Below are 121,896 nucleotides of genomic sequence, written 5' to 3' on the forward strand. Positions count from 1 at the left end.
TCTAAAAGCGTTAATTGCAACCCCAACTTCTTCTGAAGCTAACTCTACTGGTGTTGGTGACACGACTCCAAACGGTATTGATTCGAAAATTGAAAGCAGAAAGGCATCTAAAGGCAGCCAATGTTGCATGCCAAACTTGTTGCCTAGCTTTAGTTTTAACGAGAAGAAAAAGCTATCGAGTCCAATTGCGGTGCTAGAAAGTAAGGCCTCTTAAGGGGCTAAGAGCAATTTTAAATATCAAGCGTGCATAGGAGTAAATAGAAGGGCCGGAATTGTCACAATTTAATTTTTCGAAGTTTGTGCCGCAGATTGCATAAGGCCTCTTCTGAGCGTGTTGTTTGAAAGTATTGGCTAATCAATGCATAGTTGTGTCATAGAACATGTAAGTTGGTTTGTGTAAAGTGTACAGATTCTGCTGTTTTAATTGTATGAATGGTATCACTTTTACATCTCATTTTAATTGCAAGGATATATCGTCGTGAGCCTACATGCAGAAAGTAACTGTTCACACCACCACAGTTCTGCATGACCTTCCAATCTATATCCTGAACAATCCTTCATCTCTAGGTGTTTGAAGAAGATGATTGCAATCAAAAATTTTAGATGGTCATCCGAAAACATTGTCATAGATGAGAGCATTGCTATTTGATATCTCAATTGAAATTGTTATCTTTTGTGGTTCTGTCAGCAAGAAAACAATAGAGATGCAGGAAAAGCAGAGGTCGGCAGATAAGTGAGATGAAGCAACGAATTCTGTGGTTTACTATACAACAAATTATCTTAACGAATAAGATCAGTTTTCTATGCTGCCATCTAACTGTAATCTTCTCAAATGCCAGAAAATTCATGCTTCACTAATTTAACATGGTTAACAGGTTAAACTAGAAGATTTACAACTGTAGAACTTCTGTTCATATCTTGGTCATAATTTGGCCCTATTATTTGTCTTGGTTATCAACCTCTACAAGCAATCTAAATGCTCAGTCGGGTTATGTGATGACGCTATGTTAATATATGTGATTTTTTATCCATTCTGTTAATGAAAATTCTGGTCTTGCAGTTAACAAAATACATAATAAACGCCCCCAAGGATAGGCAAGCTGTGACCAAACAGTCCTCTAACCAGATTATACCACAGGGAATACACCACCATTATTGAGCTTCTTCAACTTGAAGGTATCGCAAGTCCAAATCCCAAGGCAAGCAGAGGGAGCTCTTGTTGCTTGAATTGTTTATTTTCAAATGATTATAATCATAACACCATTAGTTCATTATGATGCTAATATGAAACAAAATCAGTTATCCCCTTGCATTGGTTCCATCTTCATAAGTGAATGGAACTTAAGGAATAGGACTCCTGTTTGAATGAATTTTTTCACTCTGAGCTCTAATTATTTTTGGAGGAAAATGTTTGACTAAGCTAATCTGTCAACTGTTTTCTTAATTAACATTAGGTTCTTTCTCAACCTAACATGTTTGATTTTTCTCTCTTTCCCTGTTTGGTTTTTCTTTCTTTCCCTTGGAAAGAGAGAAAAATCAAACATGTTGGGTTGAAAAAGAACCCAATGTCAATGAAGAAAACAGTTGACAGAAAGAACTGACAATATCTCATGATGAGAACCGATAGGAAAACAGGTCTGAAAGGAGGAAAAGAAGAAAGGTTTCACCAAAAGCGGGAAAGATCTTCTGTATAAGCCACAAATTGGCACCGGATTCCTTTCAGATACAGAAATCAATAATACTACCCATTCCTAAGGACTTCCGATGCCCCTTATTTTCTACCCTTCTACTCTTGTAGACAACAGCTATATGATTCAATACTGGTCCATTTTGGTTACCAAGCAGTACTACAAAGAGGCCTAATTCAATACTATATGTTAGTAGTACCCTTGGCACATTATTTACCAACCATATATGTGTGGTAAACCCATTGAAGGGAAGTCGTGGCACATATTAAACTGGATAAATTACCTGGAGATAGATACAATTAGTTTTTCTCTGTTGAGATAGACATATATAATTGCAGAATTAATGTTCTCATTTTCTAAGTATAAAAATGTGACAATGATATATGAACTACTAAAACATATGGGCTTCTCCAACCGGTATCAAATTTTGATTCGCAAACATGAAGATTCTGTGCTCAAGCCAGTAGAGGTGATCAAACAGCAGATGAAGCAGTTAGTGACTACAAGGCATTTACATGGACTGGTCCAGACCTGGATTAAACTCCGAACCTATCCCTAAATCATACAAAACTCAAAGGAGGCACATAATAGGAGAGCTAGTGCTCAACTGGGAAAACAGTTCTTCAACTTCAATGAGTTCTCCAGCTAATTAAGGCGCAGAGATGAACAATAATTCACATTAAGTTGAATAGCGTCACATTGAGTTTCTCAAGTTCTATTCCTAATCAGACAGACAGAACTCTTGCAGCCATGCACATCTACGTTACACAGGTGCACGAAAACAGCTGCCACATCTGTGTCGATGTTGATGCAGGCCGTGCTTCTTGGACACAACACGTCCAGTATGATAAGTCGACCTGCACTAAATTTGACCATTTTGAATGTGCATTGATTAAACTAGCCATAGTATAAAAAGTTCATATAAATATAAATATAGATAAATAAAACTATTAAACAGTTAATTAACTATAATACAGTAAATATATATGTAATATATATCCTCATGGCACCTGCTCCTAAACTTTTTTAAAAATTACCATATCTTGCACCTGTATATACACCTGCACCAGTACTCCGCACATGTGTAGCATAAATGCCCATTTAACACATAATGTTAAAAGAAAAGAAAAAAAGTCGGTATCTTACTGTGATTATCCTAAACTTGTTCAAGAATCAGCTTCCAAAACCGAACTCACTAATTATACTTTTAGTTTTCCTTTTTAACCAAGGAACTTGGTTCACATGGTAAAGTGGTATAGCTAGGGGCAAGCTCGACTCGTTAAAGCTCGGCCCGTGAACGAGTTCGAGCCAAGTCATTTGCTTAACGAGCTCGAGTTCATGAGTTGACTCGTTCAAATAATCGAGTTGGGTTCGAATTCAACATGTAACTGCCGAGTCGAGCTTGAGTCTTAATCGAGTCGAGCTCGAGGTCAACACGTAACAATGAATATCAATTATATTCAGACAAGTTTATCGAGCCTTAATCGAGTCGAGCTCGAGGTCAACACGTAATGATGAATATCAATTCTATTCAAACAAGTTTGTCGAGCCTTAATCAAGTCGACATCGAGCTCCACACGTAACTGCCAAGTCGAGTTTGAGCTGCTTCTGTTGAGCTATTCTCTAGCTTGAAGTTTTATTAGTCAAGCCGAGTTTGAGCTGACTGAACTCGGGCTCGACTTGGCTCGTGTTGGTCCCTAGCTATAGCGGCCAGGCAAGATATCAACAGGTTAGGCCTCGAGATAGCTGCACACTTCAAAAAGGCCAAACTTGTTTAAGTGATGGGTAGGTTCACAACGTGCAGACCTTTGTCTGAGTTATCTACTCACACCAAAAGTTAGCAAAAACACGGTGTGCTTTTCTGGGCATGCGGAAAGTCTTGTTCTATCAAATGCAACCGAATCCTAGAGAACTACTTAGTTCCTGAGCAGCTAAATCGGCCCAAGATCTCCCGATTATGGATTATTTCATTTTCAGCACTGACTGTAACTATTATTTAATGTCACTAAGAAATGAACTACAATTCTCTGTTAAAAAATAAATTAGTCTAATCCGTATTGTTTCTTAGTTATTATTTTGCAAGCACATCATAAATTCTAGTTATTTGATTGTATTTACTTGGTAGTCACTTCAACTTTTTTATTGTTTTACAGTAAAATTACCGTGTAAAAATGTGTGGTCTGACCTAGTGAGTTGCCCCGAGTCAATTCGTTGATCGATGATCCAGCGATGAGCTTCACTCGAGCTCGATTCACAAGTTGACCAACTATATCCAAGAGTGCCCAATCGCTACTCAACATTGATTTTCAATCTTTAACACCAACCACTAGGACCTTCACCTTAGGACTCATCAACAAAAAAAAAAAACGTGAATTTCTGACTATGTGCATAAAAGAACAACTTGAGGCCACGAATCTAGCGAATATATTTCATGGCAGCTCTTATCGAATAAAAAGGAATGACTTGAAATTTTAAATCAACGGTTAACTATCGATATGATGTGCACCGGCCGGTCGATGCGCCTCAATCTTTCAATTGATTCATTCGCTTCCATCATGTCAGAAAAAAATGGACATGGATTTGAATATTGAACTGAGAATCCAACCCGAAACTTTTTTCCATGTATGAAAAATGGGCATGGATTTGAAAATGGAACCTATAAACCGACCCGTTTTCGCGCTCTTGGTTTCGCGGGAGGCGGCGTGGACCCTACGCCCACCCACCAATTGCCCCTTGCTCGCTTTCACTCTCTCTCTCTTTAGACCACCAAACTGCACAGGCTTGGGCAATAGACATTCAACGCAGCGGGGGAGAGAGAGAGAGAGAGAGAGAGAGAGAAGCCATGGTTGCCGCCAAGATCGCTCCATCGATGCTGTCTTCAGATTTCGCGAATCTGGCGTCGGAGGCCGATTACATGCTCCGTTGCGGCGCCGACTGGCTGCACATGGATATAATGGTACCCCTTCACTTCCTCCCACCTGTCTTTTCTTTCTCCTCTTGGTTCGATTGGTTGTTGGTATGCCGTGATTCTGTACGCTTTGTTGGGTGATTGAGAAAAGGAAACATGAGATCTCATGTTGATTGTTTACTGGTGGCGTTTCGTTGTCAGAAAAAGATGTCAATTACGGCGTTTTGACAATTAGATGGTTCTCTTTCAGGCGGGAAATCCCTTTTCTCAGTTGCTTTCGACACGGGGTTCTTTTCCTTTTTCGTTGAGATTATAGTGTTGTGATTGATTTTGGCAATCTATGTTGTTCTTTTGATCAACACCAGTTGAACCAGTTCAATACGAAATGGTCATGCCTTTTGTGCTCAGTCTATGTTCTTTGATCAACACCATTTGAACTGGGTCCAACACTAAATGATCATGCCTTTTGTGTTTATCATTGCTTGCTAGAAATATGATTATATCGAATTAATTTGAAATAAAAATAAAACTAGATCAATTTGAGATGTTGATTTCTTTCAAGAAGCTGTCTAGTGACCTTTAATGTAAGGGAGGCTTTTCTCGCACACAAGTAAGCTTAGGAGTCCTTATTCAAACTGCAGCTATATACTTAACAGATCAATTCAAACTACAGCTATATGCTTAATAGATCAAAGGGCATAGTGTAGCTAGTCAGGCCAGAGGCGTGTGAAGTGGCATGTCTTTAGTTCGTTTCCCGTTGGGTACTCGGCCTCTGTGTTTTAAGCAGTGGGCATGATACCTAAGCACCACTGCAATCTGTAACCCAAAACTTCAGGCTGGGGGAATTGGGGGTTGGGGGAGTTGGGGGGCGTGTGGGGTTTGGGCATTTTTAAGTGGTAGGTCGTAAGCCTCCTACTCCGTGGAGATAGCTCAAAAGCTCAATTATTAAAGGTGTCATTGTCGACTTCTACAATTATGTTATGTTTCCTACTTGATTTGAAGATTTTATGTGTACATAATAATAATTGATGTGTCTTGTGGTGTTCCTGCAGGATGGGTACGTCAGGATGGTGTAGTTACACTGTGCAATATTTCCCTTCAGCCGTTTCCTTACATAAACATGTTTTGAATTGCTGTGCCTGTTTATATCATGCTGCTGTATGGCACATGTCTTGCCATTTTTGGTGGTTCAAAATCATGGATATCTGTTTCTCCATTTTTCCTGTTCTTGAAAGAAACACCTGCAGAAAGGGATGTGATGCTTCATTCTGTTTCTTGCCAGAAAAGTGCTGGTGCAACCGTGCAAGCATACACTGTATGATCACACCTTTGGTTAGCAAGTGGGACTATAAGTTGATATGCCAGTATAAAAGCGTCTACACATAATAAACCGAAGATAACATTGAATACCTTTTGCAAAATATTGTGGCATGTGGATGCATGCTGAAGTCTGCAATTTGATAACTGAGGTCAAGGGCAGAGACCTTGGATCAAAGCATGCACCTTGGACTTCGTTAACCTGCCTTGCCTTAACTGTTTTTGCAATCAAGTTCTGCACCAATGTTGAGAAAACTTTTGCACTAGGTTATATGGTCAAAACATTTTTCCTACATAAATAATTTAAAAAGGGTTTACTCGTATTGAGTTCATTATTTCAGGCACTTCGTTCCAAATCTAACCATTGGAGCTCCTGTTATTGAGAGCCTGAGGAAGCACACCAGGTAATATAGTTTCTTGCTTTCCTTTTCTTATTATTCACTGATTTGGACTAACGATGTCGTCTTTCCTTTCTTTTCTTCAACAAATTTTTTGATGGGGGCCTAAAGAGCATATCTTGATTGCCACCTTATGGTTACGAATCCTCTTGATTATGTGGAGCCATTAGCAAAGGCTGGGGCATCAGGTTTCACTTTCCATGTTGAAGCTTCTAAAGGTGAGTGCTGAATAAGCATGGGTGATCTTTGATTATTGCTGCCAACTACCCTTTTTCAGAAATTTTTGCTGGCTTGACATGCAGATAATTGGCAAGAGGTTGTTAGAAGTGTGAAGGCAAAGGGGATGCGGCCTGGTGTAGCATTAAAGCCTGGAACTCCTGTCACTGACGTTTATCCATTGGTGTGTCTCATGTCTGCCATTCTCATCCCAGTGGGATCTGCATTATTTTATGGTCTGATGTAATATAAATGCATTAATCTAGTTTCTGAATCCTGTTAAGTGTTAATGTTATAGCTATAAAATACAGTGGCATTCCCTATGACTTGGATGCACATGTTCTCTGTGGAGGACACAACATGTGCAGTTGATTTAGTTCCCCAACTGTAACAGCTAAAGGCTTTCACTTCCCTTGGTTTATTTTAGTGGATCCTTTGCCTTTGAGATCCTTTGTGCACTTTCCTTCGAGATATCAACAGTAGGCTGTCTTCTCTCATGTCCATTTGTCTTTATGTGTGCTTTTCAAAGCACTACCGTTGTGCATTTTCAAGTGAAGCAGTATGGATGGGCTTGTTGTGGCTGTTGGCATGCTTAACTCTAGTTTTTGTTCATGTCGTAAACATAAATCGGTGTACTGGATCTGAGATTCTTGTACCCATCTTTCATGCAGGCAAAGATACTTAAATGTGACTTCAAATAGTTGACCTAGTTTCATGCCTTCAGGTAGATGATGAAGTGCCTGTGGAGATGGTCCTTGTAATGACAGTAGAACCTGGGTTCGGTGGACAGAAGTTTATGCCAGAAACGATGGAAAAAGTAAGGTCATTTGCTTAGAAATTATCACAGTTGCAACTTTTTCTTGCCTTCAAACTAGTTCCTTTTATTTATCTTGGCTATTCTGTTCAGGTTCGTGCATTGAGACAGAAGTATCCTTCACTTGATATAGAGGTACATTGTTGTTGTAACTCCACAGTTCCATTATTCATTTTCTTCTTGTTTAGCATTGTCTTCCCATGTGGAAGCCTATGTCACATGAATGCACCTAAACAGTTGGCGCATCCATGTCGACAATGGTGCTGGTGCTTTTCCGACACAGCATGTCCAATGTAGTAAGCTGAACCGGGCTAAAACAGGCCATTTCAAATGTATACTTGATTAAATAACCCTAATACAAAAAAATTATAATGACTTAAATGTAAATATAAATATATAAGGCTATTAAGCAGTTAATTAACTATATGACATACTATAATACCTAACTATATAACATACTAAAAATATGTATAATAAATGTCCATGCTGCATCTGCACTTAATTTGTTTTGAAAATTGTCATATCCCACACCAGCATCCCCACCTGCGCCAATACCTGCACCCCACGCCCATGCTACATAGGTGGCAGCTTTGTTTGATGGTCTACTTCTGAAAGTTGGTATGCTGGAGAAATTATAGAATTTTTTCATGTAGAAGATGCAACCTTTGACAAATTTTATGAATCTGTTGTCCCACCAATGTTTTTGACATAAAATTCTTCACGTAAAAAAAAAAAAAATCAGGTTGTTGACATTGGTTATATAACCAATTTAGTTTTGTCAACTTAAATCTAGCTGCACCGTGTAATTGGTTGAGAATCCAATTTTGAATTTTTGTCCTTTGAAATTTTTTGTGCATCTTGCAGTACCAACTCCTTTTTTTCTTCTGCTAGTGGTGGGGGGAGCAGGGCTGATTCTGCATCCCTTATGGTTTTGAAGATTAGTGCAACTGGTGTGCCCATGCCACCGGCCAAAAGACTTGGTTAAAAGGCAACTTTTTCCCTTCCTTGGAGGAAAACCTTTCCTGTATTATCGCCAAGCAAGTGTTTTCACTGAGATATATGGTCAAAAGGTTTCTACCAATACTAGTTACTTATTTTTCAGCGATGCAGGCACTAGAAACAATTCTTAAAATTTAACCCTCTGCGGCCTCTTCGGTACTTGGCATGCCATTACTTTGCACAGGATATCAGACTGCCAATACTCCATTGCCGTCCACCTTCTTCCTATTTTTTTTTAAATTCAGGAATCATGACACCTGTTTCTCTGTCCTTTGGGTATGTTTGATTGCCCAGATATATGGGCTGGGATGCCCAATATCTGGCAAACGTTAGGGACCAGTTAGACTGGCAGAGGGCCAAACTTGGTTTTTTACCTTGAAAAAGTTTGAAAATCTTTTCAGGCAACAGAATACGCCGTTGAGGTGCACTTGAGTCCAGACCTCAAAGGTCATTTTGGTTGCCATTCAACTTCCTGCTAGGTGCTTGGAAGTTGCAATTGAATCTCTTTATTTGTCTTCTAATTTATTTTGGCAACCAAAATGCCTGCTGTTCATAATAACCTCTCACCAATAAGTTCACCAGCCAGCGGGATGGTCTTAACTTGGTAAAAGGGCAGGGAAAATGATACAGTGTCACCGGGAGAGCGGTGAAAAGTATATTAACTAGTATAGCGCAGTATTATTATTTTCCATCTAATTTTAATTCCTTTATAGGTTGATGGTGGATTGGGCCCGGATACAATTGGTCAAGCTGCCTCTGCTGGTGCCAACTGCATAGTAGCCGGGAGTTCAGTTTTTAAAGCAAAAGAGCCAGCTGAAGTTATATCCATCTTGAGGAAAGGTGTTGTGGAAGCGCAGGGACGGAACTGATTTTTTATGTTTATCAAACAATTGCCGCCAGTCAAATTTTGAATAAAGAGTTGATCTTCATGGTCAATCTTTGCATTTCTGGCGTTGTCACCATGATGCGCACCATGACCTGATTTAATTAGGACATAATTTTCTTATCTCTTGATCTTTGAGTGAAGGTTTGAGAGACTCTTATTTGTATTTGTCTTGAGGAAGGAGTTTTCCCTGCTTCTGTACCAACAATGTAAGGTGATTTTGTAATGTTGATTCTATGTAGTTTAGCCTGTTCCTTTATCACTTTGTAAGATCTTATTATATTGATGACTTGGTAGACAAAACGCCTCTCTCTCTCTCTCTCCCTCACACACACACTCACACACAATAATAAATAATAATAATAATAATAGTAAGCAGAACAATTTCCTTATTGACATTGTCCTTATGCTTACTTGCACGTAAACTTGTGAATAAATTTTGTGAAAAATTAATAGCTCTAACTGTAATGTATCTCTCTCTCTCATTAACGTATCTCTGTCTCTGGTTATAAGATTAGATTTTTTAGAGTACCAAACAATCTGTATCCATCTATCCTGTTTTTTTTTTGAAAAAATTGTTAAAATTATCAATTTGGATAGCAATATTTCTAGCTTTTGTGTACCATAAAAACATCAATTCTAGTCACATAGGCACGTGCCAAACGATACAAGACTTGCTGGATCCTTAATTTTTAATAAAGGATTTGTGATTCGAGTAATCATTCTTTGAAATATCTGGTAGATTGGAGGAGCAGATGGTTTTTATATACACACACACACCAACTATCAAACTAGAGTCCTCCATCTAAAAGCAGATGGATGGCGCTAATTGATTTTTTTTTTTCTTTAACTTTCCTCTACTGCCCACCATCAGCTGGGGCTATGCTTCCATGTAGATTCCAAGATCTGTCTTGAGAATGTCCGACCTTCTTGTAATATGTGAACTTCAATTGTTGCTTTCCCTTAAAACTTATATTATTTGAGGTGATTGGTTTGATGTTTTCTTTAGGTTCAACTTTGAACACCATTTAGTCTTGCTTCAGAGCAGCATCTTGTTTTCTTACTTCTTTCTCTCCATTCATCACCTTCCTTCTGGTTTCTTCCCTTTTGATAATTAAGCATACACTATTGAAAGAAGATATTTGTTTTTTCATTAGAATCTAAATGCAAAAACTATCAAGCTCTTGTCCATTTCCTGCTAACAACTAAATGATTTTGCATTCATTTGCTCTTTGCCTGATAATCTCGAAATTTGGAGTTATAGAGCGACGGCACATTAGCTCGTCCCACATCCCCTTAAGATTTCTCAAATACAAGCGGAATGGACAATCACCTTACTAAAGTTGACATGCCCATGTCAAGTTTGCTTCACCCATAGATTCTACAAGTGAATCATAAAACTCCTTTGCATAATCGAGAAATAAGAAACCCTTGACTATTGTGAGCTCCATTGAGTTGGGGGAGCCACAAGTTCACTGTTTGATCATTGGCTTCCAACTCGTCATAACCAAGGTTGCCCTTCAGATGAGTGACAAACTTACCATTCACGTACCCTATCATTGACTTGTCCCACAAATAACAGGTTACTGATTTGTCCCATAGGACATAGTTCACCTCGTTCAAAGGCATCATAGTAATCATGAGAGATGGATCTGGTATCTTCATGATTGTTTTCACAATTACCTTTTGGCTTTGAGGGTTTTGGGGGTTTCCTATATTCACCATTGTTGAACTCTTTATCTATTGCACATATTGCCTCCTATGCATTTTGAGTCTCCTACTCGAATGTCGATGCCCTTAGATGAGCTCTACTACCATATCAAAGTCTAAGAGTCTGGTTGAACATAGTAAGGAACTCACATAGGCTTTGAGAAACTGACACAAAGCAGAAAGAAAAACTTTATTTCCATAATGCAATTCATACAAGTGCTTTACATTTGTTACACAATTATAGAGTTATGGGGCCAATTAGGGGGCTTCTTGGACAAGCTTCTAGTTTCCTTTAAGAATTCATATATTACAATGCCCAACCAAGGTAGAATGCTCCACCGAAGGCAATAGGCCGATGCCTTAAAACATGTATGCTCGTTACTACATTCTCTATAGTGGGGAATCTAGGAAATTTTTACCATATAATCTCACATGTGGTTCGCGCAGCTGAATGTAAAGTTGTTCTACATCTTACAGGTACAATTCGGTACAACTTAGGAGCTGTTTGCAATGAAAACAATAATATGCTATATATCTGACCAATTAGATTGAGACAGATCCACAGAACGCTATAATACACTTCCGTGAATGCTCCAATTTTTGGGATAAATATATGAAACAATATATTATAGTTCTTATTATCAAACAAGCTTTTATAGTTCTTCAAAAGAACCTCTCTATTATATACTACTTATTAAAGGGGGAGACTCTACAAATGCTAAGGTTGTGACTTGTTAGTATCCTAGACTCAAATTTTCAATTTTCAATTTGTTAAATACTCATTCGACCTATATTGGACCTAAACAAACCTTAACCTTCTACGACTTAACCAACATTAATCTTGGTGATATTTAGGAGGTTTGAATGTTTGCTCTAGCATTCTCTGCTTAATTTCAATCTAAAACAACATCCAAAGCCAAAGATGCACCAAAGTGCTCCATAGAATCCCATTGTTAAGGTTTTAGGCCTCTTCCCCATTGAAATTGATATTTAATTTACAAATCACCCTATTTGAGTCTAGAATCAACGCATATACCTGGTCAGCTTCTTATGAATCATCACCTTCCCCTCGCTTTCTTCTTCTTTTTTCTTCTTTTTTTATCCTTCGCCTCCCCCACATTCCTTCCCCATTCTTTGAGCTCGACTCAAACTTGCTCATTAAAACTTGACTCGAGCTCGATGCTGCATTGTCGAGTTGAGTTCCAGCCTGTTCTATGGAGCTTGTGCTTGAGTTTTTTTTAATAGAGTCAAGCTCAAGCTAGCCCGGCTTGAATTCAACTCATCTCATGTGCAGCCCTACCCATATTTGACCACCCCACTCATTTTAACCCAAGTTTACCCTTCTACTTGCAGTCAGATGTCTCGCTTATACCTAAGCTAAGTTTACTCCTATTCTTCATCTTTTATTCAATACCTAGCAGGTCTTTAATCTTACATTCAATGTATGCCCTTCATGTTTTCAATTAATATCCATGTATCCAAGTAGAAATCACATTTTTGCCATTGAGATTCCTATTTAATTCCCATTACTTCTCTAGATTAAAATCAAGTTCTAATTAACAAACACCTTCCTAATTGCATCTCCTAATTACGGGTTTGGTTTTTCACACTACAACAAAAGCTTATATCTGCTATGACCACTGCTTAGGGCATGGGTCGTAGTGGATAATCCATCCGTAGACGCATTTTATTTCTCTCCCTGAATCCCACAAGCCATTTATGTGTTTTCTCGTGACAGCAGACACTATCTAGGGGGCACACCTACACAACTATCATTTAGTTTACCATGTTATTGTTAACTTCTTCTTCTGTATGCTTCTTTCTTGTGTGTTTTTTGAAACAAAAAATGCTTAATGCTATCTACTTGCTATCTATCTTACTCTTTGCTATTATTTAGCCTTTTTTTGAAAATTAATAGATGTCAATAGAGTACTGTTTTGCCCATATTATTTTTGACCTGGGTACTTGTGTATTTCAGATCCTATCGAGTGGGAGGAAGAGTGGTGGAGGCCATGCGAGAGATGGAATCTACTTCTTGGATACATCCGTCGAAGAGGTGTCATTCTTAGTTGATTCACCTTCAAGTGCGTTTCAATGGTATCTCAGACTTGGTCATCCATCATTTGCTAAACTTTGGCAGTTATGTCCTCAGATTTCTTCTACAACCTCTATCGAGTGTGAAGCTTATCAATTGGGCAAGCATAGTCGTATGTCTTTTCTGGTGAGTCAAAGTTAGTTTAGCCAAAATCTATTTGATTTTAACTCATGTTGATGTATAAGGACCTAGTTGAGTTCCGAGTCAGTTGTCATCTCATTATTATCTATCCATTGTTGATGATTTTTCTCAAGTCACTTAGATTTTTTTAATGGAAGACAAATCTCAAGCTCCTTATATCTTGAAATCTTTCATATTAGAAATAAAAATTCAATTTAATTTTTGTGTCAAGGTTGTTCGCATTGATAATGCTCTCGAGTTCAAATCTACTTCTCTGCTTGAATTTTATAAATCCTATGGCATTGTGCCACATTTTACATGCCCTTACACATCCCAACAAAATGGTGTATTTGGAAAAAAACACTACCCTTTGTTGAATGTTGCTTGCACTATCATGATTCATTCTCTTATGTCTTCCAAATGTTGGAGAGATGCAATCTTCTTAACCGTATGTTGCTAAAATAGAATGTCATCCTCTTTCATAGACAACAAGATACCAATTCAAATTCTTTACCCAAACAGGGCCTCGTTCTCTTTACCTCTAAGTATATTTGGATGCACATGCTTTGTACATTGACTTGGACCTAATCAAGGTAAACTTGCTATGTTAAATGTGTATTTGTGGGATACTCTCGAAATCAGAAAGGGTATCGATGCTTAGATTCTTTATCTAAGCGAGAGTTTGTCAGTTTTGATGTAACCTTCCTCAGTCTTCTCAATTCTTTCCTACAAGCCCTTCATATCCACAGTCTAAGATGTCAACTTCTATTTCACTCCCAATTCTTTCTATTCCACTTGAGTCCATTCCTTTTATATCATCCACCACTTGTCTCAATTCCTCTATTCTGTGGTTTAAAGACCCTTCTCTCATAGATTCAAGATGGAATCTGTCATCTAATTGCCCTACACCGTCTTGCTCTTGATAGGTACGTAGTTCTAACTTACATGACATGTTTGAGTATTCCATTGACGCTTCTCATCATGATGAATTACTATTGCACTACGTAAAGGGACCAGACAATGCACAATTCATCCTCTTTCTAAACTTGTTAGCACATCTCATTTGGGAGATCATATGTGCAAAATTTATTGATGCCTTGTTAGCTACTTCAGTCCCTATCTCGCATGAACAAGCTCTTTTTTACTCTAAGTGGTACCAAGCAATGAAGGAGGAGATAGACTCTATTTTCTCGCCACACGTGGGATTTTGTTGAACCTCCACCTGGGGCAGATATTGTTGGCTCGAAATGAGTATTTACTATCAAGTATAACTCTGACAATACAGTCGAGCGATACAAGACATGATTGGTAACAAAAGGTACAAACAGACATATGATATTGATTTCTTTGAAACTTTCTTTCATGTGGCACGTTTGGGTACTATACGACTAATTATATCTATTGCAGTTTATTATAGATGGAATATGTACTAATTAGATGTCAAAAATACATTTCTATAAGGAGATTTATCTGAAGTAGTTTATATGCAGCAACCACCAGTCTTTGAGAAATGAAAGAAGTATTCCAAGGTATGTTTGTTAAAGAAGGCTATATAAGGTTTGAAGGAGTCCCAAAGTATGGTTTTGGAAGTTGTGTGGTGTTGTGTCCAAATTTGGGTTTCATAGATCTCCTTTAGATCATTCATTGTTCATAAAAAGGACCTCAAGAGGTATTGTTGTTATGGTAATATATGTGGATGACATTATTTTAACTGGTGATAGCGAGCAAGAAATACAAGGCGTGAAGAAGTATCTCCAACAACACTTTGTTATTAAAGACCTTGGCTCTCCATGCTACTTCTTGGGGATAGAAGTAGGAAGAAGTAAAGAAGGTTTCATTTTTTCCCAAAAAAGGTATGTTCTTGATTTGCTACAAGAGACAAGTATGCCTGGAATTAAGCCGACATCTATTTTTATGAATTCTCATATTTACTTATATGATGATAAATATGAACCTATTGATAGAAAGTCATATCGGCCACTGATTGGAAAGCTACTATATATAACCATTACTCGACCTGATATATCTTTTACTATGAAAAAAATGTGTCATTTTATTGACAGGCCAAGAAAAGCCCATTAGGATGCATCTATGCTACTATTGAAATTTTTAAAAGGTTTCCCTAAAAAGGGCCTATTATTTAGAAGAAGTTCATCACTCTAGATAGAAGTTTATTCTGATGTAGATTTGTGCCGGCTCTATTGATGACTAAAAATCCACTAACAGATTCTGTATCTTTGTTAGAGACAACTTAGTCTCGTGAAGAAGTAAAAAACAAGTTGTTGTGGCCCGATCTAGTGCAAAGTCAGAATACCGATGACTCAAACTGCCACTGAAATCATCTGGGTGAGAGCCTTGCTAGAAGGTCTTGGAATTCAGATAGAATTGCCTATGAAAATGCAATGTGATAATAAAGCTGCTATTTATATAGCCAATAGTTTGGCATTCCACGAACAAACTAAGCATATCGAGGTGGATTGTTACTATATTTGGAACTTAGTTCAAGTATCTACTGAATATGCTTCTTCAGAAGATCAAGCTGCAGATATATTTACCAAAGCCCTCCCTATATCAAATTTCATGAAGTATTGTATCAAACTGAGCATGATAAACTTCTATGCTCCAGCTTGAGGGGGAGTGTTGAGAAAACATACTGATTTGAGGTTTTCTGTATTTTGGAACTTTATTATTAGGTAGTTCTTTGAATTTTTAATTATTTATCGGACTCTTTATTTCGAGGGTTAAACATAACCTTAATTAGTTCATTTTAATCTAATGTAAGAGGAGCCGTAAAATAGACTGCTCCCTTCTCTCTCTCTCGCTCTCCTTTCTAGCTTCTCTCAACTATATCTTATCTCATCTTCTTTATTCTGACTGGTTTAACGTTAAGATCAACACTTATGATGCCAGCCAAAAACAATGCTTTAACATGTGTGAAACTTTGTTGTGGACAATAAATGATTTTCTACCTTATGGAGATTTATTAGGACAAAGCACAAAAGGAAAGTTATCATGCCCTATATGTCCAAAAGACACATTGTCTTATTATTTGATAAAATAGTAACAAAGAATGTTGCATGGGTCATCAAAGAATTTTTGCATGCACAACATAACTTATAGACTGGGCAAATGTTCATTTGATGGAATTGCAGAACTGAGATGTGCTCCTCCATTTTTGATGCACTAGAAGAAGTAGAACATGGACAATTGCTACATAATTGAAAAAAAATATATTTTTTACTTTGCCATACTGGAAACATAATTATTACGTAACAACCTAGACATAATGCATATGAGAAAAAAAGTGTGTGACGATATTATTAGTACATTGTTGAATATAGAAGGGAAGATAAAATATCATTATAATTCTCTTTTAGACCTATAAGCAGTGAATATAAGGTCAAGACTTCATCCATAAAAGTGTAAAGAAACTGACAAGATCTTATTGCCTGCAACTTGTTTTACTATGAGCAGAAAAGAAAAGACAATATTATGCAAAGTCTTTAAGAATTTGAAAATTTCGAATGGTTATACATCAAGTATTTCAAGGTGTGTACATTTAAAGGGTTATAAGATCTCAGAGTAAAAAACTCATGATTGTCATATGTTAATTCGCAATTCCTTCCATTAGCCTTACAAAGATTTTTTACCAAAAAAGGTGAGTACGGTATTATTTGAGTTGTGCATATTCTTTGAAGGATTATGTACCAAGGTTGGAAAAGAATATGAATTGAAGCATTTGGAAGAACAAATTATATTAACATTGTATCATATGGAAAAAAAATTTCTGCCAACATTTTTTGATATTTATGATCCACTTATCTATTTACTTAGCCCATGAACTTTTATTAAGTGGACATGTATAGTACCATTGGATGTATCCGATTGAAAGGTAAACGTAGACAATAATTTTTGTTGCTTTAATTTACAAATTTTTATAGCATGTAGATACTGATTTTACAATGATTTTTCTATTTAAGATATTTGTCGAAGCTGAAATCTTACTTGCAAAATAAAAGTCAATCAAAATGATCCATTGTTGAAGGGTACTTGGTAGAAGAAAGCTTAACTTTTTGTTCTAGGTATTTAAGTGGTATAGAAACCCATTTTAATAAGCCTAACAGAAATTATGAAGATATTGGATCAATACAAAGTTTCACAAGCTTGTGAAAAGTTCTTTTCTTAGAAGCATATGAATGGACAACCAAATGCTCCTACAAGTACACACACATATATATTATTCAATCATCCTTTTGGTGGCACCATACATAGTAAGATAATTAACTAAATTCATTACTTTTGATAGACAACATTTAAACTTGATGAGAAGACAATACTATAAAAGGCCTCATGAAATTAAGCAATTGCACAAAGTCTAATTTCTAGAATAGTTCCGAGAACATGTAAGTTATAAATGAAGCACTCCTTTTAATTTTATTTTTACTATGTATTATTTAAAATTTTCATCTAACTTATCACTTATTTGCAATAGATTCGTCAATTGCGTCAAAGGGGTGCATGCCAACAAGTGAATGATGAAGTCTTTTGGTCAATGTCCTCAAAAGGTGGCGAAGAAATATAATGGCTTTGTCATAAATGGATTTTGGTTTCATACATTTGAAAGAGAAGGAAAGAGAAAAACTCAAAATAGTTGTGTTGTCACTACAAGATAAAAATCTTGTTATTGGTGAAGTTACCTACTATGGTATCCTCAAGGATATCTTTCAAGTTAATTACTTTGGAGATTTGGGGTTTGTTTTATTTAAGTATAAAGGGTTTGATGTTTTAAAGTTCACACTGTACAGGCATGAAGAAGGATGAATCCGGTTTCGTGCTCGTGAACTCTAAATATACATAGGTGGAAGATGAACTATTTTTATGTTACATAAGTATGGATACGGGTGCTTGTGTGGGTAACAGACTATTTTCAAAAGACTTAAGGTGCCGGGGTACGGCCGTATGTATATATATACATATATATATAAACAAAAAAAACTTAAAAAATATATATCAATGGCTCTTGAGTAGTGTGTCTAAGAAACCTATGAAAAACTTTAAACATATGGACAACCAAGCAGACCCTTAGACAGTCAAATATGAACATTAGTCGAATTTTCACATCCAAAACATAGCTCCACATTGTGGAACTAGAATCTAAGCATTAAATGTTGAACTGGAATGGCTCAATTACAAAAAATGCAAGATTTAGGCACCAAATATAGAAAATATTGGAATGGCTCAGCATTGTGGAGCATGGTTGTATATAAATGTAAAAGAGAAAGGGTGCCCAATATGATTTTTGAAGAAGAATAAGAAGATTAAAATTGAAAAACCAGTAAAAAAAGAAAAACAAAAATACTACTAAGAACAACAATTAAAAGAAAAATAGTTGATGCAGGAAGGTCGCTAGGGGTTGATGAAAGAAATATCACCTATATTAGCCAATGTTGATCCAAATTGTTTCCACCAAAGGTTGCTGGAGGTCGCAATAGATTGTCAAAGGTTGCCGGAGTTCTTCGTCGACAAACAATGGTAGAGAAGAGCAACATAGAACCCTTACTATAGTTCTGTTGAGGCTCTATGTTTTTGAAAGGAAATACAAAAACAAAAAACAAGAAAAAAACTAAATTTTGGATGAAAATGGACTTGGTCAACATTGATCGAGTTTGTTTTTGGATGGATATGGACCCAGTACGTTAACCGTACCTGCTACGTATTGACCTATACCTAGGCCTTGTCCAATGGCCTGCCTGGGCCAGTGTCGCACCCGACCGGTACAATTACTAAACCAAAATTAACATACCATCTTACATATAACCATTCATGCTTGCATCGCAAGTTGAACAAGTTTTCTAATCCTGTTGAGACATATTGGCAATTCATTGTGAAAGTGAGCCTCGAGATGTGTTCGATATGCAAAGTGAACAAACTATGTCAAACAAAATGATTGACAAAGCAAACCCAAATCATTGCAATAGTGAATTTTATGACCTTGAATTATTAGAGACAATTGATGATGTTGGTTCTTGGGTGCAGACAGATGTGCGAGCAATATTTGTTAACACATACTCCACACTTGATTGAACCATCAAAGTGGATGTAACATTTTCACATTGCAGCATCTTGTATCAATGAGAACTTAATTTTAATTGGAATGAGATATTCTTTGAAAGTATATATATTTCTTTTACTTTGTTATGTTCTTCATTTTCTCTTTTGTATGTTTTTCTACTTGATGTTTTTGACAGATAAATGTTTTTGCTGCCTATTACTTTCGTATTGTGAAATTAATACCATTACATGAGTATTGATATATTCATGCAAATTTAGCCTAGTTTTTTTATGTGTTCTTTAGTTGTTTCTTGAATGAAATATCTCACATGGTTTTTACTTTTTGGTTATTCACATGGTTGTAGATTGGTGAGGGTGGAATGCTTCACAATATGTTTCAGAATAAGCATTACTTCTAATTGTAGCTGCAAATACTTTTCTCTGTTTTTATTTCTAATCATTATCACAAAAAGCATGTACAGGAATTATACGGTGAGAAATTTCTCAGGTATAATACAACAAAGTTGTATATCTTAAAAATAAAATGGAAAAATCTCGGCAAATTTTTTTAAAAATTAAAACATTTAATAAATCCTAAAAATTATTAAAAAATAAAAAATCATAAAAAATACTAAAAAATGCATATAATATGTGTTTTTTTTATGTTTCTTATTTTCTGGTGTTTTTTTAAAAACAGATTTTTTTCACGTTTTATACGGTTGACTGTTAACTTGATAAAAGTGCTTATTTATAGCATGCAATGAAGCAGCCATTTTGAAGGTTTTTGAGGGGAAGAAAAGGGAAGCTCTCAATCTTTATTCCGGTCCCTCCCATTTATGTTAGTGCATTTAACTAAAAGCTTCGCATTATACTGCTAATCTTAACCATCTCTAATGATTGTTATGTACAAACACATCTTAAAGTAGAGAAGGCAATAGAGAAATGCACTCAGATTACACGAACAAAAAACTATTAAAGCAAATAGAACAGCTACAATCAGTTGAAGTCCTAACTTGGGGCCGAGAGGAACCAAAAGAGAGAGAGAGAGAGAGCCAACAAAATGAGAATGCATAACAAAGTTTGAGGACAAGAAGTTCCTTAGATACAAGAACAAACCGCAAAAACAAAATAGAAAGAACAAATTATATAAGACAGTAGCACAATAAAACAAAATAAGAGGGGTGGTAAGAGAGTGGATAGATGGAGTAACAGAGCCACTCAGTAGCATACGAAGGACGGCACCGTAGCCGAATAACAAAGTGGACATTCCTTACACAAAGCATGCCACAATATCCAGCGATCAAAAAGTTCCCCTAAAGACCCTATTGTTGCACTCCTTCCAATTGCGCCATCAAGAGGATATGAGTCATAACCTCCAAACATGACTCCAGGAAAATGATAGGTGGAGGGAATGACAAAAGAGAAAAAGAAGGTGAATGGAGGGCGGGTCTTGAAGGCTACTAAGAAAGGAAGACCATGTAAAGGTAAAAACACTATAAAATAAAGGACATGAGGTAAAAAAAGGTGAACCCAATACTCAGCCGCGGTGAGACAGAAGGAAGAGAACTAGGGGTGTATGTTGCTATTGATTGGTGAGCATCCTTGTTGAAATGTTGGATGCCATTATCGGGTGAAGCATTCCTTGCTGTTGTGGTGGGGAAGGGTACTCGGCATGTGGGAGGTCACGATGAGGGAAAGGGTGGGGGAGGGGGGGGGAGAGAGAGAGAAAGAAATGGGATGGGTTAGAGGGGGCTCCTCTGTAGAGAGGTTGAAAAGGGGTGAGTCATTGAGAGGGGAGTTGGGATATGCAGCTAGATAACAAGAATGAACAATAGTTGTTAAATATATGAACATGGTAATTGCACCATCTAGTTATGCATGCCACTTATTCTCTCTTTTTCTTTTCTTTTTGGAATCATTCTCAAACTCTCAGTTTCTATAGAAATATATTTGCTTTCATTCAGATAAATTAAAAGCCAATTAGTTAGTTGGAAGAAAAAGGGAGAGTGTTGTAGTTCAAACTTCAAACCGATGTTAACTTGATAAAAGGGCTTATTTATAGCATGCAATGAGGCAAGCATTTTGAAGGTTTTGAGCTTTTATGCATTATACTGCGAGCCTTAGTCATCTCTAATGATTGTCATGCACAAATGCATCTAGAAGTAGAGAAGGCAACAAAGTAATACACAGAGATTACACGAACAAAAAATTATTAAAGCAAATAAAGCAGCTATAATCAATCGAACTCCTAACCTGAGGCTGAGAGAGAGAGAGAGAAAAAGTGAAAACTGATAAAATGGAACAAGAACAAACCGTAAAAACAAAATAGAACAGACGAATTATACAAGACAATAACACAATAAAATAAAATAAGAGGGATGGGGAGAGAGTAGATAGACGGAGCAGCGAGTCACCTAGCAGTAAACGAAAGACGGTGCCGTGGCCGAATAGCAAAGTGGACATCTTCTGCACAAGGCGTGCCACAAAATCCGGTAATGAGAAGGTGCCTCTGTTGTTGTGCTCCTCCCAAATGCGCCACCAAGAGGATATAAGTCACAACCTCCAAACAAGACCTCAAGAACGTGATAGGTGGGAGAATGACAAAAGAGAAAAAGAAAGCGAATGGAGAGCGGGTCTGAAAGGCCACTAATAAAAAAAGACCATGTAAAGGCAAGAACACTATAGAAAAAAGGACATCAAGTAAAAAAGTAAACCTGAGACTCAACCACAGCGAGACAGATGGAGAGAACTAGGGGTGTTTGTTGCTATTGATTGGTGAGCATCCCTGTTGAGATATCGGACACCATTGTCGGGTGAAGCATTCCTCGCTATTGTGGTGGGGAAGGGTACTCGACATGGGGGATGACACAAAGAGGGAAAGGAGAGAGTGAGAGAGAGAAAGAGAGAAATGAGATGAGTTTGAGGGGGCTTCTCTATAGAGCTTGAAAAGTGGTCCGCGGTTTAGAGGGGTGAAAGGTATCTGGTTGGGAGGGGGCGAAGAGTATGAGTGGGCAAGAGGGGGGAGAATGAAAGAGGAAGGGGGACCCTCCCACCCATGGGTGAGATATGTCCCTTACATATACTCGTTACACTCAATTCACTCACTCCTTTCCATCTCTCTTAAGCCGCCTTGCTTGTTGTCAGTGTACTTATAACTATAGAACTTTAACAACTCCAGCGAAAGCAAAATGGAGGAATGGCCCATGTTATTGGGCGTTGCCACCTGACCTCAATTATTTCACCATCATCAGGGTACTCTTTTAAAATTTGCATCCTAAAGTTTGACATGTGAGGCACCAAGATAAAGACCATGGATCACGTTTGCACCCTTCCCATCGGTCGTCTTTTTTTTCTCATATCGTCTTGGTAATCTTGGTAAGGCTTTCTAGCTTAAACTTCACCACTGTCATTAAAACAAAAACTTAATAAATATTCTTCTTTACTTTATTAACAATAAAAAGCAACACACACATATACATTATTTATTTATTCACACCATTGTAAATACCTAAAAGCACGTTTCAATCATATCCGCCAAGCCCCTTTTCATTTGTCATTTCTGACTGTACAGTTCCCCACAATATGGAAGGGATGGCCACGGGGTCTCATCAAGTTGCTTGCCTTGTCCTTTTAGATCTTTATTTTATTTGTATGCTGACTTTCAGCGTGTTCTTTCAAGAAAGTGACGTTATTAGTCCCTCTAATTCCAAAATAGGGCTCAACTTTCGCTCATGTTGCTTTCATGCTGTAAATTTAGTTGTACACTCAAGTCCATGAGCGAATTTAGGAGAAGGAAGCGTCACATGATCGCCGTCATAAACCTCATTCCTTGCACAATTATGTGCCAGCGGTTTAAACGCTGTCGTAGAGACGATCCAAATCCAAATCAAATTCAATTAGCTGGATTGGATAAGGAAATCCAAATTTATCAAACCCCAATTACATGTGAAAAAATCAAATTTGGTTTCTAAATCATAGGTTCAAATCCAGGTTACTTGAGTGTGATAATAACTACATCCAGTCTAAATTTGATGTATTGACATCCCTACTCACTTTTACACATTTATGTTTATTTGGGATGTTAAGGGATCATTTGACAATGAGAACAATAACATAGTGTTTCATGAATCTACCATAAAAATCAGACAACTCTTAATCATCATATTTTTATATTAAAGTCATGATTGATTTCTTTGTATAACAGTATAAACTATTTATTGTTACCCCACTTTTTAAAGTGGTTATGTATTTTTCCTTTTTAATTTTTTTTTTCTCTTTATATGTGGTAGAGCCAAAAATCCAAACCATCATTGTCATATCTTTATTATTATAATAAATATGTTTTCAACTACAATTGTAAAAATACAATTTATTTAAAGAATTTAACTGTATAGGAAAAAAAAATAGCAGTCAAATGAGGTTGCCAATCAGTAAGTTTATTTGCATCATTATTTGGAAAGATGGCATTTAACCAGATCATTTAAATTCTTGTCAGTTTTTTGTTTTTTTTTGAAGAGAAACGTAAACATGCTAAACTCTAATTTGACCTAAAGCATGTTCTAAATCAAGTTATCTTTCATGAAAGTTATTGACCTTTTCCTACAAAAGATATTGCGATCTCTTAAAAAAATAGTTTGGCTTGTATATTTTTAATGACAATACTCTAAATCTGGCATATAAACGTATGATAGCTAGCATAGAGCAGCAATGCACATAAGTCCCAAAGTGCACGATATATATGGCGTGTATTTTTATATACTATAGGAGAAAATAGACCAAAAAAGTAATTCTAGTGTAGGCTAGACTACTCTACCCTTTTCTTATATGGGAAAATTCTAGAGGCCTTGTCGTCTCTCAAGTAAGGGTGGCTCCACGCTCGTTGAATATCACACAAGTTTTCTCTTACGGCACGTCTTCTTTTTCGTTCATTATTCTCATATTTGTAGTTACGTGAGGATTTTTTATGCAAGGAACGTAACTACGCGTTCGTGAAAGTTTCATTGGCATGCAGGGCTACCGAAACTGATCGATTATTTTAAAGCATTTTAAATTTTTTATTTCTAATTATTCTATACATTTTTTATTTTTTAAACTACTTTGTTAAGTATTTTTGGCGAATCACCTCAAGGGGCATAATGTAGCTGGTCCGGCTAGGGACCTCTATAAAGGTAGATCTGTAGTTCAATTCGTAGTAAGACATAACATAAAAAGTTGAAGGGTGCACCGTTGCTATCGCTGACATCAACATTAAGAACTCAGAAACAGAGGAAATGAGGGGACCTTCGGGCATCGTTTCAGATGATGGGAATGAACTTCTCACTCACCCGAAGTATTTTTGGCCGATCCAGTTGATTTTCAATTCACCAACTGGACAGCCCCTCCAACTCGGTTTATAAACCGATTCTCACAACACTGTTTCTATTATACCCGCCTAGTTATGCATATAAAAACAACCTCTTAATCATGTTTCTCTAATTGATAGATGTAATTAGATTCAATAACCCTCTGATTGATAGATGTAATTAGCCTTTTGTTGTTGAAGGTAGAGAAAATGACTTGGAACCACTTTTTGGCCTCTAAAAAATGAGCTCAATGCCTTTGAGTTTCATTACATAGACCACATGTTTTATATGGTCCACATAAACGTCTGGCCGAAACATAATACGTAAAAGAATGGAAGTTTGCATTTTGCAAAGAGGTGGCTTTGAAATCAGGCCATTGATTGGCATTTGACGACACAAGCGTACCTTGTATCATAAAACTAAGAAGGTAAACGATCAAACTACTTGATTTTCAACGAGGATTTTTCTAAAAAAATTATGACATTTAAGTGGATTTTGGTGCTAAATCCAGGTCTTTGATGTCATTTTAAAAGAAGGCGATTGATTACTTCAACCTTCAAATCCGTGATGGTGTAAGACCTTAGTAGGATCCCATCATTTTCAATGTTAAGATCTATGAATGGTATAAAGTTTTTTACTTTGCATCTTAAAATTTTTATGAATTTGGAGTCAGCTCCTTCCAATCAGATGTGAATTCTCAGAACGTTTTTTAATTGTTAAGACATTCCAAGGTGCAAAACGAACAAAGAACCACATGTCTCGTTTTTTTTTAATTGCAGGTAACGTGATTCTTCTGTCCTCATTTCATTTCAACCTCTAAAAAATCGGCACGGGATCCAAGAAAGGGAGCTTTATTTCCTTTGAATAATGAGACGTCGTTGAACTCATGTTTGTTCGGAGTTTTTAGTTTTCTGAAAGCTATAGACTAGCATGATCCAAATTAGAATACAAGCTAAATTGGATTATAACAGCAATTCCAACGTCACTTTTTCTATCATATGTGTTAGTATTCGAAATCACATTTTTACTTTCCTGATGACTGGTCAGGGACGAGACCCACTAAGCATGAGAAATTATGATTTCAATTTCAGCGGTTTGCTGTATAACTCAGTGTTTTTTAAACTTTGGTTTCTGTTTCTTATTGGAAACCTTGAAAACTGATTTTTTGTAAGTTTGGGAAATTATTTAAATTTTAAATTAATTTAAGTGAGTTTTTATTAATATATTGGCCGATTCGGTCTCATATCAGTTGAATTTTCAAGAGTGTCATAACAGCAGCCGTCATATTAATAACAAGGATATAACTTTGTTAAAATATTGACGATTATCATATTTCGACTTCATAAAAATAGTGCAATGTGGCTGGTTCACCACTTCTCGTTGTAAATTTATTTGTTTGATATTTTCAAGAAAAGTGTACCAGATATCCGAAAATTTGGAACTATGAGATCCGTATATACAAATAAGGAAAAGTGGGCCGGCGACTGACTACGAAGCTGCAATCAGAGTGTCCGCCGTGGATCTGACATTATCCGTCAGCGTTTCTCAGGCTGCCAAATTTTTGATGCAGACCATGCATTGGTAGTTTCTCTCTCTCATCCGGCAACCATTGTCCGGAAGACCCACCGGAAAATCTTACTCGCGGGATCAAGAGCCCATTTCCCCCACCGCCCTTCATATAACAAGGAACAGGAAACAAGCCAAAAGCCAGTGGTATTTTGAGAGAGAGAGAGAGAGAGAGAGAGAGCGCAAATCCTCAATCCCCTTCATCGGATCCTCTTAAATCCTTTAATCGGGCTCTTGGCCGTTAGAATTTGCGGGGGTTTGCTGCTACCATTTTGGGAAAGAAGGGGAGGAATAGATAGAAGGTAGTTCTTGATGGGAAGCTCTCTAACAGCATGGATCCTTTCATCCTCAATCCTCCAAAATCTTTAGGTGTATTTCTCCTCTTGTTGATCCTGCTGCACTCCCTCTTATAACGAGTGATACCAACCTCCCTATTTCTCGAGTCCTTGATTTCTTGAGGGCTCTTTTGGGCGTCGGATCGGCATGGCTGCCGTGTTTCTGTACCACGTGGTAGGGGACCTGACGGTGGGGAAGCCGGAGCTGGTGGAGTTTTGTGAGACGGAGACGGTGGAATCGGCCATCAGAGCGCTCGTCACCTGCACGGAGGGCGGAATTCCGGTGTGGAAAAAGCAGCCGAAGGGGGTCGAGTCCGGCGTGGCGAAGCAGCAGCGGTTTGTGGGCATTGTAAATTCGATGGACATCGTCGCCTTCCTCGCCAGAGAGAGCAGCTTGGTGGATCGGGAAGCGGCTCTGAGGACGCCTGTTTCAGAGATGATCGTCCCCAATAACTCGGTTCTCAAGCTGGTCGACGCCGGAACCCGGTGAGAAATTGGACTCTGTTGCGGCGTTTTGTGAGTAACGGCTGAGAAAAATTTCGATGCGCTGCTCGTTTACTTTGTTTATGGTTCTGCATTATGGTGGATTATATGAGTTCATGTTGAGTTTTATACTGGTAGTTCTTTGTTGGTAATTCCTTGGTGTTCTTGGGAAATCTTCCATGGGCCAGATTCATTTTTGTTCGTTAATTTTTTCTTTTCCCCCATAGTTCTTTGCAGATACTTCCTTTGGCCTAGATGGATTATTTTATTGTCTTATTGGATATTGTCACACACTGGTTGTTTGTTTATAGTTGTCGAATTTTTGAATCACGCGTAGTTGATAGCTGAATAATATTTTTTTTAGTTCCCTAAAGTTCAAAAATCTGCAAATTAATTAAAGGAAAACTTGATCTGGCTTGTTGATTTGCAGGTCTGATGCTCTATATATATTTGTCCACATTTGTTCACGTAATATCTACTAAGAAAAGTTATTACATCATTTCTCCTTCTTTCAGTTTATAAGATTTCATTGCCTTCATTGTTTCTTCTCTATTTTTGGGAGGGGGCTGGACTTCTCTCGATTGTTTGCAATTTGATAAAGTCTCAGGTGCATATCCGTGAGGATGGTTGTGGTTTATTGCTTTCCAACATGTAGAGGTTACATGCTTTTCCAATAGTATGAGCGCTAAACATTCAAGCGGAGCTCACATAATCATTCAATATCAGATTTTTTCAGATAATGAGGTTTGTACTAAAAGTTGAGCTCTCTATAAAGAGTTTGTGCCTTTTTATATAAAGGAACTTCTTTTTATCCTCTAAAAGGGAAGGGCCCCTACAGCTGTTTCACTTGGAGAACGGCTTCTGCCATGGATTGTTTCCTCGTTCTTTTGAGGTCTCTCAGAAGTTCAATAGAAATTAGCTGTTGGCTTTTTTCGAGAATGCAAGCTTTGGTTTCAACAATTGTAGAGGTAATGTTTGTTGCGATTATTCGATTAATTATTTGAGGTAATTGGTAGCTCGGAGCACGTTCAATTTTTATCAATTGTAAGTTTTGAACTTTGTGAACTCTTTTCTTGGTGTACCCATTGAATGAATGCTGTTAAAAGAATTATTGTTTAAGCATCGAAACATATTTGTTTCATGTCTACTGTTTAACTTTCTGTGATAATGAACAGATTGATAGATGCTCTGGAAATGATGAAACAGGGAGTCAGACGACTTCTGGTACCTAGAAGCACTGCATGGAGAGGCATGAGCAAACGCTTCTCTATCCTTTACAATGGGAAATGGCTCAAAAACATTGAGACTTCAAGCAATGCTGGCAACAGCAGCAATAACAGGTTTTCCTCAACCAGCTCAAGAAAAAGTTGGTGTTGCTTGTCTAGGGAAGATGTTATCCGCTTCCTTATAGGTTGTCTTGGTGCTCTGGCTCCTCTTCCACTCTCCTCTATTTCCTCCCTCTGTGCTGTCACTCCAAATTTTCTCTCTATGGATGCTTCCTCTCCTGCAATTCGTGCCTCCGAATCGAGGAACCATGATCCAAGTGCTGTTGCCGTTGTAGAACATTTGAGAGATGGCGACATGAAAATCATAGGAGAGATATCAGCATGTAAACTCTGGAAGTGTGACTACTTGTCTGCTGCGTGGTCGCTCGCTAACCTGTCAGCTGGAGAGTTCGTCACTGGTGTTGAGAATCATTCACCCTTGTCAATTTCCGACATCTCAATCACTAGTCCTGCAGAGAGCAATGGAGGGGGGTCTCGAGCTCAGAGGTTTAGCAGCAGGAGCATTGGTTTCTTTAGCTCGCAAGTGAACCTCAGCCATGGCATTGGACGAATATGCCAAGCGAGGACCACTCCATTAACTTGCAAGACCTCGAGCTCGTTGGCTGCGGTAATGGCACAGATGCTCTCTCATCGTGCTACTCACGTGTGGGTGACAGCAGATCAAGACGAGGAAGTTTTGGTGGGAATGGTGACTTATAATGATATACTTCGTGCGGTCACTAGACCTCCAAATTCAATCTCTGCATCTGCCTCAGTATAAGGCATTTCGCTGAAGTTGGTAAGTTCTTTGTTACTGTCTTTTCGTTGTTGGTATATGTTGTGGAGGTACTATATTCAGACGATAGCTTATCATTGTTGCTGCGTTCGTTATGAATAAACACGATGTTCTGTGTACATAAATTTGTCAATCTTGCTTCAAATGTTTAGCAGAAATTGCGTATGTAATGTGACAGTGATGAAGTGGGGAGCCTTCCCAGAGACAGATCTCATATTTAGTTTCTCTGAATCCAGTCACAGATCTCAAGTGCTGGTGTATTCTTTACCTTTTTGCAAAATGAGTCATCTTCGAACATCTTACCCTTTCTTGCACAGCTGCACCATCTAAGTTATGTACTCCCCATCCCCCACTAATGCAACCCAGCGTCTGGTTGAAGCAGCATGTAAAATAAGAGATTGGTCGAAACTGCTCTGTTCATGTAGCAACTCTTGACCAGTAGAGCGGAAGACAAACTGCCGTCATCTCATCCCCTTTGAACCTAGTACAACTTGTTTAGCCATGGGGACTCTGTTAATTGGATCATGGCAGAGGGATCTCTTTGTTCACTTATCTAGTGTATGAGGTGATCTACAGTCTAGATCTTAGATCCCGACTTTTTTAAGTTCTTGGTTTTTAACAATGATTTCCCTGGTTTGATAGATGCATGGATTGCAACATGAATTAGTGATCAGCTGTATTTTTACTTCATGAATCTTGAGTTAGGCCTCTTTCCCTCTAATTATAGGTCCATTCCACTTGAGGAGATAGTTAAGAATGTCAACGGAGTGGATTTGAATCAGGTATCTGACCGAATTGTTTGAAATAAATCGGATGTGGAAAACAATTTTAGATCTGATTAAGAAATCACATCGGATTTTGGTTTTAAAAATTCATATCCAGAATTTATATACAGATTCAGATCTAAGCAAATGTCTGTTCGGACAATTAACTATTATGTGAACTTAGATATCCAAATCCGATCTGAATCTAGGTACGTGATTCAGAGTTTAGATATCCGATTCCAAGAAGTAATATCTGATCCGGTCTGGAGTTTACATATCCGAGTCTGACAAGTAATATCCCATGGATGTAATTAGCTTCAATTGATTGGTCCAGTGTGATTTGAAGTTGATATCCCATGTTAATAAATAAATGTATATTTTCTATAAAAGTTCATTTACGAACGACTAGTTCTACCGCACAAAACATTTAATCGCATGAAGTCATTGGGCATTTTTCCATTTGATTATAATATGAAACCAAATTGATTTGATTACTATATGTACTGAACCTAAGACAACAAAATTTAACTTATTTAAGAGTAAATAACTAAAATTGTATAAAAAACCGTAAGTATAACTCAAAAACTACTATTTTCTAAATAGCTTTAACATAAAACAATATTAACAAGATAAATTAATTGCATAAGAATAATATATATTTGAGACTAAAAATCAATATTCCAAATATGTGTTTTGTTATGCAACAAAATTTCGATTAGTTAATTAAACAAGTGTATTCCATTAAGCAAGTGGATTATTGGATCAAATAAACTGCAATACGATTGATTAGTTAGTCCAAATAAAAAAATAATTAAGGCAATATAAAACATCTCATTTAAAGATTGTTAAAACTTCAAATTGTTTATAATCGAGAACTAATAGTACAAAATAACATTAATATGAAAAAGTTAGTATTCTGGGAACAAGATTAATTAAAAAATCAAGGAATTATATATGCAAGTTAATAGTCAAATCGAAATCTCTTTGGTAAACATATGAACAAAACATATGAAAACCCTTGAATTTGATGAGCAGATCGCAAAGGTTGTATTATATAAATAATTTTAATATTTAATAGTTGCATAATAGCAGAAAATACTATTTTATATTCAAATCATTATAATTAGGTTGTTTACCTAGTTAAGGTTAATATATAAAAAACAAAAGGCAAGTCACTTTGTTTCATCAATTAATAAAAAATGTTGGCATCATCAAATACTACATCAGTCTTAAACTTTCATAGGTGACGACAATCATTTTTATTTAATGGAAAATTATTTTGTTCGAATAATTTATTAGACATTTTGTATAATTAAACAATTTTATTTAATCAAACAATTATTTTTATCAAACCGATGAACCAAGCAAGTTTTCTTAAATAATGTACTTGTCTAGTAGAAAATAAATGACACTTGAATAAGTAAAATCTCTTCGAATTTTACTTTGTTTTACAAATATATAAAATTCATATTAACAAGTATGTCTAATATGAAAAAAAACATAACTCATCATAAATTAAGCATACAATTAAGGAACGTAAGATACTTGCCTAGTATGAGCTAATATTTTTCTAGCTCTGCTTAAAGAACAAAAAACTATTTAAAACTTAAAATCATCATAGCTCTGCTTTGTTAAAATTTAAAATATGAAAAATGTAAAGCAAGTTACTTTTTACAATTAAATGGTAAAGGAATTTGGCACGCCCAGTATGGAGGACTCAAAATTTTCATTAATATATAATTTGCCGGTTTGACAACAAAAATTTTAACTAATGGAAAGTTAGTCTTCTTAGTCATTTTGGTTTGTCTAATCAGACATTTACATAATAAAGCAAATTATTTTAATTAAGATTTCCTTAAATATTATATTTCTTTCATATGAAATAATATATCACAACTTAATTAGGAATGCACAATGAAAAATAATATAGTTGATCATAAAAAAAATGAAGGGGAATTGATTTTGTTTATGGAGGCCTTAGGCAAACCTGTTTCTTTTATGTCCTTGAGAAAACACATTGAGATAATTGTTCTTTTTATCCCCAACAATAGAGACCATCTGTTGGCAATTTAATACAATTTACTTAAAATTGAAGAAATGGAAAATTAATTTTTGAATGATTGTCATACGCATTTAAATTGGATGTCAGATCGGTTTTGGTGGTGAATTTAATAGTAAAGTTCCAAATATATCTGGATTTCAAATTTAAAAGTTGGATTGCAATTGGATTCAATTCTTCAAAAGCTGTATGGGATCAGATCTTGAATTCAGAACTCGGATATGGATTTGAATCAGATTTTAAAATTAAAACTCAAATTCAAACCGGAATCGGGTTTCAAATTTAAAAATCAGAGTCGGATTTAGATTGGACTCAAATTTCAAATGTGGAAGTCAAATTCAGATATGGTATAAAAATTCTTTTCATTTGCATTTGAATCCGAATTCGGATCCCAAAATGAAGATATCTGAAAGATCGAATATGGTAAAAGGTCTTGGCTGATTCAAATCCGATCATTTGACATCCTTAAAGAAGTTCATAAGACCTTCTATTTTTTTTTTTAGTTAGTAGGAAAAATGTTTTTAGGGTGAGATATTGGCCATGTTAGCTAATCTAACACTATTAAGGACAAGGCCATTAAGCAAATATTATGGCTGATATCTAGTTTGGAGTCCAATGTCTGTCGAAGATTCGATAAAGATTTCAATCCGATTATATATAAACGTAAAAACTTATGCTAGTTAGATTTAAATTTAGTTTAAAAAACAAAACAAATTCCAAACTGAAATCCAATTACATGAAATTTGATGAAGTCAAATATGAAAGGGGTGTCCAAATCACAAGCATTTACATCCGTAGTTGCGTTAACTGTTTTTCTTTATGTACGCACTAGCGGAGGCAGAAATTTTGGCCGGTGGAAGCACTAGTTCAATAATCTTAATGTTTTAAAGGATATATATATATATATACAAACAACCAAATAAATAAATTTATGAGGCTGATGTGGTCAATTGCCCACACTAGCCACCATGTGGCTCCACCACTGTATGTATATACGTATAGATATATACCCCTACTCATTATGCTTTTTTGTCTTGATGTGTACTGCATAATCAGACATGAGACTAGATAAATAATAATACTAAGAGTGTGGGCACAAAGGTCGCTTTCCAAACCAAGGTGTTGTAGACAAACTGTTCTGGAGTTTCAATGTCCTCCAACCAAAGGGCATGTAATTACACATGCTGCCTAATATTGTTTTGGTAAAATATGTTTTCACTGAAACACATGAATGCAGTTTTGAAATTCGTATAAACACCTTGTATTTTAAGAAATTTAATCCACCTCACATCTTCGTGATGCCTAGGACATGCTTCTATAAGGCGGCCCATTAAATTTAATTTCCTGTTTGTTTGGATGGAGGAAATGAACACAAATGGTTGTCATTTCCGTGTACGGTTGGCCAATTAGGCCTCGTTTGATGCACAGAAAAAAGAATGTGCATTGTGAGAATTTTATCTCGCTCGTACTGTTTTCTCACACTTTGTCAAACACAGAGAATTTTACCCTGTGTTTTTCATTGAATTTGAAAAAAAATCCAGGTCCCACTTTTTTCCACCGTAATTTTTTCTTGAAAATTTTATTGTCTTTTTTTGATGGAAAATGGCATACAATGGAAGAAAAAAATGTGTAAAATAACACAAGATGATGAAAATAATTATCTTTTTCTCATTGTTTTCCTATCAATTGCTTGCCTAAAAAAGATCAATGGTATTTGTCCAGTATCTAAGTGTCTAGCATCTGCACACACACACACACACACATATAAAAGCTGAAATCTTCCAACTTATATTCCCTCATCCAATCATGGGTGCCCCATGTAATGTATAAAGTGGATGTAATTGAGAAGATTTGTAGATGCTTTGTATCATATGCATCGATCTGTGTGCCACATGTAATGACCCTATTTTTTTTTAGACTTTTTCTTTTTTTTTTCAAAAATCTAAAGTCATTTTGAATTAAAATGAAAGCACTTTGGAAAATAACTTGCTCGCTCCGGATAAGAGAAGGCTCGCTCCGAGGAGAAGAGTCATGACTCGCAACTCGCTCACCCCTTCTCCCGAAGTTACGGGGTCATTTTGCCGAGTTCCTTAGACATGGTTCTCTCCCAATCTTAAAGAACAAAAGGAAGCCCAATAGCTAGCTCTTCAGGTAGGGCAGCTCTGGTTGATAGCTCGGGTTCTGGTCTTGGAGCTGGAGCTGGGCTGAACGGTATCCATAATCCAACTTCTTAAACGATTAGGTAACGTTACCCACTAAATTTAAACTATTAACATTTAATAGTGATTTAAATTAAACCTTCAAACTGTAGAGAATACAAAAGTCATTTAAAATTTCTAAATCACACGATGCAAATTGTGACATTGACAGGTTAAGTAGCATTAGATCATTACAAAATGAAATTGCCTCACTACCATCCACTCTACTCACCCATCACCTGAAAATAGTAAATCGGGGTGAGAACTTGAAAAGTTCTCACTATGTCATCCATGCCTCATTCATTCAACACACAAGTGACAATCAATTATTGATCTGACATCAGTTCATGAACTCAAGAGAGTTAAGGACATGATTTCATAACAAATACAGAATGGTACAATAATTTAATGCACAATCAATGCACTTCCATATCTCTTCATGTGCAAAGGGAATGCATAAGGTCTTACAACGTGCCAAGTTCTACCATATAACAAGCACATCATAGTCACCATATCAATAAGCATGCATGTGTAAACTAACTATGCATTTTCTGTTCAGACCAAGAAGTGATGACGGTAAGAATATAGGCTCAAGGCACACTGCTAGTGGCAAAATTGTACACTCAAAAGCACAAGCTAGCGGAACTAAAAAAAAATGCACAAAAAGAAAGAAAAAGGTGCATATAAAGTGGTCTCAAGTGGTCTCAACACAACAAACAATGCATTGCAATAGTTCACATACCAAGATATGCAATGGTTCACTTATGTATTCTTTTTAATGGTTAAACTTTAAATTTCATTTTTATTATTATTTTAGTAATAGTTAAAAATGGAGGAGTTTATACTGTGAAAGGCTGAAGGATTCTCTGTCCAAACCATGATGGAAAGATCCAGAAATTATATATATATATATATATATATATATATATATATATATTGGAAGGGGGTGGGGGCAAAGATAACCCGAATTGTATGTCTAGGTGCAGCTGCTGGTGCCAATCAATGAAGTGATGCAACAATATTGCCTTTCCCAACCCGAACCTTACCTATCTTGTTAGACCTGTCCCGTTCCTAGTCATACATGGGAATTGCCTTGCCTTGGCCTTCTTTCCGACCTTGACCTACCAATCAATGTCTTCTACAAATACCAAAATGTGCTTATTTTATTTTCTTTGAGAAAAACCAATCTTTCTAGTAAAATCCATGTTGTTGCTTCACCTACATATATGTATATATGTATGTGTGTTTGTACAGGATCCTTGGATTTTTTCATCCCAGTTTGGATGGAGAAATCCTTACGCCTCTCCTCTCACAGCATACTCTTTGATGGAACGCATTGAAGGGTGCGTTTAGTCATGCATGGTGTTGATTCCTTTTATTTTTTACAAGTAAAAATGACCATTTTACCCTTCATAAATGAGATTTTAAACTGATGTTTCTTAGAGAAATTTAAACATGGGGGCCATGAACTATATAAGAGAAAACCATATGGCCTAAGTATCTGAAACTAGGGCCCGGACCATCCAGGTTGTCACAACCTATAAAAATGACTATTTTGCTTCGGTAACCCCTATTTTGCCTCATTTTACTATGATTTTGTTGGATGGTCATGAAAATCTTGAGAATTTTCTTACCCAAGATTAATCAATGTTATTTCCATCTATACAAGTCATCGAAAACTTTGATAAGAAGTTTACCGGCTTACATTTGATAGAAATGGTCTAAAAATGGTCAATTTCCACTACTTTCGACCATTTCTTACATTTGAACACCTGAATAAACTCATGATAGGATATTCTTAATGTCATTAGAGTATTTCTAGCTCTATTTATAGTTTTCAAGCATGAATTCTAATATTAGAAAAACCATTTTTAAGATATGATATGTCATTTCCCCCATCATCACCATTTGTATGTGATTCGAGTGAGTAGCCTGAACTAAGTTGTGATCATGCTCTTTAGTGTAGGATGTGATTATTTCTGCCTTCACTTTGAATAATTCCATCTCATATTGAGCATAATTAGTTTTCTAGTCACTCATAGAGTGTTTAGCTCTAGGCATTGTCACTAGTGATTTATGAATTATTTTTTCTGAGAAATTTTGATTACCAGTTTTCAATCCAATTGCACAGATAGACATAGTGAAACTGGAGGAGAGTATCAGCATGTTCAATTTTGACAGATAAGCCCAAAATCTCTTTTCTTATTTCATCGTTCACATTTTCATTTACAAAGTCAAATACAACTTGGTCAATTTTGAAAAATGCCAAAAGCAAATTGAAGAATTCTTTAGTCAAACTTGCATGCCTTCGAAATTGAACTCAGATGTCCCAGTGTGGTCAGACAACATAACCAGGTTGCATCAAGGCAAAATTGTCATTTGTTCACAAATACATTATTTTTATAAGCCTAGTTTTTGAGTTACATAAACCTAACTTATGATATTTCTGCAACAAACCTGAGCCTAGAAAGGCTCACACGGGGCCTAAGCCTATTTAGAATTGAGTTTAACTAGGTTGGAACCCTATTGAACCTGTTGACCATAATTGAACCCAGTTTGACTTGAGCACAACTTGACTTGTGGCCAACTAAGTCTAGACCTAGACTAAGGCTAGGTCCAACTCTTGAGCACATAGTCTGAGCCTATAGAACCCATACTGAGCCCAGTTTGCATGCTCAGATATCAGATTATTGATTCAGATCATAATATTAGAACTCAGACAAGTAATTTGCTTTGGTGCATATCCGAACTTCAATTTCAGATCTTCAAAACTAAATTCAACGACCCAAATCTTGATCTAGACTTTTGATCCAAGTCATATGTACAATTTCTTCTTCAAATTTTAATTTATATCTTTTGCCATACCTAAGTCATGATTTGAGTCTGCCTGAGAGTAGTGCTTAGTTCCAAATAACCAAGTGCTCGCACATGTCAGCCATTTAACTTTTTAGATAGATGACACATGTCATCAATTTGTGTTTTCTAAAGAGAGAGTCAAGGAGTCTGCGCCACTCAGGAGGAGGTCACATTGCAAAAATTAACAAAGATTAAATACATTTAGGTGCTCGATTTCTGTATTATGTAGAGAATCTACAAACTAATTAGAATTGATTTGGTACAGTTTTTATCATTTCAAATGTAACCACAAAGTCATCAAGTCAATCATGTTTTTTGTGATTTCTGTATTATTCATGTTTCATCTCTAAGTTTGCAATGTCGTAACTTTTTATCCCATGAATGTTTTTTCAATTTGTTAATTTCCGTTGATTTTTTGTTATGTAAGAGACTACGGACCAATTTTCAGATCAATCCAAGTTGATTTGATAGGTTTTAGTTTAATCAAATATGGCTGTTCAACCTGTTTTATGGGTTCTGTTTTTCTACAATTCTAAGTTTTTGTCATAGGTTCACGGTCTTATACCTTTCCCGTTTGAGGAGATTTTCAATTCTAGCACTTGGAGTCGATTGTTCTGTCTATAAAAGATCTTTTCACCAAACTTTGTATCAATCTAATATGGTTAACATAAATTTTGAATTCATTAAAGTCAATTTAAATGCAAGTTTAGCATCTAGCTTGATTTCTCGTAAACATTGTTAAAATTTATTTAGGGTCTAACATCAAACTAACACGTCTAAGCTTGCAAATGACAGTTTGGTGTGTTTGTTTATAATCTTTTGCATTGTGGATCTTGTTATACTATTACGTATATTGTATTCGATTTTTAACAGTATAATACATCATCTGATTTTAAAATCTACATTTGAATTCACTAGGAGTTCAAGTTGGTTCATCACATGTCTCGAGATAGTAGTCCATGCATGTGAACTTACAATTAGATTATAATTGTAATTTGCAAATCATGCAGATTATAATTAGATGTGTTGTCTGGTGTTTTATTTTGTAATGTTTGATATGCAGTCATATAGCTTGCTTTTTGCTTTGCATCATGCATTCAAATTTAAACCATGAACTTACAATTAGGTATATATGAGAATCAAGTTGGATTGATCAGCTTCATGCATGTGCTAATAGTCACTTGGTCTAAATCGACTTTCATGAACATACATGTCTGCACTCTTTCAACATTGAACCTGTTTTCCAAAATAATGGGCTCAAATATGGTTGAGGTCTAAACTTACCTACACCATGTTAGGTCCATTCGATGCCTCAACCAAGACTAGACGTTGAGCCCGCTACAACCAATCTGATCCTAACCCATGTTGGAACTAAGCTGCAAACCCTGATCCTACCTATGCTTATCAAATGCGACCCCCTTTGACCAAAGGTAGGTTTAACCGTGTGAATCTTGAATGGATCTCACAAATTGGATTTTAAACCTTTCATAAATTGGACCTCCATCTGGACCTCACATTGGGAATTTGGATCTAGATTTTAATGAGTGTATATCATGATCTTAGATCTTATAAAAATTGGATTTTTATTTGGGGTTTTGATCTCAACATTAGATTTGAATCCCATCTTCCATTTCAGATCTTAGGACTTTAATTTCAAAACCATGTTATTTATGCATCTTTCAATTTATGCACTTTAATTTTTGAGGATCCACGTAGATTTTCAAAATTTCAATCTCTTTCAAAATTAAGGCACATTTTTTTGCATTTATGATTTAGACAACAATCATAATTTAAAATCTAAAATATTTAGTATAGTCTTTGATCTGATTATCTTTGGTAAAGACATAAAGAACAGTAACATCTCGTATCTACAGGTCAAGTCCATATGGAGGCAAGTACATTTTTTGAACTTTTCCAATACTAACAGTTATATGTAAAATTATGAAAATTTGCATATAAACACGTCCAATGATTAGATGTCCAGATGGCTTCTCTCTCTTTCTCTTCTTTTTCTTCGAGATGGCTGTACCTCGGTCGCCTTCTTCGGATGCTAGCATCATTTTCTTTGGCTCCATCAGACTTCCTTGGCCTGGGCCTGCTGGTCCTGGTACGCGGGGTCCGCCTTTCTCAGTGGAGGTCCCGCAGATCCTCAGCCCAGGTGGTATGCCGCATCAATGCTCTTCGATGGCCAAGCTCCTGCCTTCACAGCTCCCACCCTTGCTTCCCTCATCGCGGAAGTCAGCCTCACCTTCGCGATGGAGTCCTGCCTGCTCTTTGCCGCGCTCCCCTGAGGTACCTTGCTTGCCCCTTTCTTTTTCAGCTTCGCCAGTTGGGGTCTCTCACGCGTCCACCTTGGGATGCCCCGACCCGGTGTTGTCTGCTGCTCAGTCTGACCTTGGCGACGTTCGGCCCTCTGCACTGTCACTGTTAGTTGCCTACCCGTCTACAGGGTATCGCCCCCTGGAGATCGCTGTTGTTGCTTGCTCTTGCTCGACTGAGGCCTCCGCTGTCTTGACCCCAGGCGCCTCATCACCCCCAGTCAGCTCAGCTCCCTCGGTTGCCTGTTCCCTGATCCTTGCATTTGTTACTGGCCCCCCTCTGCCCCCTCTACCACTCAGGACATCCTCCTTTCCCCATCTACTATGTATTTCTTCCGTTTCTTTTGACAGTAGCTTTACAACCGACTTGTCTTCCCTACATTTACTGCTCCCTTGGCTCAGTCGCGGCTCTCTTCGCAACCCCGCCTGCCTACCCCTCCCACCTGATAGCCCTGTCCTCCCCCACTTCCCTTCCATTGACACTTTTCCCCCCGCCTTGCGGTCTGATTCCGCATCCACCGCTGCCCCCCCCCCCTCTCTCTCCTGCTCAGTTGTCTGGTACCACCTCTAGACCTGTTGTTTGTCTCTTTCTGCCCGATAGGTTGCCACCTGTTGCGCCCTTGTTGGACGCTGAGCTTAGCATCTCCCTTCCAGATGCGCTTGCCGCTCTTCAGGTCTCTCTTCCGCTGGAGCAACTTGAGTTGTTGCATTCTTCTTTTGTTGCCGTTGTCGCACCGGTCTCCCATTCCAGCCTTGCCAGGTTGCGGTGGGAATTGCGTAGGATTGAGGCTTCTGCAGCCTCTATCCTCCCTCCCGGTACTGTTAGGATGGCCAAGCGTGCGTCGCATCACATGGTTTCCCCATGAAGGTAGCTTGTTGGAACGTGTGGGGTCTAAGTGCTCGTTATCGGCGTAGATATCTCTCTTCTTGGGTCCGTCAGCATGGACCTTCAGTGCTTATTGTGGTTGAGACCAAGTTGTCTGTCATCTCCCATGCTTGTGTTTGTACTTTGTTGCATCAACCGTCCTTCGGGTTCCTGCCGGCTAACGGTGTCGCTGGCGGCAGGCATCCTGCTGGCTTGGTCTCCACCTCTTACGGGGGTTGTTGTGCATGTTAGTAGATACTCTATCTCGGCTTCTCTCGATGGCCTTTGGCCCAATGGCCCGGTCTTAGTTACCGTGATCTATGGTCCTTGCGTTGGGGCTTTGCATGACCAGCTGTGGGCTGAATTGCATCATGTTCGTCAGCTTGCTGCCTCGCCTTGGCTGTTGGCAGGAGACTTCAATTGTTTGCTTAGCCCTACTGACTCGTCCTCCCCTATCGCTTCGGGTCCGTCTATGTCTACTTTTCGATCGTTTGTTGATGAGTTTGGTCTGTTTGACATGCCTCTGGATAATGGTAAGTTTACTTGGTCCAACAATAAGAACCCCCTATTCTTCGTAGGCTGGACCGTGTCTTTCTCTCGCCTGAGTTGTTCTCTGCTTTTCCGTCGTCCTCCTTGGTTCTTGGACCGAGGCACTTGTCTGATCATGCTCCGTTGTTCCTTTCCCTTCTTCGGGGTAGGGCTGGTACCGGGCGCCAGGTTCCGTTTTGAGATTTGGTGGCTCTGAGATGATTCTTTTGTGGCTGCCATCCCTAATTGGTGGGCTCGCACCGTCAATGGTAGGTGGGCCGCTTTCAGGCTCTCGCGGAAGTTGCACTCCATCAGGAAAAAGGTCTTCGCTTGGAAGCGTATTTTTTGGAGCGGCAAATTTTCTGAGGTATCCGTTTGGGATGATGAGATCTTGTCCCTCCAGTCTTCTGACAATATTTCTGCGGACCAATCTTCTCGTCTTCAGTGTCTTGCCCAGGAGTGGCGGATTAGGGAGTCCATCCACTGGCAGCAGCGTTCTAGGCTAGGTTGGCTTGCGCACGGAGACCAGAATTCTAGATTCTTCCACTTGACTGCCTCTCAAAGGCGCCGTCAGACGTTGCTCCAGTCCATGGTTATCGGGCACGGAGTTTTTCTTGGTGATGACATTCTTCCGGCTTTGATTGCTCATTTTCAGGATTTTTACTCTAAGCCGCTTCGCTTCCGTGCTCCGCTGCTGGATTTTCACCTCTCCTCCCTCTCTATCTTGTGTGCGATCTCTCCGGAGTGGCCCTTCCTGCACCAAGAGATCAAGAACGCTGTTTGGGCCCTTAGCTCTGGCAAGGCGCCCGGCATCGATGGTTTCTCTATAGAATTTTTTCATACCTTTTGGGATGCTTGTAGCGCTGATGTGTATGCTTTTTGTGATGAGTTTGCCTCTAGTTCCATTTTCCTTAAGGATTTTAATCAGGCTACATGCGTCTTAGTGCCTAAACGCCCTAACCCTATGGACGTCACTCATTTCCGCCCGATCTCCATCTTAGGCACGCCTTACAAAATTATTGCTAAGCTGCTCTCTTTGCGGCTTGCGCCGGTCATGCCTTCTATTATTAACCTCTTCCAGGTTGCTTTCATTAAGGGTCGGCGTTTGCAAGACGCTGTTGTCCTGGCCAATGAGGTTGTTCACTCTCTTTACTGTCTGCGGCTTCCTTCCTTCATCCTTAAATTGGACATATCTAAGGCCTTTGACTCGGTTAGTTGGGAGTTCCTTTCTGACCTCCTCACCCGTCTTCCTTTTGGTCTGTCGTTCAGAGAGTTGATCCTTTCGCTTGTCACTGGGGCCCAGCTTGCAGTCTCCTTCAATGGGAAATGTGGCGATTTCTTCTGTATCGGGCGTGGCCTCCGTCAGGGTTGTCCGCTATCGCCCTTGCTTTTCAACTTGGTCGCCGAGAGCTTTTCTGCTCTATTTCAGCACGCAACGGTCGTTGGCTTCCTCACGCCGCATTCGCTCCTCCACTTACAGACCTTCTCCACCCTTCAGTATGCTGATGACTTTCTCGTGTTCGGCAATGCTTCCCACCAACAGATAGTGAGAACTTGGCTCATCCTCCGGGTTTTTGAGCTCATCTCGGGTCTTTCTTTCAATTCCGCTAAATGTCACCTTTCCGTCATTCACGCGGATCCAGCTTCGGTACTTCTCGCTGAAGCGTGCTTTGGGTGTAAGACTGCTGGCCTGCCCATGGACTACTTGGGGCTTCAGATTATGTTGTCGCCTCCTTCACCCTCCTTTTGGGATGGAGTGGAGCAGAAGCTTATTGATCGCCTTCAATATTGGCAAGAAAAATTGCTTTCTCTCCCACACCGTATTACTCTTGCTAGACACTGTCTTGCGTCTGTCCCCTTCCATGCTCTGGCCGTCTATCGGCCTCCTGTGGCTGTCTTTAGTAGGTTTGATAAGATTATTTGTAAGTTTATCTGGAATGGGGATCGACCTTCGGATCGCCTTATGCATTGGGATGTGGTTGTCTTTCCGCGTCTTCTTGGGGGTGCTGAGGTTACCAACCTTAGTCGGGCATGCGAGTCTTCTCTATGTTCTTGGTGGTGGCGTCTGGCAACTGAGCATTCTCCCATCACCCAATTCATTTGTTCCAAATTCGACTTGCCTTCCCCTAGTGTTTGGAACTGTTTCATCTCTCACCCCTCTCCTTCTCACTTTTGGAAAGACATGCTTTCTGCCCTTCCTCTTTTCCTATGCCTTGCTTACCTCTCTTCGCCAACATCCCCTTCCTGGCCTCTCTCACCTACCCGCTAGTTCACTTTCTCTTCTTGCTACCTTCTCTTCAGGGTGATGGCGCATTTGGGAGGAGCGCAACAACAAGGTCTTCAGGGACACCTTCTCTTCGTCAGATGGTGTGGCTCGTCTTGTGCAGGGGGATGTCCAGTTTGTCATTCGGTTAAGGCGCCGTGGTCCGTCTGCGGCTGGGTGACGGTGCCGCTTCTTCCTTCCTCTCTATTCACATTTCTTCTCACTGTGCATTGTATTGTATATTTCGTCTTTTTGCTTTTGTTTTTGCGGATTGCTTTTGTATCTAGAGGACGTCTTGTCCCCAAATTTTGTTATATATTTCTCATTTTATCGGCTTTTTCTATACAAACACACATAATGGGAGAGAGAGAGAGAAAGTCATCTTAGCCATTGATTTTTTTTTTAAATAGATGGCTGGAAGAAAATCAATGAGAAAATTTTGTTAATTAATGGTAGATGACAGAAATAATCTATCTCTTTTTTCTCGGTGATTTTTGTCTTAGTGATATATATTAGAAAGATCAACGACTAAGATGATTCTTTATAATTTTAGGATCTAAGAGACTAGTACCTGCTAATTTCTCTCTCTCTCTCTCTCTATATATATATATATTATATATATATATATATATATATATATATATATATATATATATATATATAGCTATTAGACCCTTACATACAAAACTTAAACGAGAAAATTTTGAAATATCAAATTTAGCGCATCAAATGGTAGAAATTAAGAAAAATATAAAAGCTATTTTTTAAAGGACCAAAATACCCCCAAAGGCAACTGTTGTTTTTTAAGAAAACTGATTTGTTTCTCCCTTTCTCTCTCTTTCTCTCATCCTTTTGAGAAGTATTTTGTTTTTTTGAAAAAAGAGTTTTGACTTTCATAATTTTTACTTAATATATACCTTTTGATCTACTTAGGATAAATGGCTCAGATACTTCCCATTAAGTTTGATATACAAAAGTTTGATAACTACAATTTTTCTTATGTACATATATATATATAACATACTTGAAAAGGCAATTGGTAAGTTCAAAGTTGGAGATTTTTTTTGTTCCCAAAGCCCAAACTAGTTCCTGGTTATTGTTTTACTGTAAAATTTTGATGTGCTCATGTATGAAATATTAGATTAAACCAAACTTGTGACGCTAAATTTAATTTGTGCTTGCGTGCTTGTATGTATATTCTCGATTTTTAGCCATGAGATAACATCTGTCTTGCATATTTTACTTTCCCAATAACCTTCACACACACACACACACACATTTAGACAAGCATAATGATTGCGTAAAAGTGACTGGAATAAGAGGACGTTGCTTTGGTACCGTGAAAACTCATTGCTTCTTCACATGGTGGCATGGACCTTCGGTTTTATCACAGACATTTTGCATTAGATTTGGCTTAATCCTGATCGCTATATTGTTGTCAAAATTAAAATCCCTTCGCATTCCTTCATCCTTTGTCAATCACATACTTGAGTTCGGGGAGTGTCATTACTTAGTTTCATATACCAGTTGGAATATCCGGGCCATTCAATTGATATGAGTTTACATTAACTTCATTAGAGAAACTCGCATTAACTTGGTTTTTGGTAATGCGTGGATCTGACATGGATGTACTCAAGGGGTTGACACAACGATCATGGCAGGGGCTGGTAAGCAATTAGTCTCCATTTCAAACTCTTATAGCGTTAACTCATTGTGTTGTAAAAATGAAATACCGATTATATGTAAGTTTAAGCATAGCAGGGGGAGACTAGGCTTGGTTTTGTAAGAGAATGAAGGGAAAGTGAAGGTTTCAGCTCCTAATTGAGCAGATGGGTGCAATATTTCTGATCACCCTGACCTGGATGTGTGCCGCTGTGTTCCTGAGCACTTCCTTGTGTGCAAAGGGCTAGTTGATTCTCTCTCTTGTCTCTACCCAATTCCTGTAAATGGTTGGATTTGGTTTTGGATTTGGAGCTGAACATTATCTTTTAAATCCAAATTTGAACCTAACTGGCACAAAATCCGATGTTTATATGAAAGGGGCTGGATCTTCGTCGGATCTTTTAGGATATCAGACTTGGATTCAAACACCAATCTATGTGCATCGGGTTAGTTTGGGGCGAGCTTTAATATGAATTTGATCTGATTTTTTAATCTGAAATTAAATTATTTTCTATATCCATTTGGAGCAATTCAGTTAAAAACTAAAAAAAAAAGCATTGTATGAGAGTGCAGTCAAGTTTTGGCCATTGTAGAACTTGTATTTCACCTCACAATATGTTGATCAAACAGAAGGATACTACTCTACTATCTCTCTCTCTCTCTCTCTTCATCAAAATTGTACATTGGCAGCTACATGCATCTGAGAACTCGGCCATTCTTAAATAAAACTCTACTTCTTCCCATTCTTCTTATCACCGTTCTTAGTATTATTGTTATTATTATTATTGTTGTTATCTTTCTTCTCGTCCTTCTTCTCCTCTTTGGCTGGGCCAACTGAAACTATCTCTACGCTGCCAATTTTCTTGAGTTTCTTGGCTATTGCTATTGGATCCATCTCACCTATGACTGTGATCTTATGCTCCTTCATGTCGGCTGCGATCGAATCGACTCCTGGTTGGACTCTCAAGATTAGAAACCACAATCCAACATTTTCTTGAACAAATTGCAAAATTGATGGTTGAAGCAACATTAATATATCACGACTGTAGGCGGAAAGTGACTATACATCATCAACAAAAACATGTCACATCATTTCCATATCAAATCCACCAATTAGTATCCAAACCTCTCTCTGGTTTATCAGGGACTTTGTTATCTTTCAAACAAGGGTGCTTCTTCCCCGTTTTGATGTTTATCAACAAAAAACATGTCACATCATATCCATATCAAATCCACCAATTAGTATCCAAACCTCTCTCTGGTTTATCAGGGACTTTGTTATCTTTCAAACAAGGGTGCTTCTTCCCCGTTTTGATGTTTATCCTCACTTTTTTTTTTTTTTTCAATGCCCCAACTTTTTTTTTCTGTTATTCAAGCACCCGAACAGTGTGTTTAATGCTAGGGTCACTAAAATTCAATCCATAATCACAAAAAAGGCATTTTTTTCAAAAAACAAACACACACAAAAAAACACGATAAATTAACTGACCGTTTAAAACTAAAAAAAAAATGTGTTTTTTGAAAAAACCATTAAAAACGAAAGAACCATGTTTTTAACGTGTTTTTTCATATTTTTTTTCGGTTTTTTTAATGTCAAACAATTTTTTTTTCATTTTTTATTTTTTTATTTATTGCAAATTTACTTATCTTTCGATATATATGTTTGTTTCATTAGTTTCTCACTTATTTTATTTTCCTCTCATTTTTAGTTTTTTAAATTTTTATGTTTTTCTTATTATACTCGAAACCAAATAGCACGTGCCCTCCTTAAAATTTTAAAACCTTCACATGTTAACATGTATGTTTGCATATCAGTGCCCTCACTTCACTATAAATTTTATATTTTTTGTTTTCTTATCTCTTACTAAAATATTTGGCTCTGGCATTGATTTAAAGCCGTCACTTGGGCTTTCAGAAAGAGAAAAGAAAACTTGGGCAGTTCTTTGGACACATGTCCAGAGAAAATTTGACAACTAACAGGGAAACCCTAAAATGATATAAAATGACGAAAATGGCCTTAATCGTAAGCCTCAAGAGGCACAGGCAGGCCTACAACGTCTATGGTTAAACACCAAGGGCGCTTCAACCGGGATAATGCTTCAGAAGTCCTCTGATTATGATTTTCTTCCGGGGTAAAACGGTCATGAGAGAAACTCAAGAAATTTAAGAGAAAAACCTCCTATTGGACATGGCGTGGTTTCAAAGAATTAAATCCATCACACAGACGATAAGGAAAAAGATATCGTCAGTCGGCCGTGAGATCAGAGGTACTAAAGATTACAGAACAACAAATCAAGAACTCAGTAAGAGAAGATCAACGAAGGTCAGTTTGCCTAAGAAAAAAAGGATTGATGAGTCGCAGAAGGAAACCGAGAAAAGAGAGAGAGGGAAAAGGTCATATAAATTAACCACACAAATAAATGTAATGGCAGGAAAGAGGAGAAGTTCGTAGATCAGTAGTACCGTAGATGTCGGCAACGGCCTCGATCGATTTCTGCTTCGACTTGACGTCGCTCATGGCGGTGATCTTGATCACCACCTTTTGCTGAAAGGCCGGGGATGCGAAAACACGAATCAGATCAGTGTGTCATAACACCGGAAAATCAAAATCAGGAAACCCGAAGAAATCAATGAAGAAATTTGAGAAAAGAACGAAGAAGAAGAAAAATGAGAGGGAATTACCTGCCCCATTTCGTTCCAAACTCGAAAGAAAGTAGGAGCCACTGGGAAGTTTTTTTCCTACAAATTAACCTCTTCTTCTTCTTCTTTCCTCTCGCTTGAATCACCGCTCTGCAGAGAAAACCTTTATATAGAGAGGAGGAAGAGCCGGACAAAAGTGAAATTACCAAGGTAGCCTCAGCTCATTAATGAGATCCGGCTGCACCAAGATTCACCAACATATACAACAAAACATGAGGTCATCAATTTCATTCGGTAGGGATGTCGATAATTCGGATTCAAATTGAAGCTATCGATTTCAAATTTAGATACGAATAAGAAAAGTTTATATTATTATATCCGAAAGTGAATTCAACTTTTCTTTGAATATTTGATTTTGATTTTTAAATTCACAACTGCATTATGATATGTTAAGAACATCTTTTAAAATGAATAGGTATTGAATGTGGGAAATGTATTTGAAACTGAATCTGAATCTGATTGGGTATTTACTTAAAACAAAATCCAAATCCAAATATGATGGTGTTTTTTTTTTTTTAATCTGAATTCAATCTGAATTCTTTATCAGATGTTCCTTTTTTTTTTCATTTCTAACCTTTTTTTAAAATCCAATCCATTGACAAATCTGCAACTTTTATCTCCCAAGGCCAAAAAGGTAAAACACATCTTAGACAATTCTAGCAAGGTTGAATTTAGCTGATCAAAATTTTCTTTTCAGATTTGTCTGTTTTCTATAATGAAGATCTTAATCTCTTGTTTGAAAAGTGCGGGAATTAAGTGTTGAACTTTGCAATATCCTTTGAGTCTCCAATTCATCGATTTCAGAGGCAGGCTTCCCAGTTTCGAGCATAAGATATTTAATGCGTGAATTCCAAGCATAATTAAGACCTTAAACCCACAGTTCTCAAAGCTACAGTTTGCTAGAATTATGAATTCAAGAAAAAGAAGGAGTCCTTAAACTAATCGGAGATAATCAAACAACTCCACAAGCAGGTGGAAAAAAAATCGGAGATAATCCGAAACCTGGCGTACTTCCAGTAGAATGGGCTTTCTTGTGCAACAAGGAAAACTGGCATATGGAATCTGATGGGTCCCGTCCGTGTGTCCACTAGCAGAAAACGGGCGTACTTCCAGTACGATGGCCATTCTTGTGGAGCAAGGAAGGTCGGGCAGAGACCGTGTGTCCAAAGTTTCCCATGGTTCAGAAACACGACCAAGATGGACCGTCTCTTTCTATGTGACGTGAAAGGAGTCCGATTGAAGGTTTAATTAATACCAAATCGGCGTTGAATTCTTATGGGTCCACCGCATGATATTTGGCTGGTATCTCTTCATTTCCTTTTTCAGCATGTTAAAATAATTTGGAATATTATGGGCTGATTTAAGAAAATTGAAAAATAACACAGAAGCCTGCATCAGCATCAGCCTTATATTGTATACACAAATGTATCGGGTGGGTTCAATACTAAGTACACAGTGGGTTCAATACTAAGTACACAGTGACCACACTGATTCTGCCTTTTAAGCAGGGGTGAACACGAGTCGAGTCAAGCCCGAGTTCAGTCAGCTCGAGCTCGGCTCGTCTAATGAAACCTCGAGCTCGACTAATGAAACCTTGAGCTCAACTGAGCTCGAGTTCGAGATTAGCTCGATGGAAGCAGCTCGAGCTCGATTCAGTAGTAATGTGTTGAGCTCGAGCTCAGTTCGATTAAGGCTCAACAAACTCACTTGAATAGAATTGATATTCATCGTTAGGTATTAAGTTAGAGCTCGACTCAATTAAGGCTCGACAAACTCGTTTGAATAGAATCGATATTCATCATTACGTGTGGAGCTCGAGTTTGACTCAATTAAGGTTCAACAAACTTGTTTGTATAGAATTGATATTCATCGTTAGGTGTTAAGCTAGAACTCTGCTCGATTAAAGCTCGACAAACTCGATTAAAGCTCGAGCTCTACTCGGCAGTTACGTGTTCAGCTCGAACTTAACTCAATTATTTGAACGAGTCGACTTATGAACTCGAGCTCGACTCATTAAGCAAATGACTTGGCTCGAACTCGTTCGCGAAAGTAGTCCTCTATGATGATGGTAGGTCGAAAGTAGAAATAAAAGAGGTTAAACCTAAACTGCAGCCTCAAGAGGTCACATGTTTGAGATAGTGTTTAGAATGCCGGAATATGGGCAAGCAATCTAGCATACCCAAGGGTTGTTGAATGCCGGTACAAGGCGGAGGCAGAAATTTTTTGTTGCAATGGCCAAACTATAGTTTCAAAATTTTAATAAGGGTTGAAATAAAAAATTTTAATATATATATATATAAAACTAAAACTTTTTAAATTTATACATTAATTTTTAAAGTTTTAAAAAACTGAGAGGGGGCAAGGCCCCTGCCGGATGCGGGCATGACTAAGGCTTCCATGCCCTGAGGTTCCCAGACTAGATGGTAAGAAGAAGGAGGTCAGATGTTAGATTGGTGGCCAAGAATATGTCGGATTCAGAGAGAGAGAGGTTCATACCCAATTGTTGGAGGACTTTCCTTTTGGTTTCCATCAGAAGGCTGATTTGAGCATGCAGGTTTCCGACAGTACTAAAGAGATCGATCTAAAGCAAAGGGTGGGTTAGGGAGCAGTAAGAAAAGGAGTTTGAAAGGGCAAGTGGTTAATCGATAGGGGGTATCAAGATGCAGAGGATTCCAGGATCAAGAGATGGCGCTTATGTTGCATACTGGAGGGTCCAATTTGAAGATGCAAAAATCATATAGACCCTCATGGTGTGCAGTTACTGCACATGCCAACCCATATGAAACTCCACTACTGACGTCGGCTAATGATCTGCCACGTGTTGTGTGAAAGAATACTCATATTTATTTTGGCTAGAGTTTACCTACTTTAAGAATTTGTATAAAATCTTAATGAATGTTTACTATGATAAATGTAGCAAACTTATCAACTTTTGTAAGATAAGATCAACAATTGATTGTGAAAGTATACAAAGTGTTTGGAACAATAATTATTTGACCTTTTTCACCAGTGTCTTATGCCAATCAGGACAACCAATCTTGTTAAGTTTTAGAATGGAAACCAGTTCATCTCAAATGTCATCTAGTTTTGCTTCAGAATCTGATTTCTTAGTCTCTAATTTGCTGGACGACCTGCAAGGCAACGTTTTCTGATATCAGTTGTCGATCCCAATGAGTCTTTTAGCTTTTTATTTCTTTATCTTCAATTACTTACTACTGTCATTCTTACTGATTAATACATCAACAAATATTTTATCTCTTTTTCTTTTCTTCTCCCTTTTTGATACCAGTTGCTGAAACCAAAGAGTCTTTTAGTTTTTTGTTATTTTATCTTCAATTACTTACCATACTGCTCACTAAATCAACAAATATTTTGTCTTTTTTTTTTTTCTTTTGCTTTTTTAATAGTAGATGCTGATCCCAAAGAGTCTTTTGGTTTTTTGCTTTTTTTATCTTCAATTACTTACTATTATCATCCTTATTACTCACTAGATCAACAAATATTTTATCTCTTTTGCTTTTCTCATACCAGTTATCGATCCCAATGAGTCTTTTAGTTTTTTGCTCTTTTATCTTCAATTACTTACTATCATCATCCTTACTGCTCACTAGATCGATAAATATATTGTCTTTTTTTTTTTCTCTTTTGCTTTTTTAATACCAGTTGCCGAACCCAAAGAGTCATTTAGTTTTTTGCTTTTTTTTTCTTCAATTACTTATTATTATCATCCTCATTACTCACTAGATCAACAAATATTTTGTCTATTTTTCTCTATTCTTTTGCTTTTCTGATACCAGTTGCCAGGGGTGAAGCCAGGATTTTTTCTCAGGGCGGACCGAACGGTCCAACTAACTGTAATACATTATATATATATATATATAGACTCACACACTTTAGATATTTACATACCACAATGTAGTAGAAGTGAACATATGTTGTATAAAATTGCCCACGTCATGAACGTGAAGCGCGACCTGTCCTACGACACATTTTAATAATTGTTTGTGTCATTAGCACAAAACACGATCTGTCCTAAACAGATAAGGTGCTCTATTTCTATTACAGTGACGTAGGTGTGAACATAAAGTGGACATACAAATATCACAACAAAAATATAGCAAACAAAGACATCTACAAACTAAAAAACCAAAATAAATATTACTTACCTAAAACAATCAATTTTTGCATTCTTTCTATACAATACAATCAGTTTTTGCCTTTATTTTTATTGAAAATAGTTCCATATCATCATTCATTCACCTGCACAATAAAATGTCAATAAAAAATATATCATTTATTATTACAACTAAATAATAACTCAAGTAAACATTAACATAAAAAAGATGCAACAAAATACTTTACCTATTGTAATTGTGTTCTACGGCTTTTCATCTTATAAAAGACATCAATAATATCATTTGAATCAAACATTTGAGCAATTTCTTTTTCAATATATAAAAGTAGATAATCTGCAAAGAATTCATCATCCATTTTGTTACGCAACCTTGTTTTAATAAGTTTCATAGCAGAGAATGCCCTTTCTGTGGTTGCAGTTGAGACATGATTTGTTAGAATGAGACTAAGCAACATGTATACATAAGGATATTCTTCACTTTTTCTACTTCGTATCAATACTTCACATACATCTGATAGTGTACTCAAATTTTGAAAACTTGGATGATGACAAATATCATTCTTCAATACAAAATCTACCTCTTATACACAACCTTGGCATCAGATCTGGATGCTTTCTTCTTGAAAATATAAGAGCTCCTCCACACACCCACTTAATAGTGTGTGAAGTGTTTTTAGACCAAACATGCATCTGAAGTAAAGCATGTTTCCTGAACTATTACGTGGCTATCAGTACAGGAGGCCAGCAAAAGAGCATTGCTTCCTCTTCCACTTAGCCTTCATACTTCATAGTTGCCAGAAACTTCTAATTCCAGATACAGTCCTTGATAAGTAAATACAAGAATCAGATAAGAGGCAACATCTTGGTAGAAAAATTGCTACAAGTCATTTTTCCTTACATCCAAATTTTTTGTATACCATGAAGATTTTGCTCCATTGATGGTCATTCAATGGAGAAAAGGGAAGTTCCTTTGAAACTAATAAATTTCAATTATTCCAAATGAATGTGAAAGTATCATACAGTTATGTGTACCATCATACAGATCAGTAGTTAAATTGATGAAAACCAAGCTGTAAAGCAAAAAGATGAGGAATATAGCAAAAAGATGAGGAATATAGCAACACGAAGAATGTTGCTACTCACCTCTCTACGAAAAAGCAGGTTAAGTGCATGACAATATTCTTTTCTCAAAGGACCCATGCAATTTTTATCAAGACTTTGGAAAAGTCAGAATGCATTAATGGCTTGCAGATATGAAAAACAATGCCATTTATGTATGTATTCTCATGGAGACAAAGAAAACCTTCAAATGCTGCAGAAGGCGTGCATATGTCCTGCATTTATATCGCAAATCGGCATGATCAGGCCATTTAACTCTCCACACTGTAACATCCAATTAACATAAAGTCGGATTAAAGAAGCAATAAGAACCTCAATGAAAGAACTCAATTTGATATGCAAATAGACTTTAAGAATGACCACCTGAGAGAAGTAGCTTTTGTCATTTAACATAAAATCCACTAGATTAGCAAAATAACTTCTCAGATGCCCGTCTAACAAAGATGCCCTTCAATTTTTCAAGTTCTAAGCGCCTCTCTTTTACCTGTTAAAATAAATGAGAACTGTTGATAATCATAACTCATAAGGACCAGGAAAAGCCCTTTGATATCTATCATCTATGATCTACGTAATTTGATATTGGAAGATCAAGCAACAAGTGAATGTTACTGGCAAATCTAAGACCAAAAATAAAGAGAAAATATTCTTTTGCTCTCAAATTAGAAACCCACGGTCCACCATAGACAAAAGAAAAATGATAGAAATGGTTAACAAAAAAGAAACACAAAAACTAAAGTATGAAAAAAATGGCCCCACGGCCCCACCATATTTCACTAAGCAACAAAAATGAACAGAAGAAAGTCAGGAAATGGCCCCACCTCTTCTTGAAGCCAGCAGGCAGCCGCGACCAGCGTGCTCGTGCTCGTGCTCAGCGCCTCTTGTCTCTTCCTTTCCGTCTCTCCTGCACGCTGCAGACCTTTTCCAGTGCTCGGTAGTCGGTGCTCCCTTTTTTTCTCACTGGTTTTCTCTATTTCTCTATCACTCAGACGCTCTTCTTCTCTCTTTGTCTCTAGTTTTCTCTCCCTCGTGCGTTTTTCCTTTTTTGAAAACCTAGGGCAAACAAAAGTGGGGCGGGCCATGGAGTTGAATTTGGATCCGGGTAAGGGTAGGGCCAATTTGAACCCGGATGTAAATAATACATAGAATTAATAAAATTTTTAAATTTTTATATTTAATTTTTTTTTTCCTCCGCCTGGGGTAGGGCCATGACCCAGGCGGGCTCCCCCTCCCTCCACTGCCAGTTGCCGATTCCAGGTAGTCTTTTAGTTTTTTGCTCTTTTATCTTCAATTACTTTTTATTATCATTCTTACTGCGCATTAGATCAAAAAATATTTTTTAGTTTTTTATTTTTTTATCTTCAATTACATACTATTATCATCCTTACTGCTCACTACATCAACAAATATTTTGTCTCTTTCTTTTTTTCTTTTCATTTTTTGATATAAGTTGCCGAACCCAAAGAGTCTTTTAGTTTTTCGCTCTTTTATCTTCAATTACTTATTATTATCATCCTTACTGTTCACTAAATCAACAAATATTTCACTCATTTTTTCTTTTCTTTTGCTTTTCTGATACCAGTTGCCGATCCCTATGAGTCTTTTAAATTTTTGCTTTTTTAACTTCATTACTTATTATTATTATCCTTATTGTTCACTTGATCAGCAAATATTTTATTTTTTTTCTTTTGCTTTTTTGATAACAGTTGCCAATCCCAATGAGTCTTTTAGTTTTTCGCAATTTTATCATTAATTACTTACTATATTATCCTTACTGCTCACTAGATAAATAAATATTTTGTTTTTTTTTTGTTTCTTTAATACCAGTTGCCAAACCCAAAAAATAACTAGAATTACTTACTATTATCATCCTTACTACTCACTAGATCAACAAATACTTTATCTCTTTTTTTCTTTTCTTTTTTTTTTTCTGATACCAGATGTCGATCTCAAAGAGTATTTTTGTTTTTTTATCGTCAATTACTTACTATTATCATCCTTATTGCTTTCTAAATCAATAAATATTTTGTCTTTTTCTTTTCTTTTGTTTCTCTGATACCAGTTGCCGAACCCAAATAATCTTTTAGTTTTTTGCTCTTTTATCTTCAATTACTTAATATTATCATCGTAACTGCTCACTAGATAAACAAATATTTTGTGTCCTTTTTTCTTTTCTTTTGCTTTTCTGATACCATATGCATATCCTCAAGAGTCTTTTAGTTTTTTACTTTTTTATCTTCAACTACTTATTATTATCATTCTTATTGCTCATTAGATCAACAAATATTTTGTTTTTTTTTTTTTGCTTTTCTGGTATCAGTTGTTAGTTGTTGATCTCAAAGATTCTTTTAGTTTTTTGTTCTTTTATCTTCAATTACTTACTATTATCATCCTCATTGCTCACTTGATCAACAAGTATTTTATCTTTTTTTTTCTTTCTTTTGTTTTTCTGATACTAGTTGCTGAACCCAAAGAGTCTTTTAGTTGTTTGCTCTTTTATCTTCAATTATTTGTTATTATCATCCTTATTGCTCAATAGATCAACAAATATTTTGTTTATTTTTCTTTTTCTTTTACGTTTCTGATACCCGTTGCTGATCCCAATGAGTCTTTCAAATTTTTATTTTTTTTATGTTCAATTACTTACTATTATCATCCTTATTGTTCACTAAATCAACAAATATTTTGTCTCATTTTTTCTTTTCTTTTGTTTTTTTGATAACAATTGCCGATCCCAATGAGTCTTTTAAATTTTTGTTTTTTTTATGTTTAATTACTTACTATTATCATCCTTATTGCTCACTAAATCAACAAATATTTTGTTCATTTTTCCTTTTCTTTTGCTTTTCTCATACCCGTTGCCGATCCCAATGAGTCTTTTAAATTTTTGTTTTTTTATATTCAATTACTTGCTATTGTCATCCTTATTGTTCACTAATTCAACAAATACTTTGTCTCCTTTTTTCTTTTCTTTTGTTTTTCTGATACGAGTTGCCGATCTCAAAGAGTCTTTTAATTTTTTGTTTTTTTATGTTTAATTACTTATTATTATCATCCTTACTGCTCACTAAATCAACAAAATTTCTTGCTTTCGTCCATTCCTTCTTGGTAGCACCTCAAAGGTGAAGTTGATATTTCCTTTAACTCAATATCCTCTTCCTCATCCTCTTCTTATCTTCAAAATAATCATCAGTGTCAATATCAGCAACATAATCACTAATAGAAATTGATTTTTCATCAACATCCTCACTCCACTTCAAATTCCAATTCTTCTTCACATAATTCGATTTATTGGGAGCATTTTTCTCTTTTTCTGACTAATTTCCTTGAATTCTTAGAAACTATTTCTTTAACTTTCACTGCTAAGATAAATGGCCTTTTAGCAAGTTCCAAACCTGAGTCCAATCATCGTCATTATCCCACTACTCATGTTATGAGCTCATTTGCTCCTTTCTTCTCACATTTTCCACCAATAGAGGAGCAAGTTATCATATCTAACTTCCTACATTTTCATTTCTGTCGTCCTCCACCGTCTTACCGTTCCACGCACTCAAACTCTTCTTTCTTGTCTTGGACTTCCTCACACGATCACTCCTCTTCTCCTCTTTGTTCAAGATATAGTTCATGGCTGCCAAGAGACAAACACCAGACTTTATGAAGAAAAAAAGGATTGGATTGATTGCATGACATAAAAACAAACATGCATAATGCCTAGAATACATTAAATTTGAAAATAAGAACACTTGTAGTTAAGAGCACTATATTCCCTTTCTAGTGTTTGATTCATGTGGATACATGTTCAAAGACAAGGGGTCTCGATTGTTGAACAAGTACAAGTATCATGCAAATTGACAATTCACACGTTGATCATGTAGCTTTTGACACTAGACCAGACGATAAACAAAAAAATGACAAAGATTAGAGAAAGAAAACAAACAAATTGCTGGAATAAAACAAAGTCATATTTTCCTATTGCAGTCACACTTCCAGGGCATTTTTAATAGATTTGTTAAAGCACAAAAATATCAACATATTAAAAAGTTACGTGGGAACAAAAGAGATAGTCATAAAAACCAAACATAAATATAAAAAAATTAAATACAAGAGAGAGAGAGAGAGAGAGAGAGAGAGAGAGAGATTTACCATAGGGGGAAATACATGAAAGAAGAGGCAGTTCTAGTGTGGATGCTTTAGCTGTTGATAAGGTTGCTGAAAGATGTCAAGGTGTGTGTGTGAAGAAAAAGAAGAAAAATGAGAAGATAGAGGAACAGTCGAAGCGAACAGAACACATGTAGGGAGTTAGAGTATTCTAAGTTTTCTTTTTTTTCTTTTCATATTTATTTTAGACTTTTTTCATTACCGTTACATTGTTCTTTTTATGAACAAAGATATTATGCATATAACAATCTTTGTGGATGTGCAAGTAATTACCACCCTATTGCAGCACTGCCAGCCTAAGTGTATTTCTCAGTGACAAAAAAGTTTGTATTCTGTTCTTAGGTCTGCACATCAGGCCAAGCCGGCCTGAGGCCCGGCTCGTTAATAAGCAGGTCAGTTGTAGCTAACACATTATCGAACCTTGGGCCGAATCTAATAGCGGAGTCACATATAGACTGGTGTGGGCAGTTTAGCACCTCAATTTTCTTTTATTTTTACATCAAGATCTTCAAATATTATTTTGTTATAAATGTAAGTGCCCCCTCCAGGCATGAAGACTGTGAATCAGTGCTTCACCAGAACAGTTGCCCAAGGCCCTGTTCAAACCTACACTAACCGGTCGGCTGGGCCTTAACCAGGCTTGTCCTTTGCAATTTTGATGACAGAATGTGTTTCACCACCTAGCGTGCGGGGTAGTAGCGTGCCCTAATTTCAAATTGAGACAACCTATGACAATGAACATAGGAGAAGAAGAAGTGAAAGTTGAGTTGTTGAGACAGAAGAAGAAGAAGAAGGGTTCCATCACCATCAATGTTATCTATATATATATATATATATATATATATATATATATATATATATATATATATATTGTAACGCTGCATCACCATCAATGTTCCATCTTCACCCCTGCAAACATGAGGAAAAAAATCATGGACAAAACCCATGTTCCATGTCACACAAGAGTAGGCCTGGGCAACAGACCAGCCCAGCTCGATAAGGAGTCGTGCTTGAGCCCGGTTTGACACACACAAAATCCGAGCTTGGGTTCGAGCTAGTTAAACTTTAAAAATAGTAATATTTAAATATAATTAATCATAATATATACATATATATATCAATAAAATAATATTTAAAATATATTATTGAGTTGAATCGGGCTTAGTTGGACCTACACGGGCCGGGCCTGACACACTCGAAATCTGGTGCCCATCAGGCCATGTTATAATAGAGTAGCTCATGTTCGAAGCCTAACACATAGGCCGGTGGTCGACTATGACACCTACACAGGAGACCGACGGACAGGATCAGGCCATGTTATAATGGAGTGGTTCATGTTCGAAGCCTAACACATAGGCCCGTGTTTGACTATGATACTTACATAGGAGACCGACGGACAGGATCAGGCCATGTTATAATGGAGTGGCTCATGTTCGAAGCCTAACACATAGGCCTGTGTTCGACTATGATAGAAAAAAAGTACTTATGTCATTTTCCAAAAAAAAAAATTGTTTTTTGTTATTTTAACGAAAAAAGAAACATTTTCTTCTAATTTATGATGTTGAATGGGATCACCATTTCCCAACTCAACCTAATTTTGGATCTAATCCTGCCATACCATGAACCTAAACCGATAAGACACAGCTTGAGTCCTGTAACAGTCACATCGGGCATTAAGAAACTTATCTATTCTCTATTGGCTCCATGTCACCCCTGGTATTTCCTATATAAATGGCCTTCCAAAGCCATTATTTCAATAAAATGAAGTAATTACAGTTGATTCAGAAGAGTGACTCAATACACGCAAATTCTCAAGGAATTTGATTAAGGATCAATGACTTTGGATTATGTTTCAAAGGATTAAGTCTCAGATACAAGACGAAGACTCACTGGATTTCAAACCTTGAAGTTTAGATCGTGATCTCAATACCAAGTTATGATATTTTGGATATCCTCATGACATTTTCTCTTTTTCACTTAGAACAAGAATCACATGAAGTTTTTTAGATCAAGATTATTAATGCCTGAATTTGGAACTAAGTTTCCCTTGATAGGTCCCTAGTAGAGGCCAAACTCCAAGGCTAGATGATCTAGTTCTACATATATTATATTAGACTTAGTATATCATTTGCATAGATCAATGATGATCCAGACGTGAACAACATATCAAATTGATTCTAATGTTCTTCATTAATCTACTTTTGAGATCTACTTAGATGTTAAAACATGCATAATTTCAAAATTAGAGGATGTTTGTTTCCCTAGGTTTTCGGTGACATTTAAACTTAAGAATTAGAACATTTTTGGTCTAGTAGAAGATATGATTATCATTGGTAAATGCCTCAAAAACGGTCAGACCTCATACCAACAGGTTGAGCATTGAGCATGCACATGGAAAACATAAGCAAGTACATGTAAATGGTTTTCATTTATATGATCTGCATGTAAAATGAAAATTTTACATGTAAACAATCGTTTAGTTGTGGATTCATTTGGGCTGAGAATTTAGTGTGCCAAACTTTTTTTTTTTAAAAAAAAATTAGCTGCTTATATAAGGATGTTAGTGGATTAGATTTGAATTAGATATGTACTTTACCATAGATGCTTTTCTGTGTATCTATATATTTAACTTTTAGTTAAAAAAAACAAAGTCAACTTTCAACTTGTCAATTCCACCATTAGTTCTCGAACTTGATCTGCGCTCGCTACTTGGTGGATTTTGGTCATAAATTTAATTTTCGTTTGTGGTTTCAACTTTTGTAATAAAAAGATCTTACATAAAACTTATCATAAAACCGCTTGAATTTGGCATTTTTTTAAAGAATTTTCAAGAAATGGAGCGTCTAAATTGTTGTATAATTACATCATATGCAATTAGAAGATAGATGTTGCTCCTCATAAAGTCATGACAAGAAACGAATAGTGTTTAGACCTAAGACCATTGGCTTTGCTAATTTTGTTTGAATCTTCTCGAGTCGCTGCCTTGCTAATGGCGGAGAGATTTCATCATATTATTTCTTGATTAAAATTCGGAGACTAATTATTGGACTACTCTAAAAAAGTAAAACCAATCAAACAATATATATATATATAATGTGACCTTAAGAAGGTTAGTCCGGATTTGGCGTGCTCGGTCGGACCAGGATGATCTGGCGTTGTTTGGATTACCACGGGCGTCCACCACTTGTAAACCGACTGAGTCTCTCCTCGGGCGCACCCCCCGATGGAGGCGGAGATTGCCGCAAAATCTGGAGGCTATTATGGTAAATCGAGTAATGGTTCCGGTGCCGATGGCAAGCCCCAGCCGCTCGTATTGCCTGCCGCGACGCTCTCCTCTGGTTTGAAAAAGCGGAGAGGAGAGGGGAGGAGGAGGGGAGAGCAGAGCAGGAGAGGAGTTGGAGGAGAAGAGCTCGTCTCTGCTCCCTCTCGTTCTACGCAGAGACAAAGAGAGAGACGTAAGAAATGGTGACGGCGAATGGTGCGGAGGAGGCAGACGGAGCGATCGCGACCGACTTCTTCTGGTCGGAGACAGACGAGCCCCATGCCTCCAGGCGGCGTCAGATCCTCGCTCTCTACCCTCAGATCAAGCAACTCTTCGGCCCAGATCCGTTCGCTCTTCCCAAGGTCAGTACAGAGTTTCAAACCCCCTCAATCCAATCCCTCAAGAAGAAAAAGGACATCTCCGGAGATGAATACCGTCTCGCATTTTGTTGCCTCGCTCTCGGCGCTCCGGAGATTTGATTTCCTCTTTCTCTTCGGCGTTTCCCGTCCTTTTTTTCCCCCTTCTTTCTTTTATGCTCCCGGCAAGAAATATCGGTTCTTTTTATTCCACTTTTCAGTTTCCACGTACTTTTGATGTTCATCTCTTTCGGGGTTTCCCATTTTTCTGCGGAGCCACGGCGCGACTGGATTCACCGATTCCATTTCGTATACGAGCTGCTGATGAAAATGTGGATTACCCAACAAACTTCATATCTTACGCGTGCTTCAGTTTAGGTTTCAGAATTTCGTTTGTCGCGAAAGAGAAAGTCGTGGAGACGTCGATTCAGATAGATTTCAATGCTTTTCCACAGCGCAGTTTCTCGGGTCGAGGCATGCCTTTTTCTTCCTCTGGTTTCTCTTTTTTCCTTTTCTTCCCTCTTCTTCATGGGGGAGAGCAACCGTGCTGCCGAAAGGCTCTCCTTCATTTCACGAGGTATGACTCGGACCGGCCCGAGGAGTGGCGACGCCCGGTAACAGACAAATGTCCATCTGTTTGGCGAGACCTCCCTCGCGTTTCTGCACTCTCCCATCAATTAATTACTTCACCGGAATATTCCACTCTTGCCGGCGGCGGAAAATTGGCAGCGACAGAGGCGGGGAGCCAGGCTGTTTCTTGCGTTTTTGCCTTTTTTCTATGATTTCTTCTTTTTGAGGCTGAGGGCCACCGTTCTGCCGCATGCAAGTGTGTGGTCCCTGCGTCTGCACGAATACTTTGTTTGTGTTCGTCTCGAACGCAAAAACACAAAAAAAAATCTTGTTCCGGCGTCTGAGTCAGAGGCTCATGGCTCCGTTCTGAACCTCTTCGGCTTCATGTTCCGCCTGTACGTCTATAGGAGCGCCTTTGTCTTGACTCAATGGAGTTGTCCACAGATCTACGAATCTGCACCAGTCGTCTCATAGCCGATTGAATGGATTTATGTTTGCATCATGTTTTTATTCATTCGCATCTTTGTTTGCGTGAACTCCAAAAGCATTAAAAATTCTAGGAGCACTTTATGTTTTTTTGTTTCTCCTGTGTTAAAACCATATCTGAGTATTGATATTTCAATTCAATATTTTCTTGCATGAATTAGTCTTAACCTGGTGTATCTTCTGTCACATTCGTAACATCCGCCTTGATCTCTTAGAATTAAGATATAGGAATAATTGTAGGTTAAAGGCGATTATTTTGGAAAAAGAGGGTACAGGGCCACTTCTTCATGGCTAGCTGCCATTAACAACAAAGAAGCTGGATATTTTAATAGAAACTGGAAAAAGACGGGGAAACTGTTGGATGGATTGGATCTTTTCTGCCTTTCTCCACTCACGCACGTGGTGGACCCTATGACTTTTACAAACGAATGATGAGAGAGATCTCACGGCACATCATAGCTGGTGACATAGAAAAGACCTTGACACTTTCATTCTTTGGGCCGTAATTCTCTCTAGTTCATTTTATCATACTCCATACTTATAATTTACATCTCTTTAGATCTAGATCTTCATTTCATATCTCTGAACTCAAATCTTAGAACCAGAGCAACCATCATATCTAGAATCTGCTTGTTAAAACTTTTCTATCTCATAATTAGATCTTGGTCCAAGATTCAGATACATTGAACCTGAACACTTTCATTTTAGTGCCATAAACATAACATTATTTATGTAAAGAAAAAAGATGATCAGAAAAAATCAAGTAAATCTGAAAACCAACAAAATACAGGAAAAGAAAAAAAGCTTGTTATAATTTTTTTGTATAAATAAGAATAAAACATTAGTAATTGTTATAAAAAAGCATCTCACCTATTATTAACAAACTAAAATTTGAAATAAATCATCTTGTTCTTACCTTGAAAACAATCTCATAACATGCAACCCTGTAAGGTGCAGCAGAATCGACGTCTCACTTCCCTGTTGATCTTAACAGAATCATAGAACCAAGGGATTTTTTATTTTTTTTTTGCAGAAAAACAATGAGGGGATTCTCAGCTTGAGCTTCAGCTTTGCATTCTTATATTTGTGTTACATCTGAATACTGGTTTTTCGCCCTTTCTTCTTTTTTGTATTGTCAACTATCTTTTTCTCGTCTTAAATAGGCGGATTTTTAAAAGAACATGTTCCAAAACAAGACTGGCTCTGTCTGGCCGACGAGGAGTGTCTTTTCTCCAGCATTCTAACTGAGTCTAATAAACTGGAAGGCTCGAAGACCTTGGCTGCGCCTTTAACCTCTGACGTCTGCAACAGGGGATCCTCTGTTCTGCCACATTAACATATCAGTGGATCAACCACCAATATAGCTCCCTCTCTTGTTCCACCAAAATGTGCACTCATCTTTAGCTTGTAGAAGAAAGATGATCATGCCCTTGGAGATCAAATCATGCAAAAATTTTCGTCTTTTAGTCAGATCATGCACTCACCGTGTGTTTGGGTGTGGCTGTCTCTGATTATATGATATATTGAACATGCCAAGTTCAAAAATGATGTTTGAACATCTCATCTCCTTGAAAGGTGTTTGGACACTAACCATGTGTTTTGTCATGGGCGCCATCAGATCACAGCGGTGGTGCTGCTCCAACTGTGGACGGCGGCTTCCCTTGCAGAGTCTCGGTGGTTGACGATTCTGGCCGTCGCCTACTTCTTCGGCTCCTTCCTCAACCACAACCTCTTCCTGGCCATCCACGAGCTGAGCCACAACCTGGCCTTCTCGACGCCGTCCTACAACCGGTGGCTGGGCATCTTCGCCAACCTCCCAATCGGCATCCCCATGTCCGTCACCTTCCAGAAGTACCACCTGGAGCATCACAGATACCAAGGGGTGGACGGGTGGGACATGGACGTTCCTAGCCAAATCGAGGCCCGCCTTGTCACCAACCTCTTCGCCAAGTCTCTGTGGGTTATCTTCCAGCTCTTCTTCTACGCCTTGAGGCCTGTCTTCCTCAAGCCGAAGCCCCCGGGCCTATGGGAGGCCACCAACCTCGCCGTTCAGCTCGCACTCGACGCCGCCCTGGTCCGCTTCTTCGGCTGGAGGTCTCTGGCCTATCTCATCCTCGCCACCTTCGTCGGCGGCGGCATGCACCCGATGGCCGGCCACTTCATCTCCGAGCACTACGTTTTCAACCCGCGGCAGGAGACGTACTCCTACTACGGGCCACTCAACCTGCTCACCTGGCACGTCGGCTACCACAACGAGCACCATGACTTCCCCCGCATCCCCGGCAACAGGCTGCACAAGGTGAGGGAGATCGCGCCGGAGTTCTATGACAAGCTCCATTCCTACAGGTCGTGGAGTCAGGTCATTTACATGTACCTCGCCGACCCGACCGTGGGACCTTTCAGTCGCATGAAGAGGAAGCTATCCGCTGCTTCCAAGAAGGAATAGGGAAACGCATGCAGGAAGAGAGAGAGAGAGAGAGGGAGTCCTTTCTCCCTTTTTTTTTTTTTGGTTGTTGTTCTTTTTCTTTATATGCTGCTCTTTTTTTGGTTCTCCTCCAACAGGGTTTTGGCGAGCGCTTCTCCTCTATCTATATTTATTTATTTCTTATATATTATCTTTTCTGCCCAAAAATGAGAGTCAATCCATCAACTAGACACGCTTTTAAGAACTATGTGACTGTTCTCTTTTGCGGAGCTGGTTGGGTCTTACTGGTTCTGATGCACCAAAAACTTCAAGGTTTTAAGCTTATTTTCAAAATGTATAAATATCATGTACTGGAAATTTAATTGGCCATATTGATGATGCTTGTTATCTGATTGGATGTTTGTTAAAAAGATATGATCCAATGTCATTTATCAAATGTAAATCTGGTTCAGAATGCTAATTTTTTTCCTATATAAGATATTGAATCTGAATCCCATCAACGACACCCCTATGAACTTATTAAAGAAAAAGGAAGCTGGCACGCTTGGGTTGTCGGACCGCATTTGCTCCTTTGTCTTTCAATGTAGGGCTCGTAGGTTTTTGCGGAGCAACATGGCCGACCAGGTCAGGTCGGCAACATGCAACCCCTCGGATTAATTTTTTTCAATAATTATTTTTAAAAGCCAAACGACAAATATTTGTTGTTATTTTATTTGAAAAAATAAGATGATACTTGGTGAATATGAGCCGAGCTCGGTTCAACTGTTAAAAAGATTCTGCGAGTTGAGTTCAGCAATTTGGGTTTTAGTTTTACCGAGTAAGCTATAGGTATTAATCCCACTACTCGAAAAAGGCCCCCATTCCCTGCCTTAGCTTTTGATTGCCTCTCAAATCCAAGGTTTAAAAAATTTTTTTGATGTTTTCTCACAGCAAATATGTGATGCGCTGTAGAGATCGGTGAGGTTCAATCTCAAAACCACATATTTCACCTCTAAATAAAGAAGATTTGAAATTCACAAGTTTAAGAACTGAAGTTTGTACAAACAGTGGATCTTCACATTAAATTCAGATCTGAGGTTATCAAACATGGCTTAATGGATAATAGTTTTTGGAGCTCGGCTCGACTTGGTAAACTCGTTCAACCAACCCTTTTCAAAGGGTAGACTTCCTATTTCATTTTTCTTCCTTTGAGAAAACCAAGAGCTTCTACCTAAAACCCCGTTTGATGTTAAGGTAAAATTTGGAAAAATTTGGAAAGTTAAAGTTACCATGAAAAAAAAAATCTATGATAAAAAGTTAGAATTTTTTTTTCAATGTAAAATTAACTGTTTCATTTAATTTAAAAAAAACCGTACAACAAATTGTACTTTAAAATTAATATTAATGTGCATCAAACAAACACAACCTAAAGATACTAAGCCACCAACTTTAATACGGACGCAACCAACCAATAGGTACAAAAAGGACTCCTGGAGGGAGAGAGTAATTAATGTTAAAAAGTAAGAGGAATATTTTTTGCTTTTTAATCTTTCCTTACGGGTACCAAGGAAAGACGCGCTGCATGCCAACTTTTAAAACGTAAGGGCATCCCGCGATAGGCCACTCTAGAATGAATGAGTAAATGGAGTCCAGTTTTATGAAATCGACTTGAATGAACTCGATTAAATAAATGATTGAATAAAAATTCGAATTGGATTCTTCATTTTTTTTTTATAAGATTTTAATTTTAAACCCTCAAATACGTAGGATGTTCAATAAAAAGGAATGGGGAGCATCAACATATGAAATAACTAAATTGATAAATAAATTTTCTGGGACTGCATGATCACAAGCCACATGTTGGGGTAGTGCCTCCAGACGCTTTCCATCAATATATGAAATAACTAAATTGATAAATAAATTTTATGGGACTGTATAATCACAGTCCCACATGCTGGACATTGCAGTGGCTCAATGACTTCTTCCAGATAGCAATTGCAGCTCCATTTTCTGTGCATGGATGTGAAACAATTACAGCCAAGTATATTGGCTCAATTACATGAACTTGGAGAGGAGTTACATAGTTCAATTACAAGAACTGTACTAACTGCGTCAATCAACACAGGACTCACAGGAAACCAAATGCAGGTCCAAAAAAAACAAACAAGCCAAAAATATAAGGTAAAAAAAAAAAAACAAACAAGCCACTTAAATATAAGACGTTGAATGCTTTGTCAAACGTGACTGCTCTTTCTTTTTTTCCATCGCTTGCTCCTTATTAATACTTTTGATTACCTATAGCACCTGCATCTTGGTATAACTAACCAGTGTTACTTATATCTCGACGCGGCTGAGTTTCGTATTTTTCTTTTTACCTCATGTCTTTTCTTCTGTAGTATTCTTGTCTCTGATTACCCTTTTTTTGTTCATAACCTTCCAGACCTGTCCTTAATTCGCTTCATTTTCCTCTATATCATTCTCCTCACTTGTCTTTTTGTTGAGCTCATGTTTGGAGGCTATGACTTATATCCTCTTGGCAGCGCATTTGGGAGAAGCGCAACAACGGGGCCTTTAGGAGCACATTTTCATCGTCGGATTTTGTAACATGCCTTGTGAAGGGGAACATCTACTTTGCTATCCGACTATGACATTGTCTTTTGTTTGTTGTTGTATGACTCTCTTGCTCCATCTATTCAGTTTCCTTTCACTTCTCTTATTTTGTTTTATTGTGTTATTGTATTGTATATATATATATATATATATATATTTGCTGTTTGTTTTTGTATTTAGGAGACTTATTGTTCTCAAATTTTGTTATACATTTTCATTTTATTGGCTCCTCTCCAAATATATTCTTTTTTGCAATTCTGCACTTTTTTTTAGCTTATGATTTACTTTTACCTTAATTAACGACGAAATTTGGCACGTACAGCTTCTTTTTCTTTTTTCGTCTCTTTCAAGATAACTGTTACGGATAGTAGTGATCCTCCATGGCCATGGCTAATTTATTCGTGTGGGTGAAAGGGATCACCCTTATACATTACTACATGAAATTTAACAACGAATCTTGTCGAATTTGACTTGGGAATCGATACTTCAAGTAAGACCCGACCCGAAACTTTATGGATTTTTGTATAGGAATATTTTGTTTCGCGTTTTGGATTTAATTTCAATCTGATCCACGTTTAAGTGATCAGTTACAGGATGTTGGGTCCGACCTCAGCTGCGCCTTTTGTATTTAATAATAATTTGTTTATTTTACTTGCCTTTCAACTTGTAAAGATCCATCTTTTAAGTGGGAACTTGATCCAAATTTATGTTTTGGTCGTTACACCTAAACCCACAAACCTTTTATACATCCTCCTCGTCCTCCCGTCTTCCCTTCTTCCTCCCCTCCTTAGTTCACGATTTCAAAATAAATAAATAAAAAGGTGAAAAATGCAGTTAAAAAGAAGATCAATGGGTGCCTTCCATCAAAAAGATCAAACACCTTCATTTGATGTATGTAGATGGAATTATATATATATATATGTGTGTGTGTCTGTGTGTGTGTGTTTGTGCAAGGGCGGAGTGAAGGGGGCCTAGGCCATGGCCCCATCTCAGCCAATGGAAATTCTTTTTTTTTTTACATTGAAAAAAATAATATTTTTTAATTGCATAAGTTATTTTTTGTATTATAATTCGGTTTGGCCCTACCCGGATCCAAAGGTCGAACTGCCGGCCCGCCCCTAAAGAAAATCCTGGCTCCGCCCCTGTGTATGTGTGGGACAAGAGAAAGAGAAATTAGTTGGTGCTAAACAAATAAACAAAAATCAGCCACTGATCAGCAGTAAAAGGAAAAGAAAAACAAAGACAAAAAATCTGATCAAACATTTTTGTCATGTAGTATATATATACTTACTTTTTGTCAGAGCAGTATAGATGCACAGACTCATGCTTGATGTATTGTGTTGGCTAGGTATATATATATATCTATATATTCAAGATAAAAATGTCAAGAAAATCAAGGCAGAAAAGGAGGTAGGATATTTTAGTCATCTAACATTAATTAATAATTTTTTTTACATTGATTTTCTCTTAACCTTCCATCTTAAAAAAATAATTATCAAAATGATTCCTTAAAAAGTAAGATTTGGCACGTGTTACAAATAGGTTTTCTGTTCTCCAATAATAACACATGGAAAAAAAAATGTGGATCGAAAATCTAGGGATGAGGAAAGTCTTCATGAGGACATTGAGAAGGATGTGTTTACTCCTTCGAAAATGGACAGGAAAGCTCAACAAGATTCAGCGTTGAAGAAAATCAAGAGTTAGCAAGAAGGCAGTAGGCACAAAGTTTGATCAGAAGAAAGCTAGTAAGAAACTCTTTGTGAATGCTGTTTAATGCAAATTAGTGCGAAATGTGACGACATTTCACCCGGTTTTGCATGCAAAGCTGTCTTGATCAGAAAGTTGGGATGGTGAGAAAGAAAATCATACCTATTCATTAAGCATTAAAATCAGCTTCCACTAGTCTCAAAGCAAGGGAAGAGGGAGTAAAGGGGCAAAGAGAAAGGCGGTGCTTCAAGACGTTAGTAACAAAATGTATGTCTTCAATGGACAAATAAAAGAAAATAGAAAGCAAATCAGAATTAAATCTTCCTCAGTTTGTGGGCAAGCCATGAAAATTTTAACTTGGAACATCGATGGATTAGTGCATGGGTGTTGAACTCCAATATGTTCTTAGGGAACAAGACCCAATGCGTTTTTTACCTTTTTAAGCCAATGCTCTCCTTCATTGGATAGGAGAAATGAAGGAAACTGGTTCAAAAATCTGGTACTCATAGCCTTGCGGAGTTCATACTCGTGTCATTGTTACTTATGCTAAAATAGAAACTACCATATCTGCTCTTGCGGAATGGAATCGTGAATGCTTTGGTAATATTTATGTGAGAATAAGGATTTTGTATGAGGAACTTGATGTGATGCAAAAGAAAATGAACAGATGTGATAATCAAGCTATGGATTTATTTTTTGTTCCATGCGAACAACTGAGGCAATCTTTAACAGAGGAAGATGAAAGTGGAGGCTGAAAGCTAGGGTCATGTGTATGGGAAAGGGAAACCGTAACACTGGTTTTTGTCAGGCTCTAGTTAAAGGCAGACGTGCAGGGAACAATATTGCTGCTCATTGTAAAGATGGAAGAAGATATGAAGAGCATACTGAAATTAGGATGATTAGTAAAGATTCCTTCAAAGAATTACGAGGCATCTAGGAAGGAATGTGATGTTGGCGCACTCCCTTGATTCACACTCAATCACCTCCCTTTTGATAACGGCAAAATGAGGAGAGGTGACCATAGGCTGCAACACACCAAGCAACACACCAAGGAGAGGGATGCAGAGTGTGACAGGGCAGAGAGTACACGGCAGGGGAGAGAGAGAAAGGAGACGGCAGGAGAGAGAGAGTAAAGAACGAAAGGGGACTTCACGGGTAGAGAGAAGAGGTTTAAGGAAAAAAAATTATTTCTTCTTTTGGGCGTACTACATTCAACTTTCTCTAACAACTATATATAAAAAAACAAAAGTTTGATCCTCACGCTAATAACCGCTGGTCATTCCATGATCTCTTCTATTTCAGCCCTCAACTTAGTAACCGCTGGTCACTCTCATGATCTCCTTCATTTCAGCCCTCAAGTCTCGCACAATTTTCTCCATCACCCATGATCTTGGGAACCGCACATACATTCACAAGTTCTCCTCACGTCTCCACTTTTCACTCCCACCAATTTCTCCATTTTCTTTAACTACCCATTATTTGGAACCGATGGAACTCACGTACCCACGAGCTCCTTCACGCACTCACACTTACACACGTTCCCACGAGCTCCTCCACAACAGGAGTTAGAGCAATATGTGAGATATGTTACAGGGTTTAGAGGAGTGTACTCTAGTGATGGAGCTTGAAAACATTGAATTACTCAAACCAGTGAACTTGTGCAACGTCAAGCATGTAGTTTTCAAGACGAATAGAGAAAGTGCTCTAGGTCCGAGTGGGGTTTCTAGTGGTTTCTTCCAAGTCCCCCGGAATTTATTTGGTTTTGATGTTTTAAAGTTGTGAAAGATTTTTTGCATACATACAAGCTTGTGTACAAGATCAACAGGTCCAAACTTGACCTGATTCCTAAGTATAGCGGGCAAAATAATGTCAAACAATTGCGTCTTATTGTGCTTTGAGACTTTGTTTATCAAATCATTTTAAGATGCTTTCAGAGTACATGAAACCTATTTTGCATTGAATATTAGGGGAGAATAATTAGCAATTTTATCAGTCAGCTGTCATCATAACAATGTAACATTGACCCATGAGACTGTTAACTTCTTGGGAAGACTGAAATCTGGATCAATTTGCCCTAAGCTAAATATAACTAAAGCTCACGACATATTGAATTGGAGGTTCCTTAAAAACTGCTTATCCTTTTTTAGGCTTGCTGCAAACTGGATTGATTTAATAACGATATGTGTTTCCAATTCTTCCTTTGCAATCATAATTAACAAAAAATTAAGGCATAATTTTGACATGAATAGAGGAGTTCAAAAGGGAAATCTAATCTCTCCTTTTCCTCGTTCTCATTGCAATGGAAATTCTTGGAAGGAAAGTTGCTAAGAGGGTTAATGGATCAAAAATTTTGGTGTCTATCTGCCTTAGATTGGGAAAATGTCTTGTTCTATTTTGTACAGATGATGTGCTAATTTTGCAAAGCTGAAATGCAGTCTATTGTGAACATCAAAGACACACTCAATGATTTGAAATGTAGGTCTAGTTTAATGGTGAATCCTTTGAAATCTGAGTGTCTTCCTTTAACATTGATCAAGCTGGTCTGTCATATTCAGAGAGAACTTGGTTGGAAATATGCTACTTTTCCAATCAAATACTTATGTCTTCCTCTTGTTCAATGAAGCTTGAGAACTAAATGGTGTAGTAACCTGATTGACAAAGTGGACCAGAAGCTAGCATCTTCAAAAATATCCTTAGTTTCATTTTCCAGATGTTTATGTTTGTGGAGGCATGTGATATGTTAGGTGGTCTGATTTTGGAGCAGCATGTTTATAATCCCTAGTAAGGTCATTCACAAAATCAATCCTATAATGTCTAAATTTCTTTAGGTGACAATACAATCATAAAAATATTCACTTAACAGCCTGGCAATATATATGCAGGTTGGGGCTTGAGGGAGGTGCTAACCTCTATAATCTTGTGGATCTCAACAGAGCTTGTTTGATTACTTTAGCTTTAAAAAATTGCCTTGGCAATTCCATCTAGGCTAAATTCATGAACAAAAGATATCTGTCCTTCCATAGCTTGTGGACAATGAGATATTATAGTAAAGTTTCTTGGGTGCTTAGGGGACTCAATGAGGTTGGGGAAGCTATCTCATTGCACCTCTTGGCAGGTTAGTGATGGTCATATAAAATTTTGGCAGGATTGATGGGACTGGATATGGTTGTACGAAGGTATGTTTTGTAAGGGAACTGTATGTGGCCTATAGCTGAGATGATGAATTTTGACATAATTCTATGGCCATAGCTCAAGCAGCTGCTTAAAAAGAATAATATGAAAAGGCCCCTTCTTGACAAAGGCAATCAGTTTTACAGAAAGTCCGAGTTTCTCATGAACAATTTGAATGGAGATAATGGATATGGTAGATAATTTTGTTTCTAGAGCCAACTGGTTCGTCTTTGTAGGCTTCATGGGGCAGTTTGTTGATGATTGATAGGCCAAACAAACAGGGTTGTGCTGCTGTTAATAGATGTTTTGTTTGCAAAGAGACAGAAAGTGTTGATCATATCTTTTTTCAAATATCCTTTTGCAATAAAGATATGGTTGTGCATTTGTGCTAAGTATAAAGTGACGAGAATTCCTCACACATCTGTTGTGCCGGAAAAAGAAATCTGGTTTGATAGAAGACACAAGAAGGAATAGATGTTGTCTTGTTAGAGAATATCCTCCCATTTAGTGATCTGGCACCTTTGAGTACCAAGGAACAAATTCTTGTTCAATGGGTCCAATGCTTCTATTAGAACTCAAGTTCAATGCATCAAGAATAAGCTTGAGGAATTTTATTACCCCTTAAACCGTAGTAATAAACTGAATGATCTTACATATTGTAAAGTTTGGTTAAAGCTTGGCTTTATTCTTGGTAGATGGTTGATCCGTAGGATGGTGAAGTCAGTATTCAAATAGTTTCCACAAGAAATAAACAGATGTGAAGGATTTCATATGAAGTGCAAAGAAGTGATATAATATTCTCATCTCTGAAATTGTTAAGATGACTACTGATAGACTGCTCTTGAAGCAATTGTTCTTAAAAATGTTTTCAGCAATTTAACAAATGTCATGTTCGACTATGTTTGTTTTATTTCCAATCAAAAAAATTGGTTGAAATGGCGGGTGGAATGTATGGAAGGATGCAAAGAGTTGTAGAAACAACTGGTATTCATAAGGAGACTCGTGCACTTGTTGAAAATTGGTAAAGAAAACCCTATAGGGAGACTATTTTAAAGCTCCTTCCTCATAGATGAGCAGTAGGTCTATTGTATTCTTATTCTATTTTCAGGTTGTGTTCAGTAACAGTTGGTTTACGTTCTTTTGTGTTCTCTTGGACATTGTTTCATTCTTTCATTGATTGTATATATGTTTTTGATCAATAAGAGGTAGGAGGGTGCCTAACCTTCAGTAGGTTGCGTTGGAGAAAAAATAGCTTGTGGTTTGGAGTACCTCAATTGTAATTCTTGTTTTTTTCAAAGAAATCCTTGTTAGAGACCAAATAACTAAAAATCCAACTATCTCAATTTGTCTCATGTCATGGAGCTGCGATGATCATATACCTCCTTGTGTTAGACCCTCTTCCTCATGACCTGAGATCACATATACATTGGTTGTACCACGTGTTTTTTTCCTATTGGAGGATTTTCTCCTTTTCCTTTCATTATAAAGATAATTTAAAATGTTTGATAATGGTTTTTGAAATGAAAAAGTTATTAATTTTTTAGGTTTATATCAGTTTGAAACATATTTCGAGAAAGATTTATGAAAATTATAATGCATGGAATATTTGTTATAATATTGTATTGTAATACCCCAAACTACATCTACTTAATTTTTGAAACATATCTTTATATTCTTCAGCTACTTATTATAAGTTGCTAGTTGTGGTGGCTGACTTTTTCGTAGATTGGCTTCTTCAAATGAGATTGTTACGATTAGATATAACTCACAACCAGCTCTCCAATGACATTAATTGTCCTGAGTGTGGATTATGTATGACAAAGAATTGGTCCACGGAAGTGGAAGTTCTTTAGATAATTTAAGGCACTTAAATGCAATTTTTAAAAACTAATAAACTGCTTAATAATGAGACTAGTGGTCCTAAAAGACATACTTAAAAGAGACTAAACATAGTTTAATCTTAATTAATCTAGGTTTAGGTTTAATTAATCGATCATTAATTACAACTGATTAAATTAGAGTTAAACTGGAATTTCATTGAATAAAGAGGGATTAACTTTGAGAATTAGTAACTTTAGGCTGGTTGAGCATAAGTCGATCATCATTGAATCACCATGGAAAAGAGAGAAAAGAGAGAGAGAGAGAGAGAGATGTAAGGATCATTTGGTGGGCCGACATATGTCAATGAGAAATTTTAGACATTATGACTATCTTAATGTAAATATCTGGTTAAGTGGTTGCATTTTGGGATATCACGTCATTTTATATTGTATGGGGTATTTTTATAATGTATAGATACCTATACGCAATTACGGATTCTTTGATGTGTTGAATCCAAAATTGCTCATAACATAAAAGGTAGTGGTCCCTAGGGACGTGCAGAGAGTTGAAACATCGCTTTTTAGGGTTGTCTCTTTCCCATCTGAGAGGAACCGCACGTGTTTCGCTCAGACCCTGGAAGATCCTACTGTGATCTCACCGTCCGGTTGATCCTATTATGATCTCACCATCCGGTTGTTCAGATGGATTCAGGTATGCTTCCACTACAGTTAAAGTTTTGATTCAATGATTTAGCATGAACGAGATCCCACTTAGGGCATATTCTTTTGTTTGTATATGCATTAGGAAATCTCCATCAAGGGAACACGGAAAACTCTGGCCGACCGACTGAGGTTTGTCAGGCTACCCTTTGGGAGACTTTTAGCAGTTGCTGGCACTTTCAAACAATCAAGATCATCGTTTATATCATGTAAGGTGTCCATAGGGTTTCCAATTTTTTTTTTTTATTGATTTAAACCAATTGAATGTGTAATTTTGTGTCATATTCTAGGAATCATGCTTTTTCTACTGCTCCACGTATTCATATAATTTGTTTGGGGAGAAAATGCACATTTGAGGTGATTTTATAAACCCCCAAATTGCCCAGTTTGTGAAATAGCCCTTTGGAGCATGTTTTTTGAGATATTGACATTACAGATGCATTCTACATGTCAAAAAATGGTACATAACCCAAATAGTTTTGAACTGCCCGAGCCATTTTTCTTGTATCCGGTGGTTGACGTAGGTCAGTGGTTGCTGGTCGTCCATGGCTGAGCTACGGCTGACATGGCTAGGCCACAACCCTCGCGTGGCTAGGCACCATCATCGGCTGTAGGCTCAGCTTGTTTTTGACTTCCCGAGGTGTACCCACACACCATTTCAAGCATACGGGCCCTATATATATATATATATATCTCGGTTGAGTATGTGCTGTCTTTGATCCATTGTTATGTTTTACTTGTTTATGATTAATGATATGATATTGAGAGCATGAGCAGGAGATGGATGTAGGGGCAAGGGCCTAAGGCCAGATTTATTGTTAACAAATCAAACAAAATGGACATTAGTTGAGCCTAATGTAAAAGGGGTTAGGAGGGCGATGCATGGGCCTGGGTTTTGAGAACGGACTTATTGAGAACAAACCATATTGTGAAGTGCTCCTTACCCGGGAGCAATGAGTCTGTCCCCACGTATAGTATAGGATGTGTTGCTGTAACAATTATAGGTTAGCTTAGTAGTCGTTGGGAGTTACAACAAGGTTACCCCAAGTTCTACTATTCTCATGACTTACTTGTTGTGTGTGATGATCGAAAGCTACAGGCAGGTCTTGTTGCGCATTATACATTCCATAGTGAAATACATCATTGCTTAGTTCTTAGGGTTATGTGTTTGAGCATGCAAACTACATTATGATGGCTACTCATTACTTAGATGGAATACTTGGTGTTTTGGTGTCTCTATTGTTCCATCTATACTATCTAGGTTTGAATGGTTGAAGTATGTATGGGCCTCAGGGATAGACTATACTCAAGTTTATCTTTTGTGCTTGTTGATATTTTATTTTCAGGTACTCATTCCGAGGAGTGTGGTGCATTATGATGCTGTTGGGATAGAGAGTGATCTTTGGATTGTGGCTGATGCTAATCCTTGCTGCGTTTTGGTCGTGGAACTGTTTTGTGTATATATGACCATGTAGGGTGATGTCCTTTTACTTAGTTTTTGTGCTATGATATATCTATTTTATCTTTTGGCTACAGGATGTTGTTTTACATTTTATATGTGTGTTCTACAGTACGACCACTGATGCACTAGTTACACTGACTGCTTGTATGTTGTGCCCTAGGACACATACAAAGGAAAATCTCTAATGCATTATGCATGCATCACTCGTGTTGCACTAAATTTGTACGTAATATATGGTTGTGAGTAGCATCATTATATATATGAAAGTACTCCAATCTTTGGGGCAGACTCACGAAACAATTGCAAACTATTTATGTTGCTAAACAGCTACTAAGATCCTCAATTTAACAAACACAACCTTAGAGTCTCTTATCCCAACCATGGAAGTTGGGGTACCTTTTTCCCACCTAATGACTAACCTAGTGTTTCAAGTATTGTCTACATCCACCCACTTTGAGCGATACACATTTGTTGTTTCTTGCCAACATGATGTAAGGCCAATATAGGTTTATGACTTTTATTTTAAATTAGTTTAAAATGTTTTTATTTTTTAATTTGAAAATTTTGAAAAATGGGGTTACATGGGCCATTATACAACTCAACCCCTTTCTTTTACATCTAAAAATCACCACTAGGGTAAGATTGTATACTTGATTGTACTGTCTTTTCTTACCTGGTTGTTTAGGTTAGTCAGGTTGTCCGTCCATAGCCATTTAGAGAGCATTTGGTTACTCTACATTTGAAATTCATGGATCTGATGTGTACATGAGGTGTCATGCTTTTGTGATGTGGCAAAAGATCTTATGGTAAATCCATGGTTCATCAAACTAAGGATCTTGGGTCAGACCTAAAGACCCACACTTAAGATGTTTATCTTAGTTCCTTGCATTAAGAAAATGTTGTATTCAAGATCAAAGGGGGATGGTCTGATCTTAAATCTACAGTTCTGAAATATTGATGATCTCAAATACGTTGTTATCCAATCCTCTCTAGGGGGTCATTTGGTAGGAGAGGCACGTCGTGAATGCCCCATAAAATTGGTCTAAAGATTGGAGCAAGTGCATTAGACACTAAACTATTGTTCAATGAACCCACCCTAATTGTTAAGCCAGACTCATGAGACACTTACAAAGTGTCTATGCTGCCAAACTACCCTTAAGAGTGGTTTGCACTGGACATCTAAAAGTCCATCACAAATTTGAAAATTTGAAAAGTGAAGGCTGGCTGCATTTCAATTTGTACCCAATAAGATGGGGAACTTCTATGTCAAATCCCTCAACCTATACCATGATTCCAGTTATTTGAACCAGGAGATGAACTCTTCACAGGTAGTGTTGGTACCATGGGTCGCACCAATTAAACAAAGCCTAATGATAAAGTTGTTTTATAAAAATCGGTTGTTCAAGAAAACTGGCCAAGATGAAGATTCGGTAAATTAACTTATTCAACAATACAGCTGAATCGGTTGTAAATTATCAGCTAAAATATATTAACATTTTTTGTTCTCAAACAAAATAAACTGAAACTATATAAATAATAATAATTAAAAACTTTTGAAAATACAAAATAAAAATCACACATGGTACTTTTGAAGCAGAAAAAAAAATGCCACCATATATAGCTCATGTACACCATGCATGAGTACTGTCAAATCATCTAGTTATCTAAGGACACAAGCCAATCTTCCCTTGGCAAAAACGGAATACAAGAATCAGATCTTAGATCTAGACCACAATCCATTTAGGGCCTACTTGTGGTTCTGGTAGTTTTGGTGGCATTAATTCTGAGATAACGTGTCTCATTCCCATCTGGGATTTGGAAAGGAATAAAATTTGGAGATTGGAGCACTATGCCTGGCGATGGCAAACACCACATAAGAGCATGCAGGTTGATGATGTATTATTCCATATTCCTTTCCTTCATGGCTACAATGCTTGAATGGATTTGGACAACGGGTTGGAATAAGACATCAAAATTTGGAGAATAAAACGTAAAGTATCATTCTATTCCCATTCAACAATACAATGGATGATGTATGACAAAAAGGCACACTCAAATTTTTCGGTGGTACACTTGAATTTCAGAGGACGATACGTCAAGCATAATAAGACAATATTCTGTTTTTTGCTTTCCCTTTTCATAATAGTCCAAACTTTTATTGCGTAAGTACATTAATTTGCTGTTATTGTCAAAATAGTCCAAATAACTACTGTGTTCTACAAGTAGGGGTGAACAACGAGTTGAGCTACTCGACTTTGACTTGTTAAAGCTCGACTCGTGAACAAGTTTGAGCGAGTCATTTGCTTAATGAGTTGAGCTCAAGTTCATGAGCTGACTTATTCAAATAATCGAGTTAAGGTTCAAGCTCAACACGTAACTGCTGAGTCAAGCTCAAGCTTTAATCGAGTATGTCGAGCCTTAATCAATGCGATATATTCAAATGAGTTTATAAGCTTGTCGGGCCTTAATTGAGTCGAGCTTGAGCTCAACATGTAACAATGAATATTAATTTTATACAAATGAATTTGTCGAGCCTCAATTGAGTTGAGCATGAGCTCAACCCGTAACTGCCGAGTCGAGCTCGAGTTGCTTCCATCGAACTATTTTCGAGCTCGAGCCGAAGCGAGCTCGAGGTTTCATTAGTCGAACCGAGTTCGAGCTGACTGAACTCTGTCTCAACTCGGTTTGTGTTCACCCCTATCTATAAGTTTAATCAATTCTCACATGATTACGACATTTCTAGGCATCACAGACCAGAATGGCTTTCAAGTACATTAGAAATTAACAAAGTCCTCAAATCAGATCCGGGCCCCTCGTACAAATGTTCTCAAAACACATGTTTCAAGCACACCTGCTTCAAGGAACATGCTGTAATTATGTCCAATGTTTGATTGTCCACAAATGTAAGAAAACAATATTCACTACGGCACTATGTTTCTTTGAACGAGAACATAATGTTCTCGAAATAGGTATAAATAAGAACACGATGATCTTCTGATTATATCATCCATATAATAGCATTAAGAGGATACCTTATGTACCAAAAAAGGAAAGGTTGGCTTTGGAAAATGCTTTGAGCAAGAACTGCATTTAAAAAAAAGCTAATTTCACAAGGATGCCGATGGAAAATTTGCTTTTTATATGCTTTACAGTTGAGCATAGAATATGCATGCTAGAAAATGTGCCGGCTACCATTACAAGCAGTCCCTTCCCTTTTTTTCTTTTCCAAATCAAACCATGCTTGTAAGTGCGTTTAGCATTGTCCATATGCCAAGAATCAATGCTTACGCTGCATCACGTTTGTCTTAACGGAAAATATGATCTTTTAGGAATTTAATATCGCAACAATTTTGAGCGGTTGATCTTCAATATGTTAAAAGTCCTGCCTTAACGTCACAGAGGAATGTCATATATATCGGATTTATGTCTAACTGTTTGTTCCAATCTGGTAAAGAAACTCGGATTAGATGGCTAAGCTGATTCGAGATTGCTATGCAGCTTCGCAATTAACTGAGTCTCAATGCTATACTAGACTACAATCTGAACCCAATTATATATAAATGCCCGATATTAGGCTAGTCGGATCCGAACTGGGTTTGAAAAAATTGGATTCGAACTGGGTTTGAAAAAATTGGATCCGAATATAAATATTGGGATCTGATTGCGTAGGATCCGATCAAGTCGAATTTGGTAATCGCTGGTTGGTAGCCAAATCTGATCCGTTTACATCTCAAAAGTCATATCATGAGAACGGCTAGCTTAGAACATGTAGAGTATGCCTGTATTACATTAAAAGCCTTTGAGAATTATAATTCATAAGAATATATATAACTTCAGTTCATAGAATTGTCTAGCCGCAAGGATTCCACATTATTTCACGTTTGAGTGTGTACTTGTTTATTTTATTGCTTCACTTGCTCCATTTTCTCAGTATATCAAGTAGCTAAATCTAAAATTTCAAAGTTCGGCCATATTTTTGTTATTTCCCTAAAAGTTTGGCAGTTGTTTCTATTCAATGTCAATACATATAAATTTCAAAGTATTTTACAAAGGAACTGATTTTTAGTTTCATGCCAATAGACTGGCGTGTCACCAGGGTTTCATGTTCCTTCTAGCATAATGTAGAAGAACAATAATGAAAGCAACATCAAATTTCCTTTCTCCTCACAAATGAACGATCAAAGCAACCCAATGGAGAAGATTTGCTCTCAGCAATTTCATGCGTTCAATAATTACCCAACTGGTCAAGAGAATCCCAAGCAAAAGAATCCCACTATCCCACACTCTGCTGCCCACATCATATAAATACAAAACAGTGAAAAAAAGGAGGCACCAACTACACCAGCCATCGTTTGAGAAAAGAAGCAAACTCTTGGGAGTTGACACTTCCATTATAGTCGATTTGATTTCCTTTGTTCAACTCAGAGAAGAAAGAAGATGATTGGCATTAAGGATATCTACAATGTTATATCATCCACCTTCCCTCTATATGTCCCTCTCTTCCTTGGCTATGGCTCTGTGAGATGGTGGAAGATCTTCACCCCTGAGCAGTGCATAGCCATAAACAAGCTTGTGGCCTACTTTACTCTCCCCTTCTTCACCTTCGAGTTCGCGTCGCATGTCGACCCATTTGCGATGAATTACCAGGTTATCGCGGCCGATGTGCTCTCCAAGGTGATCATAGTGGTGATCTTGGCTTTCTGGGCTAAGTGCAGTAGTAAAGGGAGCTATAGCTGGTCCATAACAAGTTTCTCACTGATCACACTCACAAACTCACTGGTTGTGGGTGTGCCCATGCTGCATGGCATGTATGGTATGATGGCAGAAGACCTGGTGGTGCAACTCTCTGTTTTCCAAGCCATAGTGTGGCTGACAGTGCTGCTGTTTGTGCTGGAGGTGAGAAAAGCAAGGAGCAGTGTGCTCTCTGTCATGGCCTCTAGTAAGGACTCCCAAGTTGTCTCAGTTGACGTAGAGAAGGAGGCACAGGGAACTGAGAGTTTAAGCAGTGAGAAACCCTCAATCTGCGCAATCTTGAGGGTGGTGTTTTTGAAGCTTGCTATCAACCCCAACTCTTATGCTAGCATTGTTGGTGTTATATGGGCTTCTCTCTCTAACCGGTGAGCTCCATTTCCTTGCAGAATAACTCTCTCTCTCTTTCTCTCTCTCTCTCTCTCTCTATATATATATATATATGATGTTAACATATTCTATTGACTCATAAACGAACAAATTCAAAAGATGGTATATGATCAGATGTATCTAGTGGACCTAATCACAGTCGCATAAAGGATCTAAAAGATAGGAACCCAGGATCAAAGATTGGAACGGATAACTTATTTGTTCAAGAATTCTTCTTTGAATGTTTCACATGGACTGATGCAATCCGTTGATGACCATAAAATTGCAGGTGGCATTTTGGTATGCCAAGCGTGATGGAAGGATCGATCACCATATTGTCTAAAGCTGGTGGAGGCATGGCAATGTTTAGCATGGGTATGCCTCGAACTAATTAGCTTCCTAATTGCCTTGATGGTCACACAAGTTTGGGAAAGCTTTTGTCCTTGTCTATTCAACCCTTAGTTCGAACACATAGTTTCGTAGATTGTGTTATACATTTGATAATATCAACTTTGTCAACAATCCCTCAATCGTGGAGACATGCTTTGGTTTTAATGCATATTCAAATAACCTTAAAGTCTAAGGTCCGATTCTTCCAAAGGTGGAGCCAGGATTTTTTTTAGGGGCAGGCCAAACGATCCATTGGTTGAGAAGAGGAGCGACGAGATGGGCCAAACTAAAAAAAATTGATTTTTTTAATATTTTTTTCCTGCACTCATCTAGGCCTCCCTCTGCCCCTGGATTCTCCCGAACTTTCCTGACTTAACAAACTAATGTGTACACATGAGAGAAGCATGTTTTATGAGTTGAATTTGAAACTTTGGGAATGAATGCATGAATAGGTTCAAGAACACTGTTAGAAGTTGTGAGTTTCAACTGCAGATGAGTTCAGTGTCCTAGTATTGTTAACTTGAAGCATGCATTGGGTATTTTCAGGAGTTTTCATGTCTCAACAAAAGAAGCTTATAGCATGTGGGCCGAGCTTAGCAGTGTTTGCTATGGTGTTGAGGTTCATTGCTGGACCAGCAGCCATGGCCATTGCTTCCATTGTTGTGGGCCTTCGCGGGACCGTCCTCCGGATTGCCATCATCCAGGTAATTCTCTTCCTACAATTTGCAAGAGACTAGAGGTCCCAAAATAGATTCTTAAAATATTGGACTGTCGAGTTGCCATCATCCAGGTAACACAATTTGCAAGAGACTAGGGGTCCCAAAATAGGTTCATAAAATAACAAACTGTCCAATGAATTTAGTGTAGATTCACGAAATACTCAAATGAAATTTGCACCACCGACATCCACTAGAGTCGAACCTGTGGCTTGCCTTCCATCAGTCGTTTATCAAAGCAAAGTGATCGGTTGCGATGTGTACTTTTTAAATGGCTGATTTCGACTTTACGACAGGCTGCGGTGCCGCAATCCATCACCTCATTCATTTACGCGAGGGAGTACGACCTGCATGCGGAGGTCCTCAGCACGGCGTAAGTTTCCTCTATGAAAGCATGGGGAGAATTTTTATGTGAAAATTCATCTTTTATTTGAAGTTAAAATTTTCTTCAAGGTAAAAAGAGGGGAATGCAAAGAGGATGCCATTAAAAAGATTCTCAATCTCCACGCATGAAGATGCTTTCATATTTTTTCGTATAAAAAATTCTCTCCAACAAGAAAAAAAGTTGTTTTTTTACCTTGAATTTTCACATTTTGCCTATGCAAAAAAAAAAATATGTGCTATATAATTTCCTTCGTCTGGTTTTACATATCATTTTTCTGCTCATTCAAAATTATTTTATTATTTGTTTAATTTGCAGGGTCATTTTTGGGATGCTTGTCTCCCTGCCTGTGCTGATAGCTTACTATGTGATTCTTGGCCTTTTGAACTGATACCACCTCAGGTGCCACGCTGGTGCTTGGCGTTACACCATTAGTAGTGGACTCATTAGAAAATTTAATTTGAACTTCTGTAATCCTCCCAATGAAAAATTTTGATGTGTTAAATGGTGATCCGGAAGAAGTTTGACACAAGCACGTCAAGTTCATGATTAAATTTGGCTTGCTCTTCAAGATCAATATGTATGTTCTTTAATTTTATAACATCAAAAATTTATATATATATATATATATATATATGAAACGGCAAGTTATTAATTTCATAACTAGCAATTGTCCCTAAGAGAGAGTGTGTGACGACTCTTTTCTTAAAAATCTAAAATCATTTTAAATTAAAATTATGATGCACAAAAATAACCATTAAAACTATTAGACAATGTTACCGGCAAAGTATAAACTATCATCATTTTAAATAAAGAATTAGGTTACACTTTAGAAAAAATTGTTTGGCAAAAGCTCAGAGTACAACAATTTGGGACATTCTAGGGTCCTTAAATTCCAAATCAAATAGATCATTTGGACAACATTAGATCATCACGATAGCACAACAACATCGTCGCCATCTTTTTGATTCACGATCTTCTGGAAAGGCAAATTGGGTTGAGAATTAGAAGAAGTTCTCAATACCATGTCTACTATTAGTTTATCAGCTTATAATGATCAAATCAAAGGTTGAACTTCCCATTCTAGCAAATAATGATCGGCCAATCTTGGTCACCCTATCACGGCTGAGGAATTGTACATTAACCTCATGTAAATGGTATGGTTGAGGATGAATTCTTCTTATGCCTAGAAGAGGTCTGCCAATCTCAAGAAGGGACTTACTCGTTCAGGAATTGGTGGCCGTGTTGTAAGCAAATTCTTCCCACAACAAGTACTCAATCTAGTTATGTGACTATCGCTGCATATAACACCTCAAGTATGTCTCTAAGACTTCGTTTAGTACTTCCATTTATCCATACATTGAGGATGGTAGGCGGTGCTAAGAAAAGTTTATTCTCCTATAAACTAAAATAATACTGCCAAAATTTGCTAAGGAATAGAGGATCTCGATCGCTTACAGTCATCTTTGACATGTCATGCAACATTCCTACATGATTTTGAAATGCCTTGGCTACTTCTTTTGTAGTGTAGGGGCGTGAAAAGGCTATGAAATAGGTGTATTTCGAAAAGCGATTGATTATAACGAGGGGCGGAGGTAGAAATTTTTCACGAGGGGGGCGAATTAAAATTTGTAAATTTTGACTAGAGCTAAAATATCATTTTTCAAAATTTTTATATAAAACAAGTGAAATTTTTTAAAATTTACATGTAATTTTTTGTTTTTAGATAGAATCAAGGCCCATGTGGCCTTACCTTAGCTCCGCCCCTAATTACGATTAATATAATGGATTTCTCTTTAGATCACACCTACCCTTTAATGAAGTCCATAGACAATTCCTCCAAAATGTGTCACGGAATCAGCAACAATTTTAACAACCTAAGAGGTCGGAGTTTTATATTTAAGCTTTTGGCATACAACACAACTCCTAATATATCCTTGATGTCCCTCTTCATGCTAGGCGACAAAAACATTTGTCAGATTCTTTGATGACTTGGTATATTTTACAATTTTAATCAATAGTGGACATATGGGGGATAAAACTCTACTCCTTGGTTCCCTCCCTCCTTCCATCATAGTATATTCCTAACAGCTTTTTGATTAACCCGATTCTTGGGGAACATATATTATGCCTTGAAAACATAGATAGGGCACATGCCAATAGTATCCATGATTCTTTAATTGATTACTTTTCAATTGTTGTCATATGTCTTCGACTGGTTTGAGTTTTTTATGGGCTTCGTCCAACCATCCCATATGTCCACTATTGATTTTACTAAAATGCTTAATCGGGATGACATTAATTTCTTCATCCAAACATCTGTCCCAAACTTCCTTGGCAGTTTATTGGCCACCCCATTTTCTGGTCCTCTCTTACAGTGGATGTTAAAGTCATAGCACCACCATTTCTATTGTTATGATTTGTGTACACAAAAAACCTTCTACCCCTGATCATAAGCAAACTACCCCTGAAAATTATCTCCCCTTGATCGATTGAAGCAAGCGATCGAACACTTGCCTTGCCTCAAAACTGCTCCTACCCCAAATTCCGACACATTTGTATCAACTACAAATGGGCTGATTCAAATCTAGTAACTACAAAATTAGGATGTTGGTTATAGTCTGTTTCAACTCTTCAAATCCAACCTTACTTTTGGTCCTCCATTGAAATTGTCCTTTTCTTAACATAATAGTGAGTGGCAGTGCAATCTTACTGAAGTAATGCATGAACATGCAGGAGTATCTAGCTAAACCAAGAATCCTTTCAAAGTGGTTGGAAATTCTCAATTGCAAATGGCCATTACCTTGTCCTCTTCCATTTTGACTCCTTGGTCTGAAATGGTGTGGCCTAATAAGGCATTTGCTGGCTTCTATTCAAGCATTTAGATGCCTTGGCATATAGCTTATGTTGCTGCAAAAAACTCTACAGAATTCTCAAGTGCACTACATGTGCCTCCTTGTTAGCACTCTAGATTAATATATCATAAGAAAATAATGCAAATCTCCTTAAATGAAGAGAAGAACTTCATTCATCAAGGCTTGACAAGTAGTGAGGGCATTCATTAATCTTAAAAGCATGACATTAAATTTATAATGCCTTTCATGTGTTTGGGAAGCCACTTTTTTTTGTTATGTTTTCCTATGTGATCCTTCTTTGGTGGTAACCTATCCTTAAATCTAGTTTTAAAAAAGATTTGGCACCATCAATTCATCCAACAACTCCTCAATAACAGTATGATGTATCTATTTATGCGGTAATTGCATTAAGCACTCTATAATTAAAAAAAAAAATGCCAAGTCTCATCCTTTTTCTTAACGAATAAAGCCTGCAAAAAGTAGGAACTGTGGCTCGCCTAAATCACACCTTTTTGAAGTATCTCTTTGATTAATCTTTTAGTCCCACTTTTTGTGCATATCTATATCAATATGCTTACAACTTAACTGGTTTTGCCTCAAGCTCAACTTTAATTTTTATGGTTGAAGGCCCTATTTGAGGCAGAAATCTACTTGAGGTATCTTGGAATCCAATTATTTTGGTTCATCTATACTAATAGTCATTAAGAAGTAGTTTGATAAAGAAAACAACATGTCATTGAAATATGAGGTTCTATAGAAGTGCTATTGGTGCCAAATGTTGGATAGAAAATGAGGGAAACAAACCACTCTCATATTTTGAAAAGAAAATTTTTCTAGCAAGGCATTTGTTAATGAAAATAATGTCTTTGGAACATAGTGTTCCATAAAAGTGTTCATGTTACTAAATGTCGAATAGAAACATTCAAGTTGGAAGAATCTGTTCCATCAAAACAGATGAACAATTTGTTCTTGACATTTTTTGGTTTGGTGTTTGGTAAGGAGAACGTTTTTTTGTAACAACATGCCCGCTTTCATACTGGGCTCAGGCTGCCAATTAGGTGGATCCAACCCAACTGCAAAATGCTTACAAAAATTAGGAACTAGGACAATCAACTATTCATTCATAGCACGTGAATAATTCGTTTCTTTTGTCTTTGTGTGTGTACCCACACTCCAAAACAGCAAAAGCACATGAGCCAATATGACTGGTGCGGGTGTACCTATGACATGGTATAGGCCGCCGTCAACCATGCCGAGGTCATTTTTGTTTTTCTTTTGAGTTTTTTTTTAGAAATGATGCTTCTATTTTTCTGCCTCAGTTATGCTGTTTTTAGCATTTTATATACTTTTTTAGTTTAATAATAGATATTATATTCTACTCATACCTTTATATATTGGACATGTCATTTGGTCTTATTTTTTATTGTTCATAAGTTTTCTTCATTCATGAACATCTTTATATATATTAATTGTATAAACATATTACCCCTTTCCTTTCTTCCTCAGTCCTCTCCCTCCTGCCTCCCTCTTTCTCCTCCCTTTCGTTCCCCTCTCCTACTTGAACCCCTCTCACTTTCTTTCTCATCTCCCTCCTGCTATTTCCACTTCTCTCCCTTCTTTCTCCCCTCTCGCTCATTCTGGTTCCTCCTAGCTGAATACCATTTCCCCCACTGATGATGACAGCGACCAGCCCTGCGTCAACCACAAATGGCCACCGGCATTTCGGTGGGAACGTACTTGTTACTGAATTTTCTGGGCCTAGTCATTTTGTAGCCTGATGTTCACAGATAATATTTCAATAAGTAGTTTTTCTTCTCTCTTAAACGATTGGCAGCAAGTTGTTCAACAGCAACGCTTTCCGGTGGCCCCCTTTTCCCTGGTATTCTCTCCCTCCCATTCTGGCTGGTTGTGTCTGCCCCTGCCCTGCCGAAGTATTTGATTTTTTATTTTTATTTTTTTATTTTTTTACAATAACGGGTTGCTGGAGAGCAGCCCTTTTTGACTAGTTTGTGTCAGCCCGAACCATGGCCAACACACTACCATTGTTCTTTTTTTTTTTAATTTGAAACAAATCAAAAATATAGATTTGATAGGGTAAATCTTGATCGTTTGTTTTTTGAAACAAAATCGGAAACATGCACTGCCGCTGGTCGGTTTCTTTTGTTTTTCTTCCTTCACTGAAGGGGCAGCCCTTTTGCTTGTATCCACCATTTGTGATGCATCAAACATCCCCTTTTGGTTAAAGATACCAGGTGGCACTAAGTTCAATCCTACTAACTTGTGAACAATAGCAATACAAGGGCCACAGTGAGCAATGAACAGTCCTAGAACCTGATTGCCTCTACGAATCAACTAACTGTTACTATCAAAGCTAATGGAAGGCATTCATATTTACTGCAGTTTTGAGAAATTAAATTTTAACTAGGGAACTCTTGATATTGAGAATTCTCAATCTCAGGTACTGTCAATCGTATGTCCTCCAAGTACCTCTCTTCCAATAAGTTTGTTGATATGTAAAGCTTCATTTGATCTGAGCAATTTTTGTTTCACTGCAAACACTAAATCTGTCAAAGTTCTTTGGTCTCTAAACATTGTTTAACAATATGAATATGTTAAATAGTTTCTTGTTTTATAGCAGAATTGGGGAATCGTTCCTGTCACTGATTTTAAAGACCCACTATTTTTGGAAAGCCCACGCTATCACCAATTTTTAAAATTGGATCTTATTTCAATTTTTGTGTGTCAACTTAAGTGTGCAGTGGTTTGGGTTTTTGTAAATTAAACTTTATTGGTGACAACTTTAATCACCATGTTTATGAAGGTGGGCCACATAAAGGACTATATGACACTAAATGTTCAAAATAAATACTTGTATGATCAGGTATCCATGAGTCTTACAGTTCTTGCTTGCTATTTAAGCTTTTAGTCATCTAGGATAAGCATATCTTTCTTCCAAATCTTGTATTTGAGTTGTATATTGCTTGTCGAGTTAGAGTTTTTCAGCAAGTAGCAACTTGTATTGTTTCACATGTGGATCTTACATGGAAGGAGGTTGTTGACTTGATCAAGAATTGTTCGAGCTTTGATATTTTCTAGGTATCACTAATATTTGTCTGTCTCTATGACATTTTAAGATGAATTTGGCCACTATGAATAAAGAAAAAATATCTTGAGAAGTTGATAGTCCTATTTGCATTCTTTAGAAACTCTAGCGTTGAAGCTTGGGAGTCTTGTTTTACGTGAGGTAAATACTTGAAGTCTAAATAGGCAAGCTAGGTCTATCACCTGAGCTGAGCTTTTTTTTTTCTAGAAAAATAGAAGCTATAATGGTGCGTGAGTCACTGCTATAGATGTATACCAGTGAAAACCCCATTGAAACCATCGCTGTTGGTGATGTCATCATGATTCCCATCTAATCATGGACATTGACACTGAAGAAGAGAAAAATAAGGCTGGGTCAAAATTACCTGCAATTTCTTTCCATTTTGTTCAAACATATTTATCTTTCTTTTCATGTTTTATGTGGATTGATTTTTGGGGCATCAAGCACTCAACTTTGCCAAAGGCAAGCTGTTGGGAGATTGATCCAGCTTCAGTTTCAGTTGTTTACCTTTCTATGGTCAAATTTCTATTGAAGATGACAAGTTGCAATGTTAAGACATAGGAAGTTGTGTTTGCGCCATGATTGTTAACCTAAAAGGAAAACTTAGTGGACTGACTTAAATACTCAAATTTTATTTGACAGTGGATCCCATTGTACAATGTTTAAGGCTGCTTAGACCTGGTCTGCACAAATTTCCCATTCATAATCTTATGGAATGCTTAAGCATAGGAACCGAGTGAATCTTCTCATCTTGTGGAGGCCTAATCCTGTCAAGAAGTGCTTTCCAACTAAGCTTCGTTTTCGGTTAAGTGGTGACAGCTTATACATTATATGAGATAGCTGATACCTTGAAGTTTTCAAAATAATCTCTTTACAATTCCATATGATCTTGGTGTCTACTACTAAGTAGACATCACAATATAGTATTGTATATCAGTCTGTTTTTGTCTCTTGGGAGAATTTATCTATTGCAACCAATTAATGATGCCTATAGTTTATTTTCATATAATTATTTGATGACATTTGCTCACCTTTTGCTATAGGCTGTTTATTTTTTGTCAATTATTGAGGTTTATTTACTATTGATGCAATGTTGATGAATTTTTGCATCAGCTTGTAGCTTTGCTCACCTTTTGATCAAAATGCTTCCCCTCTTTCTTGAAAAGATTTTTACTGATCCTTGATATTCCAGAAGCAAAAATTATGCCCATGCACTGTTGTAGTGATAGCAACAACCCTGACATACCAGATCCTATATTATGCCATATCAGGTACATTGAACAGCATTAACTCAAATTTTCACACATATAGCTACAATGGACTTAGCTTTTACTCAAGTTGGGTTGTTCAAATGCATCACAGACTCCATGATTTCTACCTCATTCTCGTAAAAAAAATTATTGACATGCTTCTAGAATGCAACATTTCTTAGTTTTCTTTGCTTTTGATCTTAAAAGCTAGTACAATAGTCTTTTTTGGTAACCTTTTTAATTAATTCACTATATCATATTTGTTGATTGCTTACTTTACTTTTAACTACAGAAGTTTGGGTTCCATTGTGTTTCAATTGAGTTACCAATTTTTATTGATCCATGAATGACTGTTACTCTATTTATGCATCAGAATATAATAATAATGCTCACAATTAAGGTTATGTAGATGAAGTACACATATGTCTAACAAATAGATGAAGTATACATATATTTTCTGGAATTAAACTGATTTTTAATTTTAAAAAAAAAACTAAAAGAATGCCTTCCACATTGTATTGCAGAACATCTTGAGGGGTAATGATAATTCTTTCGTTCCAATGGTTCAATCAAGATTAGTCTTAGTGGCGCCAAGTTAGAACTTGTTTATCTAGTGAAGAACTATTTGCTTGTCTGGTGAATGTGTTCAAATATAGATTCATATTGCAGTTCTATAGGTTTAAGCATGGAAAGAAAGGGAAATATGTCTGAAAGAATAAATGTATCCAATGTTGAGGATGGCGAAGAAGCAGTGGTTATGACCATTGATGATCAATTAGTAAATAAATGTAATGAGACAACATATGTTGAGTCTGAGGATGATGAGTGATGGTACTTATGGTTTTTGATGTTGAATTAGCTAGGTGAAAAAAATGATGAATTAGTAGGTGAAGAAAATGAAGCACTGAATGGCGATAGTGAGGAACTTTGTGTTGACGGGACAAACATAAAGCCAAAGTTGGTGCCTAGTGTTGATAGAACTATAAATCATACACTGGAATGGAGTTTGATAGTGACGTCAGTGCATTTAAGTTTTACCATACATATGCAACACTTGGTAGCTTTGATACAATGATACATGACTCGAAAAAGAGGAACGGTGTTCTTCATTGGAGGCAGTTTATTGCAAAATGAATGGTTTCAAGAAACATAAATGCCATTAGGGAAGGGAACTTGCAATAAGAAAATGTGGTTGAAAAGCATAGATGTCCATTGAATTTGATTCAGACGAAAATAAGTGGTGTGTGCATAATGTACAGTATGTACATAATCATTATTTGCATTCACTACAAAAAATAAACTTTCATAATATGGCAAAGAATATGAAATCCCCTGCGAAGAATGTTGTAAATATCCTTTCAGGTTCTAGATTAAAAGCATCACAAGTTATAAATGTATTTGCACACCAAGTAGAAGGAAAGGAGCACATGTCATTTAGTAAACGACAGTTGTATGAGCACCTCTAAAGAATTACAGATAGTTATTATAGGAAAGATTGTCAAGCTATGTTGAATTCTTTTAAGAAAGAACAAATGAAAATCTAAATTTCTATTATGTGATTCAAGTAGGGCAAGTTACAACTTTTGAGTAAATGTAGTTGCTCATGAAGATTATTTGTATTTTGGTGATGTGGTTTCTTTTGATACCATATATATAGAGAATAAATATCATACGTTGTTTGCTCCATTTACAATTATAAATCACCATGGCCAAAGTATAAGTTTTTGTTATGCATTATTTATTGAGGAGAACAAAAACATACTCAAGTGGCTATTTGAAGAGTCACTACAAGCAATAGGTGTTCAACCTCTAATTTGTACTTTAACTGATCAAGATCTTGTTATGATGGTTGTAGTGAAGAAAGTACAAAATATAGTTCATAGATGTTGCAATTGACACATATTTACAAATGTGCCAATATATTTGGTCAACTTGCATAAACAAAATAGTCACTTCAAACATTTGTGGGATGTACGGTTTTTTAAGTCAAAGACAATAGAAGGATTTGAAGAAAATGGCATGAAATGTGTAGTTCATATCCCAAGTTAGAAACCATTGACAGAGCGACAAACTTATAGAATGAAAAAGAAACATGGGCTAAACCATATTCAAGTGACAGATTCATGGCCAAAAAGTCCATAACCAATGAAGTGGAAATATGAACAACTATTTTAAAAATTGGGTCAATAAAAATACAAGTTTAAGTAAGTTTGTCATCAAATACCAAAAAGCAATAGATAAACAATGCTTCAACGAAAAGGATATGGATCTCAAGATGGATAATGAAACTGAACCAATCAAGACACATGATCCAATTGAAGATCACTCGTGAGACTTTTACCCCAGAGATTTTCAAAACAACTTCATTACAAAACTGATGTTACCTATTGCCTACACTATTTTGCTACCCAAGTTGACGATCATGTGAAAACATATTACGTTAAACAAGTAATAAGAGGTCATGCAGCACTCCCAATTAGTAAGGAGTATATAATTTCATATTATTAGAGAAGTCAATTTTTATCAAGCTATTGATGCAAAGTATGAGAATATATGGGAGTTGTGTGTCATCATATGCTTATAGTATTTCATGCAAAATGAATATACGAATTGATGTGTACCTATATACTCAAAAATGGACTAGACATGCAAAGAAATGTGTTGTACAAAGACTTTCAACTTTTCAAACACAGATAGATGAAAAGGTTTCCTCACAAATAAACAAGAATATTCTTCGTTTAAAGGCCAAAAGTTTGCATAGATGAAATAACGTCAAGTTCCAAATGCACTAAGCATGCATTTGAAAAGTTTGAACAATTGGTAAAAAGAACTATGATATTTAAAATTGATTGAGTCAGACGCAAATATTGATGAAGCACGCAAGTGGACGAAAGTGTGTAGATGAGAGTGTTGCGACACAGAGACAAAAGTTGAGCAGGTTCATTTGCTTACAGATCATAGACAAGCTTGTGCTAAAGGAATTTCAAGGTGAATCCCTTCATGCATCGAATAAAGCAAATTACATAAAAAGTGTCACACATGTGAAACATGGGTATGATTCGTGTATTGCTCCTCTAAGCAGGACTGCAAGGTAGAGTTGTTTTTTTTCATAAAATAAATTATAATATTTTTTATGGTTATTTATATACTTGTCATTTTGCAGAAATGCATCAACTGATGATAGTTTTACAAAATTAAGGCTATGCCATTTATGTAGAGAAACATGTCATGATAAAAGAAATTGTCCAAAATTGAGACAAGTAGGTCAAAACAAGTTCAAATGTGTTGATTTCATTTTTCCGGTTTAGACTCCCTGACTATGTCATACCTAGTTTATTTGTTTTTCTTTTACAACATCCATGTCTACAGAGGCAAACAACATTAATTAGTTTGTCATCGATAGTGTAACATGTTTACATTACTTTTTGTTGTTGTATGTACTTGTCATTCTACACACTAGGAAAATATAATAGAGTATTTTGGATCAATATCCTCCAATAGATGCCAAGAGTTCCTCTCTCTATTGCATTACGTGCAAAAGGTGCACATGCATGAAATTAAAGAGGATGATAAGTTGACGTAGAAAATTATGTGGGTCAACCTTTCAGTCTACATCGACGAAAAGTAGCTCGATCCAACAATTAATTTATCGAGTGCTTAAAAATTTATTTTGCCTTCATTTGGATACATGATAATGATGCTCCTGGTTTTCCATGCTTATCATAATCTTTGCAAGAGAGATTTTTGTTATATTTGATTTTAGTACATTCTTCAAAGAGTGTCAATCTGATTGACATATTTTTTCTTGTGACACCTATTCTTTTACATCCACATGTTCTTTCACAGCCTACCTCAAGCGAAAATCTATTTGCCTTATATTGAGCTTGATGCAAAAACTTTCAAATTGAGTTGCTGCGAGAGGCTTGGTTAATCCATCGGCAATTTGGCCCTTTGATGAGATATACTAGACTTTGAGTTTCCATTTGGCAATTTGATCTTGTACAAAATGAGCAACGATTTCTATATGTTTTCTTCTTGCATGAAAGGTAGGATGTGCAGCAAGATAGTTGGCACTGATATTGTCGCACCATATAGTAGGCATGTTGGAAAGAGAAATCTTCATTTATTTCAAAAGAAACTAAACCCAAGAGAGTTCAACAGTGGCATTCACAATGCCTTTATACACTGCCTCAGTACTCGAACAAGACATTGTGTGTTCTTTTTTAGAGCTCCATGATATAATATTGGGCCCAAAGTATACAACGTATCCTGAAGTAGAATTTCAATCATTTGGGAAGCTAGCCCAATTGTCTGCTGAGTACACATGTATGGATCCTTCTTTGGTAGCTTCAAACTTTAAACCACATTGCAAAATGTCTTCCAAATATCGAATAATTCCTTTTACAACCATCCAATGTGACTTGTTAGGCTTGTGCATGAACTAACACACCCGGTTTACACTAAATGCCACGTCTAGTCTAGTGATGATAAGATATTGCAGGGTAGCCACTATGCTTCTCTACAAAAAGGGATTCTCAAAATCTTCACCATCACCGGAAAATAACTTTGCAGAAGAAGACATTGACGAAAAGCTGGGTTTGCACTCAACCATATTGGTTCTCTTTAAAAGCTCAAAATATATTTACATTTAGTTCAAACAGAACCCTGCGAATTGTAAAGCACTTCCACACCTATGAAATAGTGAAGTCTCCTAGATCTTTCAAAGAAAACTGGTCTACAAGAAGCTTAACAACTTCGTCAATAAGAGCATGTGAGTTTTCGGTGATCAAAATATCATCTACATAAACAAAGGATGTACACCATAAAACCACCATGATGCTTAATGAATAACAAAGGATTATATTTAGAGCTCAGAAAATCCACAGTGCAAAGTGATTGGCTGAGCCTTTGAAAAGAAGCTCTTGGTGTCTGCTTCAAGCCGTAGAGGGCTTTATGGAGTTTGCATACCTGCATGGTTCTTTGGGCATCCACAAAACGCACGGTTGGGACATATAGACTTCTTCATTGAGAAAGCCATTGAGAAAAGCATTATTTACGTCGAGTTGCCTTATACACCATCCCTCTCCTAAGGCAAGAAATAACAGAGTCTGAATTGTGGCAGGCTTCACTATGGGACTGAAGGTTTCAAAGCAAACAATGTCTTCTTCTTGATGGAACCCTTTGGCAACAAGACAAGCCTTAAGTTGACAAGAGTTCTATTAGCTTTGCACTTGATCCGAAACACCCATTTGCAGCCTACTATATTTTAGTTAGGAAATGGTAGAACAAGAGTCCACATGTGGTTCTTTTCAAGAGCTCTAAGCTCATCAAGCATGGCAGCACACAATCTAGGTTCTTATTTGGCATGCTTAAATGACTTTGGCTCAACATCTTGATCAACCCCTGAACCAATGTCACATGGAAAATGTAACAATGATACATCATTCAGCTAAGTTCACATTGCTAGTTAATTTAACAAAACTTATATGAATCTTTTTTTTAATTCATGACTACAAAAATGCAGGTGGATGCCATCCTAATGGGTTTGAAAGGAAAAAAAAATCCGATCGGTTTGAGAAACTGTGAAAACCATCTCCTAGCTCCTCCCACTTCTTGTTCCATCCATTTTCTTTAGGCATGAGAGAACAAGAAACATATTCAAGAGATTCTTTTGTTAGCTTCGATAAAATATGTTCTATTTGTTTACATTGACAATAATATTCACACATTTTTAGCCTTCAATTATGTCTTCTTATTTTCTCCTTATATCATATCACTTACATGATCATGTAAGTCCACAACTTTCTCATTCAAATATACTATGTCTTTTTGTGCACCTTATAATTAGTTTATCAGAAACTACACATTCTTTTCGTTTAACAATTAAGAACCATTTTCCTTGTAACACTAGTGAAAGAAGCAACAAAATCTCATCATTTGTTATAATAGTAACAAATATAAGGTTACTATCTAACTTGATGCATTAAAATTTGACATTTTGATGTGCCAATACATACATAATTTTGACATTTGTAAAAAAACCTCCCTAAATTTCAAGCATGTTTTCAAGCAATTCTACATTTACATGGACAGTTGTCATAGCTAGAGCAGCTTGTCATTCTCTGTTGAAAGTGTTGGATCGTGTTCTAAAGCCAAATGACAAAAGGAGCTCTTTGAAGCTTTCACATTTAACATCATAAAAAGAAGCAAATGTGCAAATGCAAAACAAATCCACAATTAATATAATGTAACCAGTTTAAATCCACTAGAATATCAAAGTATCTTAAATTTGTTTTCTTACTTGCAAAACAACCTGTGATAGGTAGGCCTTCCCAACCTTTGATTGCCAAAAAATAGGGTATTTACAAGATCAAAAATAAGTCCCTTGATTGGACTGTTACATTCTAGTGTCCTCCTCTAAAGGATTCCAACCCCCATTAAGTTTCAATCATTCTCTAACATGGCCATCACCTTGACGCGTCATCAAAGAAAGGTTGTTTCAGGTACTAGAGCTCCCCCCAAAATCATTACAGAAATTTCTCTTCCTTTCCTCCAACCACCTATTGATCCATCGAGAATCTCCACAATCCCCCACCAGTATTTCTTCTCCAAGTTGTGTTGTTCATCTACACAATCACATGAGAGGAAGGCTCAAGTTGGGTCAAGTAAACCATCAAACATTTCTCCAACGATTGTCCCTTGTCATTCTTGTTGCTTATACCCCACATCACAATTCCTTATTGAATTACCCTAAGTGATTTCTGATCAGGCCCGCCCTAATCAACTTTCCTTGTTAGTGGTGTTGGTATCCATATTCCTCCATGGTCCCCACCAAATCCCTGCCACCAGCCAAGTTTTGATGGTCCTCATTTTTGTGCAATCCCAAGGCATTTGAGGATGTGTTGTTGGTAATTAGTCCAAAATTCCTAAGTTGCATGCCTCAAAACCTCACAATCTTCATGTCATGTCATGTTATGTAGCTTCCAGATGAACTGAATGGACATGTGGTATAGATTTTTCCAGTGCTTTCACAAATCCTCATCCTTCAACTTCTTACCACACCAGCAAATAAACTCATATTTGATTCCCTACTCTAGCTTTCATCGCACCCCAAACCCTCTGCAAATCTTATTCCAGATTAGCTTCATGACTCGACAATTGAAGAACAAATGATCTTGTGTTTCTTACGCTTCCTTGCAAAGGCTGCATCTAGAGGCCATAGCAAAACCAAGATTCCTCTTGTGCTCTTCTATCACGAGCCTCTTGGCATAGCCGAAATAGGCTATCCACATCACTCAAGGAAATATTTGACTACTTTAGTTAAGTCAAAGCCATGGTTCCTCGACTCCTCTGGTCCTCATTTGCTCCCACATCTCATTCTTACAGATATCTACTCCAGCTTCTTTAGTCCATGCCAAGGCATCCAGATTCTCTTCCAAATGTGTGCTTCTATTTGATATGTCATATATGATAGGGCTCGCATCAATGCCATTTGTGGATCTGTCCTCTATAAAATGCCTGATTGACTTATCCAGCCATGGTTCAACTAAATGGTAAACTTTTCCTGGGACCATGCTCAGCAGTGGCGCTTCTACCCATGAATCCTTCCAATATTTGGCAACATTACCATCATCAATCTTCTATCTAATAATGCTCTTGATGGCCATCCACGCTCGCACAATATCTTTCCAATTGGCTGATCCCGATTGGAAAGAACATAGGTCCACAGGCTTCTCTTGTGTAGGTATTTGCTTCTAACAAAATAAGCCCAGTTAAATTGCCCTGTCTTTGCCTTGCATGTCAAGTAGGCTAATGCTATGGTTCACCTCTTGAAGATGCTGGAAACCAACTTCTCCTTCCATCTTGAAGAGGCATAAAGACTTGTGCCTGATTTGATGGAGCTCTCAAGAATCACTTCCTTCTCCCCAAATGAAACCTACACAAATCTTTTTAATATACTTAATCTTACTTACGTCCACAACCTAAAAAGCTAAAGTATCTAAACTCATGTGAGCAGCATCTGATACATCATTCCTGCAACAATATCTTAAGAGAAACACGTAGTGGTGTCCTCCTCAGCAACCATATCTCATTACTAGGGATGTGAATCCCAATTTGAATACAAGTGCATAATCATCTCGACAAAATATTGAAACAGTCGTCCGAGCATAGAAAAAGAATTTGATTTGAACCATGGTGGCTCAAGTGATAGCTCCTTATTCATAGTTTGGAAGCGGACCTATGTATTGCCTTATAATATCAAGTTTCTCTCTCTGCCCACTAACTATTTTCTTAAGATATATATATATATACATACATACATACATACATATATATATATATATATATATATGTGTGTGTGTGTGTGTGTGTGTGTGTGTGTGTGTGTGTGTGTGTGTGTGCGTGTGTGTGTAAAGTTAGGGGTGAAAGTCATTAAGTCATGCCCTAACCTAAAAGTTTCTATTGTTCCAAGTTTAAAAAAAAGAGGAATTGGACAAAATGAGGAAATGATGGTAGTCAAATTGTTGGAAGGTTAGACTTGAGATCCCCAAGGTTGTCCATCAACCTAAGCAGACACATGCTCAAGTTTCTGCCCATCAAGCAAACTGACCCTGGTTTAATAAACTATAGAAAAACTGTTCAAGAGATAATCTTGTGATTATTAGCCTAAACATTTTGAATAAATTAGCTATCTAGGAAGGGAAGTACTATTCTTAATCACTAACTAGTTCTATGTTTGAAGCTCTTTCCAAAATGGTTGGCTCAATATATGCCATTGATAGCTCGAACCAATGGGGACTTTTGGTTGAAGAGATGATATGGCACTTGTAAGCATATAATTATCTCACGATTGAGAAGTTCATCCTTTAATGTCACATTCAAAAGGCATTCCAAAAGATCAAGTATACTAGATCGGTCAGGTTTTGGGAGGAACTTCTAAACTTCTATCCCAACAACTTTCTTCAACTACTTCTACACTTAACATCATCACAATAATAGAAGTTTGATTCACTAGCGTAAGCTGAATAATTACTAGGTGGAGTGGAACCTAGAATGGTATAACAAAATACAATTTCTAGTAAGCCAAAAAATGATGAGACATTTTCATAGTGAGAGATAGAACTGTATGGATTTCAATAATGTTTTTTCTATTGATTGTCATATTGTTCAAAGTGCCATTGTTGGAGGCACCAAATTAGTTTCTAACCAACTATTCCTTCACCATGACTCTACACTATAGGCCAAAGACTCAAAATGTGAATATTAGTAAATATTAGGGTTTCTTCATATTTGTTCTTATATTTGCGGCCAAGGATGCAATCATCCTTGCATGGAAGGAAATCTATATTCCTTCCTCAACAAAAAAGACAACCAGGGTATTGAAGCAGCAAAAGCAATGAATTAATATACCTGGCCTTGCCGTGGACAATGGGCTGCCCTTAGTAGGTGTGCTAGTCAGCTACGATGATGGCATGCAGAGAAGATCAGGATAAAGAAATCTATTGGTGGTGAGAAGAAAAGTTGGAGAAGGGAAAAAATATGATCTGTAACCTAGAAATCAATCCACATAAAACATGAAAAGAAAGATAAATATATTTGAACAAAATGGAAAGAAATTGCAGGTATGTTCGATCCAACCTTATTCTCTTCTTCAATTCAGTGTTCATACTTGGAAGCGGATCACAATGCCATCTTTTAATATGTATAATCAATTTTATGAATCAATCTTATATATGTTATATGTAATATATATTGTATTTTTATACAATTATAAATTGATAAACTATATATAAAACAACTACTTGTTTAATGCCTACTTATGTTATGAGTATGATTGGAAAATATGAAATCAGACTCCTGAGTATACATGCAAGAAATAGAATGCTACAAATTTTAAAAACTAAGGTGTGACTGTGTGTGTGTGCATATTTATATATATATACACACACAAAAAGAGACAGAGACTCTCACTGCACCCACACCCTACACCTATGTATGTAATTGTGCTTACACTTGTACCCCGCACCCATGTAACATAGTGCATCAAATGAAATTGTATTGCATTTAGTCACTAAGGACGAATACAAATCAATTTTTTTGAAGATGAAGACTGGATAGGCACAAGGACCTAACAAGTTTTGTATGGAGTTTTATATTTTGTCACGTGATTGTGTATCTTTACTGTACAATATATGATTTTTTCAACCAGGTAGAATAGTGAAAAGGGCAATAATTCAGATTTTACTCGTTTCCAAGATCAAAATTTTTTTTATATCAATCACATTATTGCATTATGTAATTGCATTTATAAAGCAATTGCTAGATAAATGGCTGATTGAACGAATCCAATTCTAGCCAAAGTCATTCGAGAAGAGTAGGAAGTCTTCCTACTAGGTAAAATAATTCAAGATCATATGCTTCTTGCATGTGAAATTGAGAATAGTATATATAGGTATAAAGGACAGTTTGTGCTTTCAACTTTGGAATAGAGAAGGCCTATGAATAGGTGGTCTGGCCATTTCTTAGAAATGCTTTTTCATTTCTAGGTTTTCCTGAATAATGGATTGATAAAATAATGGCATATGTTCCAACATCTTCTTTCGCCATTGTCATGGATGGGTATGAAGGTTAGTTCTTTAAAAGCCACTGAAGACTAACGCAAGAAGATCCATAGATCCATTACTTTTTCTAGTTCACAAAAAGATTGAAGGTTGAAGCCAAATGTAACAGATATAGGTTCCTAAGTTTAGGGCTTCAAATACTTTTCTCCCTTGGAGCTTTATTTGCTGATGATTTAATTATAGTGAGTGCAGCAAATACTCATTTTGTCATTTCTGCAAGAAATGTACTGCAAATGTTTGGAGAAAGGACTGAAAGTTAAATTTTTAAAGTCTTCAATAATCCCTTTTGTGTAGAATAGAAACATGAAGAAATGCTAGCCACTTTTGGATGAGGCGAGTAAATTCCCCTTGCTTTACTGGTGTTCCAACTAAAAAATTCAAAGGAGTTTTATGAAAGACTCGCTACTTATAAAGAATTTGGCTTTTTGAAAGACCAAAGTTTTATCATTTGTAGGCAAGATATGTTTGTTAAAACATAAAACAAGTATTGACTGCTATAATTAAATAAATGTGTTATGATTCCTTTGGGGAGATTCAGGGTATCATAAGAGGGTCCATGCATTAATTGGTCTGGGTCATGTATTTTTTATAGAGTGTTGTAGATTTAATATGATAAACTTGGCCACAAGGGTGAGAACCTCTTCTTTGCTTTGGTGGTCTTTGACCATAAATACTTGTCTTCTTGCAATCATTGGACTAATAAGTTGAAACAAGTACATCCCGGGGATGAAAAACTATGATTTGGGGGTTGGAGGAAGTGATACAACGAATCTTTTTAGGCGATGGTAGAAATGCATTGATGTGGTCTAAATTTTGGAGTTGGGGCTCTTACCAAATTTGGCTAGGAGAGAGTATCTTCATGGATGAGTAATGTGGGAACTCAATCAATAGCACAATTTATGTGCAAAAGAATGAATGGGATGAGATCACTCTCCTTAGCAAAGAGTTAAGATTATTTGAGATGGGATGATCAAGAAGCTGGAAGATTATGTTCTAGGAATATGTACTATAGAATTAGAGTGAAGCTCCTTGTAAATCATATGATGAAGGTTATATGGCATAATGATGCTCTATGTATGACACTTTCAGAAGAGGCTCATCACTTTAAACAGATTTAAAAAATTGGAATTTGGTTAGCAAATAGATGTTGTTTTTTGAAGCAAAGTTGATCATATGTTTATCAAATGCGGAGTAATAGGAATCTTATGAAAATTTAAGGAGACAAGTTTAATATGAGGATTTCATACCTGAAAGATTTGAAGGATGCCTTGCAGTGGTATCGTGATGCAAATTCAAGCAGAAATAGCTCCCAGGGGATGGCATCTTTGTTCCCACGCATTTGAAAACAAAGAAGCATTCTTCTACATGATAAGAGGAAAAGTTATGGAGCCACAAAACTAAAAAGTATTATGTGGAATGGCTGTTCATTAGCATAAGGCCCAACCCTTGGGCTTCATTTGAGTATTGGGACTACATTATGGTGAATAATTGCTAGAATGAGGTGCATGATTTTAGGCAGTCATTGAAATGTGGAACTTTTGGTTGGAGTTGGATTCTTCTCTTCATCTCAATAGTGTGAGGTTTTGGACTAACTAAGGGGACTGATGGCATGTTCCAAGGGTGCTTGAGATTGGAGATGCCCAGGGAGAGACTTAATTTTTACATGTTGAGGTATTTGTTGACTTCATTATCATCGACCTTTTGAAAAAGGATTTGCCTCTGAATTCTTTGGCAGAATGGCCGACCTCTTAATGTGGTTGAGATCTGATTCATTGTATTGTTTTGTTCTTGCTTTTGACTTTGTTTTTAATTGTTTGATTCTTTTGTCAATAAAAGGATGAGCCCAACAGACATTGTTCAATTTGTAATGCTATATAGCTTGTCTTACCATGGTCTGTGAATTTCTTGTATTCAAATTAAACATGATTGAAATATTTGAATTGACTTTCAAATGAAAATGTAAAACCCTTACAAGTCTTATAGTGCACGTCGACAACGGGTCAATTAATATGTATCAACTAATATGCTTCACAAATAGAGTGATAAATACAATGTTAGTACAAGATGTTTTGTTTTGGGACAACAGCTTCCAGTAAACCACCATAGACTACATTTGGTAGCCTCAGTTATGATATCATAGGTTACCACATATTTAGTCTAATATTCCCCCCTTTGACTACATATCCATGATTTGTAGAACATAATGCAGATCTCAAATCTGCAGTCATAAAATTTATTGTTTGCTTCAATAGTGGGTTTCATCTATTGTGGATTTGAGACCGGCCTCGGATTGTAGTTTGAGAATGCCTTTCTTCCTCAAACTTTTGTAAAGGCAAAGGAGAATGTCTCTAGTGTTCTGTTTGAGGCATTTACTTCCTTAGAGGTCATTTGATTAACTTAGATCTTAGGATTGAGGATTTGATTTAATAATAGGCTTATGTTAGATTGACAGCTCTGACAAAATATGCATTTGAAAGCCATGAACTTTAACTTGAGAGTACCTATCATTTTCAAGACATAAGGTTTACAAATTCACGGTACAATATTTACATCTTTCAAACATAAGATTGCAAATCCTTTCGACACAAATCAAAGTTCTAGAATCCAAAAATATTTGATCCTAAGATATTAAATCACCTTATATCTAAGATTTGAGGTAATCAAAGATTCGACCATATTTTCAAACGTTTGCCCTCATGTTTCCAAAAGCTTTGGTATTTACGATGGATGCTTTTGTTTAGAACTTCTACACAGCCCTATAACATATCACAAGGGAAAAAAGTTGTTCAGGTCAATTGTAATGGTCATGAAGGGCTCTCTAGTCAGATTTAGTAACAGACATCAAATGGTAATAAATCCTATTCAGATAGGGTATCTGACCGAAACTGTTTTAAAAAATCTAATATTAAAAAAAATTAACATCTGGTTAAGAAATATATTAGATTGAATTTGAATTTGAATTTAAGAAATGACATCGAATGGAAATCGGACAGGGATTTAGTTTCACATAATTATCATATATCCAATATATATATTTATACACATATGTCCATTTGAAAAATCAGTTCTTAAGATATCATAATGCGGTTTAGATTCTGCTTAAAGTTGGATTTAGATTTAGACGTAAATCTAAAAATTACGTTTGGATTATGCATTCAGATTCGGATTGAGATATGATTCAAACTTTTTTTTCATTTGTACTTGAATCCAAATATGTAAACATCAAATAATACAAAGTGCATCTAATTTGAGTCTGATTCATTGACATCCCTACAATCCAATATGAATATAAACTGATGCAAATATGAATTCTGAACAAAATTACGACCCCACGATTTCAAGGCCTGAACTAATCTTCGTTTCTACCTTCTGCACGTCGTTACTTGAGTATGACTTTGAGCCAATCCGGGAACATTTGATGTTTGATTCACTGGAAACACTGCATATTCCTGTCCACGTATGGTGAAATCAATAGTGTGTTGCGCCAATTATGTAACATCTTGACCAGAGAGTTGAAAAATCAGGAACACAACTCCAATCCTAGAGGGTTGCGTTTTTGAGACGCTAGAAACAAGGCGTCCTCCGTGGCATCGGGTCGCCCCTGCCCAATTCAAAGTCCGTCTCAGCAGGGGTCGCCCCTGCCCAATTCAAAGTCCGTCTCAGCAGGGGCGTAGGGATGGGAGGGCCTGCCTAGGTCATGGTCTCACTGGACCCTGATTTTTTGGATTTGAATTCAATTTATCCCTACCCGAATCTAGAGGTTAAACTGTCAACCCACTCCTAATAAAAATCCTGGCTCCGTCCCTGGGTCTCAGGTCAGGCCAGCACTCTGCCCATGGCCGGAGCCCAGGCCAGACCATCAAGGCCGAGGTCCAACCACGATTATAAGTTTATAATAAAAAACTATGTACATATTTATAATGAAAAGTATACATATAAATAATTTTTATGCATGTCGTATCCAGCGAGGCCATTTTTCTAAGCATGGCTCGGTCTGGGTACCAGCTCGGCGCCCGCTCTTTTTTATATCACCGTCATAGAGAGAGGCTCTATATTGTAATGCCAACGCAAATTTCGCATCTCGGTTCGGCGGTGATAATAATTCGTCGTTCAAAGGAAAGGAGAACGTCCCTTCCACGATTACAACTAACTGCGTGGGTGTGAGTTGTACCAAACGTTGACTTGACATTGACATGTATCCGATTAATGGCTCAGATCATCTCTATTTAACTCATTTTGAGAATTTTTCCAATCTCTACACCCCGTTTACAAGAACTATTTTTATATTATATAAACTTCAAGTCGCCGTCGCTTTTCATGTTCACAAACTTCCCAAAACAAACTCATCTAAACGGGATTCCGACTCTGATTGCTAGAACCGGCTTTCAATTATATATGTCTTTTCGGATTGGATATTTGTTGATTCAAACTTGTTTTTGATACTTTATATAACAAAGAAATGTGGTCGATGTTTTTGTTGTTGTTGTTATTATTTTATCATTATATGGGCAAAAGGCAAGTTGGGGCCACTAGCTTGGTATGCTGCTTGGTTGGCTCAACATCTTTTATGATCAACCCCAATTTTATAATGGATTAACATTAAAGTGTAAATTCAGAAGAAGACTTCAAGCAGAAGCCCCAACAGAAAAAGATACTTAACTTGTGACTGAATAAAGTCTAATTTTTATATGTCGAGGAATATGGAGGCAATCTTGGTAAACAGTGTGGCGATAGGACAGAAACTTTGTTCAAAGCAAGTCTGTCAACGGTAGATAGAACCTTCTTTCTTAGTTTGACATTTGTGTCATAAAGTTGGGCCAGAAGAGTTTATGGCAGTGTCATCTATACATACATAAACAGAGAAAAAAAATAGTGCATTTATAAAGTCACTCAATTCAATTATAGCTGTTTATTTAAAACAAATGAATGGTTTAAAAAAGCAAGAAAAAAAATATATAATAATATTAAATGATGAAAATATCTATATTTTTTTTTCTTTATTTGTCTATCATTAGTGAATTGAACCGTGCAAATTAAACGATTGAATGACTTTAAAAAGTTAAAGTCACCATTCAATCAATCAAATATATATATATATATATATATATATATATATATATACCTATTAAAGAGGAAGACAACGTTTTGATTAAAGCGGGTGACATGTGTTTGCATTAATTAACTCTTTGACGCTGCATGATTGCATCTCCGTTTCTTTTTATATCATCTCATATGCATCAATCATCCTAGATCTATCCGCCCTCTTGCCTATAAAATACTACTGTTCCACGTCCCGTTCATATAGATGGCCCCTTTTTTTTTTGTTGTTGACTTCTCAAGCACCGACATAGCCCTAAACCTAAACTCATGATTAAGGAAAGGAAAGGGGCTTCGACCATATTCAAATAATAATAATAACTTTTAATTTAAAATATAAAAGATGACAATAAATGCCGTAGTGCTCTTGCAACCATGACTGTACAAAATGCATGCATACTGAATTCAACTGCTACTCTACATACATCGCACGCCTCTTGAATCCCCCCAGCCTCTCCAATCTGGAGCACGTCAGCAATCGGATTTCCCTACATCACCAGATAAATAGGAAGTCCAAATTAACCTCTGTTAAGGTGGAGTATCGGGTCAGCCATACCAGACCCGACCTGATAAGAAGTCTATGACTCAATTAGAATAAAAATATGTTTTTAATATAATTTAAATATAGGCCACATGTGCGTCCCCCAATGACTGCTACCATGGATCATGGCACAGATAGACCAAAAGCTGAAGAAAATTGTAAATCACATCCTGTTTCACCAATGGGAACGTATCTAGTATGCCCCACTAGGTGTAGAGGCACTTGTGGGCTTGAGGGGGCAGTTGCCAACACAGTTCCACAAAACAGGGGCAGAGCCAGGAGGGCCATGGGGGCCCTGGCCCGCTCCTCCCTTTACACTCATAAAAAATAAAATAAAATATACATGTAAATTTTTAAAAAAATATTATCATATATAAAATTTTGAAACATTATATTATCATACATAAAATTTTAAAACTATAATTCGGCCTCCTCATGAAAAATCCAACCATTTGCTTTATTTCTATATTGGTTCTACTTATTCGTTTGCTTAGTGTCTGTTTATCATTTCATTATGTATTTGAAAAGTTTATATTTTTTGAATTACTATGAATGTCTAGCTCCCCACCACTGGTTCTAATCATTTAACAAAACTTTATACTTTGCCTTAAGCTCCGTTGATTCATAATTTTAATGGTAGTTTGAGTCGAGTTTTATCAGCAGTCCTCGATGCAAATTATTCAATTCATCTATAGCCGCAGTTGTGGGACGTATATAGGTATAGGCATATATGCTGCAGTCTGCATTTATCAACTTTTTCTTTACTGGCTCTTTTTTCTAAGGATGGCTGAGAATACTAGAACTATCTGATAGAAAATTATAAATAAGTGCTCCATTTTTGACACATTTATAGGTATCAATCTAATGTCTACAAAATTACAAATGACCACCTGAGTTCAACAGATGCATTATTAATGGAAAATGTGAAGATATCTTGAAAGACTGTCTACCCTATTCAAAAGTGCACAATTTCTTAAAAATGTGGCATTTTAAAAAACTTACATTTTTTAGACATTTTCTTTTGCATGACAAAATTATTCAAGGAAGCGCGCACAGCAGTTGTAGTCAAACTTTAAAAGAAAGCAGGATCATATATAGATAAAATGATGTTATAAACTATTAGTTGAAATATTTACTTTTTTTATATGGAACGTTTTCTATTCATAAAGCATGTCTTTGGAAATTATTTTATGAATATAAGCGGTTATTTTAAATTTATCAAGCATTAGATCTTATTGTGGATTCATTAAACATTAATTATTAAAATTAAATGTGGGAATAGGATTTTGCAAGGCCTTTTAAAGTCAACAGTGGTAGGCAGCATTTGGTTGCTCTTTGTCTAAATCTTGACAACGGTAGATTTAAAGTCGTCTTGGAATCATACATTATTTTGCTTTTGAAATTTATTTTATTTATTAAAAAAAATGGTCTTTAATTCTATTTGTACATTCTTAACGTGCAGAGTAGTTCTCTGCACGTTATGAAATCACAATTCACTGCTTTAATATTTAAAATTTTAAAATTAAATTAGTATTTAAATAATTTAATGTGCCAACTTATGTTTTCCATGAGGTTACACTGGAGTTTCTCCGGTACAGGGTCTGAAGATTTTATAGCCTTTTTTTTTTTTAAGATAACGTTTAAAAAAAACGTTCAGTAAACGAACACTTATATTAAAATGCCATGAATGCAGCAAGATACGGTGTAAACGCCAGGACCTGTCTGCCATTTGAAGTTATATAAAATCACATTTTCACTACTAGAATAGAACACACTCGACGTTTTTTACATCATTAATCGGGTATGCATTTCTGCCAACTTAAAATTTTTCTATTTTAAGTTTATAATGAATTGAAATGAAAAAATATCTTCAAAATAATTTATTTCTTTGAAATGCGTTTAGCATTTCGGTGATAATAAAACACATTTAACAGATGTACACTTTTGCTAGTTTAATTTTTTTTAATTTCTCCTCACTACCTGCAATGGTAGCTGGTTGGGTTGGTGGCAGAACAGACAAATCCTCACCAGTTTGATTTTGATTCCATGGTTAGATGAAACCTCACCAGTTTGATTCTTGTAGGTGTTAATGTTTGTGGGTTTAATATTCTTCAAACTTAGTTTTCTTGTGACTGGAGAGCCTTAATATTATTTTTTTTTTTTTTCATTCGTTCGGTTTTGTAGCCTTATATAATTCAATAATTCTTTTCTTCAACACTCTTGATCTATGTTCAAAAAATAAATAAAAGAATGTATTTTCCCCCTTTTTTTATTTTTTTGGCCTAATCATCTTTAATGAAATGAAACAGGAGGCTCTCCATGTTATGCGGCTAACGTGGGAAAATGTGCTTCCACCCTTTTATGAAAGGCCCATTTTGGTAATTTTAGAAGGAATTTTTTTTTTTTGGGGTTTCAATTTTTTTTTTCTTCATTATTTTTTGGGTCATTTCCATTTAACCACAAAAGGTATTTTGGTCATTTTCAACCTACAACGCACGGTCACTTTCGAAATCGATTTTATGTTGCTGGATTTGATGGTCGAATTAACTCTTATCTTTGAAAGATGCAAAAAAACTACGATCTTATAAACATTGTTCTATTTTTGGAACCCATTGATCAGTGGCTGAGCCATAAAAAATGCCCGAGGGGTACTCGTTTAACAATAGTTATATCTTGGTGGAGCCTTGGTGGAGCACTTATATATATAAAGATAAATATTTAAAGAAGTCCATTTAAAAATAAAAAAATTATGACGCAACTACCCACACCAGTCACCATAAAATTTTAGTTGTGCAGTGTATTTTTTATATTCGAGTTCAGCTTGGCCTTACTCAAATATGAGGTTGGACTGTTTGGCTTGCCCCTGAAAAAAATCATAGTTCCGCCACTACCATTGATCTCAAGTGAAATTCTTAACCTTTCCATTGACTTTAGATCTATGGATTTAAGGCATAATAGCGGCCTTAAATCTGTTGTTCTCAAACCCATGACTTGTTAATGCCAGGGTTTTAAAGTGAAACCCTATTGATTGAGACCTTGGGATCTAAGATAGTCAAACACCTTTAAAGAGACTAACGTCCATGAGTAGCAAAGCTACTATTTGTTTAGAGAGTAGATCTCTCAAAGAGAATAAAATATTATTTGTTTACAAAGTAGATCTCTCAAAGAAAATAAAATATAAGCCTCAGATTTTATATTGAAGCCCATAAAATGCCCCATGAGTGAAAATTTTATGTACCCAAAAGGGGGTTAGGTGAATAGTAATGGGTGGTTTACCTAAGTCTAAGCAAGGCCAAATGTTAGTTATAAGGATAGGATTGGACATCGGGCCGGGCGCTCAACAAGTACCCGATACACCGTGCCCAGAAAAAGGGGCCATGAATTGCTTGAAGGGTAATGAAAGGAAATGCCCTAACAATAATTAGGGTTTCATTAAACTGATACTTAATTACAAAATGAAGCCTAACACTTCTATACAGATTAAAAACAGATCCTTGGATCTGGATCCAAAACAAAACAAAATAATAAATAAAAGCTCCAAATATGAGAACTGGACATCAGTTTGTATGTGAAATTATGGAAAAAGAAGTGCAAGGCGTACAAAATTGATCCTTTTCCAAACCCATTGCTATGATCTTCTTTAGTCAAAAGTGGTCCACTGCTAAGAGATTGGGAAAAAGATGTTTTCTTTTCCCTTTCTCTTTTCCTCTTTCCTTAACTCACCTAGGGAGGGATGAGTGGACCATTTCATATTCTTTCCAGTTTGTCAACTATCATTCTCTTTCTAATCACTATCCCAAGTACCACATGGGAGAAAAACACCACACCATCAAAGTTTTGATAGCTTGGATCTTAGATCTGCGGCTAATATCAAATTCACCTTCGCATAAAATTATATAATCCAAGTTATCAAACTTAAACTTAATCTATGATTAATTTTTTATACCTAGCATTAGAAGAAAAAAGTTTTTGTGGCAACCCATTAATTCAATGGGACAGTTACTTTTCTAAGGATGGATTTATGGCCGTTGAAATTTTGCAGTAACTTTGTTGAGTGCTATCCCATCCAACATCCAACTCCATAGCTTTCACTAGGCTTGCAAGTGGCTAGGCAAAGCCATGATATGATCCAAGTAGGGCATCATTTTCTCAAATGGGCTGTGGGCCTTCTTTCCATTTTCTTCACCACAACAACGCCGCCGCTTAGGACTGGCTACTACATAATTCTGTTAACCCTTTCTATTTAGAGTGTTCTAAACAGCAGCGGAGTTACAAAAAATCGCTACAACGACACTTGTTTAAAAATATTCAAATCTGGTAGGACACTTTTATATATATATATATATGATATGTTTGTACGTATGTAAATATAAGAATAAATATTTAAGATTTTTATTTAAAAATAAAGAACTTGTAAGAGATTGGTGTGGGCAACTGCCCACATCAGTCATAGTGTAGCTAGGCCACTAGTTCTAAGTGCAAAAAGTGTGATTAATTTGGAGAAGTTTTGGCAACCTTATTACTTTATGTATTATTTGATAAAAGTAATAAGTGTGGTTATTCTATGAATCTGTTCTAAAAAATAAAACAAATTCATGAAACACTTGTTATAGTGTCGTATGAATTAGCACCATTTTATTGGATAGGTTCATGAGATAGTAACATAATGTTATTGTTGTGAAACAGTAGAGCTTGACTTACGGATGCAAATATATATCGGATTAGCGATCCGGAAAATTCTTACTAGTCAGATTCAGATAGATCCGGCACGCAGTTTCATAAGTGCATCTGAATCTGGTCTATTATGTGATTGAAATTTGATAAAATTTGGATCAAGTTGTATATCAATGTTGGATTCTATATATGAATTTGAGTTCGGTTTTGCAATAAATTAGACCCGAATTTGAGCCCGCGTCCGAACCAATGCGAGTACGTGAAAGGTGCTGTCTGGTAACGCATGTTGATCGCTTGTTCGCCTTGCAAGCAGCGGGAAATAAAAAGGTTATGTGAAGCGACACGTGATTAAAGCCTTCAGAAATATAAAACACCTGAAGTTGCTCCTGATTATCTGCACGACTGAGGGTTCTGAATGGAATTTCAACACAACTCACCGCACCATTGCGAATTTACGAAAATAAGTGACGAACGAAGACAAAACACCCAAGAAAAAAATAATAATAATGATAAATATCGCTATAACATAACATCACTATATTTTGTCATGAAGTTGAGATATTCTTACAGCGTCCCAACATTTTCGCATATTGAAAAAATTGCCGCGATCGCGAAAATAAAGAGGAAGAACGGCGTCCCCTTCTTGTCAAGCGCCAGTCGGAGAGATTTCATTTTCAGTCCAACTTGTAGTCGCTAATTTCATTACGTAGGGCTTTAAATATCTGAATTCTTGGTCGGAGGCCCTGATTTTCTAAAAGCTTCCAAATGGTGATCTTTCGCAGAAAGGTTCTAAGTTTGCCTGATGCAAATTCCTTTCTTTTGTGAGAAGGAATTCGATGAGATTTTTATGGATGCATGATTTTACCTTCAAAAAAGAAAATAAAGATCTTCATGTCAATATCATTAAGGATGCTAATGAATCGGATTTGAGTTAGATATATCATTTCTTGCATGTTCACATATTTGGATTCAAGTTCTGCTTCAATTACTGGTCAATAAAATTTGTATACTATACCAAAATCAGATTTTTAAGTTCACAAATAAAATCAGATTCGAATCCAACTTTTATTCCCTTGTAATGAATGCTCACCCTCATGAATGAAAGAGAAAGAACTTAAGATTACCACAAATTGTATTCTATTAAACTTGCATTTAACATCAATTATTCTTACTATGGAGAATATCTTTTATTTTGGTTGGCTCCGGACAACAGATGAAGAATGTGTGGCAAAGCTACGTGTTCCGGCCATAATGACCAAAGTGCCCTTGAAGTAAAAAAAGGATTGAATGAAAAGTCTTTTTCTTTTTATTTTTATTTTTTGTAAAAAGACCAGAATACCCATAGTGATCATGTTCTTCACACAAGACTAAAGACTGTTTAAGGAGTGAAAACATAAGGGGTGACTTTGACAATGGAAAGTTGAGAACACTGAATATTCTTCAACATAGTGAGTGAATCCAGTTAATAAGTGGAGTTGGTAGGAATAATTCATTTCTTGGTAGGTCTATTTCAGGGTAGGGACAAAATATGAAGCTTATCTATGGGTAAGTAAAAAAATGGAAAGGAAAAAGGAAGAAAAGCTCTTCGGTCGGTGACTCGGTGGAAAAGCGAGCTCACGTTACTGTGCTGGTTGAAAGAAGAGAGAGAGAGAGAGAGAGAGTGCGTGGGCAAAAATCTCTGCGGGGTTTAGGCACGTATCTAGCAGCGGTTTTTTCTTCTCTTGTTTTTCTCGTTCTTCTCCTTTTCTTTTGTGCCTCCGCGCCCGCCTGCTTCTCGTCCCTTTCTTGCTCCAACGATAAAAGCCACGTTCCTCTCTTTCTCTTTTTGACTCTCTCTCTCTCTCTCTCTCTCTCTCTCTCTCTGTGGAGGACGCAGACAGTCAGAAGCGACGAGAAACCCAGATACAGTTTATCTGGTTGACCAGACAGAAGGAAGCTTTTGGGAACGCCCATGGTCGGGACTTTGCCGTTGCCGGCGGTAGGTTCCCATCTCTCTCTCTCTCTCCCTTTCTCTTTGTAGTGTGTGTGTGTCTTTTTTGCTCGATTTTTCAGAGAATTTCTTGTTGAGGGTATTCCATCTTCTATTTGTAGTCCTTTAATGTTTGTGTATTCATTTCTTTGGTTGTTGTGATGTCTGTTGGAGCATGCGCTCTGTGAACTTCTTTTTCTCTGTGAACTTCTTTTTTAAAATCTTCTCCTGAAAACTGAAAGGTCTGTTCGATTTTTTTTTTTTGTGCCAGTGGCTTTCTCTTTTGGCTTCATATGGAAATTTGAGTTTTGACTGCAGAATAGATTAATTTGACTATAATTAAGTTGGTCATAGTGTTAACACTGAGTGGGAACCATTAGGAGAATCAGGATCATTTGTACCACCAGAATTGGGAGATACTGATGAAGAGAGACAGAGTGAGAGGCAAATTTTGATCCGCCGGCCGGCTTTTGGCGAACGGTCTGGTTGATAGCCATCTCTGAAAACCAGTTGATTGGGGTTCTGTGGCTTTCACCTTTTCTTAATTCTGATTTCAAGTTTTTGATGAGTTGGACTTGCGATCTCGAGTTGGAGCTTGTCTGATTCTTGTTGAAGAAGACTTCACGAGATGCATGCTTCCCCTAATCGTATCCAGTTGTCAAATTATTCTAATTTTTTATTAGGCATGTGGAATCCTTACTTTCTGTGTATGTACTTCACCATTTTTGGTGAGTTGTAACTGTTTTCTTTTGGTTTGGAATGTTATCTAAAAAGAAATTTCTGTTGTGTTCTGATGATTTCAGTAGCACCATTTGTGTGCGTCTCATTCCTTCTCAGAAGCACATATTTGATACTTTATTGTTGTATGGAACATGGCGATAAAGAAATGGGCACACGATCTGTTTGGGAAGTGCAGTTGCTTCCCGGTAAGCATACATAATAGTTTTAATATTCACCTATATGCTTTCTTGGGATGGTCATTCTGTTTTCTTGTATGTATGATACCCACTGGATTCTAACTCTTATGAGATAGGACCTATACCTATTACTTCATGTTACTTGACTGCAGTAATATGGTATCATGCACTGTTCTGCTTTAGATTGAGGCTGACGTGGTTAGATCAGCTGGGTTGAAAACCCGTTAATGATACTCCCCACTTATTGTAATTAACAGGGGAGGGAGAGAGATTCAGGGTAGAGCCAATCAGTCAATAATTCTTTCTTTGTTTTTTTTTTTTTTTGTGGGGGGATTGGGGGTTGTATATTTTTCAAAATTTTATGGGGCCGAAGTATATCTTCTAAAATTTTTATAGTGGCCAATCTAAAGACTTCAGAAAGTATAACGTCTATTTTTTTGTTTCTTCAAAATCTCAGGGGGACCATGGCCCCTGCCAACCCCCTTTCGCCGCAGCCCTAGAGAGAGATTCATTTATTTTTTCAAAGAGAGTCAAAATCCTTTTATTTTTATTTTAAGATAGGTGAATGAATGGTGCTTCCTTTCCTTCAAGCAAGTATAGTATTAGCATATAAAGGTGAATATGATTTATTAGGATATAAAGGCGTATATGATTTCTTGATTACTGATATTTTGACCAAAGTATTGCTTATTTGTGTGCGAGGTTGCATGCTGAGAAATGGATTCTTTATCTTTTGAGACAGTGTGTCCCTGATTCTATTCATTCCTTGCACAAATGCATCTTTTGTATTTTGTCCAATTTCTCTGAGTATATCTGTATGACTGTATCATATTGTCATTTTTCTTCTTCTAAAAAACTTAAGTGCATCATTAGCCTTATTTTCATCTAGGATTGGTGTAATTTACCCATCAAAGAGGACAGCTAGGATATTATATCATTATCATCATAGTAATGCTAGCAGATTCCTTTTTTCAATTTTGTTAAGTTCACGGTGACCTTGGGCTTTTGTCAGATGATAATATGATAATATCAGTCACGCACTATGTCTATAATTAGTGAGTGAAAATTCAATTGTAGAGTCTATTGACCATTTTCTTAAGCATTAACTCAGGATATCCTGATTGAACTGATAGTTCTATGAAGATTCTCGAGGTCTAGTTCATGGGAAGCTCAACATACACTTACAGAAATAAGTACCTGATAACTGTTGTAGTCTTACAATCTTTCTTCACTTTACAAAAGCATCACCTTTCTATTTGAAGATGAATCGAGTGTTAAGATGAATTTATATTTATTATTACTACTTTGCCTTTTCTTTACTGGAGTCCATATTGTACCAGGTTTTATCACTAATAGAAACCGCAAACTGGAGATTCTTTCGGAGCAAGCTTCTGCCAGCCCTATCTCTACTAGTCATTGTTTTCTATGTGGGAAGTACTTTCGTTGTTTCTGATTCTAAGGAGGTAAGGTCTAGGAGTTCTTGTCTTTCTGCACATTGTATAAAGTTGTCCTCCTCTTTCATTCCAAACTGAAACTGACATCTTTCTACTTAATGATCATTTTAATTCTACTCTCTTATCTTTTTCTTATGTGGTATCTGTCTTGTGCAGTCATTGAATTTATCCACTTTATCTTCCTTCAGAAAACTTTTCTTTATCCATGTCATTTGTTTTTAGTAATTCCAAGCTATCTTCTCAAGGAAAGAAGAAAATGACATGCATAAATTATTTGCAGAGCTTCTCAAGGTGGGGAGTTTTTGGTGCCTTGAAAGATTCAGAAAGCAAATGCAAGGTTCCTCTTTTCATTACCATCTTATTACTTTGATATGAGATAGGTGTTCTCATGATCTTCTTCTTAATGATACGTTGATCTGCTTTGTCACATAGGTACCTTTATTTGGTGGGGTACATGTGTCGACACGGATGTGACATAGATATGGGTATGCCCTTGGACATGGCTTGGATAGCCCTTGTTGCGTGCGGTCGATGCACCTATGGCCGTATCCATCCTTTTTTGGTCTCGGTCAAAGTTGGCCAAGTCCATTTTTGTCCACTAAAAGGCTGTTCATGTCCCCTGTGGTTAGGGGAGGAGGCAGGCAGGAGCCATGGCGACCCCTCGGATTTAAAAAAAAAAAAACAAAATTTTACTTTTTAATTTTAAAAATTTTAGTTTAACCTATATAAAAATTTTGAAAAATTATGTTTCAGCCTCTGTAAAATTTTGAAACTATAGTCTGGTCCGTGCAACTAAAATTTCCTACCTCAGCCCCTGCCTGTGGTCTAATTCCACCTGTTCAGCAGGATTTTTCTGTGATTTTTCCGACGACTTAGTTTTCCTTAATAGAAATTTCTATATTGTCTTGTTTGTTTAAATCCTTATATATATATATATATATATATATATATATATATATATATATATATATATAATTATATATATACATACCCAAATTTTCGAAAGTGCTCCACATTTGCACCCATACCGGCACCTGTACCTGTACCTATGTGACATAGTTCATCAGATAGCTTTCGAAGAAATCCTCATACATTTATATAATTTAGTTTCCTGTTTGTTGGATTGTCAGGTTCAGTGCCGAGTTCATGGAACTGAGTCATTGCCTAAAGGTATAGTGAGTGCAACCTCTAATTTGGAAATGCGGAGATTATGGGGTACTTCAAAAGATCAGGTGTGTCTAGCTTGAATTACCATGAGAAACATAAGGATGGCATAAGAGCATGCATATTGAATTGGAAAGGAAAAAGAGCTGTTTTTTGTGGTCAAAATAGTAATATAATATTTCAAATAGTGAATAATGGTTTGATTCCCCTGTCAAAATGACTTAGGTACAGAGCACTGGTTAAATGCAGAGACTTGGTTTATGTTATCATAACATGGTAGTAAAGCTGCACTTTACTTTCGCCAGATGGTTAAGTCAGCAAACCAGCATGAAAATTAAGCTATCATTTTGAATTTTGAGCTGACCAATAGAAGACAATAAATCCCTACCTTCGTAGGTCTTAGTGATTCTAGAAGTTTCCATGGAAAAGACGCCAATGGAATAATTTCCTAATGAAAACCATAAAGCAATTTCATTCTGCACAGAGGTCACGTTTTATAACTTCATCCAGTCTTTAAAAGGTCCCATTGTTCAAGGCTTTCTGTTTAAAAGTGTGATATTTGCAGAATTTCTGTTCAACCTTCATTTGGGCATTTCAAGCCCTGTAAATTGCCTGTACTTTTATTCATGACAATGATATTTGCAGAATGCCTATTTATCCTTTTGTTGGCCATTTAAGCCTTATAGATTGTGTACATTTTCATTGTTTACTGCTGTTTTCTCTTTCTGCATACCTGTTCATGTGCTTTTGTTTCAAACTGATCGTAAGAACCATTCCATTTAGATGAAAAGAAGGGAACACTCTAAGAAAAGTTTGTTGGCAATTGCTGTTGGTATAAGGCAGAAGAAAAATGTCGATCGCATCGTTAAGAAGGTTTATGTGATATGTTCTCTTTTGATTTCAGCTCTTATTTCAACAATTCAGAAGGTAGTTTCTAACATTAATCTTACACTTTGATATCTCAGTTTCCTCCAAGTAACTTTACAATAATGCTCTTTCATTATGATGGTTTTGTCGATCAATGGAGGGATCTGCAATGGAGTGACAATGTATTGCATGTCTCTGCAGTCAACCAAACCAAGTGGTGATGACTCTGATCTAAGTAGCTCATTGATAGCAAAATCAGCCTTTGTTTTGTTCCATATTATTATTAGGGTGTAGTGATCCTTTTGTAACATGACTGGAATGTTCGAATCTACTCTCATGTCATATCTCCTTCAATACTGTCCTTATTGGAAAGTTAAAATGAAAAATGATGCCCTTATTCATTTTTTACATGTCCATAGCCGTGTGTTAGCTTATGTTTTTGACTTAGGTAAGGTAATATTTTTTTTCTTCGGTTGTGTTTCAGGTGGTTTGCTAAGCGGTTCTTGCACCCAGATGTAGTTGATGAATACAATTATATTTTCCTTTGGGATGAGGACCTTGGAGTTGAACATTTTGATCCTGTGAAGTATGTTTCCTCTTAACATTCTTAAACTTTACTTGCCATTCTTCTGAATCCTGATCTTTATATTCCGCATAAAAATAAGCTACACAAAGTCATATAAGCTACATAAGGTCATATGTTGGTGGTGGCATATATCATCTGGACCAAGACCACACGCCTTGGGTGCTTAACTGCCATAGGTGGGTTTAAATACATGAGGTGATTTATAAATGGACATCTATCAACTATATGCAAGAGTATTTTTTAAGCAAGTACCAATTGTGCATGTAATAGTTTGCTGTCTGTCTTTGTTTGAGTTCACACTTCACAGTCCTATAATTGTTAGGTATGAAATGCAGATAGTTTTGTGGATGCTGTCACTTCTCCATCAGAAATTTAATATAATGTTTGCAAGTCTTGTGTTCGACCTACTAAATATTTCAGGAAACATCAATAATTGTGATTTCATAAAATGACATATTCCAAAAGTTCTCTTTCGGTATAATTTTACTTCTGACTTAGTGTGTTGTTTCTTTGTTGAGAGTACTCTATTGAGAGTAGGAAAGTCCCTGTTGGACATTTTACCAAACTAACCAAAATTATGCTATTCGGTCTTTTCAAAAGTGATCTTAAACTTGTATGACATGGAAAGATATTTATAAAATTTGGCAGTTGAAAGTTACTATATTTGTTTTTTTATATACTTGAAGACTAAATTAATGGTCTCCTGGAAATCTGGCAGCTATTTGTCTATCGTGGAAAAAGAAGGGCTGGAGATATCTCAGCCGGCACTAGATCCTTCTTTGTCAGAGGTGCATCATCGAATTACTGTGCGTGTGAAGAAGTCGAGGGTTCACAGGTAATCTAAAAACACACTCTTGGGGTTTGCTAAGTAAGCACTAGAAGTTGATACTTGTTTATATTTGAGCGTATTATTTCAACGCTAATTTTTACATTTCAGAAGGACATACAAAAATCGCGGTAACGGAAGATGCTACTGGAACAGCACCGCTCCACCATGTACTGGGTATGACTCTTTACTTGAATATCTAGATTATGTTTGAATATAGTATTAAATGCTTCTTTATTTTCCATTTCTACCTTTAGATGAGTTCACCTTGTGTTTTATTTTCCTATTCTTGTTGGAGCATGATATTTCTGAATAAGTGTCTGGCGTTCCCTACCCTATTAGACGGAATGATGTCAGCAAGTAGCTATACTAAAGTGACTTGATCATCTTATAATTGTGTCCCACTCCTGTTTTTCAATTATACATTATTTATAGTCGTTGTCAAACACATTGAATCAAATAACAGCATCCATCTTCTCCACGAGAAATCTTTGATGGCATCCTAGTTTTTTTTCAATATCACTGAATTCAAGAGAGCACAAGTTTTCCTTCACAATAACTTATTAAGAATCAATTGGCCAAGTTGAAAAACAAAATAATACAACTTATCAGACATTTAAAGCTTTAGTTTGGGTAAAAATTCAGAGACTATTGAAGAACAAGGGTGGTCACTAATGAACTTCATCCAACAACATAAATCTTTTTCATCTCATAATGCAGTTGGGTGGAGATGATGGCACCTGTGTTCTCAAGAGCTGCCTGGCGTTGTGCATGGTACATGATCCAGGTATGGCATTTGCAGTCGTAGGGTTTTTATCATTTTTTTTTTATCTTGGTCTGTTCTCTACAGAAGGCTGTTAAGAGCGATTGTAGAAGTTTTTCTGCATTTCTCCTAGTTTCTTTATGGGAGCAGCACAGTGTTCCATCTTCAACAATTAAATGCACCTGGGTCTAGCTTTTCTCTTGTGGTCGATTCTCTTTGTTTATGCCAATTAAACATGGGAAATTGTTTCGTCTACTTGATAACTTTTTAATGTTGTTTGACAGCTAAGTGCTAGCATTGGAAATGTTGCAAGAACTGTCTTTAGTTTGTCCTAGGACTCTGAACAAAAGAAACTGGTTCAACCATGAAGGACCGAGGGCTTACTTGGTTCTTGTAATTTTTTTTATTTCTTTTGCTTGTTTGCTGCTTGGTTACCTCTTCTCACCTGGTTTCTGTTATTTCACTTGAATTTCTCTTGAGGATTTGCCTTTCCATCAAAAGGAAATATGTAAAAGCAATAGAAATTGGTTAGTTAACTAGTTCCCATGCATGAGGTTAATTATTTTGCTCATCTGTGATTTGAGCACATGAAGTACTTTGGCCTGTTTCTCAAGTCTGTTATCAGTTAGTGTTATTTTCAACAGTTTTCCGACTTTTCTAGTCTTGAAAAAAGTTAAAAGTACCTGGCAATAAGAAGAAACGTTGATGTCTTCCATGATTATTCTGACTGATGAATTTGGTGTTGCTGCTTGATCATTTCACTAGTGGCAAAATTTGGCATGATCATTTCACTAGCAAAATTTGGCAGTTATCATATTTTTTGTACTTGAAGAATCTGTTAAAAATAGAAATTTCCTTTCTTTTGGTCCAAGGGAAGATGAAAAATGGTTGCTTTTTCTTCTTTATTCATCTTTTCTAGGGTATAAAAAATGATAGGTGATTCCTTGTGTGGCCTTCTGTAATTCTTCTATTTGTGATGAAGAATCTAGGTTTAAACAGGTCTAGTCAGGGAAGCTGCCATGCGTAATTGTGCTGTGTGGTTCATGATGAATTTCTTTTATGACTTAAATGAATTGCACATTATTATATCTGACATTGGTGGTTTGAAGAGTAAGATTTGCTTACAGTTGCATAGCTATGTGCATATCCTGAGGTGGCAAATGTTGCATCTTAAATTCTTAATGTGATTCTGCAGAGTGACTTAATTCATGCTTGGGGCCTGGACATGAAGCTTGGTTACTGTGCGCAGGTTTAGATTCGTCACCATCTCTTTCTTTAGCTTTTCCTTTTTCCTCTTTTTTGCAGGAACTGTAATCTAAAGCATGCTTTCATGTAGGGGGACCGGAGCATAAATGTTGGGGTTGTTGACAGTGAATATGTAGCTCATCTTGGCATACCTACACTTGGCGGCTTGGATGAAAATAGGGTAAGAAAATAGCCTGCATTATTGAACCACAGTATTAGAGCCCTTTCATTTAAGAAACAGCTAAAATTACGGGTTAACTATCAAGAATTATTATTGCCTTGAACTGGCTACAAACAATTGATTTTCCAACTGTTAACTTACTCATAACTGCCACGGATGGAGAGCAGGTGGTAAGAGGAAAATTGTTAAAAACTTAAAAGGGTGTCAAGGTGAAGTCCTTGGATCAAGTCTGAACGTTGCCACTCTTTATCCTGAGTTTTTGGATGTTTGTTGTCCTCGTAAAGCACGGTGGTCAGAACTCACTTAAGGTCCGCCTGTTAGGGAGTCCGACATTAAGTGGTCTGTCCTTGGAGGGTTCATCATCAACTACTCTACTACTGCTACTACTACTAATTAAAATAATACATAATAATAATAATTTTTTTGTCAGTTGTCAATTTTCATCAATGTTCTTTCTTTTCTTTTCTTGATTGATCTTCTTGTGCGATCAGTAATTCTTTAGAAGCTGCGTGTAGTTCAGCTCTCTAGGATGTTTTGAAAATCTGCTTGAAAAATTTCAGAAGTATTGCCAAAATAGTTCATCTGTTAACTTGTCATGTGATTTCAAGCTAACAATTAGTGTTGTCAATGTGGAAGATGTCGCGGGAAGAAGATGGTCGGTCTTCTCGCTCGGAAGGCAGTGCACGTTCAGCCAAAAGGGTATGTTTTTGCCAGAAACTGCACATCTGCTTGCTTTCCATGTCATTCCAGCTCACCTCAAATTTACACGTTTGTCGTGTTGAGCAGGGTCGAGAGGTCTCCCTTATGAACCGTGAAAGGGGTGAGGTTAGTCTCTGTTAGCAAATGCCCACACCACTCATAATGTTGTAAAAATCTCCTGTTTTTTCCTCTTTTCTGAACTCGGCTGTTGATTCTTCAGGTCAGAAAGCAGTCTTACAATGAACTGGAGATCTTTCAGGAGAGATGGGAAAAAGCAGTAAAGGATGACACTTGCTGGAACGATCCATATCCACAGACCACAAACAGAAGCAGGGCCTTCTAGCAACTAATACAAAATTGTTTTCCATAATGTATAATGTATGTATATTGTAATTTATTCTTTTGCATTAATGTCAATTTTTGAGTGAACTCTCTCTCTTTCTGTCTCTCTCTCTCTTTCTGTCTCTCTCTCTCTCTCTCTCAGTAGAAAAAGTGCGAGGTTGAGAGACCTAGTTGCAGTAGCTTAAGCCTGTTTGAGACTCCCTTAAGCACCGAAACCTTTCACTTGGTGGCGTTTGATAGCCGTGAAAAAGGTTTCCAGATGGGCTTTCTGAAAAGATTTTTACAAAAAGGTCATATTTTAGGAAAAAAAAACGTTCAGTCTGGATTGTGAAATGGAAGTTCCAAAGATATTTTTAGATACTTGGTTGTGCGAGTCGGTGTTTTGATTTCAATAGATTGCTGCGAGTTAAAATGCAAAGAGGATGACATTGATCTGTGCAAGTAAATGCAACTAATTTGCAACTGCCATTATTTGGGAACTACTAATTGCACCTTTTTAGGCTGATGAAGCTTCTTAAGTTGTTTATTTTTTGTTGGTATTTCGAACGATCTTTATTATTATTTTTTTTTACATTTTTCCGAAACGAAAATCAAAATTTTGAGCATTCCAATTATAAGGGCACTTCCGTTGAATTTAATTTACACTTTTATCGAGTTCTTTTGAAGAGAAAGCCTAACTACAAATTTCTGAAAAAAAAAACACCAATGCACAAATTAAAATTTATGGGCCTCATATGTATATAGTCCTTAAATGGTGACTCTATAGTTAGCAACCAGATGGATGCCAGCGTTGATTTTTTTTTTTTGAACACCATCTTTACCTTGCTGCCACCGGCAGCCCTGCCCAACTGCCGTAGGCCCTGTGAGAGAAGGGGGAGCCCATCGGCCCTCTCCCTGCCGTTGCCAGCAGTCTCGCGGGGCTCTGCCGGGCAGCGCTAAGGAGATGGCCGCTGACCGTC

At 36.9% G+C, this 121,896-nt stretch overlaps 7 protein-coding genes across 9 annotated transcripts in view; 6 read left to right on the plus strand and 1 right to left on the minus strand.

Moving 5' to 3' along the window:
- LOC116251338 (uncharacterized protein At3g27210-like) overlaps nucleotides 1-454 on the plus strand; it is a 4,066-nt gene extending 3,612 nt beyond the window's left edge. Inside the window, exon 3 of the mRNA XM_031625540.2 lies at nucleotides 1-454. This exon is cut by the window's left edge and continues 274 nt beyond it. Coding sequence (XP_031481400.1) covers nucleotides 1-214 — 214 coding nt within the window. The 3' untranslated portion in view covers nucleotides 215-454.
- A 3,992-nt stretch (nucleotides 455-4,446) lies between these two features.
- Nucleotides 4,447-9,482, plus strand: LOC116251549 (ribulose-phosphate 3-epimerase, cytoplasmic isoform-like). Its single transcript, XM_031625885.2, has 8 exons — nucleotides 4,447-4,644; nucleotides 5,649-5,653; nucleotides 6,255-6,317; nucleotides 6,423-6,529; nucleotides 6,614-6,711; nucleotides 7,252-7,344; nucleotides 7,435-7,476; nucleotides 9,054-9,482. The coding sequence occupies exons 1-8, from the start codon at nucleotides 4,531-4,533 to the stop codon at nucleotides 9,207-9,209; spliced, it is 678 nt and encodes a 225-aa protein (XP_031481745.1). The 5' UTR covers nucleotides 4,447-4,530; the 3' UTR covers nucleotides 9,210-9,482.
- Nucleotides 9,483-26,051: 16,569 nt separating this feature from the next.
- Nucleotides 26,052-29,111, plus strand: LOC116250969 (CBS domain-containing protein CBSX6). Its single transcript, XM_031624994.2, has 2 exons — nucleotides 26,052-26,928; nucleotides 28,101-29,111. Exons 1-2 carry the CDS (start codon nucleotides 26,591-26,593, stop codon nucleotides 28,969-28,971), a joined length of 1,209 nt encoding a protein of 402 aa, XP_031480854.1. The 5' UTR covers nucleotides 26,052-26,590; the 3' UTR covers nucleotides 28,972-29,111.
- Nucleotides 29,112-45,067: 15,956 nt separating this feature from the next.
- On the minus strand, nucleotides 45,068-47,278 carry LOC116251056 (heavy metal-associated isoprenylated plant protein 39-like). Its single transcript, XM_031625118.2, has 3 exons — nucleotides 47,182-47,278; nucleotides 46,963-47,044; nucleotides 45,068-45,450 (listed from the first exon to the last, which is right to left on the minus strand). The coding sequence occupies exons 1-3, from the start codon at nucleotides 47,188-47,190 to the stop codon at nucleotides 45,230-45,232; spliced, it is 312 nt and encodes a 103-aa protein (XP_031480978.1). The 5' UTR covers nucleotides 47,191-47,278; the 3' UTR covers nucleotides 45,068-45,229.
- A 12,609-nt stretch (nucleotides 47,279-59,887) lies between these two features.
- Nucleotides 59,888-64,076, plus strand: LOC116249731 (sphingolipid delta(4)-desaturase DES1-like). Its single transcript, XM_031622965.2, has 2 exons — nucleotides 59,888-60,232; nucleotides 62,901-64,076. Exons 1-2 carry the CDS (start codon nucleotides 60,071-60,073, stop codon nucleotides 63,726-63,728), a joined length of 990 nt encoding a protein of 329 aa, XP_031478825.1. The 5' UTR covers nucleotides 59,888-60,070; the 3' UTR covers nucleotides 63,729-64,076.
- Nucleotides 64,077-79,524: 15,448 nt separating this feature from the next.
- On the plus strand, nucleotides 79,525-82,304 carry LOC116251122 (auxin efflux carrier component 5). Its single transcript, XM_031625200.2, has 5 exons — nucleotides 79,525-80,293; nucleotides 80,584-80,669; nucleotides 81,231-81,388; nucleotides 81,697-81,773; nucleotides 82,101-82,304. The coding sequence occupies exons 1-5, from the start codon at nucleotides 79,614-79,616 to the stop codon at nucleotides 82,171-82,173; spliced, it is 1,074 nt and encodes a 357-aa protein (XP_031481060.1). The 5' UTR covers nucleotides 79,525-79,613; the 3' UTR covers nucleotides 82,174-82,304.
- Nucleotides 82,305-111,566: 29,262 nt separating this feature from the next.
- On the plus strand, nucleotides 111,567-121,024 carry LOC116251478 (uncharacterized). 3 transcript variants are annotated; one of them, XM_031625775.2, is made up of 16 exons: nucleotides 111,567-111,902; nucleotides 112,697-112,819; nucleotides 114,151-114,273; nucleotides 114,545-114,601; nucleotides 115,395-115,496; nucleotides 116,212-116,301; nucleotides 116,394-116,512; nucleotides 116,780-116,881; nucleotides 117,600-117,716; nucleotides 117,819-117,884; nucleotides 118,428-118,494; nucleotides 119,666-119,719; nucleotides 119,807-119,896; nucleotides 120,533-120,595; nucleotides 120,683-120,721; nucleotides 120,816-121,024. In XM_031625775.2, the coding sequence occupies exons 2-16, from the start codon at nucleotides 112,766-112,768 to the stop codon at nucleotides 120,936-120,938; spliced, it is 1,266 nt and encodes a 421-aa protein (XP_031481635.1). In that variant the 5' UTR covers nucleotides 111,567-111,902; nucleotides 112,697-112,765; the 3' UTR covers nucleotides 120,939-121,024. The 3 variants fall into 3 exon arrangements, with proteins under 3 accessions (XP_031481635.1, XP_031481636.1, XP_031481637.1); XM_031625776.2 differs by lacking the exon at nucleotides 112,697-112,819; XM_031625777.1 differs by lacking the exons at nucleotides 111,567-111,902; nucleotides 112,697-112,819; nucleotides 114,151-114,273 and adding an exon at nucleotides 114,697-114,749.
- The last annotated feature ends 872 nt before the right edge of the window (nucleotides 121,025-121,896 follow it).

This window comes from Nymphaea colorata, chromosome 3 (genome assembly GCF_008831285.2).
Source record: "Nymphaea colorata isolate Beijing-Zhang1983 chromosome 3, ASM883128v2, whole genome shotgun sequence".
Classification (NCBI taxonomy): Eukaryota; Viridiplantae; Streptophyta; class Magnoliopsida; order Nymphaeales; family Nymphaeaceae; genus Nymphaea; species Nymphaea colorata.

Bases quoted from the DNA above. Each gene is read 5' to 3' on its own strand.
- LOC116251549 (XM_031625885.2), top strand. From the start codon at position 4,531: ATGGTTGCCGCCAAGATCGCTCCATCGATGCTGTCTTCAGATTTCGCG. The intron at 7,345-7,434 runs GTAAGGTCATTT...TATTCTGTTCAG, and splicing joins TGCCAGAAACGATGGAAAAA to GTTCGTGCATTGAGACAGAA. The intron at 7,477-9,053 runs GTACATTGTTGT...ATTCCTTTATAG, and splicing joins ATCCTTCACTTGATATAGAG to GTTGATGGTGGATTGGGCCC.
- LOC116249731 (XM_031622965.2), top strand. From the start codon at position 60,071: ATGGTGACGGCGAATGGTGCGGAGGAGGCAGACGGAGCGATCGCGACC. The intron at 60,233-62,900 runs GTCAGTACAGAG...GGGCGCCATCAG, and splicing joins ATCCGTTCGCTCTTCCCAAG to ATCACAGCGGTGGTGCTGCT.
- LOC116250969 (XM_031624994.2), top strand. From the start codon at position 26,591: ATGGCTGCCGTGTTTCTGTACCACGTGGTAGGGGACCTGACGGTGGGG. The intron at 26,929-28,100 runs GTGAGAAATTGG...GATAATGAACAG, and splicing joins CTGGTCGACGCCGGAACCCG to ATTGATAGATGCTCTGGAAA.
- LOC116251122 (XM_031625200.2), top strand. From the start codon at position 79,614: ATGATTGGCATTAAGGATATCTACAATGTTATATCATCCACCTTCCCT. The intron at 80,294-80,583 runs GTGAGCTCCATT...ATAAAATTGCAG, and splicing joins TGGGCTTCTCTCTCTAACCG to GTGGCATTTTGGTATGCCAA. The intron at 81,774-82,100 runs GTAAGTTTCCTC...TTTAATTTGCAG, and splicing joins GCGGAGGTCCTCAGCACGGC to GGTCATTTTTGGGATGCTTG.
- LOC116251056 (XM_031625118.2), bottom strand. The intron at 45,451-46,962 runs GTACTACTGATC...GAGTCCAACCAG, and splicing joins GGCCGTTGCCGACATCTACG to GAGTCGATTCGATCGCAGCC.
- LOC116251478 (XM_031625775.2), top strand. From the start codon at position 112,766: ATGGCGATAAAGAAATGGGCACACGATCTGTTTGGGAAGTGCAGTTGC. The intron at 112,820-114,150 runs GTAAGCATACAT...ATATTGTACCAG, and splicing joins GGAAGTGCAGTTGCTTCCCG to GTTTTATCACTAATAGAAAC. The intron at 117,885-118,427 runs GTATGACTCTTT...CTCATAATGCAG, and splicing joins ACCGCTCCACCATGTACTGG to TTGGGTGGAGATGATGGCAC.